Source organism: Lathamus discolor, chromosome 4 (genome assembly GCF_037157495.1).
Source record: "Lathamus discolor isolate bLatDis1 chromosome 4, bLatDis1.hap1, whole genome shotgun sequence".
Lineage (NCBI taxonomy): Eukaryota > Metazoa > Chordata > Aves > Psittaciformes > Psittacidae > Lathamus > Lathamus discolor.
In genome coordinates, this window is record NC_088887.1 from 27,176,767 (window position 1) to 27,320,945 (window position 144,179).

Below are 144,179 nucleotides of genomic sequence, written 5' to 3' on the forward strand. Positions count from 1 at the left end.
ACCCTTAGTGAGCCCAAGGAAAAGAAGCAAGCATTGATGGTGAGGGTGAGAGGAGGTACAATAAGAAGCTGCAGTAAAAATAAACAGAGTGGGGTCAAAGAATGAAAAGAGGAAGCAACATAGCTGTCTCCCTCAGTGACAAAGAACAGGCTGGATGAGAATCCATCTGAGCTGTCTTGGGTGGTCTATAATCAAGTTTAGTAAAACATGAAATTCGAATGATCTAACATTTAGTGATTCAAGTTTAAATGTAATGCAACTGAAAACACAAGAAAAAAACAGTTTTCTTTCTGTACAAAATTCCTTTTGTATATAGAATCATAGAATAGTTAGGGTTGGAAAGGACCTCAAGATCATCTAGTTCCAACCCCCTGCCATGGGCAGGGACACCTCACACTAAACCATGTCACCCAAGGCTTTGTCCAATCTGGCCTTGGAAAACACCAGAGATGGAGCATTCACAACTTCCCTGGGCAGCCCATTCCAGTGCCTCACCACCCTAACAGGAAAGAATTTCCTCCTTATATCCAGTCTAAACTTCCCCTGTTTAAGTTTGAACCCATTACCCCTTGTCCTGTCACTACAGTCCCTGATGAAGAGTCCATCCCCAGCATCCCTATAGCCCCCCTCCAGATACTGGAAGGCTGCTATGAGGTCTCCATGCAGCCTTCTTTTCTCCAGGCTGAACAGCCCCAACTTTCTCAGCCTGTCTTCATACGGGAGGTGCTCCAGTCCCCTGATCATCCTCGTGGCCCTCCTCTGCACTTGTTCCAACAGTTCCATGTCCTTTTTATGTTGAGGACACCAGAACTGCACACAATACTCCAAGTGAGGTCCCACAAGAGCAGAGTGGAGGGGCAGGATCGCCTCCTTCAACCTGCTGGTCACGCTCCTTTTGATGCAGCCCAGGATACGGTTGGCTTTCTTGGCTGCGAGTGCACACTGCTGGCTCATGTTCATGTTCTCATCGACCAGCACCCCCAAGTCCTTCTCTGCAGGGCTGCTCTGAATTTCTTCTCTGCCCAACCTGTAGCTGTGCCTGGGATTGCTCTGACCCAGGTGTAGGACCTCGCACTTGTCGTGGTTGAACTTCATAAGGTTGGCATCAGCCCACCTCACAAGCTTGTCAAGGTCCCTCTGGATGGCATTCCTTCCCTGCAGAGTATTAACTGAACCACACAGCTTGGTGTCATCGGCAAACTTGCTGAGAGCGCACTCCATCTCACTGTCCATGTCAGTGATGAAGATGTTAAACAAGACCAGTCCCAACACCGATCCCTGAGGGACACCAGTCTGGAAGGGGATTACTATGTATATAATATAAATCATTATAACTTATTGGAATATTCTAATTTTTTACTTTTTTACTTTTTGAATGGATCATCCTACCTACTAATGACTTCAGAATGAAAAACTTGACTTGGAAAATTACTTTTTTAGTCTGTAAAACTATAGTGTTATCGTTTCCTTAACATTTATGTGACAAAATCATTCAGAAGCAACTTTTATCCAAGAAGCATTAGGTAGGCAAGCCTTCCATAAATGCCTCTGCTTGAAAAGATTATGAAGTATTTGTAATTTAAGTGAAGCACTTTTTGTACCAATAATTCATGTTTGTTCTTTCTTGGGAGCATACTTTAGCTTTTTCTTCCCTCAGAAGAATATTTTAAGTTACAATATAGGCAATATTTTAAGATTGCATTTGATTTTAATAATTTCAAAGTGTTTAGAATGTGTTGATGGTTTGCATACATAATTGCTAATGCCATCTTTTAACAGAAAGCTAATAATCTTAGCAGTGCTGGTTGGAATATTCGGGACAAAATATTAATCCTCAAAATAGTGAATATGTTCACCAAAAATCAACCACTACACACAGAGATAGAAACTTTGACAGAGACTGTTATGTGAATAAGGTTTTAATTTATATGAAAACCAACAATGAGAATTTTGATAGAATTATTTTTAAAATGTTATTGGAGTTTTCTGCGGGTTTTTTTTTTTGTCATTACAATAAAGAATAAAAATTAAAATATGCCGACATCTCTCCAGCATTCCAAAAATGTACTCCAAATCTTCCACCTCAATATCTACAACTGCATACACATTTTGTCTTTGTATCTAACTTTATCAGCAATGAACCTACAAAACACTTAATCATGAATGATTAAGAGAAAAGTAAATACAATATTTTTGTTCCAAAGCTGATCTCATTTTGGAGGTAGAAATCCTTAGAAAAAGATTGGTTTTTTCTTATTTAAGTTCTTGCAATTCCATATTTTTCTGCGGCTTTTGATTTTTATGCATGCATGTATATATATGTCTGCAGAAATGCAAACACAGACTTTATTCTACACCAAAATCATCGAGATGAAAGCAACTACACAAACAATAAGCCTATGCAGAAGAAACCAAGAATGACAGAAAAACAACCACCAAAACCTTGCTAGAAAGCAGGCATCACAAGTCAGATCCATGGAAGAATGCCTCTAGAGTCTGCCAAGGGAGCTTGCTAACACTGTGGCAGGAATGCTTGGAGGGGACCACTTCAGTGCCTACCAGTGCTTTTTGCGTGTCATAGAGAATCTTTATTAGAAATACCAGCTTTTGTAGTGCACAAAGGGATTCATGGATAAAGGATACATTTACCAATATTCAGACCCACCCTCTGGCTGCTGGGACATCTCAGATGACGCTAAGCACAGCCAGTGCAAGGCTGGCGCAGCTCCCTTTCCCTCAGCCAATGAAGAGGAGATTGGTTGAGGAAACAGATGGCCACTCTGACTCTTGGATGGACACCTGGTTTGCTATGGGGTACTTGCAACTGTGCGCTGCCCTTTCCTAAGTGACAGTTGCAAAGCAAAAGCTGGGACTAAAGACTCCTGTTCTGTACCTTTGCCATTCATTAGAATTTTTTCTTAGCACAATTTGCTTAAGTTCTCGATATGAATAGAGCTACACATTCAGGAAATCTGTAAATAAGCATTATAGAAAAAGACAGGGTGGGTAGAATGGCTTGTGACTGTGGCCAGATATATAGTTATTGAGCATTTAGAGCTTTATAAATGGCTAGAAATGTGTTGGCATGTTCTGCAAAGATAAGTTTTCACAAAAATATTTTTACCAGAAAATAAAAAACATTTTTTCCAAACAGAAATCATGACAAAAAAAAGTTTTTTCTTCTTTTTCTGCTTTGAAATTTGAGGATGACTTTTTAATATCAAACATTTTTATTGTAACTGTTGTCACTAAATGAAATAGATACTAAGAGAAAGGCCAAAAAACAAACATAAAATGTCAGAATTCTGCTGAAATTGAACAGTGAAGTGTTTTGAATGACACATTTAATATAAAATTTAAAACCAAGAAGAGAAAGAAGATTTTGAAAACCTCAAACATTTATCCTAATGCACTGAAGTGCTGAGAAGAGAAAAATTAAAGAAGAGGTAAACCATTAAAAAGAAAAAGGAAACGAGAAAGGAAAAGTAAGACATTTCTCTGTCTCTTCTGCATCTTCTCCCCATTTCTTACCAAATGGTCCTAGACAGAAACCAACAAATGCAGATACTTCACAGCAGTCTTTCTGCTACTGTCTCAGGCAAAATAGCCAGCAGCCTCTGTTCTCAGCTGAATATTGTGTTTATACAGAAGACTTCCTCAGGCAGAAAGACCCAGGAAAGCTATGATAAATCAATCAGCTAAGGCTTCAAGTTCATATGCTTTGCTTTTCTCCCTCAAAAATTACCTAAACCCAGCTGATTAATTTTCCTAATAAATGACCATATCCATACTAAAAGCTAATATGCTTTCATGTACGTGAGCTACATTCACATCTCCAGTTGATTATCTCCATAAAAGACCAAGAGTCCTCTTTCAAAGGAGCACTTAGAGACCGGCAGTTCCCATTTCACTGATACCTGAGTTTCCTAAGGGTGAATTTTCCTTATTTCTTGCACAGTTACTGCATCTCCTAAGTACAGCTACATTAATGGTTTCTCCTACTATTTTTCGCCAGGTTTTGAAAAAGGCTTTTGAGGATTTAATTTCAAAACCACAAAATATTCAGGTACTTAAACTTTCATACTGTGGAGGAAAAAAACCAAACAACAAAACAGCATCTGACTTACATTTAGTTTCTTCATTAATTCATTTGGCCTTGGGCTTCTTTTAGAGATCACAAAAACCAGAGCTGGTAGCAATGGCAAGACTTGATCTCATCCCTGTACCTATCCTCAGGAAAGGCAAATTATGTCTAATTCATCTGCAACAGAAGACTGTGTAACTGTTCTTAAACAACTTTCTAAAGTTGATAACCCTTGTAAGTAATCTATTTTAGTGTCTTACAGTAGAAACCTTAATATCTTCTGCTCTGCGTTGCATTCTTGAGTTCTCTCATTTCCAGTGATCTCAGATAACAGATTATTCCCCCATTCTTTTGTAAAGAAAATCTAAGCCTTTATGAATTTTCACTTTAAAAATAAAGCTTACAATTTTTCTCACAATTTATTAATTATGTCTCCATGCTCTTCCTTATATTTCTTACGGGAAAGTACACAAAACTGGACATAATACTGCAAGGAAAAGAGTGAATCACACTGCTTTCCAGACTCCCACAGTGGCTCACATGCACACTGTTTAAGACAGATACATTTTTCAACAAACCTGCTTAGTCACTTCGTTCTTCATTTAACTAAGTCAAGCATAACACTTTGCACTGATGAATTGCATCATATTTGTTTTAAACAATTTCTTCAGTTTGCCTAAGTTTGTCTTCTCGAAGTAGGGTTTCTCAAACTTTTTTTCCCCACAGATGTTCTACTTACTAAGTGGGCCAAGTATGCCTTTCATGACAGAGCTCATCAGGCAGGTACTATATTTCTTCTCAATACATACACCACGCAAGGCCTTAATATTGTAAAGTTATAGTAGGAGAAGTTGGGTTTGTAAGAAGACAACTTCTGATGGCTTGAGGAGAAACCAGAAGAGTACTTGTGGCTTATTCTGTCTTAGATATCTTATTTTAGCTCCCTAGGACCTTGACTGATCTGATGTTCCTCTTAAACACGTTTGTTTGTCCAGATAAGACATTACTAACAGCTAAGGAAAAAAAAAAAAAAACTTTTTGGATCATTTCCCCCTTATATATAAGAAAAGGAAGGGAAAGTAAGTGGAACTCACATTAAAACTAAGGAAGAAGGCTCTGAGATGAAGAGATAATAATATGACAAATATAGGAGAAAACACACAATGCAGTTGTCTGTGACTCTTGTCATTGCTTTTAAAGCATGGCTAAAAACCTGAACTCAGGCAATGTCATTGTCTTTTGCAAAGCAAGGTTTCACACTGACTCTCCTTTAAGAAAACTTCAATAATTCTAGGAGTTATCCTGACCTAGATGGAAACTTTTACTTTCTACTTCAGCAATGAATCTGTCAAAATTTCTTTGTTTAAAAATACCTGTGACTGTTCCATATATTGTACCATATGTTGATCAAAATAAATCCTGATCAGCAGATTGATAAGGTCTTTAAGAGTTAATGTTCTGTGCTGATAATAAAATCACCTTCCAGAGAAAAGAAGATTAGTACAGATAAAATGTTTCACTGTGAGATAATGCTAATTTGATTTATCAGTTTATTTTGTCACTACTTGAGTTTCATATCCTTTGTTGGAATTGTTTGTATGAATTTTGCCTGTTCTAACATATAATCTTTAATTGCCCTTAATGTCTAATTTAAAATTGTGTACATCCTTCAGCATTTTTTCATCTCATTAATTTAATTAATTTATGAGAAATAAATTATGGAAATCTAGTTAATTAAAAATTGTAATGAGTAGTACAGCTGTGTGATTTGTCATGCTCAGGAGAGTATCCTGTTGGGATCAGTGGAAATACACATCCATAATACAAACAGGATGATTTTGTGCATATGAGTCAAGTAACTTGGAATAAAATATCTGTAAAGTGCTAGCGGTCAAGGTGTGTGTGTGGGGGTTGACAACAGGTAGTCATCTTAGCATTACAGATTGCAGTTACAGTGGATGACCTTATTTTTCTAATTTCTGTAAACTTTTGCTGTGTTTTCATCTCCTTAACATATCTAGCACTATTACATTTTCTACCTTGTCAAGGACCTAATTCACATCACATTACTGTAAGTGATTATGTTATTTAATTGTCTTCAGCGACAATCACACTCAAAGAACAGATATATTGTGAAATACTATTAGAGAACATAATGATTCTGTTTAGATGATTTTGAGGGGGTTTTGGAGGCAGCAATCCAGTCAGCATTGTCTAATTATGTGAAATCTAGCACAAATGTGATTTTCTAGTAAATAACTGTCAGATGAGGTAATGGCATATCACCTTACTTTACACTTTAATAAATATACAGTTTTGTGCTATACATCGCGTTTTGGAAGATCTATAACTTTTGCTGTACTTGTCTTGGTTTTGATGCTTATAAAATATGCTAATGGATGTGCAATGAAACAATGCAGGACAGCTTGGCTACTGCACACTATTTCTTAAGCCTTTCATCTCTCATGAGTCTTAATATTCGTCAAACAAAGATCGATATATGTAGTACTGGTACACCAAGGTATTGCCTCAGTTATATATTTTATATTGCTGTTCCTCAGGTAAACACGGTATTCAGTCCTTTTTTTTGGAGAGCCATCACTGAATTTAAGTTCAGATGTATTTAATGATCATATGTCTCCAAGAATAAATATGTAGATGCAGACAAGATGCAACAGGATGGATTAAAATAAAAGCATTTCTCACTGATGATTAAGACAAGCCAAATCTCTGCTTTCTTGTGTGCCAGAAAATATGATAACTAGAACCAGCTGAATATAAAATTAATAATCTCTTTATGTAACATTTTGTTTGTGAAAGAAGATTTAGCAATTAAGCTAAAAGTGATGCATTTTCAGAATCAGATTCTAACATTTACAATTAATTAGTCCGCTGTTAATCTTTCAAATGTTATTTATTTACTGCACAGTGAAAGGCATGTGCTGGAATGAGGGAAAGGGGAACAGAAGTGCATGTGTAGCTACAGCAGCAACAGTACTCAGTGAGGGAAAAGGAATATGGGTAAAGCCCAGTTTCACATCTGGTAATAGGAGAGAGGTGCAACATCAAGACTGTGATAACCCTGCTGGGAAAGGCAGGGCCTCCTGGTGTCTCTTCAGCTTGTGCCTGCCAGGGGTCTTCTGCATTTGCAAGCGGCAGCCTGTTTTGCTGTGCTTGGAGAAACACAGCAGGGACAGCTGACTGTCCATAACTTGCCTCAGCATGAGGCAGCAATGCTTGCTGAAATCCTGCAGAAATCCTGAAAGCAGCCATTTCCTTTCTAAAGCAGGACAGTGTAGTAGCATGTGCCACCAAATATTGTCCCTCTTCAAGAACTGCATAGATACGAATTTGCTAAGTGGGCCTGGGAAAAGTAAAGTTTGCTATTTATCAGTATATTCTTTAACAAATTGCAGTAAGAGGGTTTGGGGAGAGAGGAAGGAAGAAGGGAAGCTATATTTTAATTTTATATCACCCTAAGGGCTGGAAAAAAAATAAATCAACCCAACCCAAAGAACCAAACCATATATGAATTAACTGGAACGAAGAAGAATGCATCAAGGTGAGCAAATTCATACTTTGGCTGTTTTAGTGATATAATTACTTAGCTTTCCCAAATTCCAAGGGAATTCTAATAGTACACCATGAAAGAAAATATAACAGAGACTTTCAAGAGACATAAGGTTTAAAATGATCGAAAGTGCACTGAACATATATTTTCCATGCAGACAAAAGACAGAATATGCTTTTTTTCACCACCTTTTCAATCTTTTACTCCCTCCAAAACCAGCAATATTGGTTGTTTGTTTTATATCAGAAAGATAAGATTACATTCCTACTTCCTTTCTCTCATACACACTGTTGTGGTTTAGACCCAGCCTGTAGCTCAGAACCACACAGCTGCTTGATCACTCTTTCTTTTTACCCCTCCCTAGGTGGGACTGGAAGGAGAATCAAAGGACTGTAAAGCACATGGGTTGAGATAAGAACAGTTTAATAACTAATGCACAATACTACTAGTAGTAATAATGATAAGGGAAATGACAAGGAGAGAGAATATAAAACTAACAGGGGAAACAAATGAAAACAACAAAGACAAGTGATGCACAATACAATTGCTTATCACCCACTGACCGGTACTCAGACCATCCCCAAGCAGCAATCCACCCCTCTTGGCCAGCTCCCCTCAGTTTATATACTGGGCATGACATGTTGTGGTATAGAATACCCCTTTGGCTAGTTTAGTCCTGTCTCTGTTTCCTCGTGCCTTCTTGTGCCCCTCTTCACTGGCAGAACACAAGACTGAAAAGTACTTGATCAGAGTAAGGGCTACTTCACAACAACTAAAACATCGGTGTGTTATCAGCATTGTTTTCAGACTAGAGCCAAAACACAGCACTGCACCAGGTACTAGGAAGAAAATAACTCTATCCCAGCCAAAACCAGGAAAACACACACCCCCACACACCCTGCCAGCAATTTGTTTTTTTAATGTTATGCATATATGGTGGGTTTATCCCAGCCAACAGCTACCCATACAGCTGGTCTTTCATTCACGTCCCCAGCAGGATAGAGGGGGAAAACAGCAAGAGTAAAAGTGAGAAAACTCATGGCTCGAGACAAAGACAGGTAGAAGGAAGAGAGAGAAAATACAACAAAAGCCAAAAAGCAATCAAAGCAAAAGAAATTGCTCACCACCTCCCACAGGCAGATCAAAGCTCAGCTTGTATTTGATCAGCCACCAACCTTCAAACCAACCCTCACCCACTCCTCTTCATCAAACAAACCCATCTACAGTGGGTTTTTTTCTGATCACCATGTCATGTGGTATAAAGTATCCCTTTAGCCAGTCTGGGTCAGCTGTCCCAGCTGTGTCACCCCACAGTCCCTGGCGCACCCCCACACTACTTGCTGAGGTTGGAAGGGCCAGAGTGGGAAGAAGAGAAAGTCTTAATGCTATGCAAGCAGTGCTCAGCACTAACCAAAATATTCATGTGTTATGAACACTGTTTGATATCCCAGTCCAGGACACAGCACCTTAGAGACTGCTATGTAGAAAGTTAACCCCATCTTAACCAGACCCAGTGAAGGGTAACCACCCTCACACAATCCGTTTTGGAACAGGTGTTACAGATGATCTGTGTCATGTAGATGTCACATCACATTATATGAACCATTTTGCAATTTTCAGGATGCTTCTAGCATGACAAGAATGAAGAAGCTGCTCAAGAATTAGTCCTTAGCAGATTTATTTGTATAAGCAATATTAATGTACTTGACATTAGGATTTCTAGGCAACAAGCATGAAAATTAAAAGATGCATTGAAAACATACACAAAACAGTTATCTTCGAGCACTTTTTCATGTTGTCATCTACTATTGGTTAGTTATTTTAATTCTACTTCTAAAATTTCCATTGGTCAAGTAGACTTGGAATGTGAGTTGGTTTCTGTAATGCTGATAAAAGCCCAAAGTGTTCTTCAGTGACCACAATATCTTGTAAATTGCAGGGTTGGATGTCAAAATAGAACTACCAAGTCTTCAGCATATGTCAACAGCTGCTCCCTTGTGAAAGTGGAGTAGCTGTAATAGGAGTGCAATGCCTTTGTGGAGAAGGAGTTCCAAAATTTCTTTACCAAAATAGCTAAATACACAAACAGCTTCACTGAATTCATCATCCATATATCTATTCATGTGAATGAGCCTTTAAGGAGACTACAACCTATTTGTCTTAATAAATTATGGGCTTAAGAAATAATTGGAAGAAATTGTAGGGCTTTTCTCATGCAGGTGCTCAGATGAGATGCTCTAATAATATTTATCTTTTTTTTACTTTAAAGAGAATTCCAAACATAAAGTTATACCACTTCAACTGTTTTCTTTGAGCTCAACCCTCTCCACATTTATTCAGCAGCCCACAGACTGTAAAAACTGCTTCAACAGGTTCTGCTGATCAGCCCCGCTCTTTGTTTGCTTTTGTGCACATGTATACAGGAAAAGCTTTGCAGAGATTCTACTTACTCCACACCCAGCTAAACTTTATTGAACATAGTTAACAAAGATCACAAGAAGTTAGAGAATTCAATTCATTTTCTCCCTTATGGCAGAAGCTTATAAAGTTTGAAAATGGAGCTTGTAATTTCTGATGGCCCCGAAAAAGCTTCTGAATAAACTAACTGGAAGAGAGTAAATCAGCATTTTCTCAAAATTTTTCAATATCTATTTTTCCTGTGTAGGGTCGTATGAAAATCTGATATTAGTTGCACTGAATAAAAGGTTAAAGTATTGTCTACAGAGTCAAAATACCCTCTGTACTCACTGCAGTGTAATATGTCTCATTATTTGGAAAAAGTAGAAAAGAAAAAAAACCAACCAAACACATTAGCGGCTCCTTTGGGACCAAATATTGGATTGTATTAATTATAATTGCTATAATTATGCATTTCTTATTCTATCTTCACTAATAATGTGAATAATAAAGTTTACCCATGTGTCTTAGTTGACTATTTACATACAAAGAGTGGCCTATTTAAACCTATTTGTTTCACCCAGTTGAAAAGTGGGTTTCTGTGACTGAATGTTATTGCCTACCTCATGTTAGAAGGGATCTAAAGCTTTTATTTTCTTAATTTTACTGTATGGCTGCTTTGAAGACTCTCAGTATTAGTTCTGTTCTCTGGCTTGATGATCTAAGCTTCATTTCTCTGTAAATTATCCATAAATACTGAAGCTGTTGAAGATTCTGTCCTCCAAAATGCAGAAATAACATTTCGAAATGGCTGATACAGACCCCTTCTGTCAACACATCTGTCTTTCATCAGCATCTTTGTCATGCTACAAGCCCCAAATACTCTACCCTGATGAAGAATAAAGCATTTCTGTTGAATGAATTAGGAAAATTTTGTTCCATGGCTGCTGTACATGGGTTTCCTCAGCAGTCATATTAATACCAGTAAGGATCAGTCATATTAGTACCAGTAAGGATGTGGAGCACATTTGACTTGATTTGTTGTTAGTTCTCCTGTGTGGCAGCTGTTTCGTCTTGTTGAAAGATTTCAGGGCCCTTTTCTGAAACTGGATTACTTTCAAAGCTAGAGAAGTCAATTCTAACAAATCTCTCACCATTTTTAAAGCTGCTGAATAGCAAAACATCTGGTGTGCCACACTGGGAGGAGGGACCTAAACCAGCAAAATCTGTGTGCTTTCCACTGCTGAAGGCCGTGCCATGCCAGTTGCTCCAAAATAACATACCATTACTGCTTCTCCTGCTGTGAGAGCATTTCTAGCACTAATGTCTTGCTGACTTTCTAGGATGATGGTGTATAGCTATTCAGCCATATGCTGGCTAGGACATCTTTAATCAAGAATACAGAGTTTTAACTTGAAGATACATACTTATCTATTATGACATCTGTTTCAGGAGCTCAACGAACATAACTCTACAAATTTGCTTCATCAACCAATCTCTGCAAAAAATACAGTAGGGGGTTGGGTTTTTATTGGGGGGGGAGATGGTGTTGGAGGTGCTTCACTATTATATTTTATCATAGATTTATTTCTGCAAAAATAAATTTTTAATTAACTTCTAAGTTCCAAAGAAAGTACAGGTGAAGATCATACCAGTTATAATAAGGTATGCTCCATTACCCAGCATGCTGACTTCTTATTAATCAAGACTGACACCCTTCTGAACATGAAAGAAAATTAATCTTTTAGCTTGACCCATGCTCCATGCCTGTCTTTTTCTGAAGAAAAGAGTATGTGTACACACACAAGTCTGATCCTGATGTGTAAGCCAGAAACAGCAAGTGTGTGTATCTATTCTGAGAAGAGGAAAGTGCTCCTGGGTCCTTGAGTTTGCACATACCCATGGTGTGCCAAATGAAGTCTATTCACATGAGGGTACATTATCAGCAGGGGTAAATCTGTATCACTCTACCATCTTCAAAGACATTGCTTGTTTTTCCATGAAAAAGGAATAAAACCTGAGTACTGTTAGTTCTTATGTGTGGTGTTCTGTGTTTTAGGTAAGTAGAGATACTCTTTGATTATATTAGTTACTTATGTTAACGATAGAAATGAAACCTCAGGCTAGTACTTTTCATCACTGTCCTGGGTTTAGCAGTAACAGTCAGGTTTTCCCCTTCTTAGTAGCTGGTGCAATGCTGTGTTTTGACTTTCAGCCTGGGAACAGAGCTGATAACACTGATATTTTTAGTTGTTGCTAAGTAATGTTTTCTCTGACTTTGCGAGTAAAGGACTTTGTGAGTCTCATGCTCTGCCAGTGACGAGGGGAGGCCGGGAGGAAGCAGAGACAGGACACCTGACCCAAGCTAGCCAAAGAGGTATTCCATACCACAGCACGTCATGCCCAGGATGTAACTGGGAGTTACCCGGGAGGTCACAGGCTCTCTTCTGGGGGTTGGACTCATTTCGGCAGGTGGTATTGTGTTCTCTTTTCTTGTTATTTTCTCTTATCATTATTATCACTGGTGGTAGCAGCAGTGATTTGTGTTATACCTTAGTTACTGGGCTGTTCTTATCTCAACCCGTGGGAGTTACATTCTCTCGATTCTCCTCCTCATCCCGCCGTGAGCGGGGGTGGGGCGGGTAGGGGGGGAAGGAAAGAAAGAGGGAGAAGTTGGGGGGGAGTGAGTGAACGAGCTGTGTGGCTCGGTTTAAACCACGACAATCACACAACACTACTCCTTAGTTTTCCTTACCAAAGTGGTCTTCCCAGACCACACTTTCCTGTTTCTGGAAAGGTCTTTTACAATCCGTCAGAGTTCTGGTTTATTTTTAATTGTTGAGGGAGGCTGGAAAGCATCTTGTGGGGATGGAAATGTAATGAAAATACTTCATCTTGCTCAGGCTCATTAATATAATCACAGTGAAATAACTATGACTATTTTTAAATAAGAGTATTGGACCATTCTTAGTGCCTAGTGGAATGCCCCATAAGGGAATAACAGAGACATAGACACTTTATCAATGCTCTGTTTTCCTGGGAGGGTGGAGCAAGGTCTTCATTCGCATACTGGACCCTAGTTCACAGTGGGATCTTATTCTTATTCTGCACTTCTTCTTTACATCTTTTTGGGTCTTTAGCTACTTGGACCTAGTGAAAGGTGATGTAACTAGATGAATACTGGAGAATCCCATAACACCAAAAGAAATAAGGACAGCAGAAATCCTGGGTCTAATCTTAGAGATGAACAGCTGATACACGGTTTAGTGTCTGCAAAAGGGGAGAGCTTAAGGATCTAGTTAAGAGAAAAATAATTTCTGTTTTGGTATGAAATCTGGTGGCAGATGTCAGACCCAACTTTACCTTGTTGAAGATACAGCCCCTCAAATATCTGCATGAGGGTATGTTCCTTCCTGGGTTAGTGTCCAAATCTCTGTGACTCAGGTGAGATCGTTGTGATAAAGAATAAGTGACTATTCAAACAAATTTTATCTGTGAACTCATTGGATTATCACCCACCTTCCTCTGCAGTCCAGATCTTCTAGGAACCTTGATATCAAATAAGCCAAGGAAAGGCTGCAGTCACCCAGGCAGAGGGCAGAAAGATCTGCAATGCACAGTCACAGAGCATAGAGATGCCATTCAAAACTTGTGTAAATGCAAATCACCATTTAGGCCATGTGAAGATAGAATCTCCTGCAGTAAAGAATGTATTTATTTCAGCTCTGTGAGCTGGAAGACTTCTTGGCATGAGAAGGGGATCGATAGAAGCCACTTATGATGAATGTTTCCTTTAGAGCTAGAAGACTTATTTTTCTGCCTATATAAAGCTATTTCTGCCTTCTGGATAGTGCTTTCAATCTCAACCACAGTTCCTGTTTGTTAATATCATCCTTCATTGCTCTGCGTGTAGAAGGGACTGGGAGAGTACAGCTTTCCTCCCAGAAGAGTACAGAATGAAGCTGCATGCCAGGCATATCAGCATGTCTTCGATGTTTTTTCACTGAGATTGCTGCAATAGCTTCACCTCATCCACAAATGAGTGGAAAACACAGAAGGCAGATGTTCTGTCGCACCTTAGGCCGTGATGACTCTGCATGTGCAGAGATACTCAGCTAGTTTCTGTGAACACAACTAGAATCAAGGGCTTGAGCTAAAACTACATATGAATTGTTTTTCCATTAGTGCTGTGGATGCAAATAATTTTAAGTTAATTAAAGTAAAATAATTTTAATATGTGAAAAGCAATTTCAATCTATTGGACCACTATACACCACCATTTCTACAAATGAAGCCAGAAATGTTTAGAAACATGGTACAGATGTGCAAGGCAGTCTTCATGGTGGCAGCTTTGGTGCAAGTGAAAATAAGCTGGATCAATATGAGTGTCTGAAGAACTAGGCCAGGGCTACTGAGCAGTTTTGCAAGACTGTGCTGACATGGCTATAATAGTTCAGGACTTGAGATGATGTATTTGTTCAATACTTCAATAGCACGTCATGTGGTGCTCAGACATTTCAGCAGTACACAGCAAGCAATAAAGAAGCCTGTAGGCTCTCCTACGAGCATGTATATTTCTTTGCAGCCTCTCAGCAAGTTGCTCTTTTGCTTCATGAAGGAAAATAAATGACTGCAATGTGGTAATCAGGAGCATATTTTATTACAGCAAATTCTCTTATGCTGGTATCTTGTTAAATCACAGCTCACTGCAGTATAGAGGGGTTTTCTTTGAATTCTTGGACCTGTCTCCCATGCTGTTTTCTTTTATTTTCCTGTACAAGCACATATTTAGAAAGGATAGTCTCTTTTACTTATCTGTGCATGTACTTGCTGTGTGTGCCTTCAAATGGAAGAGTACATTTTCACAGGCACCGCAATACCAGTGATTGAACTTGACTAAAGATACATCAGAAAATCTTTTGATTATGATGGATCACATAAAGTGAATCAAAAGCAGAAAAAGTTAACTTCTGTTAACTGATCCAACAGTATTCAACCTCCATGTATGCATAAGTCACCTAATCTCTCTGTAGTCTTTGTTCAACAAGAAGTATCATGTCATGGAAAAATTAGCCTATTTGAGGAACCCAGCTAGTGCTGATCACGAACTTTTCATACTCTGTAATACTTTTATTTTAAGAGCATTCCAGTGATGTGAAATCTCTTTCAAAATTAAACTTGGTAAGACTGCTACTTGCCCTCTGTCTATTCAGTAGGAGAAAATAGAGATCTGCAGTATAGGTATTTCAAATCCTCAAAGCAACAAGAAACCATTATTTTATTTTTTTTCTTCATTATTTTTTTATGTTTCATAATCAAATTAACAAAAGTTTTGAGGATTTTGACTTCTCAGTTAAAAAAAAAAAAGGAGGAAAATAAACCCACTTTCCAAGTAAGAAAACATTTGATTCAATAATTTGAAAATAGGTTTATTTGAATTGATTAGGTTGGAAGAGACCCTTAAGACCTTCTAGTCCAACCAACACTGCCAAGCACACCAAATGTTTCTTAAGATCACAAGCATGTCTTAGAAGCCAAATTAGAATAATAAAAAACCTTTTCAAATTATTAACCGAAAAGCACTCCAACACAGAACTATTTTCTTTTTAATTAAAACTTCATATGCTAACGGAATAGGTTTAAATACTTTATCTAAAAAGAATCCTCTTTTCAAGGCAACAAGAAGAAAAAAAATGCCTCATCACAAAAAAATTGTTCAGCTCATGCAATGTTATAATTTTCCAAATGATTGTCTTAATCTATAAGAATTGGGTTTCCACTTTGAAAAACTGTTTCCATTCTGTTAAAAGTCACCTAATGTGAGAACGCATTTATGTAATTGCAAATGTAATGAATTTTTCAGCTAGATTTAGTGCACAACAGACCATAACAGTTCTCTCAGTACTGCAATCTTATAGATCAGTGATCTACAATGTGGTGTTGAGAACTGTAGATTAAGTAACTTACCAGCTATCTTTGCCATACAGTGACATACATGGTCTGTGATGTGTCTATACCAAATGTCTTTGTTATACGTGGCACCAACCACACAGGGATCATACAGTAACATTTCAGCAGCCTTTTGTCAATACATCAGGAACCTGCATCTTCCTTTTTTCATCACCACATGGAGGACAAATATAAAGAGTTGTATGTATGTCCATATGATCACATATACAGACACATGTATACCATTGAATCATAGAATCATAGAATAGTTAGGGTGGGAAAAGACCTTAAGATAATCTAGTTCCAACTAGATTAATAATAGATAATCTAGTTCCAACCCCCCTGCCATGGGCAGGGAAAATTAATAAATAGAATATATATATAATATGTATACAATATATATAGAAGTGTAACATATATATAATATATATATATGTAGATAATAAATAGAAGCATGGTTTGGATGATCCCTTTGCTAGGTTTGTCCATAAAGCTGGAATAAGAGCCTGTCTAGCACGTTTTGTTTTTATGGGGTCACACAGAGGCATAAGTATCTGCCTGTAAGATTTTAAGTCCAAGCTACTGGACAGATTCATCAAAACCCCTTTTTCCTCAGCTTTTACACACCAGATTAATAAATCAACCTACATTGGGCAGGCCACCAGAAGGAAAGCCAAAATACAGAAAGTGATGTGGAAAATGAAAAAGCTTCAGGAAAATAGATTCAATTTCTCCCTTCAGTTTGAATAAGCAACCTAAGTGATGTCTAAATTGCTTTACCTGAAAAGCTGTACTAGAAGCCATTTATGCATATTATCTGGAGGTATTTTCTGAGTTTCATTTATGGAATGTTAATATAACCACTTCTGAATTTGACATTAATCATGAAGTAAAGATGCTACAAAAATGTTTCACTGGAAAGATTTGCTCAAAACCTTTTTTTTTCTTTTTCACCTTTTTCCTTTTTTTTAAATGGGTCACCTTCCCTCAGTATGATTTCTGAACTGTAAAAATATAGATTACACAATCTGTGTACTACATAATTCTGTATCACCAACCTTAATTAAAACCACACAGAAGGTTTATGATGTATAGCAGAGAAATCAAAGATGTGTTTTTAAAAGACAAACAGTTACAGGTTTTTTCCATGTCATCTTATTTGATAACATTTATCATTTCCCACAAAGAAATCAGGGTAAGCATTTTACAAAGTTCTTTAGGTAAAAAGCTGAACCTCTCTGCATTATCATGCTGCATGTTACATTGTGCAATACAAAAATTTTGAATAAATACCGATAAGTGGATAGTTCACATAATAAAAGACCAGGCTAGCTAGCTGCATAACTGTCTTTGATTTTCACTTCAGTAAAGGAAAGGGTTGTCATTGACCTCTAGAGGAAATTTTGGAAAATAGCTGTCTACGGTGGCAGATGAAAAAAAAATACCTCCACTCAAATAATTAGACTCAGGAGGTGACAAAGACACCTATGAGATCTTTGTCCACAGGTTTAAATCAAGAGAGAGGTAAGGGGAAAAAAAGGATGAAGAAAGAATGAGAGAGAACAGCTTGAATACTGGGGGTCTTAATTACTGCGCCTTAAAAGAATCAGCTTTCTGAAGAAAGTCAAAGTCATTCAAAAAAGATCTTGTATAAGTTGCCTTGGTGAACAGCAATTTTTCCACAGGGAGGGGACTTAAGGGGAAGCAAAAAATTGTTTCTTAGAATACAGGATTTAGAGGCTACGGGTATTACTTAATATGTTGAAAACAAACAAACACTAAACCAACCAACCAACCAAACAAAAAAAACCCAAAAAACCTGCAAACAATGAAAGAGAAAAACAAAACCAACAATCTCACTTTCCAAATGCTATGGACCCTGACAAAATATTGAGGAAAAAAAATAAAAGTAAAGAGAATTTCTTCGCATACTAGGTATTTTCAGTGTAAATAACGTTACTGCAGCAAACTTAGAGACAAGTAATGGCTGACGAATTTGAATCCCACTCTTGATATCACATCTTCTCAGGATGATTTGCAGGACTGTGTTCTAAGTCACATGTATGGTGCACCAAATACCAATCCCAGTACAAAGATCAAAGCAACTTCAAATTGATAAGGAAGTGCAGTGCAGTTGTGTGATGATTAGAACAGAAGATAACAGCTACAGTTTGGGCAGCAAAGATATTCAGATCAGCCCTGCAGAGAAGGACTTGGGAGTGCTGGTGGACAAGAAAATGAACATGAGCCAGCTTCAGTGTGCGCTTGCAGCCCAGAAAGCCAACCGTATCCTGGACTGCATCAAAAGGAACGTGACCAGCAGATTGAAAGAGGTGATCCTGCCCCTCTACTCTGCTCTTGTGAGACCTCACCTGGAGTATTGTGTGCAGTTCTGGTGTCCTCAACATAGAAAGGACATGGAACTGTTGGACCAAGTCCAGAGGAGGGCCACGAGGATGATCAGGGGACTGGAGCACCTCCCGTATGAAGACAGGCTGAGAAAGATGGGGCTGTTCAGCCTGGGGAAGAGAAAGCTGCACTGAGACCTCTCAGCAGCCTTCCAGTAACTGAAGGGAGCCTGCAGGGATGCTGGGGAGGGACTCTTCACTAGGGACTGTAGTGATAGGATAAGGGGTAATGGGTTCAGACAGAAACAGAGGAACTTTAGATTGGATATAAGGAGGAGGTTCTTTACTGTGAGGGTGGTGAGGCACTGGAATGAGTTTCCCAGGGAAGCTGTGAATGCTCCATCCCTGGTGTTTTCCAAGGCCAGATTGGACAGAGCCTTGGGTGGCATGGTTTAGTATGAGGTGTCCCCGCCCATGGCAGGGGGGTTGGAGCTAGGTGATCTTAAGGTCCTTTCCAACCGTATCTATTCTATGATTCTATTCCATGATTCTATGATCACCTTAACAACAGTGTTACAGATAACCAGAGTAAGGACAGATGTCTGCCATAGTAGGTATGGTAGCATCGTATAAGAAAAGTTGAATGGTTTGGGTTGGAAGGGTCCTCAAAGATCTAGTTTTAACCCCCCCACCACCATGGGCAGGCACACCTTCCACTAGACCAGGTTGCTCAGAGCCCTATCCAGCCTGGCCTTGAACACTGCCAGGGATGTGGCAATAACAATCCAAGCATGAAATAAAGGCTCAGCAGGAAAGAAAAATGGGTCAGGGATTCAGGTAGAAATTCTCAGTGGATTAGCCAAGAAATGCAACTAGAGAAAGGCAAGAAATCTTCTGCCTATACTTATGCCCTGGGTTCAGCAGTAGCAGTCATTTTTCTCCTTCTTAGTAGCTGGTGCAGTGTTTTTTGACTTTCAGCCTGGGAACAGCTCTGATAACACCGATGTTTTTAGTTGCTGCTCAGTAATGTTTAGTCTGACCAAGGACTTTGTGAGTCTCATGCTCTGCCGGGGGGGGGGAAAGTCGAGAGGAGGCAGAGACAGGACATCTGACCCAGACTAGCCAAATTGGTATTCCATACCACAACACGTCATGCCCAGGAAATAGAAATGGGGGCAGTTACCCATGTCCTGGGTTCAGCAGGAGCAGTTATTTTTTAACTCCTTGGTAGCTGGCGCAATGCTGTGTTTTTGATTTTTGGCCTGGGAACAGTGCTGATAACGCCAATGTTTTTTAGTCGCTGCTCAAATGCTTGGTCTGGCCAAGGACTTTCTGAGCCTCATGCTCTGCCGGGGAGGAGGGGAGGCCGGGAGGAATCAGCGACAGGACACCTGACCCAAGGTAGCCAAAGAGGTATTCCATACCACAGCATGTCATGCCCAGGATGTAATGGAGAGTTACCAGGAAGGGCTGGGGACTGCAGGGTTGGAGGAGATATTGGTCTGTGCTCAGCTGTGAGGAGTGGGGTGAGTTATTGGTTGGCTGGTGTTGCGGTGTTGTGTTCTCTTCCCTTGTTATTTCCTTTATCATTATTATTATTGGTGGTAGCAGTAGTGATTTGTGTTATAGCTTAGTCACTAAACTGTTCTTATCTCAACCCGTGGGAGTTGCATTCTTTTCGATTCAATTTTCCATCCCTCCGAGAGTAGAGGGATGGAAAGAAGGAGGGGAGTGAGAGAGCTAGCTGCGCAGTTGGGTTTAAACCACGACAGCCCAGAAGGGTTAGGTCACTTCCAGGGTCAGGCTGGGTATCGGTCAGCAGATGGTGAGCGGTTGTGTTCTCTTCCCTTGTTATTTCCTTTATCATTATTATTATTGGTGGTAGCAGTAGTGATTTGTGTTATACCTTAGTTACTGGGCTGTTGTTATCTCAGCCCGTGGGAGTTACATTCTCTCGATTCTCCTCCCCATCCCTCTGGGAGCCGGGAAAGGGAAGGCGGGGAGTGAGACAGGGATTGCGTGGGCTGATTTACTGCGTGGTCTGATTTATTCACCAACCAAAAGGAAGAAAAGATAGATCAAAGCTTTCAAAATCATTTGAATGCAAATAATTAATAAATAATTGCAGTGGTGAGGAGGAAAGGACTTTTTTCCTATGACAGCAAAACCAATACTGTGTTACTCTCAAGCTGAGACTACATTTTATATTGCCTTTATGCATTGAAATAATTATCCAGTGCTATGTGCTGGACATCTGTCAATAAAGTGTTTCTTCTAACTTTGCCACATAGGGATGCTTACAATTAATGGATTCTAAAGTATTCAAGACATAACAATTAGCTGAATGACTGCTGTCCCATTTTTAAGCACTGCACAATTATTTAGTATGTATAATAGTATATGCTCCTCTGTGAGAAAAAAAGATTAGAGGAAAAAAGGTATCATATATTAAAAGCACAATATTGCAAAAATAATGTATGCTCATAAATGCCCTGGGATTTACTGATATTCTGTTGTGTTGCAGATCTTGCATTGTAAAATGAAAATACGTGACAGGTACTGTGCTAAAACTGCAGTAAACCAAGCTCTAATTAATAAAAGCTATATCATCTACTGTTATTGCAGTGTAACTTCTCATTTAAAAATTCTATAACAAATAACTAAGGACAAGATCCTTGGGTTTAGATTAAAATTATAACTTCTAAATGTGAAGAATTTAAGACATTCTAGACTTCTTAATTCTGCATTAATCTCTAGCACATTCCTGCTGTGGAATACTCTCGGTTATTTAGAAAATGTATACAATGTTGTCATCTTTAAAAGGCAAGATTGTCTCTTGTCTTCCACAGACTGCAGGGACTAAAGAAATACGGAAGACTAAATTCCTTGCCAGTTTGGTTATCTGCAAGGTATAATCTAGGACAGAAAAGACACAGAGAAGTCTCTTCGGAGACAGTCTTGCTCTTCCTATTTTCACTGGAAGGGAATAAAAAAAAGGCAATGAGAAATATGCAAAAATTGTCTTGTGTCAGAAATTAGAAAAGAGTAAACACGAAGGGAAAAATCATCTGCTACCAGAAGTAATGTTTTTACTGGAAAAAATAGACACCAAGTCAATGTACTGTGACTTCCACTGCTGTGTTTTTCAGTGTTTTTCTCCTCGGCAGCACAGTAATGTGCTGCCCTTGACTAATGAGACATTCTGAAATATCTCTTGCTATGTCCAAATGTACATATCTCAACAGTCAAAGAAAAAGCCCTGAGTTTGAGTGGGGTGAGGCTGGAAGGGAATAACTCCATTTTCTATTAAACCTGGAAAATAAACAAGCTGTTATTAACAGAATATTTTCTCAATTCACTTAAACTCTATAGAATTGTCCTGGGTTCAGCAGTAGCAGCCATTTTTCTTTTTTCTTTATTCCTTCTTAGTAGCTGGTGCAGTGCTGTGTTTTTGACTTTCAGCCTCGGAACAACGCTGATAACACTGATGTCTTTAGTTGCTGCTCAGTAATGTTTAGTCTGACCAAGGACTTTCTAAGTCTCATGCTGTGCCAAGGAGGAGGGGAAGCCAGGAGGAAGCAGAGACAGGACTCTTGACCCAAATTAGCCAAAGAGGTATTCCATACCACAGCACGTCACGCCCAGGAGGTAGAAATGGGGGCAGTTACCCGGAAGGGCTAGATCACTGCTGGGGTAGGGCTGGGTATCAGTCGGCGGATGGTGAGTGGTTGTGTTCTCTTCCCTTGTTATTTCCCTAATCATTATTATCATTGGTGACAGCAGTAGTGAGTTTCTGTTATACTTTAGTTACTGGACTGTTCTTATCTCAACCCATGGGAGTTACATTCTTTCGATTCTCCTCCCCATCCCTCCAGGAGCAGGGGAGGGAGGAATAGGGGGGAGTGAGTTATCAACTGCGTGGCTGATTTTATGGCTGGGCTTAAAACATGACAAGAATATATGTCCTATAATAAATAATTTATTTACTGTATTCTCTTTCTTCTTGAACATCATATCCACAGGGACATAAGACTTACTGAATGCACTCCTCATCTACCTCCTAAAAGTTTAAGGAAAATGTGTATACAATGTTGAAATGCAATTTTAATTTCCAGCAGCTACTTTTTTCTCTTTATTTATATATTTAATTTATTCTCCATTCCTCAAGATGTTGTATCGAACTACATGTTACATACCTATTCAGTCAAAAGGTAGAATTAACCACCCTGAACATATATTTATCTCTGAATCATATAATAGAATCAGAATCATAGAATAGAATCAGAATCATAGAATAGTTAGGGTTGGAAAGGACCTTAAGATCACCTAGTTCCATAGCCCTCTGACATGGGCAGGAATGGCTCACATTAGACCACGTTGCCCAAGGCTTTTTAACAAATGAGCTTCTCTCTATCACATGGTCAGAGATATATCAATTTTTCTTTAACTTTTAGGTTTTGTTGGACATTGTTAGATTTTGCTACTATTATCCTCCAGCCTAAGTGGCTTAGGCAAAGTGTGAGTACCTGTGCAGAGTTCCACTTTCTGCTGCACGGTTTTGTCTTGAAGCCATTAATTTCCTCCCTTTCCTCCCACAAGAAGCATAATGACTAAAAAATATATTAAACACATAGTGAACTGTAATTTTTCAAAATGCTGAAACAGAAGTCAAAAGCTAAACAAAGACTTTGAGTTTCTATATACTGAGTGCAATCAGCTCTGAGTCATTACACTTTGTATTTTCTGTAGATCTATCCCTGAATGACTAACCTATCTGCATTACAAGAAATTTCCCTAAACAAGACAAAATCCTTACTTCGTTGAAGAAAATGGGGAATTTCAAAGGATTGTTATTTCATTTTAGGTATTTCTTGGCACTCATCCCTTAAAAAATATTTAGGCAGCTGGGTCCTTACCCAGAGCAAAGTCATTGTTTGAAGATGCATAAAAATCATCAGTGTCTGTCTACAGTCACTACAGGTATAGGATATAGGATAAATCCAGGACCTATTATAGACCTATTTGTTAACAATGTGATTAAAAATATAGTAATGTCATTCTTTTAAAGAATCTTGCTGAGTTTTCAGATGCCAATCAATACCATAATGCATTGTAATGGCTTTCATAAAATTGTTATGGCGCTACTGAAACTTCACTAGTGTCCATCACTTACAGACTGCCCATAATAATGCTTGTCTGGATTACTTGTCATCTTATGTGCTAGTGCTGAAAAACTTTTCCTGTACAGAGTATGGCCATTTTTCTTTATTATGCCAGCTACTACCAGGCTAGACTGCAAAACTGCACACTTCATCTTGCAAGTGACACACACTACTGTGTGTGTTAAAGTAGCACCCAGATGCCCTAATTGAGATCAGAGGTGAATCTTGTTCAGCATCATAGAATCACAATGGGAGCTATAAGCAGTTTGATAACTGTATAAACAAGAAGGAGAGAGGACAAAATAAAAGGGAATAGTTGCATGGGGAGATGGAGAGACTAGACATGGCTGCATAGCATCTAAGCAGCTGTGAAAAATCTCACGTCGGTTTTCTTTACGTTCTGTTTGTCACTAGACCAGAGTTTCTCACTCACCACTTCATGAACTGATCTTAATCTACAAGACATCAGCAGGAGATCCACAAAATTCAAGCTAAAAAGAGTACACTCGTGATTGCGTATTCCAAAGAAAAATAGCAACGACAAAATAGACCTTAAAATAGCAGCATTCAAACTGTAGTCTAACTATCTAGAGATAGTTGAGACATGGGTCATCCCAGGGAACATCTAGCCCCCTTTCCCTTCCAAAGAGTTTCATCTAAGCCGCTGTGCAGTATTCACAGCAACACAAAACAAAAAGTCAGCCCCCTCCCCCCTTCCCCCCCCCCCCCCCCCGCCACTGCCTAGTCACCTCTCTTTTACTAGCATGCACTATGAGCAACAAAAAATATGTAACTTTTGTTGGAGTTGTAAACAAAACCCACATACCATGACAAAGCAACACGCCTGGCCCTTGGATATGTTTTTTCCTACCAAAATGCTTAGTGTTTCTTGGGCTGGAGAAAGAGGAATAAATATTATCGCAGATTTTTTTCAAAGTTGTGTTTAAACAGAGTATAAAACCTGTATGGTTTACATTGTGGAAAATTAAACTGCATATTCTAATAATTACATGTCATTCTATAGCATTCCTTTGGCTTAGCTAGACATGAACCTGTCCATGTCATGCTGCTGACTGGAATACCTGGGCAAGCTGCAGGTGTTGGAGTGTGTCTTCACTCAGTGCTGTTGCTCCTCAAAAGATCTCTCATTGTGACACTTATAAGACAAACACAGAAGCACCATTCTGTTTCCCTTGGGACTATAGTCATCTCTTGGGTGCCCTCCCTGATTTCTGCTGGTTGTGGTTTACAGCTAATGGTCCGGGCTGTGCTACCATCCAGATCAGGAGCCAGAGTGCCCAAGTCAGACACAAACACCTGGCAAATGTTCAGTTATGTTCCCATATCTGATTTTACGGGCTCTGTTCCTGCAAATAGCTGTTCCTGAATTTTCTGTGGTGAAGCAAAATATTAGCCACATAATGCCTGCATGTGCTTTGAGAAGAGTTCAGGTTTGTTTGGGAGTAGTTGAGATCTGAGTGCAAAGTTACATGGAAGAGATAGATTACAATATGATAAATTAAAGGAAGTGTCATTTAGGAAAATTATTATATTATTTATTTATTACATTATTATAATATTATTAATTATATTATTTAATAATTATTTTACTATTTCTATAACAGACTCCTTTAGTTGTCTGTATCTCACACAATGTCATGTATTTTTTCTTCTGCCTGAACCACCAGTGTGTTGTGTGTATATCATCCCTACCTGATGACAGAGAGGTTCATCTTTATAAAACAAGCGCAGTGCATGGTAAGTGGCCTGCAACATCTGTGAGGCACAGCAGCAATTCAGATAAGCATATTTCAGTGTCATACAAAAAAGAAATTAAACATTGCTGACTGTATTTTCTAAGTTTTCCATTTCATGAAGATTGCTTACTCCCTCCTATATTTTTAATTTCTCTAAAGAATGCAGACTGCTATTTCCATATCAGACTTCCCTGTTGTGTACCAGAGATATGAAATGGCCTTTCAGATCACTGAAATATATCTTTAAAAAATATATAGGCATATTCTTCAAAAGTAGCTACTTTTCACAAAGCTCAGGAAAAAAAAAAGAAAAAATCTATAAATGAGAAATCATTTCTCATAAGAATTCGAAATTGTGTGGCTAGCCCTAGGGTGGCTAGCCTTACAGACATTTTAGGCTGTGTATAAGTTTGTCTTTTGAAGTAATTTCCAAGATATCAAATTCATCTCCTGACACATGTTGGATGACTGAGGTTCAAATCTGAAGAGTTACGGAAATACCATGGAAATAACTGTGTACAGCCTGAGTAAAACACGGCGTGTCCCAAGAGAGTGGTGCATTTCTGGTATCTGTGATCTGATGATCACATAGTCAAAACCTTCTTCATTTTAGTTTATGGTCTGAATGGTGTCTACACAACAGTCCTGTTAGTGCTCATAAAATAAAAATGACAGAGAAGAACATATTTTAGCTTGGTTTTGGCTTGCTTGCCCATCCATAGGAAACTGGCAGCGACACAAATGATCTCATCGGATCACATGTTGATTAGGTTTTTTTACCAGCCTAAAAACAAGCGAGTTGAACATTTGCTTAGCTCTCTCTATCCTATATTTCAGTAATTTCTGTGAAAAAATTTAAAAAGTTCAAACCTAAACAATAATAATAATAATACTAATAATAAACAAAACAAACAGACAAAACCACCACAAACCAAAACCAAACCAATAACCTTATTTTTATGTTTTTTATTTATCTATATTTTTCTACATTTGACTTATGGCATGTACAGTAATTATTTTCTGTTGCCAAAGACTAAATATAATGTTTACATTGTTCTCTGTTGTAGTATTCAAAATAAGAGTGTAAAAAGAGGCAGAAATAATGATTGTCAATGGCACCCTTGGGATGCAGTACAAATAGGAACCAAAACAGTGGGTGAATCAGTATAAAATATAAAAGCCAAAGTTAGCCATTTTATATGGTTCATAATCTGCTATGTTTTAATTTATTTGCTGATTAGCTGTAATTTTAACATTAAAATGGGTAGAGGAGCTTGTTTGAGCCATTCTTACACAATATTTACTGAACTTCACTGAACAGAAAGCAGAGAATGGAGAATAAAAGTCTAAAATGTCCCCAGCAAATACAGCTATCAGTTTTATCAGGAATTTAGAGTGCAGCCACCACTTAAGAGAACAGACTGAGGTCTCACTCAAATTTTCTAGCTTTCATCTTTACCCAGTGAAATTTCACCGGCTTTTTAAGTGACAAATAAGGACTGCCAAAGGTTGTTTGTGATTGTTCACAATAGCCTGAGGTCTACTTTTTTTATAACAGGATCAACAAATATTTTTTTTTAAATACTTTATTTTTTAAACAGCACATGAGAATGTGCTGTTTAAGACAAATAAATAGATGTGCATAGACGTGCAGAGTTTCCTTCAGACTTCTCTGAGGTATTTTATGTGTAAAACCTGAATCCGTCACAAATATTAAGGCCTAAAATTTCTCTGAATCCATCACAAATATTAAGGCCCAAAATTTCTCTAGACAGTTACTACACACAATCCTTCATCCCATTTCCTAACAAAAACAAAAGCAGAGTGCTGGGTTCAAGCTACAGGAAATTTCAAATATGCATGATGGAAAAGTGTTTTTGACCATTTTCTCTGTTGTGCAATATAGCACGCTTATGTAAAAATTAATTGCACATAAGTGTGACTACTTGCATTTAAAGATCTTGTGATGAGCCATCTGGTCATATATGAACTACCAAACAATTTAATCTGGGTTTGCTCCTTTTGCTTATATATTTTCTGTTGACAGAACAAGAGAGAACAAGTGCAACATTCTCCCATAAAGGTCATAAGATTGTATTAAAAATGAGAGGAAAAGATTTATTAAAGTTTAAAGATAATTTGTTTCTAACTAGAGCTAAAAGCAAAGGAAAACCCTAGCAGAGTGTTGTGGTTTAATACAAGCTAGCAACTAAGCACTGACAGCTGCTGGCTCACTCCCCCACCTTATTCCTCCATGGCAGAATGGGAAGGAGAATTGAAAGAATGTAAACCCCAAGGGCTGAGATAAGAACATACAGATAACTAAAGTTTAAGTAGCCTTGCCAAGGCTTAAGTAGCCATTATTGAAATGCCAACTGATTCTATATGGAGAAATTTTTCCCTGAAACTTTTGAATTTCATTAGGCAACCTATCATAGCCAGAGTTTCAGCAACTGCAAACTTCTCTAACATCCAAAGGCTCCTGTCCAAAGATGATATTTTTTTTGCGTGTGTGTTTTGTTTGGTTTACAAACATTAATAAACAGAGTTTCTGAGGACAAAAATCAGACTTAACTAAAAATCAGTCTGACACACTTGGTGCAGAAAAACAACTATATGGCCTCCCTCATCCCCTTTTTATCTCTGCAAAAGTGGTTTTTAACTGTATGCCCACAGAATAACTGACTACTTACTTCATATGGCACCTAGAAGCTAGCAAAGAAAAGCATATCTAGTGTCAGTAATTTAAAATTTTTATGAAGAACTGGAAAAATGTGCCTCTGCTGCAACAGTTTAAGGGGTTGCAAATTCAAGAGAACTGACAAGAGCTGTTTGTCTAAATGAGTTGAAGGTCTGATTTCACTGGTGCTGTACCACAGAACTATGGATTGTATATGTCTTAGAATTACAGAATACCAGAATACCTTCTAAAGCAACTCAAATGAAATTACTAAAATCTCTACAGCATCTCTAGCACAAACTCCATTGCAGGTTTAAAAATAAATGTTTAATTGTAGTATTCATTCTTCTACATGATGAAGAATGAAATAAATGTCTCCTATATATCACTGTGCTACCCCTCGAGTCAGAGCTGATAATTTTATTTCCTTATGAGTAAATGTGCTATTACAGAACAGTTCTCTTTTTTTTCATAATCCAGAGCTATGTAAAAGCCTCTGTAATCACTTCTTAGCTGTTAAACCTTTTTCTGGTAATTGTTTGTTCTATTGTTATATCAAAAAATATTCAGTTGGAGGTGTGGGGTACACAACATAAGTCTTCTATAACTATTAATGAAAATTGTGCATCTAAGTTCTTGCGTGTACTTCACTGGAAATGTTATTCCATAAATTCTTACTTTGTTTCTGGATACAAGTTACTGAAAAGAGCTGAGATGCTGAGTGAACAATATGCCCATGTCATCTAAGATGCTAATATATCTTCTGAGAAGCTGGAAGAGACAAAGAACTTGTACAGGCAACACGTATTGCGCCTACCTTTACAAGAACTGAGATATCTCCAAGTAATTTATTGTCCATGATTTTTCCTTGCTCAGTAGAATCCCTTCTTTCTGTTTGAAGTTTTTAACATGTTCAGGCATGAACAAGGAAAAAGGGCCAACTCTATTTATGAGAGATTCTGAAAGCTTAAGGAGTGATTTAAATTAAGTGACAAAAGTATCACTGAAAGATTGCATATTGCAGTTCAAAGCAGTGCTTGACACAACTGTTTTCAAAAGTCGATTTGCTGGTTGTAGTCATTGCCTAGAAGACTTGTCTTCTATGTGATTTTCTTTATACCAGATTTATATTTTAACTCCTTTAAGGCTCTTGGTGAAAAAAGCTCTCCCTTGTTCCAGCTCAGAAAATTGCTGGTCCCTCCACATACTACTGTTCACTCTGTTGAGCTCCTTGGAAAAAAAACATGTCTCAAGTTACAGTATGCAATACCAAAATGAGTCATTAACTCCCAGAGGCACATGATTTTTAGGATTGAATTTTTGTAGGCTAACTACAAATCAGTGCATAGGAAATTCATATTATCCAAAGACGAAAGAAGTTGGCTAACTGAAAGTAATCCTTGAAAATTTTGAATTGTCTGAAACATAGCAGTACATGCCTCAGTCTAAGACTACAGGCAGAAACGTTCAGTTATCATGAAAAAAGGGTGATCTTCAAATAACTGTAAGCCTAGCTAACGCTAAAAATCTGTATTGTTTCAACCAAGCCTTTAGTTAAGAGACTTAATTTGGTCTTGATTTGACTGAAACTGAGCTTCCAGAATTGAGTCAAAGAGCTTTAACAGTATTATCTAGAAAGTTCTAGATCAAACAAGTTCTCTTTTAAAGATGACATGTCATGGAAATGTATATTATATGGGAAATTACAAGGCAAGTTTTAATTTCTTGACTTCAAATTAATTGTAAGAAAAGTTTCAATTGAAAATTAATATATAAACCAGCTTTCTTATGGACAATTACTTTTCATTTTCATAGAATCACAGAATCAATTTTGAACCTCTTTAGTAAATATTAAAGACATTATTGACATACAATTTTTTTTTGTGATTAAGTGAAATAATTTTATTACATTTTCCCACCATTTTTATATTCTGTTTTTTTTCACCATTTTTTTTCACCCTAGTTTTAAGAGGGAAAATAGTACACACTTTACTAAATATTCAGAAGATTAAAACTATGTTTTCCAACTTTGGATATTATTGAAACTTACTTGTTAATTCTTAGTTAATTGATTAATACTTATTATCTATTCTTTTTTTCTCTGGCTTCTTATACTTTAATTTTTTTGACTGCTGTTAATTTATGAACTGCTAACCTGGACAATGCAGATTTATAGAACCATGATGTTCCTCTCCTTGTTATGTCAGCCTCATGGAAGGGAAGGGAAAGGGAAAGGAAAGGGAAAATTAAAGAAAAGGAGAGGAAAAGAGAGGAAAGGAAAGGAGAGGAAAACAGAGAAAAGGAAGATAGTGGGAAGGAGAGGAGAGGAGAGGAGAGGAGAGGAGAGGAGAGGAGAGGAAAAAGAAAAAGGGAAAAAGAGAAAAAGAAAAAAGAAAATGAAAAAGGGAAAAAGAAAGAGAAAAAAAGAAAGAAAAAGAAAAAAGGAAAATAAAAAATAAAAATGAAAATAAAAAAAGGAAAAGAGAAAAAAGAAAAGAAAAAGAAAAAATAAAAGAAAAAAGAAAATAAGAAAAGAAAAAGAAAAAGAAAAAAACGGAAAAGAAAAAGAAAAAGGAAAAAGAAAATGTCTCAGTTGGCAAGGCACACAGCTGCAGCAGTGTTAAATTCAGCGTCTGAGTGCTAGGTCAGGGTGTACAGATGGGGTTATGGATTTCTCAGTTTCTCATGCTCTTCTAGTGAGGAGGGGCATGAGAAACTGGGAGGGAGCAGAGACAAGACACCTGACCCAAAATAGACAAACAGATATTCTGTACTACAGCACATCATGCCTGGTATACAAGCTGGGGGCAGTTGGCCAGGAGGGGCAGGTTGCTGCTTTGGGTCAGGCTGGGTATTTGTCAGTAAGTGGTGAGCAATTGTACTGTGCATCCCTTTGGGGTTTTTCAGTGGGATGGTGAGTTATTCTCTCCTCCCTCTTTCTATTTCACTTTTATTCCAATTATTAAACTTTTCTTATTTCAACCCACAGGTTTTTACTTTTTTTCCAATTCTCCTTCCCATCCCACTGGAAAGGGGGGTGAGTAAACAAAAGGCTGCATAGTACTTTGTTACTGGCTGAGATTTAACCATGACACAATTGGACAAAACTGGCCGCAGAATTTGACCCTTCCTATTGTCACATGCCAAATGTGCCAAAGAGTATGCTATTAACTGTAAGCAGCACTCAGGTACAAGACCTCAAACTGTTTAGATTAATTAAAAAAAAAAAAAAATATAGCCCTAGAGAGCAAGCATATTTCTAGGGAGGTGGAAAGAGTAGTTCCGCAAAGCAAAACTGCAATCAGGGGACTTAGATTCTCCACACAGACACTTCAGAAAAGGTGCACAGGCAAAGTTAAATCCCAAAAAACTTGTAAACCAGCAACAATTTGGCATGTCAGTAGTAGGATGAACATGTTAGATTTGTGGAGTGCCTTCCTGAGATGCTTCCTAGACCTTGTCACTCACTGCCCCAGAACTAGGAAAGCATTAGTGACCATAACCCCAGTGCAGCATCTGCTAATTCTCAGGGATGAATGAGAAGGTGACTGTACCTTGTGCTTTTAATCCGTGAAGAAATTGCACACTGTATAAATGTGTATGTTTTACAAGATTTTTATTTTAAAACTTTGTATTTTAAAAGGGATAAACAGAAATATAAGTTGGCATTTGAAACCTAGAGGGGATTCCCATTCAACTTCTAAAATCCTTCTAGACAACTAGATTTACCTTTCAACCATCACTAATACCACCATGCAAAGTTCCAGTGCCCAAAATCGAGGTGGTTAGAATAAAACCTGCCAAAGAGAATCATCTATTCTGTTGCAATAGCCCTGTCCATAGAAGACTTTTGGTTTTACTGCTAAAACCCTTTCTAAGCTGCCCACAGTAGCAGCAGAAATGTTTAACGTGGGTAATTGATATTGAGTCTAGCAGCCACTATTCACTTGAGTGTGCAAGAGGCAAACAGCAGCAGGACCAAACTGCCTTTTCTTTTAATGTCTCCTGACGGCAAGTAGAAATCTATGCATTCACTCACAGATTTAATATCCATTTATCCCATCACAATGAGTTGTAAATATTATAAGAAGAAAAACAAGAGTAGCAGTCCAAAATAGAAGTCCTGCATTTCCCATCTTTCTGTCCATGCCCTTACATACTGCTATCTTCTTCTGATATATGGAAGCTCCAGTTAATAAGGCACGCAATACAATAACTTTCATTCTATTTATTTCCTTTGTGAAAGAAAATGCTTTCCAGAAGTATTCACATTGCAAAGGTGGTGACTTTTAACATTTCGGAAGTATATAACCATTACACAGGGGAAGATTCCTATCTGTATTCATGTTCTTGGGCTCCCTTGAGTGCCCCAGATGTCCTTGTCTGCATTGTCTGCACCACAAATTCTTGAGGGAATACACTGGGAATAGCACATAGCTCAGTATTGTGTTGGATCTTTGCCAGAAGGTGTAGGCTTGAGATTTCTGCAGTTTAAGAAGTACACAGAGAGAATGGGATATTACAGCCCTTGCATGAATGCTCTTTTTTATTCCATGAAGGACTATGCAGAATTTACACAAAGATAAACCAATCTGATCCGACTGTAGGTACTTAGGGGAATGTCTGAAAAATGCATTCTGTCAAGATGGCTAAAATGTATTCGAATATTTATGGATTGATGCTTTTTATTCACCCATATTTCTCACTGGAATAAGAATGAACCTTTACAAGATTTAGAGAACACTTCAAGAGCTAAATCTTGACCTTTTGTTCAGCCTATTCACCAGCTGCAGGTAACAGGACATGCTCCTGGATGAAAGCCTATGAATGCTCAAGCATGTGTTACACAGCAAGGCGCACCATATCCTTGAGACTACAAATGTGAAATTTGCAGGCTATAAGCATACACAATGATTTGATCTCAATCATTCCGATTTGGAGCTCCTCCTTTGCTATATACATACCCTTGGAATTTATTCCCTGCAGAAGCATAACTATTCTGACAGTTAAACTCAACTTTTTCATAGTATAAGTGTATAAACCAAGATATCATTATCTTGTTTATAGGAAAATAGAACCTAAATAAGACTTTTGGTATGCTTAGCTGATGCTTTCTAAGGAACCACTTGTACCAGGTGTAAGCATTTTTTGAACAACATGAGTGGGTGTGGGTACTAAGTATCTAAGCAAGACAAGGAATGTAGGTGATGATTGTGGAAATGTTTCCAAAATTATTGTGAAGAAAAGAGAAGTATAATTAATCCTTTCTCTGGTATTATATACAAAGGATACAGCTGTACACTGCAATGACCAAGAAACAGATTCGTTCAAAATTTGCTTATATTCTGCATATAAAGTTACATTAAAACAGCATTTTATGGAGCTATGCATAAGACTTCTGCTCTCATTCTTCCTCTTCTTCTTTCTCTTCCCTTTTGTAATGCTTTCTTGATCCATGTAAATATAAATATATAGTCTCTTAACACCAGTTTGGGGAAAGGAAATCCTGTTTCAGTTTTGTAGAGACAGGAAAGAGTAAATGTAAAGGCCAGGGTCACAGAAGAAGTCTGTGATTGAGCCAGGTAATGGAAGATGTTTTTCAGAGTTTCAGTTCAGTACTTTATTCACAAGATATTTCAGGCTCCTCATAATGATTTGTCACCAGCAAATGAAATGCTGTCAGCAGCTGGATAAAAATGTCTTCATTTTACAGATGGTGGAAAGATACTTAAAAAGTTTCAGGATCATGCATATGAAAGCTTGAAAATTAAAAATTACAGAATAACATAACCTTGTAAATCACAAAGCCATACAGTGGTTAGTATTAAACATAATCAAGAGAGAAGTCATGTGGGCTTAATGAAAAGTTTGCACTAATATACCACATCTGCCCAAGTTATTGACAAGATCTCAACTCCTTTACAGCTGTTTATGCCAGACCTTGACAACAGATATGCTTTACATGATGTGATGGCAGAAAACAGCTTAGACAGCAGGCAGAACTACACTGGGGTTGGTCCAGGCTTATTAGACACCAGTTGGGCAGCCCTGCAATACACTTCAGCTCAATTTTGGAATATTCCAGTAACAGCACATCAAGGACCTTGGCCCTGAGGATGCTTCAGAGGAACATAAAAGGCTTGGTACCTATTCACCATGTGAAAGAGGGAACTGGAGAGAAGTTGGTCTGCTCAGCCAGATTCTTGCAAGCTTTTCCCAAAGGTCTGGATAGCAATTTAGACCTTTCAGTTCCAGGGACCAACTGAAACACGCAAGGAGAAACGTGCTTAAGTAAACTAATATGCAGTTTGCCTATGGTATCTTAAAGGAAAAAGGCAGCTAGAGTACTTTAAAATCTCTCCTAAACTTAGATCCTCTCTCCATGCACAGGAAACCTGGAAGCATTGTCAGCAGCACAGGATGTAAAAAGGAGAGATAACCAAAATGTGCCCTATTTTTTTTCCTGTATTAATAGTAGCTGGACAATTTGGGTTGGTTTTGTATTCTATCAAAACATCAGGCTTTGAGAAATAGGAAAACACTTGTTTGTTTTTTTTTAACTGCCTTCAAAGGAAGTTGTTAGGTGGTGCCAAGAATCTCTTGGAACTTTCCACTGTAATTAAATATAGAAAACGAATCCTGCTTTCTATCCATTTGCTCTGTATGAGGAGCAGAGAGCTTAAGATCATGTGAGGGAGAGAGTGAAAACCACAGGGGTTTTTTTAAAGTAAATCAATAAAGTTTTCAAAGTGTCTTCCAGAACCCAAGATAGGTCACCCTCCGTCTTTTCACTCAGAGTATTTCTCTCCTCTTTCTGTTTATAAAAATAAACTCATTGAGAGAAAAGTGCCTTAAATGTAATTCCTTGGTTTGCAAGTAAATGTTAGGAGAGCTAGACCATAAACTTCTGAGGTACAATTTCCAGCACTAAAATTGCTCCATTAAAGCCCATGGATTATATGTAAAATGTCATTAAATTTTAAGCCTTAAGAATTTTGCAGTTCTGGGGACAGATCCCTTTATCTAGGGCTTCCAAAGAATGTTCAACTCTACGAGGAAGTTGATCAGAAATTGGGAGTGCAGGAGAAAATGTAAAATGCATCCAGTTCACATTCATGTAACAATCACTGAAACTCTTCCTGAATGCTTTTTAATTTAGGTGACATAATAATTTCCTCAGTTCCAGTACAAATAAGTTTTTCAAATCTGTAGTTAATCTGAGAAGTAGAACAGGATACATAGTTTATATGCTATACCTATAATTTCAACAGAAAAAAACAGTTTATTTGTTCTACTAAACATGCCCAACTTGTATTTTATAAATCATATCATGTGTATTCTTTCTGCTTCGGCACTCCCATTGTTGTCTTTATGACACCTCAGTACCTACACAAGTCCTTCACATAAGTAAAGCCAGGAGAAACCTGTTATTTGAAAACTGGAGATCATCCATTCAGTTGTTTCAGCTTGTTAGTTTGCTTTCAAACAAAATCTGTATTCTTTTCTTTCCCCACCTGACAGATACCTCTGCAGATTACATGTGAAAGAAACATTCTCCAGTCTAATTTGTAAGGACAAAAAGGCTTCAAAAACACTGACAGCAATTGTGGCTGATGCAAGCAAAAGCAAAGACAATGTCAGTGTGCTGTTAACAAGAACATTGTTGAAGAATAGAGAGTTTTGTTTTCATGCATAGGCCCAAAGGAGGAAAATACTGTGTTAGCATCATGTTTCAATAAAGACAGGCCTCCCGGGAAACAGCTCAAGTGAACAAGCAAGTAAGGAGCAAGCTGTGCTGGAACTCTCCTGAGGGTGGAAAAATGTTCTTTCCATTCTGACTTGCCTTCCATTTAGGATAATATGAAAATAACTTTGTTTCAGTCAATGTCACTATATGGCAGGCTAAGCAAACATATTCTGTCCAGCTAGTGAGTACCATGCTACTCAATACTTTTTTTCACTTTAGTTTCCAGTCTAAATTGCCTCACGCATGTAAGCATGCAAACTTTTGAAATCATAAAACAATAAGGAAAAGCAATATTGAATGCATGACCGGAGTTACATGGTGCATCAGAATATTCATACTGAAGGTAAAAAAGTGAGCAAAAGCACTAGTAGAGCATAAATATACATCTCTAGCATTATCAAGAAGAGGAAATAAAGACAAAGATAACAGAGTATTACTTAGCATGTGTGGTTTGGTTTAATGACCAAAGTGTATAGTTAGAGATGAATATGCAAATAAAAAGGTATATGTACAAATTACAAAAATCAGAAAAGAAGCAAAAACTAAATATAATATTTGAAAATCGAAAGGACTTTGAAAACTGTTTGCTAACAGTATCTTATCCAAACAAGGAAAAAATAATAAGGGTATTATTTGTGGAACTGGTTTGGTTTGGTTTTTATGCTAATGACAAAATAGGAAAACAGAATTATAAGTTAATGAATCTTTAAATCCTTTTTGTCTGCAGAAATTGAATTACAGCACCCAGAAATTCTTACTATATTCATTATTCACAGACACTGGCTGAGATTTCATTTCAGGAAATAGGGTTTATATCTTTTTTTTCACCTATGAGTTGGAGGAAATCTCTTGGGTGCTTCAGCTTTCTCATCTACAAAGGGACATGATTAAATTGTTTTATGTGGCAACTGAGCCACTGACAAAAACCAATACATGAAGACAAAGTGTTAATATAAAAGTACAAAAAATATGTTAAATTATGAAAATATATTTGGTGCCAGGTAACTTGCTAGTTTTTAAGATTCACATGCAGTAAGTTTACTGATGCAGTTACAATAGTAAAACTATTTGACCCAATATCTAAAATATGATTAAGCAGTAAAATAATAAGGAATGAGTGGATTTTCTCTCAAATACTACTTTACAATCAATTGTAAATTTCTTATTAGAGCTATTCAAAAATATTTTGTATTCATTTTAAAATTCTTAGAAAATACAGAGGTAAGCAAAAGAAAAATATTTTTTAAGATTTCACAATGACTTATCCAGTTTCTGGTAAGATTCAGATTTTCATTTCATAATGAAATGATAATAAGGTACTTAATGCACCTACAGTCTGTGATTACTCTGTTCAGTGTAATTGAAGAGAACTGCAAATCTGAAGTAACTCCATTCAAGTCATCTGTGTCCCTATGCTTTTATATTAATGAATCTGAAAGTAAAAACTGGCCTAAAATAGCCACCATTCCCCCCATTTTTTTCTTCTTGTTTCCAAATGGGTGTTCATCTCTCTTGAGTCTACTTGCACTTTCTGAAAATGTGTCCAAAAGCAGCTGCTCTCTGCTGCTGTTTCAAGGAAACAGCAAGAATTCATAGCCGCATGCAAGGCACTAGTGAAAAAAATTCTTGGGGTTTTTACTGCAAAGAGTAGGAGTTGGTGGGTTTGATTTCCCAGAGATCTGTAAGTGGGTGACAAACATCAACGGCTGTTTCATCAGCTTGCTTTCAGGCACTGAACGGTTGAGAACTGAGCCACCTGGGAGCCCAACTTGCCTTTTCATGAGGAAGCCAGAGAGCCTAGTCACTTTCACCTACAGGTGCCCAGTGGATTTCTCTATAGATTGCTAAGTAGGATATTCAATGGACAATGTGACTGTGAAATATTTTCGTAAGGTGTTAATGATGTCTTTTACTGCTTTTAATGTTAGAGATCTGTTTGAAGAAGGTGTGATAAGCAGCACACCCTTTCTTCCTCTCTTCTGTGAATTTCAGGCAAATTGTATTGCTTTCAATAAAAATATGATGGATCAGAAACTTAGTAAAATCTTTTCTTGTTTTTTCTGTTATTATTTATTTTCCTCAAGAGCCCATGCTTCAGTTATTAAACTTTTCAAGGGAGAAAAAAAAAAAAACCAAAACAGAAAAAGTTGTGCTACTAGCTATTTTTATGTGTTTAAATTTCAATAGACATTTCTAATGAAACAGTTTAAACTATGACCTCTTGCAAAGAAAGCACTGTAAAATCATCTGAGGACAGCTCAAATAGAAAATAATTTTTTATATTAAGAGAAAATCTACACTTATTCAACTTCTCCTTCTGAATAAATCAGTCACAGGGAAGTGTGGGAGGATCTTGCTGTAATGACAGCTATGTCACACAGCCTCAAATTTAATTACTTCAATTCAAGACTCCTTTGGTCCAACTGATAATGTACTTTTAATGATAGCAGAGTGGATAGTCTTTTTCATTATACTTTTGTATTTGGTAACTTGAATGGAAAAATTTTTAGCAAAGCAATCTTACAAGATTTTAAAATGAGAGTTTTGGTAGAACTTTGAGTATACTCTCCTGTTGAAAGGCAGATTGGGGTGTTTTATTATTATATAGAAATATTTTGCATTTCCCAATTGATTTGCTATAGCTAACACATATTTTTAAAAGATTAAATTATTGGTTTTTATCAGCAACATAGTATGATTTTGAAATGTGAGAGAAAGAGAAATGATTGACTGAAGAATATCATATTCTAGGTCTATTTACTATGTAATCAGGTCAGAACTTTTGTTATAGTTTTACTGGCTTTGAAAAAATATATACTTGAAAATTTAGTTAATAAAGTTGAGTTTTTTCCTGAAACGCAGCTGGCTAGAATGACAACTTCTTATTTAACAGATTGTTGTGTGTATTCAATTAATACTATTAACGTACATTCTCAAGCCTTTTGCAGATAAATTTTTTGAAACAGTCTGGAATCATTCATTTTTAATAAACACTGACAATAAAAAGAACTCCTCTGGCCAAAAGTAAGCAACATGGTGTGAATATTTATCAGTTTTCTCCCAGAATGAACCTTACATTAAAGTTTTGCATATTGTTATTTCCAAAAGTTTGCTTTCTTTATTAAAAATCTTGGTGCAATTTCTAAATTTTGCATTACTGTTATTCCCCATACAGATGCTCTAGGAGAGTTCAGACATTATGACCAATGGCCATTTTTGTTTATCACAGGGGAGAGACAAGATAGTCTTCTGCTAGAAAGAATTAGCTGACTGGACTTTTTCTTATATTTATTTATATTTCTTAATGGAAAAGACCCACATAGAAATATATTAACCTGATAGTAGTCCATTTTAACTAATTAAAATTCACTAGTTTTCCAATGAAAGTTGAAACATTTCTTATTATTAAAGAAGACAAATACTTTTCATTCTTAGGCCCATATATCCATGACTTGCAACTTCACTAAATGTAAAGTGTCATGGTAAGACTTTCCATATGAGTTACATGTATCAGGCTTGTTTTTATCATATTTTGTGATGATTTTTAGTCATTTTAGAGAATGAAACCAAGGGGAAAATGTACTCTTAATTTCTTGCAGAATGTTGGGGTTTTTTGGGGTGTGTTTGTTTGTTTGTGTTTTAATGTGTCTCCCGCTATTATACACCGATAAGAACTGAAATTTTGTAGAGATCATCTCTAAAGCAGAGACACTTCTTCAGATGTTTTGGGGTAAAATCTGCTCCAGATTTGCCTTTGAAAAAGGCAATTTTCACACACTCAGTAGAAATCACACTTCATGCTAAATGCCTTGAAGCTCACACATGACCTTTAGACAGTTGAGAGCTTTGCGTTCCCTTCAGTTTCATCTCTGAGCACCTGTAACTAGGACCACCAATAACTGCTCAATACTGCAGATTTCTGTAAGAAATGTAGGCATTATCCATGTCCTGCTTCATGCTTCCCAGCAGTGAGGAGAACGCTCTGAATATTCTGCACGTCTTTAGATGTCTTTTAGGAAACTATCCTCTTGTTTATAAGCTGTTTAGCAATTGCACTAGAGACAAGGCCATCAATCCTGTGACCCCAGTGACATTGCTGGTAGGAGCCATGGGAGTGGGACAAGAAGATGACTGACCTTTCTATGGAAAAGACAAGTGTTAAACCTATGGGTGATCTAAAGGAGAATTGAGAAGCACTAGTTGCTATGACCAAAAGGAGAGTGTAATGTAAGGGGCATGAGCTAGTACTCAAAGTTATTAAAAGAGTCAGGGAGAAGCTGAGATGAGGCTCTGGGGTACACTGGATAACCACTTAGAAAAGGGGAAAGGTGAAAAGATGGCAGCAATGAGGAACCAGAAGTTGGGAGTAGAAAAGTGCAAGTGTCTGGTTAAGGAAACTGGAGCTATCATGAGGCATCTAAGGATCAGATAGAAACCAGTAAAGTGAGGAGAGTGAGACCGGAGGGAAGACTAAGGAGGCAAAAATTACCATGAGCAAGAAAAAAGGAGTAGTGTTTGAAGTTCAGTCTGCAGTGTATGCTAATCCCGCAACTAAGAACAGAATTCAGAGTCTTATTTTTTCTTTTTTTTTTTTTTTTTTTGCAGTTTCAACTTTTCACGAAGGACCAGACAGAAATATAGCTTACTACTATATTAGCTACTGCATTAGCTCACATAACAGAAACTTGTGCAGTGGATCCAAAGCTTCTACAGTGTTGATGATTCACATGGCTGCCAGCATAATTCAGCTTATTAAAAAAATTCAAACTAAACCAAAACCAAACCAAGCCAAAACAAACAAACAAACAAAAAAACCCAAAACCAACCAAACCAACAAAACAAACACCCCCCACCCCCAAAAAAATGAAAACCCCAAACCAACCAAACAAAAAAAAAAAAAAAACCCAAAATGCAAACCAAACAAAAATCATACCTTTGGGAACTTCATGCATGCATGCATACACATATAAAATTTGTATTGAAAGAATATTCTTAAACAGACAAAATTAAATTCATCACATGTGGGATGAGCCAGAGTCATGACTACTGTTGTAAAATTAATTTAGCCCTTTTGTATGTTAAAACCATATATCTGGAGGACTTTTTCCACTGAGTTCTAAGAAAAAAAGCCTGATTGTATTGAAGAGATCAGGACTAAAGATAAAACATATTGTAGTAATGATTGGGCAACTGCTGCTGGTTTCCTACTTCATTCATGGCAGGGAGCAGTAAACATGACTGAGGCCTGCTGGTGAAGATCACTCTAATTATATGTTCCTTATTTTCTGAGTGTCTGATTTAAGATATCTGTGGCCTAAGTTGCAGAGCTGCTGTGAACTCATGGCTGCACATGAAATCAGTGTGAGCTGTGCTGAAATATGTGAACATCATGCAATATTAGAGACAGACAAGATAAATCCCAAATTTTCCAAGCTAAACAAGTTAAAAGTAATAGTTCTTTAGACAGTAACCTCTGTGCCTATCAGTCCCCATCTGCTTAGAAAAGATAAAAGTAAAGCCTTTTATTGTAGTGTTGTCAGAACACAGACATTACTGTTTATGAACAACTCATCTGTGAATATGATCAGCCCCAAAGAAATATCCATAAGGAAAATCAGTTTTGCTTCTGGAGGGAGAGGACATTGAGCTGAACATTACATAGCAGCTCTTATTAGGGAAGCACTGCATATTCTGCATAAGCCCTGTGTTACATACAAGGGGGAAAACAACAACAATAAAAGGGGGTTAGAATGCATAAACAAAACGGACATAAATGATGACAACCTCTAGTTTCAATCTAGCATTACCTAAGCAATAAGTAATTCAATTTACAATGTACTGATGTTATTCTAACTTTGATTTATTTCCTATGTACAACCTGAATGAAGGTAATGTTATACATCAGAAATGTTCCTTATTTTTGAGGATTAATTTTTAACAGCAGCTACTGTTGCAGGGAACATATATTCCATTATCTTGTGGCTCTGAAATGCATGAATCCTTCACATATTTATGGAGTTAATGTGTGCCGCAGAATCAGAGAACCCGAGATTGTTCATTGTTAAATTTACCTTAATTATTTTGGATATTGGATATGGATTCTTGCAATTTGATCAAATTTAAAAAATTTGAAAGGGTATTTCATATTTCAGGTAATTTCTTTTTTTTTTCATTAAGTTTACATAATTTATTTATTTCAAATATTTCCCCCCAGATTTCTATGCCATTTCATAAATAAACCCTGTGTAAAGAAATAACACAATACAGATTGACTTGTCTAGCAAAACTGTATTTGCCAGACAATATTTAGCTCAACAGATTACTGCAATAATTGTTCACCTAAAGAAAACTAAGTCTGCTCTTGGGAGGATGAGAAACACTTTGACACTCAAACCACATCTCTGTAAGAAGTCTGAAAGTCGAAAGTATTTTGCTTCCATTTCTAGTAAGTTCATTAGTCTCACTGGATTCATGGAAGTTACTGGAAAAGTGGATGAAATATGGCCTCTGAATAGGACTCAGTGGTCATTTGATATTTGGTACAGGTCAGTTCAGAAAATCGTATAGAGAGGCACACCCAGCATTCACATCAGTGTTCTGGTTTGAATGTCACACTTTCTTAGAGTATATGATGTTTCTTTTTTAGATGCATGTGCTTATTACTTCATTACTTCACAAATAATGCCTAATTTTATTTTATTATTTTTCTTTGGTGGGGGGTGTGGTTTGGCTGCCTTTTTTTTTTTTTTTCACGTTAGTTTGGTTCTTTCTCTGTTTTTGTTTTCTTTTATTTCATCAAATACAGTTTGGCAAAAAAAGGTCAACAACATTCAGCAGTCCTAATGGCAAGGATCAAGGACTTGCAAGGACACATGCCCTTTGTGTTGTCACAAAAGTTTTAGGTCTCCTGAAAAGTGTGTACTACAAAAAAGTCCCAGAAGCATTGATAACTGATGAATACTCAGAAACCTTAAGAAGTCAGAGAGACACAATATACGTTCATTCAAATGCATCTGTACATCATGCATATAATTGTACAGCATAGCCCTGTTGCCCAGAGCTTTTATCAAAGAAACAATCCCTCTAAGGCTGAATTATACAATTCCCACAATAGCTCTTCTAGTTAAACAAACCACTTAAAACTTTAAACAGAGTACTTACATTGTGCTCTAACTCTCATGAAGATAAAAGTTACTCAGTGTTTTTTCTGATTCTTGTGGGGAGCAGTTATCTGATACATATGTGCATTAATGCAGTTTTTACAAATAAGATTCACTAAATCTTTTTGTTTCAGTATTTTAATTGCATGGCTTAACATTTTATCTGTGTGCTTTAACTTATCTATCAGCAGACAGTGATTGTGGAAATTCCCAACCTTCTAGTTTAAAGCGCTGCAGGGTGCAGTATTGACCCTTTCTTTTGGCTCATTCAGAATTACTTTCCGGTACCCTAAGACATGTAGCAAGTTGGTCAAAATAAATTGCTAAATCACTATCTTTCTCACCCTCACTTGTGCCTCTCCTTGTGTTCTACTTTTATACACTGCCACTATTGCACCCTCTCAAAATTCAGGTGGAAGCTCTTGCAGGCAAAGGTCATGACTTCCTGAAAAATCCAATTCCCTTTATTCCCCTCAAAATAGTAATAAAAATATACCAAGGAAAAAGAGAAAAAAAGCTTTGCTGAGACATTACTTCCAAATACACCTGCAGTTGCTCAGCTTACAAGGAAATTAGTTTTAATTGGTTAGGATGAATAGGAGATATACCCTGGACAACAAAAAAATCTCCTACAAACTCACAGTGAGGAGATAAATGAGGAGGGAAGTGCATCCAGCAGCTCAGCAATGCCTTGCCTGGGGCTGTAGCTCAGACATGCAGTTGGTTTGAGTAGTGTGCTGTTAGCAGTCATGACATCTTAGAAACCAGAACTTAGAGCACTATCCTCTGGCCATACAAATCAGTATTTCGTTGAACTATGTAAAACTCAGAGGCAGATATTCATCTGATACAAAACTTTCTGTATGCATTAATTTGAGTGAAGTTCAGCCAAGTTATGGTTTGAGGATTTGGATTAAGTTTAGTCTATTCTTTTGTATGGAGCAATCACCATTGATTAAACATTATAATTTGTATTATATAAATGCATCTGAATATAACTTTTACTGGACCTTCCTTAGCTAATTCTCTTAATGATTTTGCATTGTCAAAGGAACATTTTTAGATTAAAGTGGCACATCAATGATGAAGATGCATTTGTTTATGCTGGCATAAATTTCTGACAACATAAATTTCTGGATAAAGCTCATAAGTATGTGCAAAGGACTACAGTCCTTTTTGGATAATGTCCAGTCTTAAGTCCAGACATGAAATTCCTTTCAATATATTTGGTCTATGAATATTCCAGAGAGATCACAAAAGTAACATTTATATCTTACGACTCTTAGAAAACCACAGAAGGTAGGATTTCGGGCCTGAACAAAGTTGTAGTGGATCAATAGCTCAGAGTTGAGAATTCTGCCTCTCTTTATGTCACTTAGATCACATGATGAAGATTAAGTCTTCGAGCAATGGGCTTGCTCTCATTCATTTACCTTCTACTTTACTGCTCTAAGCCTTCACTTTCCATGTAACATTTTCCATTCACATAAGTAAAATCAACTCATCACACACCTGGAAATAAGTCACCTGGAACAAACAAACAAACAAACAAACAGCTGTGTCACATATCTTTCTTAGTTCAACATCTCAACAGAAATCAAACATCCCTGAACATGAGTTGACAGTGCAGTCAACCATATGCTGGGCTGTGTCAGAAGGACCAGGGCCAGCAGGTTAAGGAAGGTGATTCTCCTCATCTCTTGTGAGACACCACCTGCAGTACTGTGCTCAGTGCTGAGGCACCCAACACAAGAGAAACAGGGACCTACCCAAGTGAGTTCAGAGGAGGGCCATGAAGAAGATCAAATGGCTAGAGCACCTCTCCTATGAAGACAGGCTGAGGAAGCTGGGTTTGTGCAGCCTGGAGAAGTCTCCATGGAGACCTTATAACAGTCTTCTAATACTTAAAGGGGGCCTACAAGAAATCTGGAGGGGAACTTTTTACAAGGGCATGTAGGGATAGGACAAGGTGGAACTATGTTAAACCAAAAGAGAATAAATTTAGATTAGATATAAGGAAAAAATTCTTTACTATGAGGCTGGTGAGACACTGGAATAGGTTGCCCAGAGAAGTTGTGTCTGCCCCATCCCTGGCCCCCTTCCAACTCAAACTATGATTCTATGGAAAAAATTGCATAAGTGTTTTTTGAAAGATGTTCATAGAAGGAATGCCTTTTTACAGCCTATCATTTAAGATATGCATATGAATTACTGATGTTATAGTTTTATAGTCATATAGAAATTACAAGAAGATTTGGTTTGTTAATCTTTTACAGTAAAATCCACACAGTAACTGAACTTTAAATTTGTATTTGCAGTATTAATGTCAGCTGGAGAAGTCCTACTTTTCAGTAAAGCTAATGGAGACGCAAAAGGCTATTTTTTCATAGTTATAACAAGAAAAAAAAATATTAAATTTATTACTTTAGAAAAAACATGAATCTTAATTTCCAGTTACTCTAGGAACTACTTATCATGGCTCAGTTAAACCGTTTCAAGTCCTGTTTTCATGACTAATGAGATTTAACAAGTTTTGCCATAAAAAATAAAGGACAAACTAATGATCTTTATCACCCTCAACTGTTCACTATTATACACAATTTCTTCTAATTATTAGAGAAAGGCAGCATTTCCAAGCTTTCAAAATATCGATAATGTCTTAAACTTAAAATAGGCTGAATGATAGTGTTTGACATTACTCATAGTTTACCGTATAAAAAATGTAAGATTAATTAGCATTTGACCTATGGGGTCTGTAAGTTATGGTCTAGCTGAAATGTTACTTTTGAACATATGATTATTGTGAATCTCATCATCATTACTTTCTTTTTGCTTATCAATTCTCCCTCACACACCAAAAATCTCCAGCCATCTCTCTCTTAAAATATCTTTAACTAGTAAATTATTTGTTGGCCCAAACACACACCAAAATGCTACACTCTAGCTTAAGTAACCTTGATAAATTTAGATGAAAATTATACATGATATATCTTGTATAGGATATATATATAGAGAGAGATAATATATGTTTTTAGTGAAAAGAAGACTCATTCGTCCCACACTGTCAGCTATGGCTCCTTTGTCTGTGATATGGTCAGATCTAGACATCAATCACCACTGCCTACACTTCTGAATAGAATACATGTCTACAAAATTATGTATGTATGTCACATCTAAGTACTTTAACAGTTCTAATAATAGGGCTGTTTTCAGTGTCTCGTGTACTTTTTGTAAAAAGTAATGCATAAAAAAAACCATAATTTTGAAAAATAAAAGTAAACTTGTTTATTTTAATCTCCTTCAGTAGTAATGGTACAGTTAATATGCATATTGCACTAGAATGTAAGGGTGATATAAGCAGTTTACTGATGATTATAGTAACAAAGTTTATGACTGAAAGGATAATTATGCTATAAAATGAGGTTGTACTTTTCATGTACTTGATAACCAGAAATCTCTACTTTCCCTAGATTTTACATTTGGTCCTGCTTGCCAATAAATGTGATTTTCCAGCTCTTTGCAAAGCTGCATATCAATCAAATGTCAACACTTACTAGACTAACCACCATGACATTACTGATAAGGAGGGGAAATAATCCCCCCATCTGTAATGTGATTTGGTACGTAAGCAGTGACTAAGGAATCACAGAAAAGAAAATTGCATTTCTTCAAGTTGTCTTAATCTGTAATGGAGAAAAAAATTACAAGTTTTGCTCATTGTAATGATCAGAATTCTGAGTCAATGGACATTTCAGTATAGTCCTGAAGATACCACAGTAAGAGTTTAATCTAAAGATATGTTTAACTTTATCATGTCCCCTCTTCAGCCAGTGCTAATATTAAGTAGCAATTGTCATCAAGATGCAGTCAAAGAAGGAAAAAACCCCAAAGAAGCAGAGCATTGTCTGAAAACTTTAAAGTTTCAATAAATAATTTATGAAAACAGGAATAATTTCATTAAAGTAAATAGCTAGTAAGACTCCAAAGTAAGCTAAGCTTAACTTTCTTAAACAACCAGTATATTTTCTATCTTAATTTAATATTCCTGACATGTAAGCACACTTTGTTATCCTATCAAACTGACCCTATCAACTTACCAAGTTGACAACTAGGACATAAATCACATATTTTAATGAAGAAAGAAGCTGCATTAAACATATTGTGCAGCCCAGAAGGACTGTGAGACTGAAGTCTGTCTGGCTGCACTGATCACCCACTTAGATTTTCATCCTGGTATTTCCTCCCCAGGTAAAAGATAAATATGTACCATGACATTTTACTTGTTTTGTAAAGGACAGGGAGTTCCACACTGTTTAAAAACAATCCTGGGTTTTGAATGAGGTACCCAGTGAATATTCAAAGAGTATTTTTTGATCATAAATTCTTCAGCTTAACACTGCTGATATTAATTTCCACTATAATATAAAAGCTTTCATCTTGGAGGTAGTGATATATATGCTTAATTTCAAACATATGAAAGTGTGAAATTGTAATATACTAGTCTACGGGAAGGAAGCACTTGCATATGGGTTAGTTAGTCAAAACAAACATTCAAGTAATTTTTAGGAAAAAAAAAAGATTCATCCTAGTCATACCAAAAAATATAGAGTGTAGCCTTTGTACGCATCAAAGGCCTGTAGAAGACCTCGTGATATATGGTGAGTTTGAGATTGCTTTGTTTAACTGAGAAACTTGTTGGTCCAATCTTGTCTCCTATGGCAACTCATTTCCCTTTCAGGCTCATATTTATTCTTCCTAGCTTATGTTTACTCAGTAGAAATTCCCATGAAAATTCATATAATTTTTGTATGTTTAGCAGCTAAGATAATTCTTTTTTAAAATAGCACATAGTTTTTATGTGGTTAATGCTTCAGCATTTTGCTTACAAGTGAACCTGTAACAATTTAATATTAGCCACAAAAGAAGGTATGGAACATTTAAGCTGGACTTTATTATGATTAGTGGACCATATTATTAAATCTATATTGTTCAAGAGACATATTTTTCAAATGCTATTGAGTGTTAGATTACAAAGAACACAATGAATATTAATTTAGTTGCATACCATGGGTTTGACCTAGACTTAAACTTGTTAACTGGAGTAACTAAATGCACAACTTTATCCCAGATAGTGTATACATGAATTCAAAACAGCAGAAAAAGAATGAAAGAAATGGCTGAACTTCTTTTCCTGAGCAGGCAACCTGGTCCCCTACTAACCTCATTTGCCAGCTGCAGAAAAGGCTACTTTCAAGTGAATTCACGTACCTGATGTTACGTTTCCTGCTCTGTTAGGTAGTGGGCTGAGGACAGTGATTTGAGGTAGAGCACTTTCCTTTGCCCTTTTGACACATGGGCGCATGACAGCTTGGAAATTAGTGTGAATAATCTCATCTCCGAGAAACTTGGGAGCATCAGATAACTAACTTTATGTCCAACACATGGTCTGAATTTTCAGCTTTGTCTGAAGAAAACACAAGTATTCTTTCTAGGCAAGGTAAAAGAAGAAGGAGATGGAATTTGCCTTAGTTTATACTATTTTCTTAGGGGCTTCATGTGAAGGAAAATTTGTGGTTTATGGCTCTGCACTGACATATTCGTTTTATGTATATATTTCCTTCTCTTTCCACAAAAGATAGGTATGAAAGGTAATCTAGGTGAATGTTTCTCTTTAAAATTCCTTGGTGCCTATGGAAAAAGTTAATCTGTACTCTGACCAGCTGAGAAGAACATGGAATTCATTCTTGCATGAGAAGGAGTGAAATATTTAGACAATATAAATTCTGTATCTTATTATCTTCATGTTGATTTGAAAATGGGACGGAATCACATTTTTAACTTCTCTACAATATGACAACAGGTCCATTTCTTTGAAAGTTTGTCACAACTGGTGTTTGGCCTAGATTGGATCTGCTGATAGATAGTTATCCTACAAAATCAGTCAGCCAACTGAAATGTTGACCATTCCTCAGTATTTCTATGGAACTCTCACATGTATATCTTCAGGGTGCGTTTAATTAAGAAATATGTCTTTTTGTTATTTAATCATTATTTTTTGAACATTTTAATTGTGGATTAAACAAAGATCAGTTCAGGAAATCACAAGAATAAGCATTAGAAAATATACCTAGAAATAAGAAATACAATCACACTTTGATTAGTTTTACTGGGGCTATAGAAATGGAACTATTGATCAGCCACACTGATCTTTGAATCTGTGGATTCAAAGTTAAAAGAAAGATTTGAATTTTTAACACATTATTAAAAATTCTTTTTAGTCTCCATCACCTTTATAACCTTCATCTTTTGGGCAGAATATCATGGGGAAAATGATTGATAGTTTTGATTGTTACTTCTTAAATGTTTACTTAAAATAGAGTAACTGTGAAACAGGAGCAAAAAAGAGCAAGAATATATGCTAAGAAGATACATCTTGCATTTCCCAAACTTCAGAGCAAACTCAGATACCACTTCAGACACCTTTGACACTAAGGAAGTTTTCTGAGTACAGAATATGATAAAGTTACTCAAATACAAAGAAAATTATGACATTCAGTATACCTTATAATGCCTTTTTGTTTTGACCACAATAAAATTATTTTGTTTTTTAGGGAAATTATATATTATATTAAGGTCTAATCTTACAAAACCTCATTAACTGATTTATGTTGAAATTTGTAAAGATCTAAAAATCATATGACTCTTAAAGTCCTTTAATAAAGTAAGTAATTCCAATATTTTAGGACAAGAATCCTGCGTTTTACTTACCAAATTAAAAAACACATCATGCTTTATAAACATAACACATTTTCCATCCTATTTTCTACGATAGAAGAAAGACAAATATTTGCCTAAGATACATAAGATTGCTTCTGAAATAGAAGGGAAACAAAAACTTATCCTAAATAGTTTTATTTTTCAAGATTTCTGAGAAAATGCAGTAACCATGATCTGATTGCTTATACTCAGTGCCTTTACATATTTTTCTCATGCATTATTCTGTGACAGAATACATCTGTGCTTCTTTCCATATGACTTAAAATCTAAAGAAAAATCTTTCAGTTGCCATTAAAAAAAATAATCCAATTAATTTGACAAGAGCTATATATTACATGAGATTCTGCCACTGCACAGACCATGATGTATACTTAACCAGAGCACTTGCTATTCCAATCTTTTGCTGTGGCAAATACCAGAGTTTTTACCTAGAACTCTGAATGCCTGTGTCACCTGCTCCCATAATGCAGAGAAATGTATACAATACAGGTGAAATCCTCACACCTTTTATTTTTGTGCGGAAAAAGTCCAAGACTTTAAGACTGAAGGACAGGAGAGCATAAATATATTAGAAGTAGGTAAAGTATCATAAGCTGGGTCATTATGGAACCTTCCACCCTCACATCTTTTTTATGTTCCTATAAATACAGCACTTATGAGCTCTGAATTTATCATTTATTTCTTGACTTCTCTCAATTTCAACACAATGAGAAATGGATGATGCTCTCCTATTAAGCACGTGATTGACTTCTAAAAGGAGAGATTCATAACAAACCAAACGTTATTGAGTTGAAGGGCACAGTAATTGAAAAGCATCTAATGGAGGCTTTTTCAAAAGAAAGCAAACAAAAATTCAGCAGTAATGAATTTTGGAGTGACCATGAGCTGTTAAATGAACACAGGTGGCTGTTTCCACAAGAAAGCTGTTTGTAATAGACTTTAAATTAGCAGGAAGGAGATATAAGCTTTAAATACTTTCAAAATCTCACAAGTGTGAAAGACATCATACATCATAACTGAAATAAACGAAGGTGATTAATAATTGTCCTTTACCTAAATGAATTGCCAGATGCAGATTCACTGACTCTCAAGTGTAAAAAAAGAAAAGGAAAAAAACAAAAATTACCAAGGAAATATTGGTAAATTGTTCACAATTCTTCATGTGAACCCTAAGAAGTTAAAAGTGAGTATAGAAGTGAATAATTCTTCAAAGACTACTTTGTATTAAGAGCTCTGACAGGGAATCTTGGACCTGATGATGGAATTTTAGTTTTGAAACATGGCTGGGTTCACTGGTCTGTTTGGCTCAGGTTCTACAGTGTAACATTGACACAGAAATGCATAACAACAACATTGAAGTAATAGTACTGACCTGCATTAGTTTACCTCATATGCTTAAATAATTTGCTGAATTCAGGTGTTAAATTTACACTTATCATCTCAGTGCAGAGCCAAATGTTACTGTGTTACTGTTCACTTTTATTTTTTTTTTTTTTAATTGTGATGTTTTAAATTCTATTAGCTATATTTTATTTTATTTTTTCAGATTCTTTGACTTCCAGACATTTCTCCAAATCTGTCTGGAAGAAGACTGAAGAAATTAAGTCTTCCTGTCAACAAAAAGAAGCAGACGACAGACACAACCCATAAGCTTCAAGGCAAGGCTGGACACTGACTACAATGGCAAGTAGGGATTCTTTTATTACAGGAATCGTGTCAGGGAAAAAATGGTGTTAAAAGAGAAGGATTGTGGAGTTAATAAAAATTTGAAGACACAAAAATATTGTGTGTCACACTAAAGCTCCATTTTATGGCTGTGGTCACAATCACTTCATGATCAGTAGCGCACCACTGCTCTACTAGAAAAGTCTAGTTCAAAGGTGTGCTCAAAGGAGATCAATGGCTATAATGGTGCTAGACTACTAGGGTAGTTTTCTTGCATCCAGGTACACAGAGAAAAATCCTTGCCTCAGGTCTTGCTTTCAAAATTTCTCTTCTATAAGAAAAAAGCATTGAAAGATATCTTGTATCTATTTTTTCTTTTCTTTGAGACTCTATCTGTAGTTTTATATTTGCAAGTAGTTATTTGCACTTTCACAGCCAGAAATGTTGTGATATACATATATGACCTACCACTTTACATCTACTAATTCAGATACTGCATATTTTGTTATTAATGAAGAATCAGATTGCTCAAAGGATGAAAGATTAATTCACATTTTGTTGACATTTTAAAGATATATAAATGTACATTACTTGCCTTTTTTTATCTCTCTTAGTAGTTAAACTTTTTTATACTTCATAACTGATACATGAATTAATTACACAAAATGTAATCAGTTAAGTGAAATGGTCTGTGGGTTTAACATGTACCATCTTTTGGTTTGCTTTCAGGGTTTATGATATCCATATTTATTCAGCTGTGATTTTATTTGGCAGTTATTGCATGCATCCTGAGTTAGTAATATTACTTAAACTAAGAAATTCATTGTCAAGTGGAAGCTTCCACCTGCTAGCTATATTTTTAGGTAATTTTCTTAACAGCCCTTTTATAGACTTCAAGCTAGAGTCTATGTAATTAATATATGGGAAAAGTAATACTCATATTTTGCAAAAGTTTTAATACTAAAAATGTCTATTAACAACAGTGAAATTTATGGCAGTTTTCAAACTGATTTATGCCTTCTCAAAAGCAGACTGTGTCAAGGTGATTGTTGGAATTAGCACAAGGTATTCAATTGAGCTTGAAATTTGCAATGGAATAAACAAAACACTGTTTACATTAATAAGAACTGCCAAGGACTTCCATCTCAATTTAATTAAATTCACCTCTTATTAACTGTCCCGACAGTTTGATGTTGGTAAAATAAGTGTTAGCATAGAATCATAGAATCATAGAATAGTTAGGGTTGGAAAGGACCTTAAGATCATCTAGTTCCAGCCCCACTGCCATGGGAAGAGACACCTCACACTAAACCATCCCACCCAAGGCTTCATTCAACCTGGCCTTGAACACTGCCAATGATGGAGCATTCACAACCTCCCTGGGCGACTCATTCCAGTGCCTCACCACCTTAACAGTAAAGAATTTCTTCCTTATATCCAGTCTAGGGCTGGACTGAATATTAGTCTGATCCAATGTAAATCCTTTTTTTCTGAGTTATCTATTGCTATAAATTAATATAATTTTGTAGAAAGGACTAAAGCTTTCTGCTGAGTGCTGAGAAGTGCTTCTGCATTCTGTAACGATGTCTGGTGCTGATATGCTCTGACAGCTTTTCCACAGAAAATTTCAACATAGAGTTTTCAAATCAACAACTCCTATGCATTTTGTACATATCTTCAAATTCAGCTTTTTAAGAAAAATGTATCAGAATCCATGTAAATCTGATTTAAAAAAAAAATTGCCTTTAAAACAAAAAGAAAACGCTAGCATGTAATTTACATTTCCTGCAAATGTTTCTGTTCAGGACTCACACTGTATTTATCCTCCAACTAGATATAGAGTAAATGAGTGACTTGGAAACCACTGAAAGAGCAGAGAACTTTTTTATAAGTAAGTGAAGTCTAGTATACGTGGCTAAGGACATTTTAGAAGATAGCGAGCTCTCCTTCTTCACTGCTGAAGGCTTAAATAAATTCACCAGTTGCCATAACTTATAACTTTCCTAATTTTCACTTAGCAAGGAAAGTGATAAAACAAATGTATTACATCTTACCTTAGCAATATCGCTCTTTGTGAAGTGTCTCTTCCCCCATCTTCTGCTAATTCCCCCTCCTGTGTGCAACTGAAACAGGAGCTGTCTAATCTGACTGTGGTCCACCAAAGTCAAGAACTGGCCTCAGGGCTTGCTCAGACAAAATGGTTCCAAAATGTCCTTTCAAGAACTCATATATAGGTCTACTGCTGCAGTCCTAAAATATTACTGAAAATATGAATATTACTTGAAAAATCATGGCAATCAGGTGAAGTTCCCAATGACTGGAAAAAGGGAAATATAACCCCCATTTTCAAGAAGGGGAAAATGGAAGACCCGGGGAATTACAGACCAGTCAGTCTCACCTCTGTGCCTGATAAAATCTTGGAGCACATTCTCCTGGACAGCATCCTAAGGCACATGAAAAACAACAAGGTGCTTGGTGACAGCCAGCATGGCTTCACTAAGGGGAAATCCTGCATGACCAATTTGGTGGCCTTCTATGATGGGGCTACAGAACTGATGGACAAGGGTAAAGCAGTTGATGTCATCTACCTGGACTTGTGCAAAGCGTTTGACACTGTCCCACACAACATCCTTGTCTCTAAATTGGAGAGATATCAATTTGATGGATGGACCACTCGGTGGATAAAGAACTGGCTGGATGGCAGCACACAAAGAGTTGTGGTCAATGGCTCGATGTCCAGCTGGAGACCGGTAACGAGTGGTGTCCCTCAGGGATCGGTGTTGGGACAATGTTATATTGACATGAGCAGTTAGTTCCAACTTTTGATGAGTTGGAAAAAAGTATCCAAAATTTTAGAATTGTGTTTCTAAGATTCGAGAAAACAAGACCTGACTTTCAGATGTCACGAGTCAGTGAAATCTGACTTCTGTGAATGAGGATTTTTAGTCTTGTAATTTCATGACTATCTAACTGTTAGTACCCTGTTTTGGCAAATAGATTTGTAAAATCCAGAGCAAGTTCTACATCAAAAATATAATTGCCCAATTAATAGTCAATATCAAACTTAATGGCTTATTGGTATAAAACCCAGCAAGGAAGAGGTAAAGATCAGTGAAAAAGATTAAGTTAGTAACTAATAATCCAACTGAGTCTGACCATTTAGGAAAAACACATGGTATTATGGAGAGAATCAGTTTGTCAGAGGGATTTCTAGAACTGACAGTGCAAGGCAAATTAGGGATAAAAGTCAAAATTGCAAGCTTTAATTTACTGGGAAACTTAAGTGATCTTATTACCTATAATAAGATGGATCTGCTGGCATTGTATGACAAATTTCGGCTGAAAGAACTCATGAATATTTTAATTTTTATTTGGGAAAGATTAGTCATGAGATAAATAACAGTCACTTGAAAATTTAAAGCATAACTGTCCATTTTGAATACATGGGTGGCATTGGTTTGTTTATAGTTTGGGGTTTAGGGGGGGTGTGGGGGTTGTTGTGCTTTTTTTTAATGTTAGTGTCTAATACTACTACTGTTTGAGGTTTTTCCCTAGCTACCAGCTACATGACATATGCAAGCATCACAAATAATTAGCTATTGTGGTCAAGGAAACCTTCATGAGTACGGAAGACTGATTTCTGGTTTACAGGAGTTATGTTTGGTTTTAATGTTTGAAGATCATGGAATCTTCAAAATCAGGCTTAAGTTTAGGTTAAGCTAAACCTAAAGCTCAGGTTTAAGTGTTTGTATTCTAGGAGAAAAAGCCTAGATAAAAAATGATTGCCAAAGTTAAAAAGCAGAAAGGTATTTTCAATCACTTCAAAATAAGATTCAAGATCTTTTATAACTTAGATTATCTAGCCACTTATAGAATCATAGAATCATAGAATAGTTAGGTTTAGAAAGGACCTTAAGATCACCTAGTTCCAACCCTCATGCCATGGGCAGGGACACCTCACACTAAACTGTCACCCAAGACTTCTTCCAGCCTGGTCTTGAGCACTGCCAGGGATGGAAATTCGAGACATTTAGTCAGAAAGATGTGGTTTGAAATGTGTTTTGGGTTGGGTTTTTTGTTTGTTTGGGGTTTTTTTTACTTAATTTTTGCCCTTGGTATTACTTTGTTTTGTTCACAGTAATGGCAGTATTCAAGTAATACTTTACTGGCATGTTGACATTACTGATCATCAGGTTATTGACTTGGTCATTGTAACTGAATGATTTATATTAGAACTTGCCAACTGTGCCTTTAGGTGGATTATCATGAAACAGGCATAAATCACTCTTTATCCAGAATAAAAGCGTTTATTCATTGAGTCATCAAAAAACTACTGCATTTTACATTGCTCTTTATCTTAATCCAAATTCAGCCTCAGATGCTGACAAAAAATTCAAAACATTCTTGATGTGTGTTGTCATTCTGCAAATAATGTGTCCTTTTGTGCGTTGTTTTAATAGACTTGTGAGAAAAAAAAAAAAACACTTTCTATATGGTCTATGCATTTTAGTAATAAACTAAAGAATAGACCAGAATGAAAATACAAGCATGAAAAATGCAGAAATCCATTTCTCCCACATGCAAACCAGGGCACTTAGAGCACACACATTAATCAAAATGCTCTTTAGAACACTGACAGTTTTATATACATTAAAAATTCAAGTTCTGATTAGCACAGACATTTCTTCAGATGCTTCAATAGCAGCTGAGACCCAGTATTCATTATATGAAAATCATATTAGGAAAGTCAGGAAATAAACAGTACAAGAGAAGGTGAAAACAGGAGGCCATTGAGATGAATATCATTTTCCTCCAGATGGTAATTTCAGGTTAGTATAAAAGCTGAACTAATTAAAAAAATAAAACAAGAGCAAGATTACTGATGCTTTTTCTGTTGATTAGAACATTTGACTGGAGTCATAAAACAGATTTATTAAAAATTATATTGCTTACATAGTGAAAATTTCGAAGACCAGTCTTTTCAAGTTTAGTTAGCCAGTTACTTTCTTCATCTCGGGGGCAGGGGGGGGGAAAGAAGGGGACAGGGGAAGTGTATCAAGAACATTAATATTATCTTCTGTCTAGACTTATAAGGAAAAACAAAAATTAAAAACAAGGCAATTGTTTTGGTTTTGTCAGTACTTCCATGAAGTTTTAAAAAACCTAAACCAAACAAAAAGATGATTCACTGAAACTATTTTGGTGTTTAACCTGTGTCTTGTTTCTGACAAACTTACTTGAATGCTAAGGCTTTATTTCAGTTAGTTATAGAAAAATTCAAGGCCAAAGCTGCTCTCCTCATGGCCATTTAGATTTTGACAGAAATCTATGTAAACTTATACAATTCATCGGTCTGATGTAACTGATCCAAAATTTAACTGAATTAATAAAAGAACAATAATGTAAAAAAAAATGGTCCTCGCTTCAACTGTTAGCTGAGGAACAGATTTGTCTGTCATATCTGACTTCATGCTTTATTCATGAGAATTCCCAGATAAGGCAAGAAAAATGTAACGACAGAAGGAACATGGGATATTCTTGCATGACATAACAACACAGAGACAGGACCTCAAGAGTTTTATCCAGTACTACAATCTAATTCCCTCAGTGGGTGAAAAAAGGCAGATGTGAAGATGCTAATAATTTTAGCAAGCGCTCACATGTGACATTTGTTGTTGTCAGTTATCTTCTATACTAAATGCTAACTGCTTATAAATGGGGTGTCACTGATTCAAAAGACAGGGCACAGATAAAAACAGACAAGGTGTGTGAGTTGTTGGCAGTAACTATATGCTACCAAATTTATGTACAAAATAGTCTTTAGGAAAGCTCTAGAGAAACACAGCAGCATCAGTAAGCATTATGATGCTTTTTCATCTTACTTTTTTCTGAACAAGGAAATTTAACCTGAACTGCAAATCACCGAATTATTAATTTTAAAACCACTTCCTTTTTATCTTCTTGACACCCCCCCCACCCCCCAGTCTTATAGACACACATCCTTTACTTAACTGAAAATCACCATCCCTGTCAGCTGATTAACACCTAAAAAGTTACCCTTTTAAAAATTTCATCCATTCATATAAACTTTTAAACATTTTCTGTATGAAAAGCCAAACTTGACTTCTCTTTCCTTTCCTTTCTTGGTGCTTCTCTGTTTCACCCTAGCCATTTTGCCACAGGCAACAGTCACATACATTCAGTTGGGGTACAGCTATCCCAGTGGCAGTATGCCATCAACTAGACAGGTGTAGTTAACGCAGGAACTTACCACTCTTCTGTTAATTAAAACTAACTCTCTACAGATCTTCCTTGTCAACACGGTCCTGCAAATATTTATTTCATGCAGTGAGGAAAAGCAAGATGCTATGATCAGTCTTTCTTCCTTAAGATATTGTCTTGGTTGTCTGTGTTGGCACCTCTAGAAAAGTGTAAGAAAATGCAAAAAGTTGCCCAGGGGTGAGGAAAAAAGTGTGAGAAAAGGCCCTGTGAGCACAGAGGAGAGATGAGGAGGTGGGGAGGAGGTTGCTACTCACTGGAGCAGAAATTCCCCTGCAGTCCCTAGAGAGACCGTGGTGGAACAGATATTTTCCTGAAGCTGTCTGCGCCGGAGCAGATATCCACACAGCAGCCCATGGAGGACAATTGGCCAGAGCAGATGCATATTCTCTGAAGGAGCTGTGGCCCATGGGGAGATCCCACAGTAAAGCAGGTTTAACCTGAGAGACTGCAGCCCATGGAGAGCCACTGGAGTAAAGGTGTGAGGAGGAAGGAGTGGCAGAGAGGAACTGACATGGACTGACAAAAACCTCTCATCCCGCATTTCCCTGCACCGTTCAGGGTGGGAGGAGACAGAGTTGTCAGAAATAAGGGAAAGAAGTTGACTCTGTGAAGAAGGTAAGGGTCAGGGAAAAGTGTGTTAGTTTCTGCCTTTGTTTCTCATAATCTGAACTCTATTTTCAATCATCAATATATTAAATTAGTCTTCTCCAAGTCAAGTCTGTCTTGATAGTGAAAATAATTGGTATGTGATGTCCCCAACTTTATCTTCACCCATAAGTTTTTCCATCTTAGTTTCTCCCCTGTCCCATTGAGGAGGGGGAATGACAGCAACTGGATAAGATCTGGCAGCTAGCCAAAGTCAACCCACACCACAGAGATATAAGAAGCAAAGAAATGTATCTCACAGGTACACACCAATGTCCTTCACAGCACAGACCACTTGGCACAGTTCATCTAAAAAAGTGTTAAAAAAATTCTATTTTGAATATTAGATACTTTCCTCTATAATGCACATGTGCTGAAGGCCATCAAACATTACAAAGGCTTATTTTGTTTTACAAAAATATTAAAGTAGAACATATGAAGCAAATTGTGCAGCTGATGTATTTGACTGATGTAGTTGATATAATTGCAAGGTATCACATTTAAAGTTTTAAAATAGAAGGTTATCAATATAATTCCAGTGAATACACATATTTAGTGGTTTTTTATTCCCCAACCTCACATTCTCTCTCTGTTCATGCATTTGTCATCTATACTATCAAACTGCTACAGTTTCAATACACTTAAATGGTACTACATCTGTGGTTTTTCATGGCAATGAACACATGTCCCATCTCAAAACTACATAGTTTTCATTGTCTGGTGATAGTCAGAAAGTGTAGAATTTGAGGAATTTTGAGCTGTCAGTCTATATTTTAGTGTTTTCACTACTGTGTAATTTATCTATGCTGTTTATAAAGATGCTCAGTAATGCTTCATAAAAATACCAATCTCCAAAGATGAGACACTACAATTTTTTGAAAAGATAACTAGAAAATGAATGCATATAGAGGTAAATATTTTAGCAGTTGATTCAGTCTTCACATTGGCCAGGAGACCTCCTTGGATGGATAAGGAGCTGCTGAGGAAAATTCAAAGGAAAAAAGAGGCTTAAAAAAAATGGAAGCAAGGACAGGCGGCCTGGGTAGAGTACAGGGATGTTGTCCAGGAAGATAGGGACCAGGTTAGGAAGGCTAAGGCCCAGTTAGAATTAAACCTAGCCAGGGATGTTAAGGATAACAGGAAGGGATTCTACAGGTACGTAGCAAACAAAAAACAGACTAGGGACAACGTAGGTTCCCAGAGGAAGCTTTCGGGAGAACTGGCTACACAGGATTGGAAAAGGCTGAGGTTCTGAATGACTTCTTTGCCTTAGTCTTCACTGGCAAAGGCTCTGACTGCACCACCCAGGTCTTAGAAGGTAGACGGAGGGACTGTGAGAATGAAGACCTTGGGCCTACTGTAGGAGAGGATCTGGTTTGAGACCATCTTAAAAATCTGAACGCGCACAAGTCCATGGGACCTGATGAAATCCATCCACGGGTCCTGAAGGAGCTGGCGAATAAAGTTGCTAAGCCACTGGCCATCATATTTGAAAAATCATGGCAGTCAGGTGAAGTTCCCAATGACTGGAAAAAGGGAAATATAACCCCCATTTTCAAGAAGGGGAAAATGGAAGACTCGGGGAATTACAGACCAGTCAGTCTCACCTCTGTGCCTGATAAAATCTTGGAGCACATTCTCCTGGACAGCATGCTAAGGCACATGAAAAACAACCAGGTGCTTGGTGACAGCCAGCATGGCTTCACTAAGGGGAAATCCTGCATGACCAATTTGGTGGCCTTCTATGATGGGGCAACAGAACTGATGGACAAGGGTAAAGCAGTTGATGTCATCTACCTGGACTTGTGCAAAGCGTTTGACACTGTCCCACACAACATCCTTGTCTCTAAATTGGAGAGATATCAATTTGATGGATGGACCACTCTGTGGATAAAGAACTGGCTGGATGGCAGCACACAGAGAGTTGTGGTCAATGGCTCGGTGTCCAGCTGGAGACCGGTAACGAGTGGTGTCCCTCAGGGATCGGTGTTGGGACCGGTCTTGTTTAACATCTTCATCACTGACATGGACAGTAAGATTGAGTGCGCCCTCAGCAAGTTTGCCGATGACACCAAGCTGTGTGGTCCGGTTGATATGCTGGAGGGAAGGGATGCCATCCAGAGGGACCTTGACACGCTTGTGAGGTGGGCTGATGCCAGCCTTATGAAGTTCAACCACGACAAGTGCAAGGTCCTACAACTGGGTCAGAGCAAACCCAGGCACAGCTACAGACTGGGCAAAGAAGAGATTCAGAGCAGCCCTGCAGAGAAGGACTTGGGGGTGCTGGTCGATGAGAAAATGAACATGAGCTGGCAGTGTGCGTTCGCAGCCAAGAAAGCCAACCGTATCCTGGGCTGCATCAAAAGGAGTGTGACCAGCAGGTCGAAGGAGGTGATCCTGCCCCTCTACTCTGCTCTTGTGAGACCTCACCTGGAGTATTGTGTGCAGTTCTGGTGTCCTCAACATAAAAAGGACATGGAACTGCTGGAACAAGTCCAGAGGAGGGCCACGAGGATGATCAGGGGACTGGAGCACCCTCCGTATGAAGACAGGCTGAGAAAGATGGGGCTGTTCAGCCTGGAGAAGAGAAGGCTGCGTGGAGATCTAAGAGCAGCCTTCCAGTATCTGAAGGGGGCCTATAGGGATGCTGGGGAGGGACTCTTTGTCAGGGACTGTAGTCACAGGACAAGGGGTAACGGGTTAAAATTTAAACAGGGGAAGTTTAGATTGGATATAAGGAGGAAATTCTTTCCTGTTAGGGTGGCGAGGCACTGGAATCTGTTTGCCCAGGGAGGTTGTGAGTGCTCCATCCCTGGCGGTGTTCAAGGCCAGGTTGGATGAAGCCTTGTGTGGGATAGTTTAGTGTGAGGTGACCCTGCCCATGGCAGGGGGGTTGGAACTAGATGATCTTGAGGTCCTTTCCAACCCTAACTATTCTATGATTCTATGATTCTATGATTTTAATGCCTATTGTTACCTTGCTATTCAGATTCTTTCATTAAATTTATTTCTAGTTTCTAGTACTGTATACTCATCAAATACATTGATAGATATAAGCAACTTTAATGTGTTTAATAAAAGCTATTTCCTGTCTTCTCATACAGAAACGTGTACTATGTGTGAGCCTCACAGTGTGAGGCTCCTCAGGTTTCTGGAATATCTAGTTTCTGAAGAAACTGAACCATTAGGTCCAGTGTTCACACCAACTGGTAAGAGATGTTCCCACATTTATATCTCTGTGCATCATAAATTAAGTCATTCAGCGAATTCCAGGGAAAATGGTCTAAAGCCTTAACACATACATGTATGGATCTCCCCGTCATATTGAAGGAGACATAAAGTTTACCTATTATCAGTGATATCCAATTGTATTAGTAGTTAAGAAAAAAATGTAATTGCAGTTGTTTGACGACATGGGGCTGCTTTCAGGCGGCTGAGACTGTTAATGTACCCTTTAATGTTCATCTTGCTCTTGCGACAGGTGGCCCTGACACAAAATAGGAAGATCTGATGAGCTCTCATATTCCTTCCTGAATTGCCAAACTTTGCAAATCAAGAGAATAAAGTACGCCAACTCCAGTGTCCATTGGAATGGAACAATGAATAGGAGTTCCAGTAGCAGTTTTCCAGTTTTAAACTGCCTCTACATCCCTGCCAGGTTGTTGTGATCTTACATTATAAATATATTCTTACATAAATGATATAACTGCAGAATCTCTGACACTGTGGTGTGATAAACTTACATGAACACTTACTGTTGACCATTTTCAGTGTGCACACTGTTTTTAATAATCTGATCCTGAGAAAAACTTAACATATTCACCTTCTTCTAATTCTAATTCTCAGCACCTACAGATCCTGTTTTCTAAGCAGCTATCCACCAAACTTCTGAGGGAATCATAGTGAAAAAAAGTGACAACGATGCAACAGCATAAGATCACAGACATGTCCTAAAGATGTGAATACTGATTTTTGGCTCTGAAGTGTTCTGTATAGACAAGACAGGAATTAGGGGAGTTTTCACTTTGTTTTGATCAACAATCAGAGGTAGATTCACCCCTGAGGGGCAGTCAACTGGAATAGCCTTACCATTACTCTGTAAGGTATTGGTGACCACTTTTGTTCCAGGACTAAAGCTCAGTAAGAGTATGTGGTGATTAGGTGTCATTGATTATTACTTTCCCAAAAAACTGATCAATGAGGACATAGACATTTCCTTACAGAGAGGAAATGTGTTAAAACTTCATACATCAGCTACAGACATCAGAACAAGGACCTTAAAAGAGTACTGAGAATTTATAAGCAAAGTTCAAGTCATGATATTCTTATGCTCCAGAAATTCTACAGCACACTGCAAGTTAATCTTTAAAACACCCCAGTTTGGATTGTGTGAATACAGACCATTACAAAATGCTGAGTATTCCAATCTCTGTAAGAGACTTGGCATCTGTCAAATTAACAGATTCTTTACACAGCATATCTTCCCTGCAAACAAGGCAACAGGGAAATTCAACATCAAATAATCATTCAGGTTCTGGTTCTTATCCCATCATTGTACGGCCCTTCCTTGGCCAAAAAGGATGCATTACATTTACTCAGTCTCTGGTTTAGGGTTCACAATATAAAGCTGTTCCTTTTTACTTAGAAAAAATAGGTGCAGTTTGTGCCACTTCCGTTCACAGAAGACAAAATAACCAGGAAGAATGTCAGCACTAGCAGTTGTAGGTGCAGAGTCAGTGTTATAATTGTTGATAGTGTCTAATACTGAAAATATCTACAGCCGTTATATCTTTATTAGGTCTGCTTCCAGCTTTGGCTTACCTTGGTGAGGGCAAAATTTAGCCTAATATTTCTTCTCAGAGCAAAATATTAAAAAAAAATCATTTATATCTGATTTTTTTATTGGAGAGCGAAATTAAGCCCTTTGAAAGCTGAATGTATTAGAATTATAAACATCACCAGTATATGTATTTTCTGTAGAAATTGCCCTCTAGAGACTGGTATTTCATCAGTACAGAACAGAGACATAGTTGCAGGTTTTCTACTTGTTTATTGCAGTAACAGAAAATTCGATTTAAAAAACTGGAGCTAATAAAAGTGCAGTGAAGAGAGAAACAGGAGCCATAAAACTACTGCTAATGTTTGACCAGATGATAGATTTAAAAAAAAAAAAAAAAAAAAAGAAAAAGAAAAACGTCTCAATTAAAATAAAATTATTTATTAGAAAGTTATCTATTTTTTCCAGAGTGACATAGTATCTGCCTTATGTTATTTTTCCCATAACTCTAAGGAACAACTTGTACCTAGCCTTCAGTGACACACAGCTTTGCATTATTATAATTCCATTTGCATGCAATTAGGCAGAAAGTAAACCTGTGTATATGTTGGTGGCTGGAAGATGTAGGACAGGCAGAGAATATTTCTTCTTGAAAACTTCAAGTATCATGTGCTTACAAATATAATACGCTTTCTCCTTTGTTAAATTGTAGCAAGAAGAAAATTAAGCCCAAGTCAAATGTCCAGCCGCCTGGGTCAATCACCTTTTCAGACACTTAAAGACCTATATTTTTTTCTATTTGCTGTCAATCAACAGCAAATACTTGCATAGCCTTTTGTTAGTCTAGTCCCCTATCCAGCAAGACACTGTCCTTTGTCTTATGAGAACAGTTTCACTGAAGCTTATATGTTAAGTTCTCTGCAGCACCAAGATCTTAGTTTGTAGGGCAATCAGTTTGTTGCCAAGCAAAATAAATTCTTAATAGCTGCTCTTCAAGAACATGTCACTGTATTAAGTACAGTAAGAATGGGATTAACTTCACTGGAGTCTTAAAAGGTGAGTTTTGCATTAAGTGAATCCACACAAATGCTTTCTATCCATAAGAACAAACAAACGTAGCTTTCAGGATGTAACTGGTCTTGTTGCCTTCAGTGACAAGGTGTATATAAAAGAAGTCAAGAACATATCTGTGGGATTTCCTGAATCAGGTGAACAACTTTAACTATAATAAGGAGAGAAAACATAGAAAGCTGTAACTAATAATAAGATGCAAATAGACTAAAAGTGGAGTTTTACAGCAAAGAGAAAGATATTTTTGCACAGGATAATACAGATTTTTATTTTTTCTGTGGAATATCTCACAGTAATAGAGTATACTAAATAAGCTTATCATCCAATTGTACACCACTCCACAAGCCAAATATATATATGGAAATGAATTCTATTAACGAAAGCTGCTATAACTTGACAAAGGAGAAGTAAGGGCAGAAACTAGGACAATGACATTAGCAGGCACACTCCTAATGGGAAGTTGTCAACAAGATGGGGCTGGGTTTGTAAAAATAATGAAAGACTATATTTTAATTATTTGCAGATATTTTTGTGTTTAAAAAGCATATGGATATGTAAAAGACTGTTATCAGATCTCATCATTGCAAGTCATGTACGATCTCTAAATCCACGCACACAGAGTTCTTGAGCATAAAAGAAAACTGAGATTGCTGCCATTCTAATGCAAGGGACAGTCTCCTCAATTGCATAAATTTAACCATACGTTAATTTACTTCCAAGATTCTTGCTTATAATTTAAAAACAAACCTAAACAAACAAACCAAAAAAAAATAAACAACAACAACAATAACAACAAAACCCCAAGCAAAAAAAAAGCAACAACAAAACATCACAATCTTTGTCCTTCCAGGTAGGGACCCAAAACCTTTATTGCTTTCTGTATATACAAAACACAGAAATGGCTTCCTCTCCAATGAAGTACAGTATTTTGTTTTCCAATATAATTTATTATTGCTGCATTGATAGTCTGTTGGATTTTTATATTGCTATTAGATTATTTTGTTATTTGTCCACACTGTGTTGTTGCATTTAGTTAGTAATATTTTTCTGCAAAAGCTTCTCAAAAGCCAACAGAGCAGTATAAATATCATCATAATAAAGTACTGTTTTTTGAGAAAAGTTTTACAGCAGGCAAGAATCACACATTTATATGCAGATATGTATCATTACAGTGCTATCCTATGCAAGTTATTGTACTCAACAAGAAAAAAAAATTCTATTAAAAACTGTTTGTACACTATAAATTGTACGCTAAACAAGAAGCCCCAGTGAACTAGACACTATGTTAAAAGCACACAGAACTTCTACAGGCATTAGGCATAATCATAGCTTCAAAAAGTAGACAAGGTTTCATACACAAGTGCTCAGATCCTTCAAGCCTGCCCTGGCTGACAGAATACTTTGTTCCTTCTGTTTTTTCTCAAACTTCTTTCAAGATAGAAAATCAATTAGCTCACAAGCAGGAAAGTATTCTGTACTATACTATGTTTTTGCACTTGCTTGAACCTTTACCTACTCCCAGCGCCAAACGATCACAATTCCCAGATGTTTATTTGATTTTAACCACACAGTTGCAGCCCCTGGCCTTTCATAAGACTTTGCCTGTGGTTTCAGTCACCAGGTTGCAAGAACCAAGTTACAGAATTTGTTACGCTAGCCTACGTCAACACTCATTTTCTCATTGCCTTCAGAATTTCCCCTACCTCTTTTTTTAAAAAATGGTCACATTTTGTTCTTACTGCCTTGGTGGACAGTGTAGCTTTCTCATATCCCTGGATTCTAGGAGGCACTCATAAAAGTGCCTGCCAACATGCATGGGGTAATAGAGACACAAGTTCACCCTGAGGAAGCCTCAGAAGGAAAACATAGTAGGATGCATCAAAAGGAGCATGACCAACAGGTTGAGGGAGGTGATTTCCCCCCGTTACTCACCTCTGGTGAGACCCCATCTGGAGTACTGCATTCAGCTCTAGGGCCACCAACATAATATTAGTTCTAGGGGAGATATGAAGGAGAGAGGTCTTTAACCATCACACAAGAATAGACATGTTGAAAGGAAGTTTATAATTTGCCTCAGGGTTGAGGTTCAAATATTGGGAATAATTAAATTTTTTTGTTAAAATATGTAATAGGCACCCAGCTATTAAATTAATTAGCTTTAGGAACATTATTGAGCCAGAATTGGTAATCAAATAGACAGAATTTAGAAGCATCTTTGAGCACTATAAAATTTGGTTATTTTATGAGGAATTTGATGATTTTATGATTGCCCAGCATTTATAACTAGCTTGTTGATGTTCTGACACTGCCGACTCATTTTTCTTTTAGTTAACTGTTAATCACAGCTCAACTCTGAGGATCTATTTTCTTTCTATTTTTAGCTTATTTAATAAGTTTAGAAATATTGTGTAAAATGACAACACAAATATTTCACAGCACAAGATTTTTACAAAACTGCAAGGATCTGGGGCGATACAGGCAGATGACAAGAAAGCTAGATTTGGCAGTTCTTTTTGAAGGATGATTAATAAATAATGCATTAAGTTAGTTTTAGAAAATGGTTGACAATATAAGGAGAATCAAGGAAAATTGTCATAGACAAAAGGAGGGAGAAGGATTTAAAATTTTACTTATCCTATTATGACTGGCTAAGATCTCATAAACTTTAGTAATTATAGAAAGAAAAATTAGCTGAAGTTTGTATCTCCTTTGTTTAAATAGAGAGTTTATATCTCTTACTTTTGTGGTCCAATGGTTGCGATTAGATAATAAAAGTGGTTGTTCTGGAGAATCTCATCACTTAACCTGCTTACTAAGATCAACTATATCAGGTGTGTCCCACATCTTTTAAGTGTAGGGAAATTTATGAGATGTTTTGATTTTTTTTTTCAATCTACCTACATTCACATTAAGAGCCTCGCTAATGGGACTCAAGAGTTTTTCAAGCAACCAGTGTAGGGAAAATCTAACAGTGTTGCTGTCAATCTATGTTTAACTGCTGCTTTTAAAACAGCTGAGTGGTAAGACGCATACATACTATCTATTGAAGAAAAAAAATCATAAAACAAGGCAAATAAATATTTATCCCAATGCCAAAATGAAATCAGATTTCAGTTAGTTCATGCTAACTACTCAGCTGAACATGAAACTCATCATACAAAAGCTGGATACACGTAATTAATGAAAAAAAGAATAATCTGGTTTTAACCAGAGAATTGTCAATTCTTTCTTAATGTCACTCACACACATATCGTGCACCTCCAGAAAGTTACACTAAAATATTGATAATAGACCGTTTCTTACCATGTATGCAGAAAAAAATAAAATCACAGAGGCAATACCAAAGCAATCACTGAGTTTGAAATAATAATAATGAAAAAATATATGCTTTTATTGTGCTACAGGTAAAAAAGTGCTCAACCAAAGTTGCTGATATTTCAGATTTAACTTCATTACAAAGCAACATTTGGAAAAAGCAGAATAAACTTGTTGAAAATTCTACTGCTTTTGCGTTATTTTCAGAAGAATGTACATCGCCTGATTTATTTTATTATATATGATAATAAATAACAAGAAAAATTAAAGTTATTATAACATTGAAGTCACACATTATGAATGATTATTTTATGCATTACCTGAGCAGAAGATTCTACACTGACAAATTAAAAAAAAAAACAAACCAGGTGTACCTTACACCCTAATATTTGGGTACATATGTGCAAACAATCGTATCAAACAGATTTCTTGGACCAGACTAATAAGGTGCTGCCAAGCATCTGTACTGAAAAGAAGATACAAGTACTTAAAAGAATTCTGATATAGTCTGACAGTTTTAATTATGCTTTTAAATAACCTGAGATTATAAGGTTTAGATGGGTTCTAAGGGGTTCAGTGGGTTCATTGGTTCATGTTTAAAAGATGATTGAAATAATTCCCACTGTAAATCCATGCTGGGGGTAAGGGTACATATCCAAGGTAATGCCTACTTAATAAGGAAGATTGCTCTAGAAGAAAAAAAAAAAAATCTTAAAAAAAAAAGCTCCACAGCACCACTTTGAAATAAAATGCTCTGACTTTCCAAAAAACTTAATCTAGAAAAGAATTAAATGCAATATTTTCTTAATTCTGGTTTTGTCAGATTTCTTTCTTTCTTGTGAAATATACAAAGGGCATAATTTTCAAAAGTGTTTAAGGAAATTTTGTTAATTGTCATATTTTAAAGTAACTCAAAAAATTACTTTTTCCAGTCTTTATTCATTAGGAAATAAGAACAAAAACAAGGCAACCTTGCTTCCAAAGTAGTCTGTTATTAGGCTTAAAATCCTCATGAAGCCTAATTTTGAAAAAGTGAAAAATTCTCTCTGACAATTTAGTAATTTTAAAATTCTGTAAGATTTGCTGCCCTCATTCACCAGTCAGTATAGACTTGCATTGTTCCAATATTAGTTTGAAACACTGTCTCATCCTGTACCCAAAGACAGAGATTTTTTCAACAATTTAATAATTTCAACTCATCTGTTGGGGTCTGATGTGATTTCTTTTTGTTGCCTACAGTTACAGATTTTCATGATGCTCTCATAACCAAAAAATTTGTCCTAACATCAGTAGTCAGACCTTGCAAAGGTCTGCTAAAGCAAATTGAAAGTGCCATCTATTCAAAGTGGCCATCTATTCAAAGTCACCATCTATTCATAGTGACCACCTATTTTGTTTGGTTCTGTTTGAGTTGCTTTAAATCATTGCTCAGTGGTCTCAGACTGCCTTGTAAAATAGGCACAAATCAGAATCTAAAGAAAGATTTGATAAAAAAGGGAGGGGACACCCCCTTCCTTGAGTAACAAACCTGTCATAAAAGCACCATGGCTAATGGATTTTTAATGTAGGTGGAAGGTTTTAGTCAAATTGAGACAAAGACGTGATTGACAAGAACAATTGTACCTTTTAGTGATATTCTTGGAGTGGAAGGGATATGATGGAAACGGTTATTTCAGTAGTCCTGCCTCCTATTGTCTGTCTCTTTTCATCATCCTGCAGAAAAGGCTATATTTATCTAGATGGTTAATTTATATTTACTACTGTTTCAGTACTTCGCACATGTAATGACAGCTATGGAATGTTCCAGAAACTCATTCTGCAGAGATGCTGGAGCTGAAGGATGAAGTATAAAAGTAGCCACTAACTTTTTCAGCTGTCATTCAAGTTCAGCAAGAGCAGAAGTGGGATATGTCAGTTGTGGTGACTTAAGCATAGTTCTCATATCACATTTCTGCACAAATGGTTAAACAGATATTTGCTCTTGTAAAGAAAATACTCCAAATGGTGTACCTTAGTTTGACAAAGGTTGACATTTTGCCATGCTGAGTATCTCCAGAGAGGAGCCTTCAACCCCAGAGTGAGGCGAAACCCCCCATCCAGGAGCCTCAGTTCTGAGCAGCGGGAGCCGCTGAGGGAGCCCCAAGCCCTTGCCAGGCCTTGCCCAAGAGCTAGCAGCTCCACTGAGGTGAGCAGGGACTCACAGGGGGTGATGCCAGGAGGGACGGCACTGCCTGGAGTGGTTAAACACACCCCAGAGAGCACAAGCTACACAGTGGTGATTTTGTTATGTGCTGAAGTTCAAGACACCATAAACTGTAACGCAGTTGTCATTGTGATAGAATCATAAAATGGTTTGGTTTGGAACAGACCTTAAGTATCAAATAGTTCCCATCCCGCTGCCACGAGCAGGGACACCTTCCACTAGACCAGGTAGCTCAAGGTCTCATCCAACCTGGCCTTAAAATCTTCCAGGGATGGAACAACCATAAATTTTCGGGCAACCTGTCGCAGTGTCTCACAACCCTCATAGTGATGGCTATTTTCCTAATGTCTAATTTAAATCTTCCCTCTGTCAGCTTAAAGTCATCCCTCCATGTCCTATCACTACATGCCTTTGTAAAAAGTTCCTCTTCATTTTTCTTCTAGGCCGCCTTTAGACACTAGAATGCTGTGAGATCTTGCTGGAGTTTTCTCCTCTCAAGGCTTAAGAAGCTCAAATCTCTCAGGCTGTCTTCATAGCAGAGGTGCTCCAGCCCTTTTGTGGCCCTCCTCTGGACTCGCTTAAGCAGGTCCGTGCCCCTCTTGTGTTGGTGGCCTCAGAGAGCTGAATGCAACACCCCATGTGGGGTCTCACGACACTACCTGCCTTTACCATGTTCCCACACTTGGAGTTGATCAGCCTGTAAAACTTTCCAGGTTACAAGGATATCCATCTCTATCTATTCTAGTTATTTTGTGGTAGATGCTACATGAACCTTTCTCTGTGTGTGCTGGTTCTCCCAAGGCAGACACCCTAGCAACAACAGTTCATGCCTTTGCTTCACTGCACACAGATGCTTGCTGCTGCTAAGCAGGGCTCTCAGTTCTCACAACCTCTATGGACTAAAATAATTTTGTGCAACATAATCACAGTCATTGTGGGCTGTAATAGGTAAGAACAGAATTGCAGTATCAGTATCCTAAAGCCATTTTTATCAAGTTAACAATGCACTAAGTGTGTGTTATCAAAAAAATAATGAAAAACATTTGTATGTTTATTCATCAGTAATTCACTAATAAAATGCATTGAAACTTGCTAATTGAATTGCAAGCTATTTATTATAAAGTGACAGCAGCTGAGGTACTGCAAGGGTAATTTTAAGATGGTTTTCTATCTTAGAAAGTTATTCATTCCATGTAGAATGAAAAATCTTATATAAAACAAAATGGTTATTTTTGTGGGGTTTTTTGTTTGTTTGGTTGGTTGTTTTGTTTTGTTTTGTTTTGTTTTGTTCTGGAAAAGTGAGGAATCTTGAAATATTAAGGTCACTATAACAATCTTTGCTAATTCCACAGGTGGCAGCTCAGAAAGAGTCGAGTAGAGTAAATGAAGCATCTAAGCCTTACTAACAGTACCAAATACCACCCGATTTGCCTCTGTATCTAGGAATTGACTCTATGATTTGTGATTTAAATATATAAATATATTTATATAATTGAAATATATTTAAGTATATATTTCAAAAACAAAACCCTCATGAGCCTTATTAGTGTTATTCATAGAATCATAGAATCATAGAATAGTTAGGGTTGGAAAGGACCTCAAGATCATCTACTTCCAGCACCCCTGCCATGGGCAGGGGCACCTCACACTAAACCATCCCACACAAGGCTTCATCCAACCTGGCCTTGAACACCGCCAGGGATGGAGCACTCACAACCTCCCTGGGCAACCCATTCCAGTGTCTCACCACCCTAACAGGAAAGAATTTCCTCCTTATATCCAATTTAAACTTCCCCTGTTTAAGTTTTAACCCGTTACCCCTTGTCCTGTCACTACAGTCCCTGACGGAGTCCCTCCCCAGCATCCCTATAGACCCCTTCAGATACTGGAAGGCTGCTATTAGGTCCCCACACAGCCTTCTCTTCTCCAGGCTGAACAGCCCCAACTTCCTCAGCCTGTCTTCATACGGGAGGTGCTCCAGTCCCCTGATCATCCTCGTGGCCCTCCTCTGGACTTGTTCCAACAGTTCCATGTCCTTTTTATGTTGAGGACACCAGAACTGCACACAATACTCCAGGTGAGGTCTCACAAGAGCAGAGTAGAGGGGCAGGATCACCTCCTTGGACCTGCTGGTCGCGCTCCTTTTGATGCAGCCCAGGATACGGTTGGCTTTCTTGGCTGCGAGCACACACTGCCGGCTCATGTTCATTTTCTCATCGACCAACACCCCCAAGTCCTTCTCTGCAGGGCTGCTCTGAATCTCTTCTATGCCCAATCTGTAGCTGTGCCTGGGATTCACCTTAGTCTTCTTTATGTTCTCAGTTTAAGTATCATATAAAGACAGAGAAATCAGAAATATAACTCTATCATAATTGAGGAGAGAAATGGGAAGGTAAAAAAAAGAAGATAATTTAAAGTACCTGACATGGACATGTAAAATATACAGTATGCATACCTACCTTTCAGGATATTTGCCCATACATGTGAATATCCATATCAAATTAACGCATAAGTAAAGTCACTTATAAAATTATCAATGTCAATTTATGTTAAATGTTTACACTTCATTTTAAGTTCTATGTCCAACTTAATTCTACTATCCTGTACGCATGTGGTATATGGTCCTTAACTTTATAATAATATATTTTTCAGGCCACACACCAAAATGTGCATGGATTTCTAATAACAAGATTTTGCTTTTCCTTTTTTCACCAATCTCTTTTCCAATGTTTCAAGTGCAGCATTTCTTCAAAAAAGAAAATTGAGAAGGATCAGTATTAATATGGGAACTTGTGGAAACTCAGCAGTTCATAGGGTCAAAAAGCCTGGATTGAGAGAGGATTTGTACAACATCACCAAGGACGGTTACTGTGCAAAGTGATCAGGGAAGCAAAAGGTTTCATGGGGATGTCCAGTTTGCTGAGATGTTGAGAAGATGCCATCTGAAATCACCAAAGTTCTCAGGAGGTAAAATACATTCAGACAGGGATATAGCTAAAGGTTTCTTCTCTCAATCTCTCTTTCTCTCTCTTAACCTCTATCTATCTTGTTCCAGCTGAGGAACTGAATTATGTTTTTCGAGTTTTATTCTACAAGGTCTGTGCAGTCATTTGCTACGGCTATCAAACATCTCTGACAAGTGATAGAAAGCCATAGTGTCCACAAAGTGAGACTGGACAGTCTGATTTACATGCGTAAGTTAATGAGCTGAGAATTAGTCCTTGGTTCTTAAAGAAGAAAGTTCCCATTTAAGTTAAGCAGCAGCATTCAAATCCTGAACACTGAAGGTCTGTCAAGGTAAGTCAAGTCAGGCCCAGGGAAAGTCTAATCTACCAGTCGTGAGAGCAACACAGCTGAACATACTAGACATGACATAGCAACTTGTGTTTATTAATAGCAACTGCTCCTTATAACTTGTACCATTGTCTAATATTAGAACCATGAAGCACTAAAAATTCTTTTTCTCTTGCTTGCACTACAACAAATAATTAAGTATATTGTATCCATATTCAAATATATTTTCACATTTGAATACAGATACAATATATTCATGTGTTCATGTTGTTATGGAAAACAAAATGCAGTTATGAAAACTTATAGAAGTTTTTTTAAGTAATAAAGAAGTACATTATATATTTTAATTCTTGCAGTTTCTCAAAAAAATAAATAAGGTATTTTTGAATTATTAAAATGCAGACTGTACACTACATTCGTATGTAGTCTATATTTGTGTGTCTATCTTCTTTCATTACTATACAGGAAAAAAGCCTTGGGAATTAAGCAGAAAAATTAGTCTTCACAGAACTGGCTGGATGGCCGTATGCAAAGAGTTGTGGTCAATGGCTCAATGTCCAGCTGGAGACCAGTAACGAGTGGTGTCCCTCAGGGATCGATGTTGGGACCGGTCTTGTTCAATATCTTTGTCGGTGACATGGACAGTGGGATTGAGTGCACCCTCAGCAAGTTTGCCGATGACACCAAGCTGTGTGGTTCGGTTGACAGGCTGGAGGGAAGGGATGCCATCCAGAGGGACCTAGACACGTTTGTGAGGTGGGCTGATGCCAACCTGATGAAGTTTAACCATGACAAGTGCAAGGTCCTACACCTGGGTGGGAGCAATCCCAGGCACAACTACAGGTTGGGCAGAGAAGAAATTCAGAGCGGCCCTGAAGAGAAGGACTTAGGGGTGTTGGGTCGATGAGAAACTTAACATGAGCCAGCTTCAGTGTGTGCTTGCAGCCCAGAAAGCCAACCGTATCCTGGGCTGCATCAAAAGGAGTGTGACCAGCAGGTCGAAGGACGTGATCCTGTCCCTCTACTCTGCTCTCGTGAGACCTCACCTGGAGTATTGTGTGCAGTTCTGGTGTCCTCAACATGAAAAGGACATGGAACTGCTGGAACAAGTCCAGAGGAGGGCCACGAGGATGATCAGGGGACTGGAGCCCCTCTCGTATGAAGATAGGCTGAGAAAGCTGGGGCTGTTCAGCCTGGAGAAGAGAAGGCTGCGTGGAGATTTCAGAGCAGCCTTTCAGTATCTGAAGGGGGTCTATAGGGATGCTGGGGATGGACTCTCCATTAGGGACTCTAGTGATAGGACAAGGGGTAACGGGTTAAAACTTAAACAGGGGAAATTTAGATTGGATATAAGGAAGAAGTTCTTTCCTGTTAGGGTGGTGAGGCACTGGAATGGGTTTCCCAGGGAAGCTGTGAATGCTCCATCCCTGGCGGTGTTCAAGGCCAGGCTGGACAGAGCCTTGGGTGACATGGTTTAGTGTGAGGAGTCCCCACGCATGGGAGGGGTGTTGGAACTTGATGATTTCAAGGTCCTTTTTAACCCTATCTATTCTAAGATTCTAAATATTTTCAAATAAGCTTGAGGATTTTCTTCAAAACAAAAGGAAAATAAACTATTTATGATTACCTGTAACAGTGAGTTAACTCTACTGAATTTCTGAAAATGTATTTTATCACAGAAATTAAGAAACCTGAGGCCCCTCACTCACAGGGTGACAGACAGATCAATTTCTCTAAAGTAGTTAGAGAAAGACAGTCAGTATTCTTCAGAAAAACTAATACAGTTAATGTGATTAAAACTTTAATGTGATAAAGGTGGCTACACAAGGGTAAGTACAGTGCTCAGTCTTAGACTGACCCCCTTATATCCACAGGTATTGCCTTAATTTCAAAATGACAGGGCTAAATGCATTTTTGACGTCCTCTCTGAACCGAGTACATCCTAGTTTGCCATGGATCCTGATGCTTTTCCCTGTGCTGAAGCTGAGTCACACACCCAGCACTAATTCACAGCAGTATCCCAAGCCTATCCAGGAAGATTCCATTAGATTTTTTTTCCTGAAGTTCTTATCTCATATGCTATGACTGAATGTGAACATCATTACTACAGATCATGTTCCTCTTCTGCAGACCATGATCTCTTTCTATGATAAGGTGACCTGATTGGTTGATGAAGGAAAGGCTGTGGACATTGTCTGTTTTGGCTTAATTAAAGTTTTGACACTGTCTCCCACAGAGTTCTCCTGGACAAATTGACTGCTAATGGCCTGGATAGGTGTATTCTTCACTAGGTTGGAAACTGGCTTGATGGCTGAGCCCAAAGAGTGGTGGCAAATGCTGTCACATCTAGTGTCTCTCAAGGGGCCTGTGTTAAGGGCCAGTTACGTTTAATACCTTCATTGATGGTCTGGATGAGGTGATTGACTGCACCCTCAATAAATCTGAAGACACCAAGTTGAATGGGAGCGTTAATCTGAAGGGTAAGAAGGCTCTGCAGATTGATCTGGACAGGCTGGATCAATGGGCTGTGGCCAGTGCTATGTGGTTCAACAAGGCAAAGTTCTGGGTCCTGCATACAACCCCATGCAATGCTCCAGGCTTGGTGAAGAGTGGCTGGAAAGCTGTTCAGCGGAAAAGGACCTAGAGGTGCCGAATGACAGCCAACTGACCATGAGCCAGCTTGTGCCCAGGCCACCAAGAAGGCCAACAGCAGCCTGGCCTGTGTCAGAAATAGAGTAGCCAGAAGGCCAGGCCAGTGACCATTCCCCTGCACTTGGCACTAGTGAGGCTGCACCTCAAATACTGTGTTCAGTTTCAGGCCCCTCACTATAAGAAAGAGGTGCTGGAGTGGGCCCAGAAAAGGGCAACAAAGCTGGCAAAGGGCCTGGAGCACAAGTCTTAACGTGGAATGTCTGAGAGAACTGGGGTTGTTTAGTCTGGAGAAGAGAAGGCTCGGGGTGGGGGATCTTATTGCTCTCTATAACTACCTGAAAGGAGGTTGTAGTGAGGTGGGGTTTGCTCTATTCTTCCAAGTACCAAGTGATAGGACAAGAGGTAATGGCCTCAAGCTGCGCCAGAGTAGGTTTAGACTGGATATTTGGAAAAAAACTCTTCACCAAGAGAGTGCTCAGGCATTGAAACAGGCCGCTCAGGGCAGTGGTGGAGTCACCATCCCTGGAACTGTTCAAAAACAGTGTAGATAAGGCCTTCAGTGATATGGTTTAATGGTGGTCTTGGCAGTCCTGGGATAATGGCTGGACTTGGTGATCTTAACTCTTTTCCAACCTAATTGATTCTATGATTGTATGTTAAACCAAGATTTTTCTTTTGGGTTTTGGTTTGTTTGGATTTTTTTTAATTTATTTATTTATTTTTACTATAGAAAGCTTTTGGGGTTTTAATACAGAAGAGGGACTTCCCTTTTCATCAATTATTTCCACAGGGCTCCATGGTTGAGAAACCACAAAGACAGGGCTGCATGTGCAGTCAGGGAGACTGGCACAACCTCTGCACTGCCTTCATACATGGAGGAGATGGTTAACTCAGAAAGAATGGGTAAAAATTGGAGTATATAATTGAATTTCTGGATTCACACATTCAAGGGTATCAAATAAAACCAACATGACAACCTTATACAAGAATTAATAACTGTAGAGGGCCACAGCAGAGAGTTGCATAGCCAACTTTCCATAGCCATGGGAAAAAAGTCAAAAATTTTAGGATAATTTAGGTAGAATTTCTTGACACAACATGTTTACACAAGCAACTAAAAAAGAAAAAAAAACAAAAGAAAAAACTAAAAATACCCTAGCCAATTAAGATGAACATTTTAAAAACAGTGAGCAAAATATTTAATGAAAAAGCAACTCTGGTGAGTTTTCCTAAATAAAAAATCAGTCTTGAATTTTCACACACCTCTCATTTGATGCAAAAATTATTAGCATTTTGTTGTCTATGATTTTCTCCTCTCTGATATATGATAAAAGTCTGTGGTTGCTAAGGTATGTTGCTAAGGTGGGCAAGACACAGAGGAGGTCAGCCACCTTTTCCCTGACAGCTTCTAGCATCAATTATTTTTCTGAACTACAGATTTATTTTTTTCTCACTGTTCTGCATTTTTCTTTTTTGAGTATTGTGGTTTAAACTCAGCCACGCAGTCTCTGTCTCACTCCCCCCCATCCTTCCCCACACTCCCAGAGGGATAGGGAGGAGAATCGAGAATGTAACTCCCACGGGTTGAGATAAGAACAGTCCAGTAACTAACGTACAACACAAACCACTACTGCTACCACTGATAATAATAATGATAAGGGAAACAACAAGGAAAGAGAATACAACCGCTCACCACCTGCCAACCGATACCGAGCCCAACTGAGCAGTGTTCTAGCCCTTCTGGGTAACTGTCCCCAGTTTATATACTGGGCATGACATGCTGTGGAATACCTCTTTGGTTAGTTTCGGTCAGATGTCCTGTCTCTGCTTCCTCCCGACTTCCCCTCCTCCCTGGCAGAGCATGAGACTCACAAAGTCCTTGGTCAGACTAAACATTACTAAGCAGTAACTGAAAACATCAGTGTTATCGGCACTGTTTCCAGGCTGAAAGTCGAAAACACAGCACTGCACCAACTACTAAGAAGGAGAAAAATGACTGCTGAAAGCAGGACATTGAGATAAAAGAACATTTATTGCCATAGTAAAGTCCAAACATGTAAAGACTGAAATCTTCAAAATCTTTATCTGGAATTATCTCTTTTTCATTAAAACCTAATTTCTGTTCCTCAGCATTGTTGTGCACTCATCACAAGGTAATAACCATAGCTTGACCTAGATTTGTTCAGTTCTGAACAAATTATATGAGAATTTCACGTGTTCTTGGTAAAGAATTAAAATTTTTTAACCATCCATTATTTTGGGTTTTTTTAAACCATGATAATTTTAATTGGAAAATGCAATAGAAAAAAAAAAGTACTGCCATTTAACAAAGCAGAACATTGAGAGCCATTAAAAAGATGTAATAGGAAAACATACGTAAAATAACATTATATTGAAAGACTAAATCACATTTCATAAATCACATTTATTCTAAAACTGTTACTTATTGAATTTCTTGTTCAAAAGGGAAGTTTTTATGTTACATTCTTTCAAAATAGTATCTCAGCTAGTGGAATATGTCAATGTGTAGCTGAAATGAGTTAGCACTGTTTCTAAACTCATTTCATTAATTTAGAGATTTATTCAGTAAGTTTTTAAATGGTGACTGAAATGCTTTGTGCTGCCAGTTCTCATTTCATGAGTCAAAGTCAAAAGGATATAGGCTCCTAAATAATTGAAAAGGGGAAAAATAACAAACCCAACCCTAAACCAAAGAAACATTCTAAAATTCTCCTTGGGTTTTTGTTGATTGCTATGAGTCATTTGAAGCCCGAGATGAAGTGGTTAGAGTCATTGCATTATTATCAAAGTGGTTTGATCTGTTCCCTCAACACCCACTTCACTACACCATTATAAGCATTACTATTCTGTGAAACATAGACAAGTTTAATGCATGCTGATCAGCAAATCAAGTATTAAACCTTGGTTTACTCGCCTTCAGTTTTTAACAAAACCGTGTGAATAACAGCCTTCTAAGCTTTGTTTCTTTAAATCCTAGTGTACCTGGCTTTTTTTTTTTTTTTTTTTTTTTTTTAACTGTTCTTGGTAATTTTTCTTGTGGTCTAAAGCAGAAATGCTAATTTGGGTCAACTTGCAGCAGAGATACCTTGAGATAAGACTAGTGAGAATTTTGCCTTTTAGATGCAGAGAAATATTAGAAAGAAAAAACACATTTTTGGTTCTTGAAATGGATCATTAATTTGCTACGTTCAAATGAAATGTTAGGTGTTTACAGCTCGAAAGTCTTGATACACTTAATCCTCGAAGAGAGAAAGTAAGAAATTTCCTGTCTCTCATGTTCTTGTGAAAGGATTTTTAGCTGAATTTTCTGAAATGCTGTAAATGATAATTCTATCACCTTTTTAACTCTCCATTCTTCATGCCTGGATATAGGCATGATGTTGAGACTTTTGTTAATACTAGTACTACTATTACATTCATATTCATGTTAGCATTAATTTTACTACCAGTGAATAATGACACTAATTGATTTTTATCAGGTAGAACATACTATAGGAATCCTTAATAGTGCTGCATGAGCGGTGAAGAACTGAACTGCAGTATACTCTGCTTCAAATATCATTTGCTATCCATCCAGTTCATCCAGAGAAGAAATTATAATGTGGGTACCTATGAAAGTGTTGATCCATAAGTCTTTAAAAGGTTTCATGATTTTAAAGAGTTTTTTATATATATATAATTTTAACTTTTACATAGAATGAACTGTATGTCTCCAGAGAGGGGTGAATCAACACATATGTACCATTTACCCTTTTCTGAAGGCTTAAATTGGGCTTTGTTGTTTATTTTGACTTTGTACAGGTGTGTGTTTGTTTCCTAGATAATAAGTGAAGAGCCCTTTTATTTTTGGCAGTTAGTCAGATTTTTAAACGGTAAGTAGTAAGGTGTATTTCAACAGCATTCAGTGCTGTGGGAAAAAAAGACAACACATACAGTCATAATCTGTATGCAATTAAGTTAGAAATACAATACAAATTATAAGCAATAAGTTCTCCATCTCTTCCTAAAAAATATCTTAATATATTAATTACAAAATGTTTACCAGAGACAGAGCTGGGTGGGCAAAATATATTTCTTTGGAAAATAAATATATTTTCTTTAATCTTACACAAACTAACAAAGTTCCAAAAGGATTCATATTAAATTCTTTCATTTGCTTTTACAAGAATGGACATTTCAGAGAAAAATCAAGATGCAAAGAAATAATGGCAAGCAAACTACAGCAGAAGGAGTTGCAAAGAGCAGAAACATGCCCTTAGCTAAGAAGTTTCTACAGCAATCTCTCACACTGTTCTTCACAGAAAAACAAACCAAGGTAAATCAAATTTCAGTCTTTGTGACAGACTACTCAACAAGGGAACCCACTGTTCACTGAGGAAAGAAGTCCTAAGTGAATAGAGAAATAAAGTGGTCCCCAAATAATTGACTGGTACTTTGAGTTCTGCTGAGAAATATGGGACAACAGTCCCATACGTAATCATCACCAGAAGTATTTTATGTAATGAAGTTGAAAGAAAAGTAAGTTTATACTGAATATATTTTTCCCTTAACAGCAATTCATAGGAAAAATATTTTTTCTCATACATTCTAAAAAAAAAAAAAAACCCAAAAACCTGTTAAAATCTAAAATACTCACAAATTAGTGTGCTACTTTTCTATGTTTAGTCTATGTTTCCATGTTATGTTTAGTCTCCATTTCCTTCTCTGGTCTGGATCCTTCCTCCAAAATACATCTCGCCTAGTGTACTACAGCCAGGAAAGAAACACATAACATGTTGTCCTTCTGAAAGATGTAAGAAACATATTTTAATCAATTATCTCACTTATAAGAAGAATAGACGTTTGTGAAACCTATATTTAATTCCCCAAATACAGTGAGAACATTTCAGAAGCTAAATGTTCACCTATCCTATGTGCTATCCATTTAATGCAATTTTCTGGACAGGCTTTATATTTGCTATTTAAAAATAAAAGTATCTCCTTTTAGTAACCATGCTCTTCCCTGTCTGGTTTATGGGTTTAGTGGTTTGGGGGTTTGGTTTGGTGTTTTTTGGTTGTTTGGTTGTTCTTTTTTTCAATGACTCTTATTCTTGTACTGTATTGTTTTCATGGAAACAGTATGCGTTTTTATCTTTCAGTTCCTGAAGTAGGAGGTGCTGCTTTTCTACCACACTGAAGAGACTATACAGTATGATAAAATGCTAGTAAAGCTATATGCATTACATACATATATATATGCATTTTCTATAAAATAATAATAATGTTATTAATGGAGAAGAGGGAGAATAGTAGTTGTCAGCTTGTATACTGCTAGTAGGGCTCACACCTCTGCAAAGAGCTGAGGATGGCAGTACTTGCAGAAGCTGACACTGGAAGAAAATTGCAAATGTAGTAATGACATTTATGACATTTCTGTGAAGAATGGGAACTGTCTGTGCTTACAGTAGACAAAAAAAAAAAAGTGGCAGAAGGGATAGCAAGAAAAAAATGGAAACCTCTGTACATTCACACACACATTCACACCCCTAGACCTGCCCCCCCACCCCCCAAAAAAAAAAAAAAAAAGTATGGAAAAGGGAAAACCTGTCTCTTGTTTTTTCCAAAAAAGAATGATTAAAATACAAAACATCAGATGCATTAGATACTCTTTATTCTTTTTGGCTTGCTTTTGAAAGCTTTTGTCTTCTGATACAAGTGTACCCTAGAACATGATTCCAGATAATCAGCCCACATAGAAGTCTTCCTCAAAACAACTGAGTTAGTCGTTCCTAACAACAGATATATGTTACGAGATAATGACACAAAGGAGATATGACTGTTCAAAATCTCATTTTATGTGTTTAGCGGCTAGTCTACATTTTCAAATGAATAATGGTAATCCCTCCTTCTTAAGACTCTTAGATTTCCACTTACCTAATGAAATCATTTAGACGTAGTATCATGATTTATAAATGTAAGGAAATTGTGCCACTGGTACATGTTTGTTAACTTTGCTAAGATGTTATCAGCTTTAGCATTCTAGGAATCCTATTTTTCTGGTATTTTAGAAATGCCCCTTTGGCTTAAAATTTCTAATTACATTTATTCAGTGTAAGTATTCTTTAATACTTATTTTGAACTGGTTTTGAGCATTTGATTTTGTAGGGCAGGGAAATTTAGATTCATTTGCTGTCATTTAAAATATCAATATATTTTCCCAAAGACAGTGTCTGATTATTACATTTCCAATAGGTGGGAAACCATACTGGTATGTTTTTTTTTTTTAAGAAATGCTTACTTTTTGCTTTGGGCTTAAAATACCTGTTTCTTGCCTTCACCTGATTTCTTTAAAGTCTGTCAATATTGTCAGTATTCTTCCTTAAATTCCAACCAGATAGAAAAAATATTTGGATGAGTTTATTGGGTGTTCCATTAAAAAACAGCACTTATTTACAATCTGAGAATAGAATCTATTCACAGCACAATCTCTGTTTTGACAACAAGTCAGTTTGCTGCATGGCAAACATCTCTGCTTACTACCCCTCTCTTGGTGGGAAGGGGAGGACAATCAGGGAAAGAAGGGTAAACCCCATGGGTTGAGAAAATAACACTTTAATAATGAAAATATAATAAGAAATATGTATATTACATATAGAATATATTATATATATAATATAATTGTAATGAAAATGGAAACAATAAAAAGAAATAAAACCCAAGGAAGACAAGTGGTGTACAATATGATTTTCACCACCTACTGACCAATGCTCAGCCCATCCCTAAGCAGAGACTGGTGGCTACTAGCTAGCTCCTCCTAGTTTATATACTGAGCATGATGCTTTATGTTATGGAATACCCCTTTGCTTTGGGTCAGCTTCCTGGCTCTGCTACCTCCCAGCTTCTTGTGCCACACCCTCCCCCCACCCCCCACTGGTAAAACATGAGAGACTGAAAAGTCTTTTATTAAGAGTAAGCATTACTTAGCAACAGCTAAACCACCAGAGTGTTATCCACTTTATTCTCGTACTAAATCCAGAAGACAGCACTGTACCAGCTATTAAGAAAATTAACTACCTCAGCTGAAACCTGGACATCCTGTACTTATCTTGACCCATTAGCTTTCCATTGTATTTTCTTACCCTGTCCAGCTGAGGAAAGGGAATAAGAGAGCAGCTTGGTGGCCACCTAACAGTGAGTCAATATCAACCCACCACAACTGTTGTTTGTATTTTACTGAGCAATTAAAATGCACTTTCTAAAGCACTAGAACTAGGATGTGATTCCTGCCCCAAACTCGAAATACAAAGGACAAAACAATTACATAGGCCACATTAGAAAGCAACATAAAGGCCACATTAGAAGACGATATGAAGAAGATTAATGAAGTGGTTTATTTCTTCCTTTTTTTTTTTTTTTTTTTAATCCTACAAGAGGCAAAGCTAGCCCCAAAAACAATGTAGCCAAAATGTGTTGCTATTGACAGTGTTTAAGGATGTGATCCAAAGCCTGGAGATAAAAATGTATTATATAGTAATTTGAAATAGTGAATGAACCTGCTTCCTACACAGAAAGGAACAGAATAGCTGCCCGATCATTCCAGAACTGAAATCTCCCAGGGCTAGGAGGAGCTTCACCACCCAGCAAAGAGTCCACTGCCTGAGCGCTATTCAGTTTTCAGTCTATAGTCGAAGGAGCTCTGTCAGGGAAGGGCAAGTAACCCCGCCACGCTACTAAGCCATCAAGTGGTACAGCAAAGGAATCCCCTGTGGCATCATGATAATAATAATAAATGATGTGGTCTCTATGAACCAGTGACCAGCTGGAATGGGCTTCCCTGGTGCACTGTCTCCAAATGTCAAAGTGTTGCTGGTCCATGTGACTACTGCACAATCTTTAATGAAACCAGCCCCAGCCAACCTTCATGGAAGTCCTGCCACCAACATCAATTGACACATGCAACAAGGAAAGGAGGAATAAAAGTATTTGAATCCCCTACAACTTTCAAGAACAGTCACTTTGTCCCTCTTAAACTGATTAAATTTCAGAGTGACTTCAATTTTATCATTGCATCATAAGGAATTAATATATGTGACAATATATATGAGAAAATCCCCTTCAATTCAATGTCTATTGCATGAATTGCAATGCAATACCATACTCGTCCAACTTTCTAACACATGAACAGTTACTGTGTTACATACCTAATGTTTTCTAGCATCTTTACTCATTTATATGGTACTTACAAAATACACAAAAAGTGTGATGGCGGTATTGCAATATATGCATGGTACCAAGTGCTTAATGTATATTTACACCTTAGTAGCTGATAAAATATGATGTACTACAGTCCAGGATATGACTGTCACAAATGTAATACTAGCACAGTTAATTAATTAACTAAAATTTCTTGCTTTTATTTGAAATGTCCAGTACGCACTGCAATGGGACAAAATTTTATTCATTTGCTAAGCCAAAGATTTAAGTCTAGTTTCCTTTGTTCTCCTACAGTAATTAAGAGACTAAGATTAAACAAACCAAGCCAAACCAAAATAACAAAAAAAAAAAAGAGAGATAATAAAATAAAGTATTTCGATGTGTTTATTTGGGTTCATTTTACCTGATAAGTCAAAATGTCTAAAGCACAGAAGATATATGTGAGACGGTTAAAACTGTTCTAGTGGTATGGACTGTGCTAGAAAGAGAGAAAGAAGAATCTTTGAGAAAATACCAGTTTCCTGCAAAAAAACTTCAAGAATATGTTGCATTTCTGTAATGCCAATTATAATCAGAAGCAACACAAAGTTCACATTAATTTAGGATACACGTAAGATCTCATACAAGAAGATGTAACAAAGGAAAAATATAGGAAAAATATGTAACAAAGGAAAATCCAACCTGGTTACAGAGAAAATAAGGTATCAAACAGTACGTATATGTAACACGCTAATATTTGATATTATATACCAAACTATAAGCCCTGTTGCCAGCTTCATGTGAGTAGACGTTCTGTATGCATGAAGCTAAATATTATGATCCACAAATAACATAATTGAGCCTCTTTGTATATTAGATGAACTGGGATAAGAATATTTAAAGATACAGACAAAAGCACTGGTCTGCTTGGTGAAAGCAATTTTACCTGAAATACGGTAATGTTAACAACATAACTACAGGTTATGATGTGCTTTAATGTCTGAATCAAAACCAATCACAGTCACTGGGACTGCTCATGTATCCAACAGTAAAGACATTTTGAAGTGCTATGGGAAAGTGGAGCCATATGAAGAGTAAAATGGGGCATCTTCTCCTTCTTTGTCAACTTCAGTGTTCCTTATGCTATTCCTCTCTCCATCCAGTGTTTTTCCCTTCCTCCTCCAGGCTTTCCCCAGGCACCGCCATTGTGTCTGCTGGGCTCAGCTGCGCCCTGAGATGGGTTTGTTGGATCTGTCTGGAACCGGCTATGGTTGGCACCGGGCAGCCCCAGCTGTTTCTCACAAGGGGCCCCGCAGCCCCCTGACAGAGCCTGGGCACCTAAGAACAGCTACATAAGTATGAAAACAATATATGTGCCTTTTTATCCCCCTTTGACATACATAGATATACAGATCAAGCCTGCTCTCCACATAAATATATGCAAGGAAAAAGAAAAGGAGAAGAAATCAGCATAAAATACACATATCAGGAGACATTCCACAGAAATACATACACAGAGTAATTTACAACCTGGAAACATAATTGTGGAAAAGATAGATGTGTAGTCATTGAACTTGTTCCATGTCATAGCCTGATCAGTGACATCTGTGAGCCAAACTGACAAGGTTTTATGTTTTTATAGCCTGATTCTGCATCCTACATATTTGTACATAGCGACAGCTTAGGTGCCTTGGCAGAAAATGTTCCAGTTCATTGTCAGACACATGCCTTTAGTAAAGGTTTATTTCTTGTATGAACAAGGTGTGAAATTAAGAGTTCTGTTGAGAGAGATCACTCCAGGTGATTACCTCCATAAATTTCCTTTTTAACAGAACATATTTCATTCCACTCAAAGTCAGAACAAAGCTAAAATGTCCTACCAAAATGCCTCACTGGTATTTTGCGCTTTATGAACTGTCAGTGTGATATAATGTAAGATCAGAAACACATATATAACTAAATCACAATCCAATGGTATGGAAAATCTGCAGAGAAAGCACTGAAAAAAATTAGAGAGAATGACAGGAAATATAAAATTGAATGAAGTATGTTGCTAGTAATTTCTGCTGTTGACCTAAGCCTATTTCTAATCCAGCTAGCTTTCTCTCCTTTTCTCTAAAGTTAAAAGTAAGTCTATTACTGATGATAATGTCCCATCCCACACACCTTATTGCCAGATGCCATGAACTGGCATTAGTGCATCTGAGGTCTCAAAGTCAAAGGCCTTACATTGCTCTGACAGCACAGAGCTAGAAGGCTGCGCCTTCTTTCCATATGGTGACTCCTCATGCCCCAAGAGCTTGCAACCTGGTAAAAGCAAACAGAAAAGCCAGTTTCTGGAGCACAAGAGGTCTACAGGGGCTTTTACAGGGGGCTGTGCTGGGGACAGCTAAATGTATTGGCTAAGTGTGGCCATTTGTTTTCTAGCAGATGGCTCTAGCTCATATACTTCATATGCTGCTTTAAACTCTGCCAAGCCCCAAGGTCACTGTAACTAACACTGGTCCTGTAATCTGTGAGCCATAACTCCTCCGTAGTCCTGCTGTGCTACATCCAGCAGATACCAAGTGAAATAAAAAATCTGTCTCTGAATTTAGGCAGCATAATCTTCATGTCAGTAATATTCCTTTACAATCCCCTGAAATAAAAGTTCTTATAGCCATCTATCTACAAACAACCCAAAATATTATTTTTCTTCTCTCTTCCAGCTACACAGTCCTGTATGTCTTTCTATAACTTGGTAGACAGATAGAAATATTAGTGCATTCTGATTGTAGACTATAAAACAAAATATGTGGTCATTTTTCCCCAGCTATTATTTCCTTCTAACCATACTTTTCCCTAACAGGAAGAGAATATATAAAGCCAGATTGAATGATCTTACAAGATAAGCAAATGCTGATGACATTTGTCCATGTCATGGCCATTTATGCTGATTTAAATCCAGATTAATTCCACAATCATGTTCTGTGGTGACTGGCCTCTGGAATTCCAGCTGAGCACAGGCTGGTAAGAAAGGGAGGTAGCGAGCAAGACACATATAGAAACTTTAAGAGCAAAGAAATCGTGAAACATGTTGACACTGAACTAGGGGGAAAAAAAAAAAACAAACAAACAAACAAATCAAATCAAACCAAAGAAAAACAAACAAACAAAAAACAACATTAAAAAAGCCCCAAACAACCAAACAAACTACTGGAGATTCCAGTAAATTGTTCATTTAGAGGGTTAGTTTTGTCATTGGAAAAAATTATCAATCTGTTATTAAATAACAAAACCCCCACTTTTTGTGGGATTTTTCAACCTGACTTCTAGAAGTATTACAAGAACTAAAATACATACTTCGGTGTGGTAAGATTCCTAGCTCAGTTTGACAACAAAATGCATAGGCACCTTCATATAAACTTTACAAAAACCTCCAAGCTTGTCAAGAGTTTTGTCTGAAGATCTGAATAATAAATCATCTCTCCAGCTTGTTTTCAAATGTAGGAACCAGATTTTATACCTGTACAAGTTATGAACGTAATTTGAAAATCTTTATTTGTATTTTGGAAAAATCAAACAAAAGCAAATCTCAGATTTGTATTTTATAATGTAATTGTAGCTCTACAAATATAATAATGAAGTATACAGTTAAGAAAACATATCTTGTTTTTCACATCAAAACCTGATCGAACCTGGAACCACACTTTCAACGCGCTTATTTTTTAAGGTATAATTTGTAAGATCAAATCTTTTTCTTTTTTTTTTTTCATGTAGAGCTACTTCCAACCCAGAAATAAATTTTATTGAGAACATCAATAAATACTGAAACATATTCACAACTGTAGCTGATATTATTTTCTTTCATTGGATTTCTTCCTAACATATCACTCAAAACCAGACAATTCACATGTATACAAAAATAAATCTATTAGGTGCTTATTAATGAAAAAAACCTAGGCAATAAAAACTTTGCCAACAGGCTGAATTTTCCCTTGCATACACACACACAGACTTTTCAAAATTAGAAACAGATTTACCAAGGCTGTGACTGGTCAGAAATGAAAAATAATGTGATATATTTAGGCTTCTTTAAACTGCTTGTGTAATATATATTTGCTGATGTTTCATTTCATTCACTCGATTTTTGAAATCTGTAATAGTTTGCTATGTCATCTTCCATCTACTTTCTCAGCAGGTAAATAAATCTGTAACTAAAATTCAGGAGCATGATCTGGATCACTCTCATATGAACTAAAATATTCTGAAAAATAATAACGCACTATCCAGTCTAGTGACAAATAATACACCATGCTGTCCATGAATACAGACATCAAAAACAACATGTTCTGCTCATTAATGTTATTAATTTTAAAAATCAAGGTTAGATACTTTTTTTTTTCAGCTTTTGTGGCATAAAGCAAAGAAATATTTGTTATATGTCCAGTTGCCAAAGCAAGTTTGGTTCCCTTCTGAAAAAGAAACCCAAACCCAAAACCCAAAACAAACCTTCTAGAAGTTACCTGTAGTGCATGCGTTTAATCCACTATCTCACCTAAACACAGCCTTCACTGAAATAACCAGTGTCTGGATAAAAGAAAAGAAACTCTAAAAGCTTCATGCGGACTCTAAGTCACAGCCATTTCTTAAAACTCCTTGTACCTTTTCTCCTTCATAGGGGAAAATAACAAGGGCTCTCAGAGTTCTCATGGAGCTGTCTATACTATTGCTTCCATTAGAAAATAGTGTGGAAGTAAGAAAATATCAGTAGGTATTAGCCAAAAATCTGAGTTTTCCAAGCAAAAGGACATTTTATAATTTCTTTTATTTCAGAGTCTTTTCTTTTAGATTCCTTTCTTCCACTTTAAATGTACTGCAAGCTGAATTTATACTCCAGTACATATGAATTGGTAAGAAGCAACTATAGAAGAAGATAGATTAACAGTATAAACACATAGATGCATGTACTTACAGTGTACATTCTAGAATAAAAAATTGAATGAATCATGTGGAGAAGTCTACTGAAATGGTTTATGTATGTAAAGTGACATACTGAAATGTCCTGTTCTATTCTCAGGAGTCCCTGCAGCAATTCACACACCTCACTTTCTCATCCTAAGTTGTGGATCTTTTAGCTCTGAATAGCTGAATTCCTTGCCACCTGCATCTGTTCCCTCTTTTGTTGGGACCTGGAATTTTTATAACCTTTAATTATTTCATAATAAAGACATAGGATTTTGAATTTCCTGCATTCTTATGTTTACAGAGCAGCTTTGACCACATATCAAATTAGCATTCAGGAAGCCTAACTTCAGTGCAGGAAATTTCTTACCCCCTGGCAGAATAAGAAACTCAGGCTCTTAATTTTCCTGATACAGCTGCAGTATAGTTCAGATGGTCAAACAGGTTAAAATTTAGATAATTAGAACTGTTCTACAGCAGCGTTAGTATTCAAATGCTGTTAAATACATTCATGATATTCAATTAGGGTTTTCATATTAGCACAGAGATTCAAATAACAGTAGGCATAAATGTTGAAAAGAATAAAATCTCTTTTACCTTCCAGCATAAAAAGCATTTTAGTATTACTAATTGTGAGAGAAACACATGGGAGTGAAGAAATAACCATGATCCTCACAAGCAAAATCCAGCAATGTCTGCAAATATTTCAGTACAGTTTTGGCTCCTTATTATGCTAAATTTAGAAATTTTTGTATACTTCTTAAAAACTATAAGGACTTATTCTTTTCTGAGATGGTAAATTGCCTTTTTTGTTGTTTGTTTGTTTTGTTTAACTACCTTTCTTTTGATCTACATTCCCTTCTTTTATTCTGCAGTTTCAAGTGATAATTATATTGAAAAGAATTTTTTAAAGCTGTCAAACATAGCCAATTGTTATTGTAATTTAAATATCAAAGTTATATTATATTTCCAGCTTTTAAGTCAATTTTTATGTGAACTTCTGCTGAAAAATCAGGAGTACAACATGAAGCGTAAGTAAATAGTGACTTCATTAAAAACTTTCATAATACATGTAATATTGACTTATTTTTCTTCAAATCTCTTCATATCTTCCATAGTTTACTTTCCACTGCTGGTGGATGACAGAATAAATACAGAATAAGATAAGCAATCTGTAGTGTTTGTGATATCTAGTGAAATTGTCTGTAAGATAGTCTCATAAATCTCAACTCTATTTCATGTTATTATTAGAGTACTTGTAAAACGGTGGTGATTACTACAAATGACATTGTCATTTTTCTACTCCACTGTGATACCTAACAGTCCAAATATGAAGGCATAAAAACTTCACTGATTTGTGAACATGACATTTTGACTTGGCACTCTAAGGTCAAAAAGTAGAGTATTTCTAAAGCTCAGTGATACTTTATTTCATTTTAAACAGTCTGGCCTTTCCTTTTTTCAGAAGTTCTTAATTGCATAGATAGTAAAATTGCTTGATTTTATTATTATTTTTTTCTTATTGAGGGAGGCTACGTCACTGAAGCAAGAAGGACAGAAAATATGCTCCTGCTGAAAGTAGTAATAATTCTAAGTTAACTGTGAAGGAAGCAGATTGGGAGGTTTGAAGTGTGATGAATCTTGGCCCTACGTTGTCCAAGTACAATGAAATTTTTGTCAGGAAAAAAAAAAAAAATTTTTTTTTTTTTCCTCCTACGTATTTTGAAGAGAGAACTGAACAGCCATGGAGATGCACATCAGACATAAAACCCTCCAAAAATAGTCTCTTATCCATTGACTTCAGAGGAAGCTTGTGGAAATTAGTGAGCAGGACAACATTCATAAAGTTGGAGGACATCCTTCTTTCCCCACCAACCCAAGAACAAAACTGGGGTGAGTAGCTCGAGAGAGGACGCCTTCAACACCGGAGCGAGAGGGAGATCAGCGCCCGGTAGCCTCAACCCAGAGCGGCGAAACCCACCGAAGAAGCCCCAAGTCCTCGACAGGACCTGCCCAGGAGCCGGCAGCTCCGCGGACGCGAGCAGGGACCCACAGGGGGCGGAGCCAGGAGCAGCGGCACCAGCCCTGAGTGGGTAAAAACCTGCCCCAGGGAGCGCGGCGAGCAGCGCGGGTCGAGGCAGTTTGGGAGGGGAGGCGAGCGGAATGGTGAGTGCCCGACTTATGAGCAGAGCCCGGCCTGGGAGCTCTGCTCTGGCTGCCCCGGCGGTGGCCAGCGTAGGCACCCAGACAGAGCCGATGAGAGGGGAGGCTGCAGTGCAGAGCTCGGAGTGTAGAGGGTGCCTGCACTGGGCTTGTGAGGGGAGGGTGCAGAATGGGGAGGGCTGCGCTCGGTGCTCCCTGGTGGAGGTCCTCCTGCAGCAGGGGCTGAGCTGCGGGATACTATTAATAGGCTGCAAGATGTCAGGGAAGCTGAGAGGAAGCAGCGCTGCTTGCTCCAGGCCCAAACTGTGCAGGGGCTCAAGCGTCCCCTGTAGTTCAGGGAGGAAAGGAGGCCGTTAACCCGGGAAGCTGGGAAACAGCAACAAATCAAAACAAAACAACCAAAACAAAAAAAAAAAAAAGAAGAAAAAAAAAAAAGGAGGAAAAGGACAATTAAAAGCAAGGAGCTTCCTCCTAAATCTGTTGTCCCCACCCAGAACCGCTTTGCAGTTCTGCAGGGGGCTAATGAGGAAACACACTTGCACCAGAAACACCCGGCTGGTGCACAGGTAAAGAAGATATCTGCTGGTGCTGCCAGGAAAAAGCAGTAGGTCGTAGTAGTAGGGGACTCTACTTTGAAAGGCACAGAGGTACCCACCTGTCAGCCTGAACCAGTCTCAGGGGAGGTGTGTTGCCTACCAGGGGCATGGATCAGGGATGTTACAGAGAGGCTGCCTGCTCTAGTAAGTCCCATGGACTATTACCCACTTCTAGTGATCCGTGTGGGTGCTAGTGGTATAGATAGCAGTAGCCTGGAGAACATAAAGAAGGACTACAGAGCCCTGGAAGAGATGGTTAAGGGCTCTGGAGCTCAGATTGTCTTTTCATCAATTCTCCAGGATACAGGGGAGGACCCCAAAAAGGCTAGGAGGATTGGACAGGTTAATAAATGGTTAGAAGGGTGGTGCCATAGTCAGGGGTTTGGGTGTCTTGACCATGGGACCTAAGTTATTAGGCCAGATCTAATGGGGGCTGGTGGAGCTGCTCTGACAAGGGTAAGAGCGGTTTTGGTAGGAGGCATGCCAGACTGGTCAAGGAGGCTTTAAACTAGATGTATTGGGGGACGGGGGCATCATTACATCCCAAAACACCCAGTCAGTTGCCAGCACCTATAATTGCTTGGAGCAATGTAGAGATACTCCAGCCACTCAAGCCAATGAGCCGTCTTCATTTGGAGCTCAGCTCAGATGCCTCTATACAAATGCCCATAGCATGGGGAGCAAACAAGAGGAATTAGAGATGTGTTCACGTCTACGGGGGTATGATATAATAGTAAGGCTCCATGGGATATAGCCCTAGAGGGCAGGGGGGCCCAAGAATGTTGGTTGATATTCAAGGATCACCTGCTACAAGCTCAGGAGTGCTGCATCCCAACTAGAAGGAAGTGCAGCAGGAGGGCCAGGAGTCCTTCTTGCATGGATAAGGATCTGCTGAGGAAAATTCAAAGTTAAAAAGAGGCTTATAAAAGGTGAAAGCAAGGACAGGCAGCCTGGGAAGAATACAGGGATGTTGTTTGGAAAGCTAGGGACCAGGTTAGGAAGGCTAAGGCCCAGTTGGAATTAAACTTGGCTAGGGATGTTAAGGATAACAGGAAGGGATTCTACAGGTATGTAGCAAATAAAAGAGAGACTAAACACAACATAGGCCACCTGAAGAAGCTGTCGGGAGAACTGGCTACACAGGATTTGGAGGCTGAGGTTCCTAGTGACTTCTTTGTCTCAGTCTTCACTGGCAAAGGCTCTGACTTCACCACCCAAGTCCTGGAAGGCAGACCCAGGGACTGTGAGAATGATGACCCTAGGCCCACTGTAAGAGAGGATCTGGTTTGAGACCATCTTAAAAATCTGAACGCGCACAAGTCCATGGGACCTGATGAAATCCATCCACGGGTCCTGAAGGAGCTGGCGAATGAAGTTGCTAAGCCACTGGCCATTATACTTGAAAAATCATGGCAGTCAGGTGAAGTTCCCGATGACTGGAAAAAGGGAAATATAACCCCCATTTTCAAGAAGGGGAAAATGGAAGACCTGGGGAATTACAGACCAGTGAGTCTCACCTCTGTGCTTGGCAAAATCTTGGAGCAGATTCTCCTGAATGGCATGCTAAGGCACATGAAAAACAACCAGGTGCTTGGTGACAGCCAGCATGGCTTCACTAAGGGGAAATCCTGCCTGACCAATTTGGTGGCCTTCTATGATGGGGCTACAGAATTGATGGACAAGGGTAAAGCAGTTGATGTCATCTACCTGGACTTGTGCAAAGCGTTTGACACTGTCCCACGTGACATCCTTGTCTCTAAATTGGAGAGATATCAATTTGATGGATGGACCACTCGGTGGATAAAGAACTGGCTGGATGGCCGCACACAAAGAGTTGTGGTCAATAGCTCGATGTCTGGCTGGAGACCGGTAACGAGTGGTGTCCCTCAGGGATCAATGTTGGGATCGGTCTTGTTCCTCATCTTTGTTGGTGACATGGACAGTGGGATTGAGTGCGCCCTCAGCAAATCTGCCGATGACACCAAGCTGTGTGGTTCGGTTAATATGCTAGAGGGAAGGGATGCCATCTAGAGGGACCCTGACACACTTGTGGGGTGGGCTTATGCTAATCTTATGAAGTTTAAGCATGCCAAGTACAAGGTCCTATACCTGGGTCGGAGCAATCCCAGGCACAGCTACAGGTTGGGCAGAGAAGAGGTCCAGAGCAGCCCTGCAGAGAAGGACTGGGGGGTGTTGGTTAATGAGAAAATGAACATGAGCCGGCAGTGTGAGCTTGCCGCCCAGAAAGCCAACCATATCCTGGGCTGCATCAAAAGGAGCGTGACCAGCAGATCGAAGGAGGTGATCCTGCCCCTCTGCTCTGCTCTTGTGATACCTCACTTGGAATAATTTGTGCATTTCTGGTGTTCTCAACATAAAAAGGACATGGAACTCCTGGAACAAGTCCAGAAGAGGGCCACGAGGATGGTCAGGGGGCTGGAGCACCTCCTGTATGAAGATAGGCTAAGCAAGTTGGGACTGTTCAGCCTGGAAAAGAGAAGGCTGCATGGAGACCTCATAGCAGCCTTCCAGTATCTGGAGGGGGACTATAGGGATGCTGGGGATGGACTCTTCATTAGGGACTCTAGTGATAGGACAAGGGGTAATGAGTTAAAACTTAAATAGGTGAAGTTTAGATTGCATATAAGGAAGAAATTCTTTACTGTTAGGGTGGTGAGGCACTGGAATAGGTTTCCCAGGGAAGTTGTGAATCCTCCATCCTCTGGCAGTGTTCAAGGCCAGGTTGGGCAGAGCCTTGGGTGACATAGTTTAGTGTGAGTTGTCCCTGCCCATGGCAAGGGGGTTGGAACTAGATGATCTTAAGGTCTTTTCCAGCCCTAACTATTCTATGATTCTAAAAAGGAAAAGAAAAAGAAAAAAAAAAAGTTAAAAGTAATTGAAAGTTCCTCACTGATCTTCACACCCAGGGATGTTCTTTTCACAGCTATAGAAATTCTTGGAATCATTGAGTGATAATGCATGTAATACTATGTTTTATGACATAGTTATGCACCAGCTTGATTTACTCAGGACTGTATTTTAAAGTCTGCCCGAGGAACATAAAACCTTTACTTTTTTTGAGGCTTTTTAACACTTTTGCTATATAAAGTGTCCTAAAGGAACATTGGTTGCCTATTTAAGAATTTTCCATGCAGATGTGGAAATCTCCAGGTGCTGTCAAATCTGCAGCTTTAGTACTAGCACTCTCCCTGTTCTCAGTGGTGTACCAACCTTGCTGAAACGGTCCATGGTCTGACAAGAGCCACGAACATTTCTGGTCAGAGGATGAATGTTTCTGCAAGACTTTTCCAGTAGCGTATTTTGTTAGAGCTAATTATGATTTTCCATCCTTATGCTTATGAATAAGGCTATAAAAACAGCAATTAATTTTCACAGTTTTAATATGTTTACTTGTTGTGAGAGCCCTAATTCTTCTGAAGTGAGTAATAGTACTCAGTGTTCACTGGGCATATGATGTGGTTTAACTCCATCCAGCAGCTAAATCCCATGCAGCTGCTCGCTCTGCCTCCCACTCCATCCCCAGTGTGATGGTGAGAAGAATCAAATTAAAAGGAAAGACAACAAAAGAGAAAGAGGAAGGAAACCCAGGAAAGGCAAGTGATGCACGACATAACTTCTCACCACCTGCTGACTGATGCCCAGCCCATCCCCAAGCAGCAATAGGTCTCTCCCCACCATCCCCCCTCACTTTCTAAACTGAGCATGACATTCTTTGGTATGGAATAACCCCTTGGCTAGTTTGGGTCAGGTGTCCTGGCTGTGCTCCCTCCCAGCTTCTTATGCTCCTCCTCAATGGCAGAGCATGAGACTGAAAAGTCCTTGATCAGGATAAGCAAGCACTACTTAGCAACTACTAAAACATTGGTGTGTTATCAGCATTATTGTCAGACTAAACCCAAAACAGCACTGCATCAGCTTCTAGGAAGAAAATTAACTCAATTCCAGCCAAAACCAGGACAGCATACTTTTTCATATTTGCAGTATTTTAGACCTTTGAAAAGTACCCCTGAAGTGCTACTTTTTACAGACAGCTGAGGGGGAGGGAAAAATTAAAGAACAAATAATGCTGCTCATTTTTAGGCTGTGTGACAGTACCTTCTGCACACATTTTCAAAATGTTCACCCTTCCAGTGCATTTACACTGTCACTGCAGCTAAACCACTCATTTGAGGATATTTTGGCAGTAACTGATTTACAGCTAACAGAACTGGGCAGTATTTCACAAGGCTTTTCCGAACACTAACATGAAATGTATTTTACTTAATACTGCAGTTTTCCTTCTAGGCAGGTTAGCACAAAGCTTCACCAAAGCTAATTTAGTTTCAAGAACTCAGTCTGCTGGGGTGGGAGGTGATCCCAGTGTGGATGTATGACAATGTGTTAAGAAAGGGTAAACAGTGAACATAAAGCAGATTTTGATGACAAGCAGCAAATCTGTCTTGGTGAAAAAAAAAAAAAAAAGGTGGCATTTTATCACATTAGCTTATTTTGTTTTACCTTTCTGAAATCCAATTTAAAACCAACATATAGTAATGAAACATTGAGCACTTTCTATGCTAAGCAGAAAGTCTGTGTTAACAGAAAGTACTGTTTTCATTTCTGTGCTCCCCAGTGCAAGAGACACATGGGCATACTGGATAGGATACAACAAAGGGTCACAAACGTGATTGAGGGACTGGAGTGTCTCTCCTGTGAGGAAAGGCTGAGACAGCTGGGACTGTTCAGCTGGAGAAGGGAAAGCTTGGGCGGGAACTCATCAATATATGTCTGTAAATAAATCATGTTAAAAAGACAAATTAAAACCTCTTGAGAAACACTTATGGAAGGTCTATTTTTCTAATAATGTTGTTATGAAAACAAATTAAACATACGGAATGCAGGTAAGTGTTAGATCCAGCAGCACTTACCATACTGAAAGCAGTACTGTATATTAATAAAATATGCAGTAACTTCAGAGGATGTGTAGTATGTTTACTTCTATTTTTTTTAAATCCCCAGTGATGTGGTATACCAGAAAAGGTGGCTATTGTTGAGGTTAACTCAAGAATATACAGTAGGAAACAGTTTATTTCCCTTATTGTTTAACTGTACCCTGGAAAACAATTGAGTTATGAAGAAAGTAAGATGACAAAAAAAAAAAAAAAAACACCAGAAACAACCAAACAACTGTTTTATTGTTTTATAATATACTATTATCTCTGAGGTTCTTTCATAAGAAAAGCCATATTGAGATCTAAGTGTCATTTAAAAAAATAAAATGGATCGTGATGCCCTGACTGAATGTCCAAAATGTTCTTGTTCCTTGCCTCTGAATATTCCTATGTCTCTAGTCGTTTCCAGAAAGCGTAAACCACGTACAGCTCATCATTCATTCTTCTGCAGGTTAACTTTTAAGAACTGGAAGCTTGTTTTCCTCCTTCTTTGGCATAACTGTTATGTGCAATGGCCCCAGTGTTGCACAGTGATGTCCTCACCAAACAGATGCATGAGTCTCATCATCAGCCCATCCTTGGTACAGTGTGGTAATGGAAATAATATGGCATCAGGGAATCACATCGTGATTATTAGATGTTACCAGTAGCTTCATCTACTGCAATACTAATTTGTGCACATAGAAATTCCTTCAGCTGCTGTCCAAAACCCTTTGGAGAAACTCCTGTACTTTTTTGCACTAAAGGTACCAAATTCTACCCATTCTGTTCCAGATCCATTAATGGACAGGTGTACTTTCAGAAACACAGGACTGTATTTTTTGTTATTATTTTTAACATATGTCTAGCCCTCTGCTTTCTGAAATATGGAAGATTTCCAAGAATTGTAGCCAAGTTTTGGATCTCACTTTATTTGAAGTTGCTCATTTGTCACTTTGTAGTATTACATAAAACCAGAAATTACTAAACCAGGTGTGGTCAGCAATGTGCCAATAGGCTACTGACACATTTGGTACTGTCCCACACAACATTCTTGTCCCTAACCTGGAGAGGCATGGATTTGATGGAGGACCACTCAGTGGAGAAGGAATTGGCTTGGATGGTTGCACTCAAAGAGTTGTGGTCAATGTCTAAAAGTCCAGCGGTGACAAGTGGCATTCCTAGGGGATGATACTGGGACCAGTGTTGTTTAACATCTTTGTCAGTGAGGTAGACAGTGGGATAGAGTGCAAGCTCAGTAAGTCTGCCAACAATACCAAGCTGTGTGGTGCAGTCAACACACTGGAGGGAAAGGATGTCATCCAGACGGACCTTGACACACTTGAGGGGCAGTCCCATGTGAACTTCATTAAGTTCAGCAAGGCTAAGTGCAAGGTCCTTCTCCTGGGGCAGTCCCAAGCACAACCACCGCTGTGCAGAGACTGGATTGAGAGCAACCCTGAGAAGAGCTTGGGGATGAAGCTCAACATGAGCCTGCAGTGTCCACTTGCAGCCCAGAAAGCCAACTGTACGCTGAGCTGCATCAAAAGTACTGTGAGCAACAGATTGAGAGAGGTGATTCTACTGCTCTACTTTATCCTCATGAGACCCCACCTGCAGTGCTGCATCCAGCTGTGGGGCTCCCAACACAAGAGGGGTGTGGACCTGCTCAAGAGAGTCTGGATGAGGGCCACAAAGATGATCAGAGGACTGGAGCACCTCTTCTACTGAGACAGGTTGAGAGAGTTGAGCTTCAGCCTAGAGAGGAGAAGGCTCTGAGGAGACCTTATACCAGCCTTGCAGTACCTGAAGGGGACCTACAGGAAGTCTGGAGAGGGACTATTTGCAAAGGCATATTGTGATAGGATAAGAGAAAATGTTTTAAGTTGAAAGAGATTAGATTTAGATTGGATATAAGGAAGAAGTTCTTCACTGTGAGGGTGGTGAGACAGTGACACAGGTTGCCCAGAGAAGTTGTGGATGCCCCATACTCGGTAGTGTTCAAGGCCAGGTTGGACATGGCTTTGAGCAGCCTGGTCTGATGGAAGGTGCTCCTGCCCATGTCAGGGAGGTTGGAACTACATTATCCTTAAGGTCCCTTCCAAACCAAATCATTCAGTGACTCTATGATGATTATGTTCATTTTAATTCCACCCTCCCCCAGTTTTAAAATGCTTATTGGCTCACCACTGTATTTCCCAGATTGTAAACAGGGTCATGAAAAATAATTCTATACTTCTTTCACAATAAACAGGAAAAGGAAAATACATCTTCATTTCTTTTCTGTATCTAAAATATAAGTTTAAAAATAAGTATATTACAGAAATCCTTTTGAAATTTTCCATATGGCTAGCATGGTACATTAGCATGTGGTTTACATATTAATTAAATACAGGATTTATACACAGATAAAGCTTACTGAACATTACAGAGGAAGATTTTCAGGGCCTTAATGTTCCACTCTTAACACTAGAAATGCAAATGTACAAAGTCAGGCCCCAATATACATAAGTGAAGTGAACATGCCAATATTGTTAAACCCTAAGCTGCAAAACATCATTAAAATTACATGCCAACTTTCAAATGGTAAACAAGTATGCTTAAACATTATTTGAATTACTGTAATATATACTTTGACAAACATTTGATAACAACTCAGAAAAGTGCCCATGCAAAAGATAAACTCTGTTAAGCACCAGAAGGCCTGATTTTTATACCACTCATACTGCTGTAAATTTGTAATCCTAATAAATCAGAGAAATAATGCTGATGCAGACCTAATGTTGTTAATACCCATCAGGTGAACAAGTTTAACAAGGCTTTCTAAACATAAAATTGTTCTTCATTATTTCAGTACAAACAGAGGTCAGGAAAACCAAATGAAGAGCAGAAGTAGATTATCTGCTGTGTGAGGTGATGATTTATCATCTGTCTCTTGGCTGAAAGATCAAGGACCTCCGTTTTACCACTGAGGTTTATCCGAGATTTGGATGAGGAAAAATCTTCTATATTTACTGCATTTTAAAACTACTAACTAGGTGATAAAGAGTTTTATTCCATACATGTAGGTTTCAATTGAAATAACAGTAGCAAATAATAGATTTTTTTTTTTTTTTTTTTTTTAATTCATATTCATATAGTCTATGCAGCCATAGAATAAAGGGACATTATCCAGGAAGCTAGAGATCAAGTCAGGAAAGCTAATGCCCACTTAGAATTGAGTCTTGCCAGAGATGTCAAAGATAACAGGAAGGGCTTCTATAGGTATATCACAAACAAAAGACAGACTAGGGATAATGTGGGCCATCTCCAGAAGGAAATTGGACAATTAGCTACCCCGGATTTGGAGAAAGCTAAGGTTCTCAATTACTTCTTTGCCTCAGTATTCACTGGCAAGTGGTGTAACCATGCCACCCAAGTCTTGAAAGACAAATACAGGGACTGTAAGAATGAAGACCATAGGCCCTCTGTAGGGGAGGATCAGGTTCGAGATCATGTTAAGAACCTGAACACGCACAAGTCGATGGGACCTGATGAAATCCATCCACGGGTCCTGAAGGAGCTGGAGAATGAAGTTGCTAAGCCACTGGCCATTATACTTGAAAAATCATGGCAGTCAGGTGAAGTTCCTGACGACTGGAAAAAGGGAAATATAATCCCCCATTTTCAAGAAGGGGAAAATGGAAGACCCATGGAACTACAGTCCAGTGAGTCTCACCTCTGTGCTTGGCAAAATCTTGGAGCAGATTCCCCTGGAAGACATGCTAAGGCTCATGAAAAACAACAAGGTGCTTGGTGACAGCCAGCATGGCTTCACTAAGGGGAAATTCTGCCTGACCAGTTTGTTGGCCTTCTATGATGGGGCTATGGAACTGATGGACAAGGATAGAGCAGTTGATGTCATCTACCTGGGCTTGTGCAAAGTGGTTGACATGACATCCTTGTCTCTAAATTGGAGAGACATCAATTTGATAGGTGGACTACCTCATGGATAAAGAACTGGCTGGATGACCACAGGCAAAGAACTGTGGTCAACGGCTCAATGTCCAAGTGGAGACTGGTAACAAGTGGTGTCCCTCAGGGGTTGGTGTTTGGACCAAACCTGTTCAACATCATTGTCAGTGACATGGACAGTCGGATTGAGTGTGTCCTCAGCAAGTTTGCCGATGACACTAAGCTAAGAGGTTCAGCTGATACACTGGAGGGAAGAGATGTCATCCAGAGAGACCTTGACACTGTTGAAAGGTAGGCCAATGCCAACCTCATGAAGTTCAACAAAGCAACGTGCAAGGTCCTTTGCCTGGGTTGGGGCAATACCAGGGGTGTTGGTTGACAAGAAACTGAACATGAGCCGGCAGTGTGCGCTCACAGCCCAGAGAACCAGCTGTGTCCTGGGCTGCATCAAAAGGAGCGTGACCAGCAGGTCGAAGGAGGTGATCCTGCCCCTCTACTCTGCTCTCGTGAGACCTCACCTGGAGTATTGTGTACAGTTCTGGTGTCTTCAACATAAAAAGGACATGGAACTGTTGGAACAAGTCCAGAGGAAGGCCACGAGGATGATCAGGGGACTGGAGCACCTCCTGTATGACGATAGGCTGAGAAAGTTGGGGCTGTTCAGCCTGGAGAAGAGAAGGCTCCATGAAGACTTCATAGGAGCCTTCCAGTATCTGAAGGGGCCTACAAGGATGCTGGAGAGGCACTCTTCATCAGGGACCATAGAGATAGGACAAGGGGTCATGAGTTTAAACTTCAACAGGGGTAGTTCAAGTTAGATATAAGGAAGTTCTTTCCTGTTAGGGTGGTGAAGCACTGGAATCAGTTGCCCAAGTAAGCGGTAAATGCTCCCAGGCAGTGTTCAAGGCCAGGTTGGACAGAGCCTTGGACAGCACAGTCTAGTGTGAGGCACCCCTGCCCATGGCATGAGGGTTAGAACTGCATGATCTTAAGGTCCTTTCCAACCCTAACTGTTCTATGATTCTGTGATTCTATTTAATTCAACAATACCTAGCGCTGTGGTATAACCACATATTGGATGAACTCTGTTCTAGAATGATCTATGGATAACTGCTCTCTAAAGTAAGTTTTCCCTATTAATTTTGCCATGATAGTTTCATCTATTTCTATTCCTCACTTATGAATGTATAATTTCAAACTGTAAATAAATTGTAATAATTTTAAAAAATCCTTACTAGGGCAAAGACACATGACAGCCGCTGTTTCTCTCCTAAACAGACTGGACCTTATTCTGTCAGAAAAGTAGCTTGGATTTATCTAGAGTCTTCTATACTTTAAAAATCTCCCACTATCTTTAATTGCCTACAATTGTTCAGTTCCAAGAATTCTGAGCAGGGGGTAGAGTCACAGAATTGAAATGCAAGGTGTCTAATTTACTCCTCATTGCCCGACACATTTTTAAAGGAACACGTTACATTCTCCTTTTTCTACTTTTCTGCTTTTCCTCATTTCTCTACAGCAGCAAATTACCAGCAGTTCCAGATTCTTCAGGTTTTTTTAAGTACCTTTTGCAGACCAAGCCAATGTAAAATACTTAATTTCCTTAAACCTCTCACCTGATCTTCTCCTGTTTCATGGTGAGCATGACCCGTTACTTCAAAAATGCATAGATCTTTCTTTAAAAGGACTGATACACAAAGTATTAGACATTTTGGGGTTGTCAGCACCAGATTTCTGTTATTGCTCAGCAGCAGACCAGCTCCTTAGTTCTCATCTTGGTACTAACATAAATGTTTCTTGACGTGCTGATATGTTTAATTAGTTGCATCTCAGTTTGAGCTTTCGTATTTTGTTTCCACTTCTTTTTTTGTCTTCTACACCCTTTATATTCATCCTTTGTAACCTGACCTGATTGCTGTTTGCTGACATTATCTTCCTAAATCTGAGCGTGATACAGAGCTCTTGGTTTCCTTAAATTGATTTCTTAATGCACTTTCTTCCCTTCCTCTGCTTTAAAATAATTTGTAATAATACTCTATCAATTCATTGAGGAACACTCAGATCTATATAATTATTCTTCTCCCTAGATAAACCTCTTTTCCTTCCTTCTTTGAGTTTGCTAGGCTGATATAGCTCTTAATCCTTTTCACAGTTATAAACTAATCAGAGAACAAAATCTATTCCTACCACACCAGAAAAAAATAGCTTGATCATGATTAAACTCAGATTCAACTCACAGAGTCAGCATCTCCCACATTTCAAAAGTAAGATCATTTTCCATCATCTCAGTGCCTTTCACAATCATACAATGAGCTCTTTAAATTCCACAGTATTTTGTCACAGGGTAGATGCTCTATTGTGAAACACGGTTCCTATTTCCTTGCCTTCACAACATGGAATGTATTTTCTTAGATTCAATTTAGAGTACTTCAACATTTGATAAATATTCTTCATTCTGGAAGGCTTTGTTCTTTTATTATCAGTAATTTCTGTGATTTAAAGGAAAACACTTCCCATTCAGATCCACTTTCTTTCTTTATGCCTAACTGGGAAAGAAAAAAACCCTGTGACTGATGTCATTTTAAGCTAAATAAACTTCGACTGATTTGAAGTTAACCCCATCAGTTAAGTGTCACTGAGACAGCTGAACCAATTTCTATTCTCAAAACTTCAGAATATTTTTGCAGCTTGAATTTAAAATGTGGTATAATTCCCTTAAATGCATTTCAGTAAAAATTTACTGGAAATATGTTAATTAACTTTCCCTATCATTCAAGAATAATAGCAAGGAAATTAAAGTATTTTTATTGTTTATTTACATAAACAATACAGAGAAATTGACATGGCTTACAGTTTACTTTTGATATTCAAATATTATGTTCATCAGGAATAGATAATTTAAAAAAAGAGAGAATTTACAGTTGCTGTAAACTTAAAATACTAAATCCAAATGCATTCATTCTATCTCTGCTTTTGAACCATTTCATATATTTGTTCTTATTTTAAATCCAGATGCAAAAGAGCACTTCAGTCATGTACAATAAACTTCAGCACTTACATGCTTTCTCTTAAATGGAAAAAATTTCCTGAAATGACATCTCAGTGAATTCTGAAAATAACAATATAATCCAGTTAAATTCTATATGAATATTTGATGATTTTTTTTGCTTTCTGAGAAAAGTATCCTTTAAAGCAAGTAATAAAATATCAATGGGCAGAATGTCTGAAGGCGATAAAAAATATTAAGAGAACAGCTGGTGAAGAAAATACTTCCCACAGTATTAGTGTCCTTACTTAAAGGTCATCTATAACTCAAGAAAATAAATAACATCTACCCACATCCAACTCACTTGCTACCCTTTGTACATTATGTGGCTTCAGATCTCTATGATGACTTTTATCTTCACTCCTGAGGAACGACAGAATAACTCATGAGTACTGTTGACACAAGAGAGCTATTTTTCTGTTCCTCTCCAGCATACGTAAATGTCATCACAGAGATCAGCTATTCTTTATATTCACACTGCAGTAGAAAGAGAATTCTGGCTATCTGCACCTTGCATTTAGAAAGCTGCCACTTAAATAAAATCTTAATATATGTAGTTCATAACGTTCCATTTACCTCTGGGTTGGCAGGCCTTCAAAGGCACATACTAGTTGCATACTAAAACAAGAACAGTCACTTGCTGTGTAAGGAGTTAGTCACACTAATTCTCTGATTCTTCATGCCATCTAGCAGCCTGTACTGGCACTTCATTCTAGTTTGAGAACTAGCAGGCCTCACCTCTGCAGAGTTTGACAACAGTTTGTTTTGATGCACTGTCTTGCCAAAACAGTAAGACAAGCACTGCGGTCCAACAGCGAATTTCTCTACTTGACCAAACACACCATCAACATCATTTTGCCTACTTGACATGACAGACAGAAGTCCTGTTTCCAATAAATTTTTTGCAGAACAAAAGCAGAAACAACTTCCTTGTTGTGATTTTAAACATCCAAATAATCCTCTGAGAGACCAAGCTGAACTGTAAAGCAGTCTGTTTCCTCAGGAACCTGCTGAAGAGCCTAGCCCAGCTCTCCAAGGCTGCAAGAGAGATTCCCAGGCACTACCACAGCCAGGAGGTTTTCTTAAGCTGTGTTGGCCCATAAAGTTAGGACAAGTTGAATGATTTTTCTGTTACTTTTTCCCATTATCTGACTATTTCTGTTTGTCTGTCATACACACACCCCATCTTATCACATGAAAGAGTTTTCTGTTGTTTGGCTACAAAGGAGGCAGTTCTTAGCACTCAGACTGCAATCAGACATAGGAGTGTTCTCAAGTGAAGACTCAGTTTCAGCTGTCTCATGAATCACGTGAACATGTTTTTTTCATTATGGCTCTGAATTAACAATTGTTATTATATCCTTGTACTATACCACCATTTCGCACAGCTCTAATATAATGCTGTCATCTGATTCGGCAGTTTAAAGAGAAGCACAGCTAGAGCTTGTATCATCAGTCAACATTTTTATAGGAAAGACTTTATTGACATATTGACAGACCAATCACACTGCTGTAAATAGCTCACCATCTTATCTGTGGGGAAATGTCTGAGCTACTTCTCTGAATACTCTATCTTCTACTCTTATTTCTGACAGTTCAAAAAAATCCCACAAACCAAATCAAACTACATTCTTGACTTCAGCTGATTTGCACTGTTCTCAGGACAAATAAAGAACAAAATGCTGACAGTGTTGAGATATGATTTCACTAAGGAATAGAAAGTGCGTGAAAGAGACCAAATCATTAACAAGCCTAAAGTAGGGAAGAACAGAGAGAGGATGTAATCCTGAGGACTGTTATAGAAAGACATGGGTTAAAGAAAGTGCTTAGATTGTGTTAGGGTTAAGGCCAAAAAAAAAAAAAAAAAAAAGTGATCATTTAAAAATATATCTGTTGCTTTTTAGTCTCACACCTCCAGAAAGCTCCAAGGTCATCCACCATTAGCTGATGCTGAGGATCAGTTACATGATTAAGAATCATGAAGAAACAAAACAAAAAGCCATGTTTTTAAAGTATTATTGCAAAGAGGTTAAAGCATGCTGTCTTTTGGGAACACTGCAATTTCATTGACACCAATGAAGTTACATGAGAGATAAATTATAGAGATAATTTGCAATTCAATGTACCATGTAATTCACAATTTTCGAGATGGATTTAGTGAGTTCATGTAATCCTGCTAAGGATTCTGCAGTATCTGAAATGTCTCATTATTCTCTTGGATTCTAAAAATAAGCCCAAACAGTGTACAGCTGTATCCAATTAGGTACTGGGCCATTCTTCTTCCATAAGTAGAGATCAATCCCCAATGCCAATTGCACAATGATTAGTGCAATTATTAAAGAGAATGAAGACCTGCTTATCTCCTGGGGGTTCTTTTTTAAAATTTACAGAACAATTCTGCCCCTAGCGAGTCTTTTAACTCTACTTTTTCCCTGGAAAATATTAGTTTTAGTTTATGACCAGTTTTTTCTAGCATGGGTAAGTCAAAAGGTGCAGACATGATATAATATCCTTAGACTTCACTTCTATTAAATCCCCTGACAGTCATGTACAACCTTTTCAAAGTACTCAAATGGGAGTCAGGTCTTTATTCTTTGAGTTCTACATGTTCCAAACCACATAATTTATCCTACGTGAAAGATAATCCAGAGAGGTGAAGAAAAATACAACGAATGTCTGCTATGGGAATTTCCTTTGCATTTTTCCAAAGGAACAAAACTTGCTCCTCTTACAAATTAAGATTTCCATAGTACAACTTACTCATCTATAGCTTTCCAGAGATGTACCAATGTAAATGAGCAACAACTGTATGTACAGTTAGTTAATGTCATCTGGCTGGAGACAATAGAGGTACAAGGAGGTACTCCAGTTAAAATCCAAACTGTGATGAATTTTCTCTTGGATGTGAACATGAAGTAATTCAAATCTGCTTCCCAAAAGCACAGTAGGATGACATCAAATTAGACTGTCATGATCCAATATTGTTTCGCAATTTTTTTCTCTGATCTTGAAGCAGCAACACATCTCAATTAAGCTAATATCTGCGTGTGTCATTTCATTTCCAATAGGACTCTGAGAAGCCCCCAGGAAATGCTTTTCTTTTCAATGGATTTATGATATGCCTGTTTTACAGACTACAAAAACAGTGGTCCAAATACCCATGTATATTTCCTTCTTTGCATAAAGGCATAAAATTTGCAACTTCAATTTTTGTGTAAAGCAAACTAATATTAAAAATATGCAAGCTATGTGGTAGTTTTTCACAGCCAAAGCTACTGATAAGTGGTATTGCCAACAACACATAGAATATTTATTTTAATTCCAACTACAAACCAGACCTATTCTTCGTAATTTAAAGAAAGATGTGTAAAACAAATTAATATCCAGAATGAGGCAAGAGGATCACTTTGTCAAAGTCTGAACTGGTGACAATTAACTTCCTTAGACTGTACCAGCCTAGTGCTATGACAAATTAACTCAACAGATGTTCTGCAATAAAAGTGAGATAAACACTTATCAACTCTTTGTTTCTAAATTTACTACTTGCCATTTCTATTTTTTTTTATTTCTTATTTTTCTAAAAAATAATGCATTATATTAACTTGTAATAAGGCACCCCTAGTGAAGGTGTTTCTCACCAAGAAAATCAGGAAAACAAATTTGCATTTTATTCATTAACATTTTACTCTATCACTGGCTAAGAAAAATGCACTTCAGGGAAGCTTCTCTAATTGCTTCAAAACAGTTTCATGAAAATGCTGTTATGTATATACTGCAACAGAACCTAGGGGTTGATTCCCTTCATATCACAGATGTGGTTATGCAAACAGGCATGCCCTCTAATCTTCAGACTATCTTCAAACACAGAACTCAGTAGTATTCTACAAACATGACAGAAGCTTGGTCTAATAATTATCAGTGCTGCAGATCACAAGTGAATCCAAACTGTTGTCTACTGCTGTGCTTCCATTGATGTCTGAAAGAAATCCATAACTGCTTATAATGCAAAATATGTCTACTAGCCCAAGGCTACAGATTTCATACTACCAGCCTTTATTTCACTTGAATTTAGCAAATTGCTTTACAATTACCTCTCTTATCAGAAGAAATGTTTTTACTTTAATTTATATGGAAATAATTTGACCCTTTGTAAATAAGTGCCCTATGTTAACAAGTAATTAAAGGATACATGAGCTGTTTCTGTGTCCTATGAAAAAGGTTTTGGTAGCTCTTAATGAGCATTTAGGAGACCTTTCAAATATTGCAGGCAAATGAGATCCTTCAGTGCAGTTTATCCTTAGACATTTATTTTACAATAAAGGGGGAAGCAATACAATATAGACAGAGTGCTAAAATAGAAAATAAAGAATCTCAAGTATAGAGGTGGTTCAAATGGTCTTCGAGTAGGAATAACACCAAACAGCTAACAGTGCATAAGTGTAAATGAAGGCTGGGGAATGGTATTACTTTATATTACTTTAGCCTATCATCACTGCCAAGTAATTGGAAGTATGAGCTGTGAAAGGACTAAGGAAAATATGGTTTCAGATTATTGCTAAATATAACTGAATGCTAAAACCCTGTGTTTTGTGCTACCTCACTTTTGTAAGGAAACATGGGGGGTTAATTATTTTTGAATGTATCAAAGTGCTATCTTTCCCTTCTTGCCTCAGGTCAGTTGTTTGCAATATGAATAGAAATTAGATTTGCATTTTCATTGTTTTCTAATGATCCTTTAGCATTCTAATATTACCTCCACATTCCCAAGGAATACATTTTGGGAAGGAAAATCTTAATTAGCTGCAACAAAATAATATGTTTTGTGAGTGACCAAAAGGTAATAGAAATATCCACCAAAAAGAATACATGTTGTAAGCAATGACTAGTAAAGGGGCCAATTTTAATATACTTCAGGGTGTTTCCATGGAAAATGTTATCTCATTTCTAGATGTATTGTATTATATATGTCTAGAACCACAAAAAAAATTGTTGGGGTTTTTTTTTTCAAGTATTTATCATTTATCTCAACTGGGTACAAACGGTTATATAGAATTCCAAATAATAGAGGCTACATAACTGTGATGGGGCAGAATACAAGAAAATATGTTTTAAGGTGGATTTTGAGTGAAGTAATGTAGAAGAATATGCCAGGGAGAAACACAAAAGGGATGCTTCTGGTCATAAATATTTTAAAGCTGGATGAGAACAGGTATCACAACGGGGGTGAAATTAAACAGGATTAGTAAAAGTGCAATGCATGAATGAAATAGAAAATTTTGTAACAATAACTATAATTAATTGGAATTTAACTAAAATACCTGCAATGTAAAAGGGAGAAGATCTTTTTGCAAAAGCATTAAAGAAGCCCTTGTTTAATGGTGCGTGAAGCCAGCTAGCAACTGAAAGCAGCACACTGGCAATTTTAGTAGTAATGTTAGGTCACTTATTTCTGCCAAGCATCTCTGTTTTGTTGTTGTTATTTCAAGCATCTCTCTTCCTTTCCATTGCCTGAACAGCTGACAGTATTAGGATTTCTTTATTCTTAAACTGAATGGCAAACTACCACATGGAAATGATTAAAAAGCTCTACATTTTTGGAAAGGCATCATCACAGGTCTTTGAGATACCTAAGACACAGCAATCATTAAAAATAAACATTTCACCAACAGCAAAAAAAAAAATGGCCAAACAAAACCAATTGCTACACGTTACATACTCCTGAGTATGCTGTGCAGCTGTGCTCATTATACTCAGAAAACAGAGTCAGTCATATAAGCAAGAAAAATTAAAATTCAGCCCTTAGCCTCCGACCTCCTCAGTCTCCAGCACCATCCACAAAAGCAGTGTAGATATTCCAGCTGATGAGACGTGGAAGGGATACACCAGCTCACTTTGTGGGAGGGGGCTAGTTTGGATTTGTGAAGCATAGGCATCTGTGGAAAACATCCCTTGGCTGCAGAGCCAAGGCCTGTCTCACAGCATGACTGTCACTCAGCCACACACCCTGTCCAGGACTAGCTGAGTCTATCAAGGAGCAGAAAAGATGTGTGTGACAAATAGCCAAGATTATGGAAAGGATGAACAAATAAGTAATTAAATGTATCTGTAATGTCAGTCCTAATGAAATCAGAGATCAGGTTGGGTGACAAAATGTACAGACCTGAAGCTAATGACATTTTCATAAGCTTTGTGTCAGAGCATTTCCCAAGCAGGAAAAGTCTATGCTTGGTAAATAATATATTTCAACGAGCCAGCACTACTCTTCAAAGCATTAAACAGCAGACGTTTCACTATGCTGTGTCAAGAAATCAGAAAAGAAGCTGTAGAAGCAGATGAAGGCGGCTGCTGCTGTTTAATAATAAATAAATAAATAAATAAATAAATAAATAAATAACAAAAGAAGAAGAAAAAAATCAGTTGCAGTGACCTTATGCTAGGAAAAGATAATTCATGACTTATTTGTACATGACTGGAAGATAAAATATCATAAAAAAAAAAAAAAGAAATGAAGCTGTGCAAGTCTAATTCTTAAACATAATATAGATGGCAACAATAACTCAACCCTTCTTTCTGGCAGTGGGATAATCAGATGTATAAGTGACAAATTGCAAAGCATGAACAAGAACACATGTTCGATCTTAAGGGCATAACTTGTCCTTGATCTAAAGGCGGAAAGTGATATTTATTCATGCTTCAAAATGATAATGGAAGCAATAATGTGCAGAATCACTGCCACAGATGGCAAAAGTTCAGAAAACAAAGCAAGCAAATGTTCTTCATGGTAATAGGAAGAGCTGTTTCCAAGAAGTTTTGCTATTTTATGTCAAGTATCTCAAATATTTTCAAAACTATAAATATATAATTTTCAGAGTCCAAACAAACATGTTCAGTCTTAAAAATAAAACATAAATTCTACTCTACAGACAAACTGAATTGAGCATGTTTTTGTCAGCACTTGAGTTTTCACTCTATTTTGGCTTTAGACAAAATAAGTTTCTTGAGGGTCAGTAAACAATAAGCCTTTTCTTCCCTTGACACTGACCTATAAATATTAGCTTCAGTCCTGGTTCAGTGACAAGATATGGCCAGCAGAACATTCTTAACAGCACTGTGATTTGTTTACATAGCTATAACTTATAGACAGTAGCTTCATACTTAAGTTATAAGAAAATGTCAAACAACAAAAGAATATTTGCATTGTGCAGATATTCTATAGATTTACCTTCTCTAAACATAATTAAAAGGAGCATGCATACAATCTTTTGAATAAAAGGAGCATATATCTTTTTCTTGGATGAGGTCTCCCAAAATTATTCCAGAACAAATTCCTATTTACTTTGGAAAAAAAATGTTCAGTGAAAACTGTCTCATAAAGCACTTTCATAAAGAAAATCTTTCCAACTACTGTGAATTTTTCCATTCAGCTAACACACTTAAATCAATCCTGACATTTCAAGAGCTAGAACCTTTCTGTTTCTTTCACTATTACATAGAGAAAAAATAAAATAAAAGGTTTTATAAAGCTCTCAGTGACCCAGGCCCTTTGCAGCCCTGCATAGTCTGCTAAGCTCATAGAAAAATCTCACTCAAATAGTTCTGATGAGATCATTAATATCTCACATCTAGCCTGAATCTTCCCTCTTTCAGTATAAAACCATTATGGTCTGCCCCTTTCTTTCCCCTTCAGGAGCTTTTACAATTTTTCTTCATTTCTTCAGCTCTTTTTCCGTAGAGCTCCACCATCTGCCCTTTCCTTTCTGAGCCTGTACTGTTCAGTGATATTCAGCAACAGCAGCCTTTTTGCTGGAAAGGTGACTTGTCCCACACAACAGAACTCTGCTGAGCAATAGGAATTCATCCTACCTCGGTGCTACCTACTCAGCAGAGACTGACACCTTCTGCTTCATCTGAGAGCAGAAGTCCGAGGGTGTCCTCACCAACAACTTTTTGCAGGCCAGCTCTGCCAGACATTATTATGCTGAAGGTGGACCCTACAGTGGTTAAGTCCCTTCTGTGTTTCGCTGTCAAGGGGTCATCTTTCTACTGCACCGTAACTCAGAAACCGAACAAAAACCTTGACAGTAAAAACACAAAGCAGCCAGGATTTGTACAAATGTGAACTATGCTTTATGTAAACCACATCATAAATGCAATTCTCAGTGACCTCATGCATCTGACACCTTACAAATGTTGAATCCTCATGATGTTTCTGCTCTAGCCATTTCTTCAGAAACACTGTGCTTTCAACAAAACTATCTCAAAGTGAGACTCACAGGAGATGAATCCCACTGCATTTGCCTAAGACCAAAGTTTAAAATGAATCTGTGATCAAGAAGGTTTCATCTATGCCATAAGCTTCCCACAAACTTCTCACAGCAAAAGCCTTTTGGTATATATTTATTGATTTCTGTGGAAAGGCCTTTTTTCTTGTTGCTAGATGTCAATTTCATAAACCAAGTATATATTGATAGTCCCAATTTACAACATTTTCAGATCTGCAATGCTGGAGGGCCCACGAAGCATTGCCAGCACGTTGGAATGACTCCAGTAAAAAAGGTGTGTAAATACAGATACACATGTACAAATTTACTTATGTACTTGCATGAGAAATTGAAGATAAAACTCGAATTTTTAGATATGCTACTTTTGTGAAAGTGTTTTCCTTAAAATGTAAACCAAAAAAAAAACCCAAAAAACTCCAAAGTGAAAATATTGCAATACAGGAAAACTTTCATAAAACAGAAAATATTATCAATTAAATTATGTAATTCTTCTCTATATTCTATGTGTTGAGGTAGAAAATAAACAGAGCACATCTGAGTAAAAGTCAAATTAAGCTGTTTTGTTCCCGACACATAAAGATAAAATTTTTTATACAGCAGATGGTAACATTTTTTGTTGAAACTTTTTAAAACCTTTGACAGGATTAAAATTCATGAAGCCAAGCAAAATCTTAGCGCAAGATGGAGAACCATAACAATTTTCATTGTGCGTCTGTCTTCTACTGTTGAGAACAGTATGAAGAAGCACAAGCCTTATGCAAATGCAGAAACACATACCCTGGAAGCCTTGGCATGTGACCTAATCTTTTCCATATCAATGCGTTGCAACGCCTTAAAGTAACAAAATAAAAAAGCTTTAGAAATAATACTCTGTTTGCACTGATTCATTATGGAGAAAAAAAAAAAGTGTTCAACAGTTTCTCTACTTTCATAATCACTTTCTGTGTTACCTCTCATACAAAGAAGAAATATTCAAAATGCGCACCAAATACGTAAAAGACTATCAATATATTTCTTCTTACATAACGTAATCCTGGCTGATACTCCATATACTTTTTTTTCTTCTCCAGGGTTTCCTTTGTATGACCCCTGTCTCTTCTTGAGGCACTGGCATGGGTTGTCCAAGGAAGCTGTGAATACTCCATCCCTGATGGTGTTCGAGGCCGGGTTGGACAGAGCCTTGGGTGACATGGTTTAGTCGGAGGTGCCCCTGGACATGGCAGGGGGGTTGGAACTAGCCCCTTCCAACCCTAACTATTCTATGATTCTGTGATCCAGCGCCCTCCTGAACTGCTCAGAGCATGTTCCAGTGTTACCCTGGACACTGGCTGAGACACACACTGAGTCCCAAGTCAGAACATATTCAGAGTTCTCTGTTATGTGGTCCACAATATTTTAAAAATAAAACAAAACACTCTTCCTTTCTCCAATAATGGCCAATTGAACAAAGCCCCCCATGGGCAGCAGAACTCTGTCTCTGGGTGAGTGTTGGCCGTTGTTCCCTGTGCAGTCACAGCCTCCTTAAAATTCTCATTTTATTCCTATTCTAACTTAACTATTGTCACTTTGTATATTCCTAAACAGTATGCCAGAATACAAATCTGATTCAATTTGTTTGAAAACTCACAGATATCATCATCCTGTCTCAATGATCTAAGTAAAGGATAAAAAAAAAAAAAAAAAGAATTAGAGAAAAATACTTCATGTAATTTTTTTTTTTTTTTTTTTTTTTTTTGCAATTGTGCAGTCTTTTTCTGAAAATGTCACTGATGGAAATCTGTAGCCTGTAAAAATAAACCCCAACCCATATACACCTACGAAAATAGATTAGGGATAATCCCTGCTTCCAGAAATAATATTCTGACACATGCCCATTAGGAAAGAAAAAAAAACCAAAATTGGTAGCACAAATTGAGTCCCTATAGGGACCAAAGCAGAGAGCAAAATTGCTAATAGCGTCCATAGTTTCCTAAAACCTCCTTTGAAAACAGCTTACCTTTATTGAAAACCACCACCACCAAAGACTTACTGTTCAAGAGAAGATTGACTCAGATGAAGAAACAGCAGGTAGGAGGTAATCCTGTGACTATGTGGTACAACAGAATTTCTGATGAGACATGATATCTTTATTCTTCTCAAATGGCAGTAGCTAGCATTCAGCATCTCAAATAAACAAAAAATATTTCATAAAGATGAGAAAAATGTTTGAATTATAATTGATACACTGACTTAATTAAAGTTTTAAATTTAGAAACTTAATGCAAAGCCCTAATTGTTTTAATCCAGGAACCACCACAAAATCATGTAAAACGAAAGATAAAAAAAATAAAGTAAAAACAGATATGCATTGGAAATTTGCTCTGTCTTCTTTTTCTTTTAGATTTTATATTGCAACATAATGCAACCTTTAAAAGCTGGACCTTATTCAATGTGATTTTTGACTTCTAAGAAAACCTTTCCCAAAATAAGACATTTTCTAAACAGCACCATTTCAATGAGAAAATGTCTTCCAGTTGCAAGAGTGGAATGGAAAGAATCATGTGGAAAGAAAGGTTGTTCAAAGGGAAATCACCATGTACTCTAACAAAAAATTCTTTCCCTCTGCCTTGTTTTTCATATTTGCTCATTAACACAGCACATGCAGTAAGACCTTTCTTAGTTTTTATTCTAAGCTGAGCTCTATATTTTTTAAATTACTCCAGTAAACAACCAATAGTATAAATGTTATTGAAAATAAATAAATGCTATAGAAAAACATCACCACCTGGTAAAGCATATGTGTGTGCATATGTGTGTGCATATGTGGTAAAACATATCTGTGTGCTGACTTAAGCTTACCAAACAGGTCATTTTTATTAAGGAGATTGACATTTGACACTCAAGTTAGAAATTCTCAGATCTAAAGCGTAAACTAAAATCCTACAGACACCTTCCCCTTTTCAGTCTTTACCAATTCATCCTTTTCTCCAGATGAAAATTTATCTTTCTTGTATTTTTCATTAAATTGATGGAGTTCAGCTAATGCAGTTTTTCATCATAGTCTACATATATTTAATCTCCTACAATAAAGCCTCAAACCCTTACAAATTTTGGTTATTTGACACTATAATGAGCTATTCCACATCTAGCAAAAAAAAAAACACCTCGTCTACCAAACCCACCCACCTACCTCTTTCAAGATTCCTTGAAATGTAATTAAGTATCATCATATATTGAGGGTGAATCACACGATGAAGACAGAAAAGTGGGATTAAATCCAGTCTATTTTCTAGAAAACTTGTATTTGTGAAACTGCCAATTAACTGATTGAACAGAATTGTTAATTATTGCTTATTGGTATACAACTGACGTGTCAAAATAGGTTGTCAAATTGCAAACGTATCATTCCTTGTTACTTTTCTGATGAAGAAATACTTTGGCAGACAAAATAGTCCAAAATCCAAGGTTTTATTTAATCTGAAACTATGTAGGATAAGAAAACGAAATTGGGACGGTGTTGTACCATTAATAAAACTGATTTTATTAAGTTTGCATGCTGAATAACCTGCATCTGACCAGTGTATATAGTGGTTTATTTAAATCTGAGAGTTTATTGTTTAAAAAATATAAAATCAAAATAAAATAAATAATAAAAAAAATCCAAGTCCTAGATAGATTACTGAAAAACAAGACCATAGAGATCTGTGGGGTTTTGTTTTCCATGTTTAAATTTTAAAACCTGGTGAAATTTTGAATTAAGGAATGAGATTGCTGATGCAGTGGTTCTAGCTCATGAGTTCTGAACTCAGACACATTCTCTGTGAAAAAAAATTACTGTTTATACATTTTTAATAAGTGATAAACAGATATACAAATACAAAAAAACCCCAAGCAACTCCACTGTCAACTTTTGCATAGATTCAGTGTCAGAAGCCGATGCTTGAGCATTCACACACTATTCAAGGAACCGCACACACACCACCCGAGACTGCTAGGATCTGAGTCCTTGTGAGCTCCAGTGAAACGATGGCTGCCCCTTTCAACTCCTCGCTCACACACACACACACACACTTCCTCTCTCTTCAGGCTTGACCCGAAGCTTCCTGCAGCAAAGTCTCAGATGTCCAATTCCAAGAAAAATAATTTAATAATAATGTGGTACAGCAAAAGGGGCAGCTTAAACTGGGTGCTTCAGAGAGGGACTCTGAGCAAATAAATCCCTGGGCATTTGTACCCTTTTGATTTAAGGCCCCTCATGTACATTTTTAGTCCAATGATGATTTTTGGTCTAGGGTGTTCTAACACCTCATTAGATTCATTCTCCATCTCCACACACACAGGCCGTTAACTGTTATCTTGTCAAGTTGCAGCTTCTGCTGATGGCTGTACCCTCCTATTATTCTGATTTGTGCATCTTGTGCACCTGCTCATTGGCAGAGCACGGGACACTAAAAAAAATCCTAGATCTAGGAAAAACATTACTTAGTAACACGTAAAACATTGTTGTGTAATCAGCATCCCCATACTGAAGACAAAACACAGCACTGTACAGGCTACTAGGAAAATCACTACGAAAATCAGCTCTATTTGAAAACATATCCAAGTGAATGTCCACAGCTGGTAGCCTAAGGCTTCAACAAATCTAGCTGCTTACGCAAGTAAAGCTAAGCAAATATCATACTTAACTACACAATATTATAAAACTAAGTGAATCATTCTACTTCACACTTATTTAAGATGAACAACTAATATCTCTCAACAAACACCGTCATTCAATTTATAATAACTAGGAATTATGTGTACATTTTCCTTTCCTCACAGAATTCCTGCAACATGAAGATATGTAAAAATTATATACTTGTGATCGTTCTAAATTAGTGCTGACAATACTAAGATGATAAATAGGGACACTGAAAGCCATTCAATGATGATATTGCAAATCCAGTATCTCTCAGCTAATTACATATCTACAGTTTTGAGACTGCAATTTCAGAATAGTAATATTCTAGCAGTTCAGAGTCCCTCTTGCTTGCTGTAATGAATCCAAGGTCTTAGGGAGTATTGCAAGCAAATTAAAGTCTTCTCAAAGAAATGCCTCAAGGCAAAAATACGTGATTGATTACAGGATACATCATTTTTAAATCAGTGTTTGTTTCTGTTATAAGCTACGAAGTAGGAGGAGGAGACTGTTGATTCAAGCATCAGTACAAGAGCAAAAATCTTTTCCATACAAAAGCAAAAATCTTTTCCAGGACCAATAATAATGCAGAATATTGCCTCTTTTTTTATAATCACATATTTGAAATAGAATCTCTGTCAGCATATTTTAATCAGGTTATCAAGAATATCTTCAGTGCATCAGGCAGACTGAAGAAGTCCAGTAGTCACCAAATAATTTGCTTACTTATCTACTATCATGGTGTCATAGGCCCCAAAACATATTATCTTCTTAACAGGGAGGATGGGGCTGTAATAAACTTTCACAACACTTCAAGCAGAAATAAAGACAGACAAACACTGGATGACTGACAAGCATCTAAGGTATCATCTCATTAATACAAGATATCCTAGTACTCTGACTACAGACACTATCCAAATTCTTTAAAAAAAAAAAAAAGAAAGAAAAACCTAAAATAGTAGAATTTTCCCACAGCATACAACTTTCAAAGGGAGCCTTTTAGAATCAGCAGCCCAAATCAGCTTATCATGGATAACAATTTGAATTTTAGTTTTGTTCTTAACAAATGTCTGAAAGCTCAATCTGACATTTTAGATCCGTTGTCAGGTCTTTGCTGGTCTACAGCTGATGTTAGAATGGCTGAAGTCTGCAGATGCAAAATAGCCATGGAAGGACAAGTTACCAATCAACCCACGGCCACAAGTTCCAAATTCCAAAACCCATTTCCTACTCCTTTCTTAAGGCCCCATAGGAAGGGTTTGATTGGAGAAATGGTGAACCTACAGAACTGCATTTAAATACTGCAGGTTAACCCCCAGCCTGTACTAGTTCATGGGGTTATTCTGCCCGCCCCCCCACCCCCGGTACAGGACCTTTCACTTGCCTTTGTTGAATTTCAAAAGGTTCCTCTCTGCTCATCTCTCCAGCTTGTCTAGATCCTTCTGTATGACAGTACAGCACTCTGGGGTATCAGCCACCCCTCCCAGTTTTCTGCCATCAGCAAACTTGCACCCTATCCCTTCATCCAACTCACTGATGAATAAGTTAAACGATGCTGGACCCAGAGGACCATTTATAGTTCCACTTTGTTTCTTTTGAATTTGAAATGGAAAAAATAAAAGTAGAAAGTATTTCTTCTCTTCCTGAAATAGATAGAAAAAACTGAAACTTTTTCCCATACTTACAGTTATGATGCATGGAATGGACAGACAACAATATGAAAGCAATTAGGCAGGTAAGTTTCCTACAGTGGATAATTCTGGTTTTGGTGTTGGTTTTTTTCTGAAGATGTGAAAGCTTATGTCTTAAAGAGATGCCTATCAGGTCCTTATGCTGCTGATTCTTGTTCAGCCTTCCTTACCTATTGGAACAGAATCTCACGGAGTTGGAAGGAGAGGAACTTTTTCTTTGGGTCCATTTCTATTATAAACTGATGGCAATAGTGGTTTACAATATAATCTAATGAAAGAAAATTATTTTTTTCAATTTCAGTTAAAATTGGAGAATAATTATCTCATAGCTCATTGGTCTGTTTTTATTTAAAATGTCATTCATCTTTCATAAACACCCTAAGCAAAAAATATTGTTCTAATCTAAGCATGATTATTGGTTGAAAAGAAAAATCTAAATAGTGATAATATTACAAATCCACAAACTATCTTTTAAAGTGTTGGGAATTGTTGATTTCAGATGTTGATAGTTAACAGTAAGTATTTTGCTGAAGTGGTCTAAATGCGCAGAACTATTACATCTGCATGTATTATGTAAATCAGATTTTGAAACACTTCTGCTTTGTTTTTTTCTGTACTGAAAATTGGTATTTTATAGGCATTATGGAAATGAGATGTGGTAGAAATGGGGTTTTTAATCCAGAAAAATTTATAAAACTTTGAAAAATTCAATAAAACCCTGAGGATATATATTTCAGTAATTTACAACAAGAATGTATTCAAGACGCTATATTTCTTCTTTCCATGTTAAAAAATAAATACTATCATGGTTAATAAACATTTCTCAAAATCGTTTTTGTAATGCCAAAGGCTGAATCCAGAGTTACAGAGAGAAATTGTGCTTATAAGGTATTTTCTTCCTGACTGAATTGTAATAAAATTGTCATACATTGATGCATGCCTTTATAATCCAAACATTGGTTTACAGATTTGCAGTACTCTGATTGAAGTCACAGCTATTTTAGCTTCTCTGTAATTGCTACCCACACTAATAAGATTAAAGTAAATGGGAAATGCTCACTTCTGACAGTAAATTAAAGAACTGCTGATATACTGAATTATTGATATGTATGACTCTACATATGTAAGTATGATGCTAACGATTGCTTTTGCAATCCTCATGAGCTAAGAGAATGTCTTAAAAATCTACCCTCTGGAATTTCTTATGTCCCACCAATAATTATTGAGAGACAGCCTGGACAAGTAGCACATATTCAAATTTGATTGGCTAATGGTAGGTAAAATAAATCCATGTATTGGAGAGCATGATCTGTAGATAGCTCTCAAATTCAAACAGAAGCTTTTTTAACAGCTACCATGTTCATAAATAAAGTAAACATGATAGATATGTTCACTGGAAAACAGATGAATTATGAAGAACAGAGGAAGTTTTCAAAAGAGGTGTGTGTGGGAAAATTAGATAAATCAAAATTTCAATGTATTGGCTGATTTACTCCAGATTTTGTCTGCCTATGTCTGTAGTGACTTGTCAAAGAGATCTGTTAGGCTTCTATCTTTTAGGATGCAGCTTTATAAAACATCTAATAGAGAATTACCAATGTATAACATTCATTTTGCTCCTTTTCACAGACTTTTCTTCAAAGGAAAAAAAAAATCACAAAAAGATTAAATGAAATTTTAAGATAGAATGATTCAACCCCCCAAAGCAGACACTTCTATTTGCAGAAGGTGGATTTTTAAGGACAAATAATCTAGAAAGTTATCATAGTTTCCACGAGTTTTCTGACCAAAACAAAAGATACTACTACTAAATTCCGAAGAAAAAAGATATATTAAGATGTACAATATGAATTTTAACTGCTTTTAGCATCTCATTTTCATTATTTTTAGGTACCTTTGACAAATGTCTACAGACATCCCTGTCTAAAACATTGGAGTTAAAGTAGGAATTCCTGGATTAATCATTTGGCTTTTTAAGAAACTACTAGAGGAACAGGATCTTCCTTTTGGCCTTAATGCATCAGCATATGTCAGTCAAAGGAGCTTAAGTTGTTAATGGTATAACCCTTCTGAGATAATAACGCCTCTCACAGTACTGCCAACTACAGTAAGACTGCATGGAATTTTATCTTTATATGCAATGAGTTTTTTAATATTGAGAAAAAAAACATTAAGAAATAATAAAATAACATTCCTTCCCTTAAAAAATCTGTCATTTTGAAGTTTACTATGACACCAAGCTGAAGAAAAGTTCAGAACTTGTAAACAGAAACTAAAAAGAAAATCTAGGAATATAAAAATAATTTTGCTGAAATATTTCATGTTTTAACATATCAAAAGAAATATGAAACACCATCTCCATTCAAGAATAAAGCACTAAAGTTGAAATTAACAGCACCAGTGCAGATCTAAGTGCTTTGATTTTTCGCTGATAAAAATCTGCCAGAAACAACACATCATCAGTGTTTGGATTTTGGGGAAAGGCACAATTGCACTAGGAAACTGTTTTCATACGGGCTTTTGAAGTCTTTCCTATAAGATGTACCACCTGTGGCAATTTTAAAGAGAGCATTGCGTTTGAGAAATGAAGTCTCTCCATCTCAGAATCCATTCTAAGAACAGTTAAAAAGAAACCAGATGGGCTTGTAAAAGAATCTGTTTCATTGTCAGCTATTGCTACTGGAGGTAAAGGGTCACAATGATCGTTGGCATTGCTTGTCTTGACCTCCTATACTGTAAAAGAGAATTTCAATTTAGTCTAAAACAGTTATTGCTGCTCTGTTTCAAATTCATATTTGCAGAAATCCATCTGCTCTTTATTTAGTTATCAAAGAGCTTATTGTTTTATCTTAAATCTTAACTTGTCTCAAAGGAAAATATTATAAGGTCTTCTGACAGCTTTTAATTTAATTATTGAGAAGACAGTGCTGTTATACCCTAGGATTAAAAAACATTATAATAATTTAACAGAAAAAATGGCAAGCATATTAATTCTTGGTGTGACTTAGGAACATAAGAACAGCTATTGTACATGCCACCAAATGTCCATCCAGTCAAGTGTTCTGTTTCCAACACCAGACTGGAAACAGTACCAATGACTAGAGAAGGGTAAGTGCAGAAGGAAGCACAAATGACTCCTCTCCTCAGTGCTCTTCCTGCCACAAAACTTTTTGAGTTCTGGGGCTGCCTAAGTGGAATACGATTTCTAGCTGGTAATTAACATCCTAGAAATTTCTGTTCTATAAGGTTGCTGAGTGTGTAGTTTAATCAGATAAAGAAACACCAGAAAATATTTTCACAATATTTGCTCATTTCAAAAATAAACCCTTTTACTGCACATGTAAGCTTGCACACATTAGGATTAACACACTTAACCGTATAACTGCAACTATACCATGGGCCTAGGGATTATGGATCAATGTGTTAACCACAGAATATGAATAATAAAAAACCCAACACTACAATTCTTGGTATTAAATGATATTACAACATACTATTCCAGCCAGATTCTTTTGACTAGTTAAATGCACCCAGTTCTCACAAACTTTGTGAATCCAAGAAGCTGCCTGTCATCAGAAATAGGTCTTATTTAACCAAATAAGTCAGATGTATTTGAGACCTAACACCATGCCAATAGAAATCAACAGCATTTGTTCCATTGACTTCAGCTTGGTTTGGCTTAAATCCTTAGGCTGGATTCCAGCTGTCCATTCATTTCCAAAAGTGAATTTAAGCATGTGCTTTAGTGATTTAGATTTCCCGAAGAGGGATATATTTAAGTATGTGCTTAAATGATGTGTTGAATTGGGATTTTAAAACTTGAATGGGAGTCCAGGTTTAATTTTCAGTGAATTGCCTAGTACACTATAATAAATTCTAAAGGAAGTGTATTTGTGCATGTAAATTTAGACAAGTGATAAAAGAATGAGTGAGGATAATGATTTTCTTATGATATACAGAATAATTTGACACATGCTTTTCTCTTAGAAGTTAATTTTTTGAGAACAATATAAAGCTTAATGGTCAAGAACATACTGACAGTTACAACATAAAAAACACTTATTCTTAAGCAATTAATGCAACAAGGAAAGCCATTATAATAAAATATCTTTAATTGCAATTGTGGGTGATAAGCCATAGCAAATTAGCTCCAACTATATAAACCTGGAATCATTATTAACTCTATATGGAAAGTGTTTTCTTATACCTTAAAGGACTCAAAATCCCAAAATAGAAGCATCCATATGATGATCCAGACCACTTTCATCCAACCACTCCTACCTGCAAATTCACAGATTTAAAAATAATTTCTGGGGCATAAGAAACAGCACAGTTTAAAAAACATAGCTGCTAGTAAACCTCAGGTTAAAAAACAAACACACAAACAAAAACTGTCTGTGAAGTTTCGTGTAGCAATAATCGTAAAACAATTTTAATATTAGAGACAGATTTTTTAATTTGTTTAATATAATATGTCTAAGCCTGAGCCAGTAAACTGAGTGCTAAATGAATAGTGATTCACTATTTTTGAGCTCTGACAATATCTGGCTGTTTAAGACCTGGGTCAAGACTGCAGTGTGCTGTGAAAAAAAAGAAATGGTATAGGTTTCAAATGACTAGATGTTGTACCTTCCTTTCTCACTACTGTATAAGAATGCAGCCATTCAGGTTTTAGGAAAACTAAATAAAGACTATGCTCAACCCTGGAGAACTACACTTTCTGTTCTTCCTCAAGGATATAGTTTGACCTAATCCGAGATTACATATAGGGATATATATATATATATAATTTTTAATTACATATATTGACTGATAAGAAGGACAACAATCCAAAGCATCCTTTAAGTTACCAGTACATGGCATAGATTCTGAAATTCTTTTTAGCTGCTTTGTTTGACTGCACCTCTGATAGGCGGTTTATTCTTTCTGAATCAAATTCTGCTTGATTACCCTGGTGTTAATGAGTCATTTCATTGTCAGGCATTACTCTGAAAGGTGGGCGTAAGGTCAAAATTTGGCTCTACATTACCTGAAAAACACAATCCTGTAGAAACAATCAAGAAGGTCTTCAAAACTGAAGTATATGTGTAGGAAACTAAACTCAGTTCTTAACCAAAATAAAGTGTTTCTCCATTTCAAAGAGATAACCCTTCTATGTTCATTTCCACAACCAGATCTTGCTTTCATGTGTATCACTTACAATACCCTCTGTTTTTTAATGCTGCAAAATCTCCTGAGACTCACCCCTGAATACACATGCATGCTTAGAACTTATACGTACATCACTTTTCTATCAATCATTCAACTGGTGAATATCTTTGCTGCCTATGACACTGCTCCTTTTTCCAGATTCCTCCTATGAGGTTCCTTACATGATCGTACAAAACAAATCTCTCTCTCATCACCCTTGGTATTTAAATATCTATCAAAAGTCAACTCCAGCAATACTTTTCCTTTCTCTTCTCCCCTTCACTTTTGTGATATTCCCACAGTTGCCTGATTCAGTTTATGACTTGTGAAACAGTAATGTGACTCTGTGCAAGTTCAAACACAAGGCTTTGTATGTCCCCATTTAAGTCATTCTTGAACACAGGCTTTTGCCATGCTGTTTATTAATTCTGCTGGCCTGTACTAAAACCTGATGTTTTTCTTCTGCCCTTAGACTGCCCTTAGACTGTTGACTCTGAGGTCAGGAACCATTCCTTTGGAAATACACACCTACCACAAAGCTAATGCTGCTGAAAACAAACAGCTGCCAAAAGTACAGTTCTCACAGAACTGCTAAAATTGACATCTACTCATAAAATAAATTTTGTAATTATCCTTGTAACCAATCACAGGTATCTATCTGATTCACAGATATCTAATTGATTCATTTAGCACTAGGGATATTTTATTATCATGTAGAATCAGTAATAGTTTCACTAGAGAAACAAGTATAAGCTTTTCTTACCCAGTTATTATCAAAATTATTCAGTTAAGAGTAGCTAAGCGCCAACTAATTTGCCAGTCTTAAGGCCCCTCAACTCTCTACCAGAATCTCCATGAAACCAGCAGACTGGCTTGTGTTATGCTGAAACATTCATGTTCTGAACTGGCCACATTAAGGGTTCAGGGATATTTCATCCATCACATGAAGAAATTAAAGTAGGTTATTTGTATTAAGGCACGAATTTTGAATAGGCACTTCAGATTGTCTTTGAAACAATATAAGAAATCAACCAGTAGAGTAGAAAAGCAACTGCTGAATATTGGCTTTTTCTTTTCATAAGAGATTTAAAAACCCATCATAGACAGTAAGAAATGCTAAAAACAGTTCAAAAGCAACTCATATCTTTTATATTTTGTACACCATCCATAAGACCAGTGAAGATACAGCCAAGGTGTTTTATTCAATCAGTTTTTATTCAGTCATTTCTCTGTAACAGAGCTTTCAAAATTACAAGGGATGAATTGCACACTAAAAAAGAAGTAATGGGTGTAATAGCCCACTTGGCTCTTCATTGCCTTTCATCAGAAGTAAATAAGCACCTAAGGGACTCTTAATTCTTTCTATCACATACAGAATTCTGCAGTGTGGGTGGTTTATCAATAACACCAAATGTCTTTCAACAGCCAACTGTACAACGTCAGCATTTAATACACAGCTTTGCTATGTAAGGAGGATTTTAGGGCACAGCTTAATGTCAGAAGAGGCTTCTTCTTGAAGTTGGTGTTTATTCCATAAATTTCACCTTTTACTGAAATAACGAATAAAAAAACCCTAGTGGTTTCAGTTAGAACGTGGTCTTTGCTCTTTTCTCTGTATATTTCACACACACAGCTTTGCTTTTGCAAATTGGTGGAATGCAGCAGAGACAAAGAAATACTCAAAAGTTAAATATAACTTCCCTGCCTCAAGAACAGTTGAAAAATATCCTATCATTCAATACATATTTACTACATCATGGCAACAAGCAATCATGTTCCTCCCAGCACCTATACCATTAGTGCTGAATGTTGTCATTTGACATGTTGACCATTCTGCTGCAGAAAGGACTTCTAACTGCCCTTGCAAAAATTGGTCGGTCAGTGTTAGAGGGAATTATGGCTCTGCCCTTCACCTCACACCAAAGAAATACACTTGGGATAAAATTTGTCAAAATCCTATTTTATGCCAAGATGATTTTTCCTGTCATGAGAAAGTTCTAGCCACACATGATTTCTCTAAAGCTTAGAATTAAAGCTTTTCATTCATTTCTGACAAAATTGTCTATCTTTAGAGAAGTCTTTGCCAAATTTTCAGATGTAAATAAGGGATGGACTCTTAAATGTCAACTACCATGAAGTGGAGCATAGCTGTTCCCTAAAGATATATAGCCTGTAAAGGAAAAAGTGGTGCCAAGGGTTTTCTTGCTACTTCAATGTCCATGAATAGAAATTTGGACAAGGCAATAAATCAATCTGATGGCATCCGTCAATTTAACAAGGCACATACTTAGAAAATCTCAGAGGTTCTGGAGTCTGTAAAATGTCATTTGTTCACAACACTTCAGTGTGTACTCAAACATGTAGACAGTGGTACTTTAAAAGCCTTCATTAGTGACAAATTTAAAAGAATAAAAATAAAAAAGAAAATTTTTTGTACACAATATTAGGAGGAAACAGGATGCTGAATTGAACAGTAACTGTCATAGCCTACTGGATAACATAAATGTCTAAAGCTGCAAATATACAAAACATTTTGGGTAGACTACTTCAAGTAGGATTTACTGTATTCTGATAGTTCCCCTGAGTATTCTTTCAACATGCATTGCAAAGCTTTTTTGTCAACAGTCATTCAGGAGTGCTTCACAAATGTCAAGAATGCTTAAACATCACTGATATTTGACAATACAAAGTAAAAAAAAAAAAACCCAATCCTTATGTGTGAAAGGAATGTAGTAAAATCTTTGCTGCAGTGAATATAAAAGATACAGGATAGATCAGATATATTGTCATTAATTTCAGTTAATTAATTGCGACACGACAAAAGCTAGGTAGTTTGCAGAATTTATAAAAAAAAAAAGTACAGATCCCTCACAGAAAAGTCTGCTTTCATCAAAATCCACAATGTTTTAGGATTGAATAGATCTGAATAAAATATTCAATAGCAACAGCTTAAAGCATTTGGAACTTTTTTTTTTTTTTTTGCATGTAATGTTAATTTTGTCTTTTAGTGTTTTCTTTCTTTTTATCTATTTCTTATTTAACTAAATTATAATTTTGATATCATCTTGGCATTCAATTATTTCCAAGTAAAATATAACAGATAGTTTGTTTTGAAAAACCCTGATAACCTGCTAAAGTACAAGAAAAAAACAAAACTGTAATATTCCAACGAAACACAACCCTGACCTCCTTTTCATATTTACATCTGTTTATGTTTAGAAGAAAACAAATTTCGAAATTAACATTCTTTCCCACCATTTTATCTGAAGGTGTTGAAGCAAATTCACGAATCACTTTAAAGTGGTTAGTGCTTAAGTTAAAGCAATAATAAGAATGGAGATAATACTATGATGCATAAGAACTTTTTCCAGGAGAAATTCTCATGTTCCATGTGATTATACAATAAGATAATAAAAAGGCAGCCTGTTTTTCCAAAGTGTTCTAATCTAAAATAAGAGACAGACTGATTAAGAGAGAAGAGAGAAATCAGTAAAAGCGAACAGTGATACAGCGTTGATCATGCAGTTAGACACGCCTTGTGTGCAGTGAATCAGAAATAAAAAACATAATGACTAAGCTCAAAGACAACTACAGTTGTGGTTTCATACACAGTTTTAGAAAGATCTTTGCAAGCAACAGAGACAGGCAGGAGGATAATACAGAAACATTTGCCAGAAAATTAACAAAGGAACAGTAGAGTACCTCTATGGTAAGTCAGTCTAGAGACTGAAAAGATGAATAAATTATGTCTTGAAAAGAAAGGCAAGCAACTGAGATGTGGTATAGGAGAGCTGAAAGACAGAGCAATGCTTACACAGTCAAACTCAACAATGGAAATAGTCTGGGCTGTGTTCTGACTGGATGGCACAGTGGTGTCCTTTAACCCTTAGATACAGCTGGTGAACCACTAGTGGAAGTAAGGTAGCATTATTTTTCCTGCCAGCATGGAACCAGTGTCAGCAGAATTGTTAATTACCTATTTATTACAGAAATAAAAGTCCTTACAACTAGTTTTTCTTTTTTTTTTTTTTTCTTTTTTTTTTCCCCCTTTTCTGATACTGTGGCCATCCAAACTTCACTGTACCTAGAAATAATAGGAGATGAGTTAATTTATTTAGGGAAAGTAATGTCCAGTTTCATGATGGAAATCCACTTTGGCTAAAACTTCTAGGCTTCCAAAAAACATGCCATGATTTACTGGAATCTTAAGAATTGTAAAATTGAAAAGATGGCATCCCCACACATCCAACAGGAAATATGTAATAGCTAGTACTGCAGCTATAAAATAGAAGAAAGCTTAAGGATGCTGCTAATACATTCTGATCTGAAATAGCAGATGATCTGATCTTACAATGCCTTATGTCAAGAATAAACCTGCCCATAAGTAGCAGGGTGATATGATGAGGCATGACAAGCATAAGATGATAAGTTTAGTTGATTGTTACATCATATTCCAGTAACACAGCTACAATATCATCACTGTGTTGTGTATGTTTATACTATTGGAGTACTTCCAGCATGTCATGCAGTTTCTGTATTTTACAGGGGGAACAGCAGAACAGAAGACGAACTACAGAACTGACGATGAAAACTACTAATCATACCTGCATTCAGGAAATTTAGACATCTAAAGGACCTTAACTGTGATTATTGCTCAACTCAGACAAGGTTGCCAGACACTACAGTTCCTTCTACTGTTCAGCTCCCACTTCATGTTACTCAGTGTCCATCATACTGCCAATTATGAACTTGGTAAATGTAGTTTGTCTGATATTCCAGAAAAAATACATGTCCTTCAAAATAGAATTACAGCATTCATGAATGATCAGTCAAGCATATCTCCTGCTTAACTGAACACATTCTACCTGTATAGCTTTCTCATGGTAGAGCAAATTAGTTTTGAAATGATGTGGTTATAGCGCATACTGAAGTGCAGAGATTGCCAAGTTTGTTTAACTTCACTGGTTAAGTTTGGCAGTACAGAGCTTTTTATCCTGGCACAATACAAATGTGTGTATTTCACTTCAAGGGTCATTCTATCTTTGCCTGAATCAGATGGGGTTTCCTTGCATGGCACTTTCAGTTCCATGGCTCATTTAGTGTATCAACATCTACAGTGCAAAGTCTTAGGAATTCAGACCAATATGCAGGACTCAGTATGAAATTGAACAGTTTTAGTGGGTTTTGGTGGTTGGTGAAATGATAATTTCGATGCACTTCTAACTTTCTGTGATTTTGTCCTTCCAAAAGTCTTCCTAGTCCTGCTTGCAAGGTATCTACAAAAACTTCTGTCCTGAAGTCTCCTACAGGAACTCGAAAGGCAGCAAGGCTTCCAACTCCTTCAGCAGGCAGCTGTGAAAGTACAGCGCAAAAGTGAAAAACTAATCCATTTTGGCACAATCCAGACTGGGCTTTTTCTAAAATCTGATTTAACAGCTAAAATTTTAGTTTTATTAATTATATATATATATTTTTTTTCCCCCTCAGAGCAGCTCTCTGCACAGGGTTTGAAGCTGACCTTTCATTTCCTGTTGAGGCTGCAATCCAGACTCAAACAGAACTCCTTTCCAGTCTGCCATACATGAAAAGGTTACACTATAAATTGGGAAGAAAAAGATAACAAAACAGACCAGACTGCACCAAAAGAAACACCATTTCTCATAAAGAATGCAGGATTGTCTTTACCTATCCAACTCTAAAAGTATTTTTAATCCTACTGGCCTCCTTTAAGAAACAATCCTGAACAAAAAAAGGAAGGGAGGAAAACGAAGTATGTCAGTAAGGAAATGCCTATTGTCTCCACAGAATAAAAGTTTTCCCTAAATCCCCTGTGTTACTGAGACATTTTTCTCTCTCTTTCTAATAGAATAAAACAGGAAACCCTTTTGAAAAACAGAAGAGACTAACAGAAAAAAAAAAAAAATAGTAGAGCCCAAGTTCTATTAAAAACTGTAATTCCTCTCTAAAAAAATCAAACTATACAGGTTAATATCTGACTGTCAGAGATTACAGGTTCAACCCCCAGGATATTTTGAATTATATTAATACGCCATTACAGCATCATCAATTTCTACCAACTTCAGACTTTAGTAACATCTGAAAGACTCCCTGCATTTTGTGAAGTTTTAGAAGTCTATTAGCATAAACTTTCTTCTTTCTGCAAGAAATGGTAAGTTATTAATTTTCAAAGTAAGTATCATGAAAGATGTTCAGACAGAATGATTGCAAAGAGAATGAAAGAAAAGGAAGAAGCTAAAGGAAGAAGAAAAATATATTAAGCAAGAAAAGGAAAGTAAGATTTTTTTTTCGCAGTCTGTGAATGGTCTATTTTGCTAAATTACTAAACAAACTGTTGTAAGCTGATTTGCCTTAAAGCTTGGAAGAAATAAAAAATACATGTTTAGCATGCTACAGCAGGACTCTTTTCTGTTAGTTAGCATTTTTATCTTAAATAGAACAAAGACATTTTTCCAATGTTTCAATTTGCACAAAACCTTCCAGGATCAGTCTTTTATATGTGACGATTACTAGAAAATTTGAGGGGTTTTGAAAAAAAATATTGATTAGTCAAAAATGTAATTATCCTTAGGTGTGTACAAGCAAGTCTGGACAGTACCTCAAGCAAAAGATAATTTTGAACTGTGTTCTTCTCAGATAGGTAAAATTACTTCAGTGCTAGTTATTTTGAAATGCTGGTCTCTCTCACTCCAACTCCTTTACCTGAGGTGAAATGTGAAATATGTTAAAGTCAGCTTTTATGAGATGAAAAGTAGGTTTCCATCCAGTTCTGTAGCACACTGGGTGGCACTCTATCACACCTGTGACTTCTAGAAGTGAGAAATCTCTCATTTCCTCAATAAATTCAGGTTGTTCCTGTCACTATGAACCTCTATTCTATGTGTTCTGATAAAAGAAAATAAATGCAGTATTTCCTGGAGGGTTATCATATTATTTATCCTCTTGTAACTAAATAATTAAAACAAAGCCTATACAAACAGGAAATGCAAACAAACAGAAAACTGATCTGACAACAGAGATGTGATTAAATTTTCACCAAATCACAGAAGATTGAGGGATGATGCATATTCCATTTAAAAAAAGAAAGTTAAATTACCTCAATGGCTATTCATGCACTGACAAAACTTTAAAACTTCAGTGACTTCCGTGAGTCTTAGTGACTTTAGTGCTTGAAAAAAAAAAGTGTATAGTTATCTATGACTGTTAGAAACTGATACAAAATATATAGAGCAACCGTCTTATGGAAAAGCAAGAGACACAATACTTAGAACAAATTGCAGATCATGCATCTGTTCATTCTAGCTCTAATCTACCATTGTTTATGTTGGTGGCAAAGCAAGTAAAATACAGGAAGTTCTTAGTTGTCACGTTATGGTACTACTGGCAACAAATCAGAGAATTGTAGCGCTCATCTTTGAAAATAAAAGACCTTACCCAGTGAAAGAATCCTGCTCCCATTAGCATGAATGAGTGTCTGGATTAGAGACAGATAAACACTTCAGTAAGAATTATAATTAATACTGTCAAAAAATTTAGACAACAGAATGAATGTATACAGATAAGTATTTGTGTTTAATGAATGTCTATGAATCCTTCAAGTTGTTGATCCAGCTTTTAAGAATTAGTTAGGCGTGCCACTTGTAGAGATATCTGAAATACACATGTGGGGATTGAAGGTGATAAGATTTGCATGAAAAAGAGTTTGGGAATGAGCTCTGAGGCCTTGGTGCTTGACAAGCCCTGGGGTGATGAGCTGGAACTTTGAGGTACAGGGAAGGTAAACAAGCAAGCCTTGGGAGGATGGGCCAGGATGTAGTTGTGGCAGAAATCTCATTTGGAGGCCAGAGGATGTGGGGATTGTGAGAGGGTCTGCAACATTGTGATTGGGCTATTTACCTGGAGAGTTTCACAGTGGCCAATGAGATTGAACGTTGTATGTATGTGCAGGTTGGGAAAGTGCCAAACAAGGGGATAAAAAAGGTTTGGTGGTAATAAACGAGGATTTGAGTCTCTGCATTAACTTGGGTCCATGTTGTGAAATGCCACATATACAGAATAAACACCTGGAACTGTTCCAGTTCATTTATCTTCTCTTTAAGAGGAAGAACTCCTAATTTCATATTTTGATCAACAAACTTTAGAAATACAAAAAATATTACACCATTAGGAGATTTTAGTATTTCTGAGCTGGGAAGACAATCAGTTATGCATTTTTACTGGACTGTAAACTTTTTACTCTCTAAACATCCTTCTGTAAACAAACCAAAAGTATAAACATTGTATAAAACACAAGACAGCTTAACTCGATGCTCAGTGAAGCATTAGTGCTTCATAATCTGATTCGTTTGATGCTTTAATAATGCAAAACATGTTTTCTGCTTTCATACATAGCTGTTAATGCAGAAATGATATGCTCACAAAAGATTACTATATTACTATTTGCGTATAGGTTTCCTTAATAGATGAGAGTGCTTACTGCTCCTTTTAAATCAAAATATTTAGTCTAGGCATTCTACACTGAATAAAGACTGCCATCTTCTGCTTCAACTGCAACAGATATAGATACCCAGCTTAGCATCATAAGAAGGCAATATATTATGCTGGACATGTCGTTAGTAAGTCTCTCCTTTTCCATTAATGTAGTAATGGATGTGAATTTACAAAATATTTTGGTTTTTTACAACATCTTCTTTAAAGCTACATATCTTTATGCTTTTGATCCTTTTCTGAAGAACAGAGAGACAACACCACAAAAAATTATTTAATGGATTGCAAAATACTTTAATCCACCCAGTTATTAACAACTACAATAGATTACGACAGCAACTTCACTGCAAGGCTTCCTTCTCTAGTTTGGCCGCATTACTGCCATTACTGATTCCTATTCAAAGTTGAAGTTGTGCAACTTATTTAAGTTACATGTGGTTCAAAAACTTCCATTTGAGTTTTCTCAAATTTCATGTATTCCGGGAATGATGTGTGAAAGAGCAGGCCAGGACCCAAAGGGATGATTTAAAGTTATGAGAAAACTGTTCCTGTTTCAGGCCATAGTTGATTAGGTATCTTATGAACTCCAGCTAATTTTAAAAAACAACCCAAAGAAACTATTCAAAAGTTAGCAAGAATATGATCTCAAACACAAAGACATTTTAACATTAATTTGCTATTTGATGTAAGATATTTTCCAAATTAACAGAATTTGGGGAGAGGATAATGAAAGCCTTGAATGAACATCATATTTAAATAAATTCAGCTTTGTTTTTTTCTTGGCTATTCCAAACACTTTCATGTTTATAAGATGCAATCAAGTCCACAGCCCTTCAGGAAATTCCTGACAAAAAGTTTTTGTAATTAAATCATATGTTTCACAGAAATCTGAAGAACTTTGGCCATGGTAATTTCTGCTTTTCCATCTGCTCAGATTTAGGAGTATATTCCAAATAGTGCTGAATGATACTTTCATTGAATAAAACTGTCAAAGCAGTGCTTCTCTCTCAAGGTTTTGGGAGACTTTCATGAAAAGGAGTTGTGCCTTAACAATCACCAGAGTAATATGGGCATGAAAAATCTGTTGAGAGTTTGAGCTTCTTGGAGTTATTGTTGAATGAACTTCTATGCCCTTATTATAACTAGTTCAGTAAGTTTCCCACAGCTTCTCAATCTGGCTGAAAAAGACCTTCTGTGACGTGTTTCTAATTTCTTCTACTCAATATTAAAAATAATGTATAGTACACCCAAGCATTGCAAGAGAGATTCTTAGAGGTTAACCCAGCTTAGAAGTCTGGCATGCTGCTATACACCTTCTCATAGATTTCTAAAATGTTATTAAGAGTACATTAAAGTAAACAAAAAGTTTTCCGCGTGATAGGAATTACAGATGATTAACAGTTCTGAGTCTTTTGTTAGAAAATAGGAATTTGCTCACATATAAATATTTCTAATGAACATGCAACCTAATTTCAAAAAGATAGATTATTAAATTGGATATTGGGGTGTACATAGGTCTTGGTTCAAATAGGCACAGGAAGAAGACAGGCAAATTTATATTTGTGTCTCATGATGGAGAAGCATGATGAAGAAGCTCGCAATGCACATCTGGTGATATCCCTTCATGTTAATGGTAAGTCTACTGAAATACATGTGAGGAGCATTGTGAGATTTTCCCCTACAAAAAGGATATTCCTAAAATGAGCACAAGAAATAAAAGATACTTCAGATGTCAAAATCTAAATTTTGACCTACACATTTGTGGGGAGTGAAGGCAATAAGATTTGCATGAAAAAGAGTTTGGGAATGAGCTCTGAGGCCTTGGTGCTTGACAAGCCCTGGGGTGATGAGCTGGAACTTTGAGGTACAGGGAAGGCAGACAAGCAAGCCTTGGGAGGATGGGCCAGGATGTAGTTGTGGCAGAAATCTCATTTGGAGGCCAGAGGATGTGGGGATTGTGAGAGGGTCTGCAGCATTGTGATTGGATTATTTACCTGGAGTTTCACAGTGGCCAATGAGATTGAACGTTGTATGTATGTGCAGGTTGGGAAAGCACCAAACAAGGGGATAAAAAAGGTTTGGTGGTAATAAACGAGGATTTGAGTCTCTGCACTAACTTGAGTCCATGTCGTAATATGCCACACCACACACATTTTTTTCTCTTCTTTCATTCAAAGCCAGGTTGGATGAGGCTTAGAGCAACTCGGTTTAGTAAAAGGTGTCCCTGCTCATGGCAGCGAGGTTGAAACTAAATGAACTTTCCAACCCAAACTATTCTATGATTCTATGGTTCAGTGAATGATTACCTTTTGCAAAATAGAACAGCTCCACTAAAGGCAAAGAGGCATTCATTCCAGAATAGCTCTTTATTTAGGGTGTAAATGCAAAATCCAAGGAGCAAAAATACTTCAAACTCTCTGTTAAGGATTAGGTAAAACAGAAATTTTAAGCAGGCTACAGATTTATAGCTGGAACATGGGTCCTTGATGTTAGCAGCGAGTGCTCTGATAAAGAAGTTCCTAGATATTCTGGGAGTGGGGAAAGGTGATGAACATTGTTCTTTATCTCATTATTTCTTCTTTTCTTTACTTTAAACTGGATTGAAAGGAAAAGTGTTCTGAAAACCTCAAAGCTTCCAAAGAAAAACTTCTATATATATATAGATCTAACACTACTGACCTTTGTGAGCATTGGATCAGTGATACGAGGAGGGCTAGCAATGACATCGAAATCAGGGAGAAAGAAAAGAATGACATTGACATGAAGAAAGCACAATGAAAGAATATTTCCTTGACATTAAAAAGGTCAATCTGGAACAAGACACAAGAGGGTAAAAAAATAAAAAAGTAACAATAAAAAAATCACAATCTCTTATTTGAGTCAATGAAGATTTCACCTCAAAAAACAATCTTAACTTCAGTGAGTTAATGCTCTCATCTCTCTGTTTACCTTAAGATGCATATAAATGCACACCAGGGCAAAAAAAACCAAACACAGAGTGAATGACTGCATCTGAACATCTTTGCTCATTTTTCTCCTCGTACAATAGGATTCTTCATTAAACAACCACGTTCTTTCAACTAAACAAATAATTAATAACTGGCTCAGGAAGAAAGCATCACGACTTCGAGAAACAAGCAAAAAGCATTGTAATCAAATAACTTTAACACTGACAGGTGCAACTTCCATTTAATTTGCTAGTTTAACATGCAGGGCAACAGACAATGCTGTACGGTGTTTTTACTCTAAAGATAATGAATCTACCAGCATTATTCCTTCCAAGACGCAAGAAAGAAAAGAATCTGGTATCTGAAGAGCAGGTGCTTCCTCTGTGACATAGTCTAGCTGTAAGCACAGAATTTATTCCACCGCTTCTATTTTAATTCATATTTTGGCAATTATTAGCAAAAGAATATCATTTGAGAAAGAGTGGGGGTTTATTAGTTTGGGTTTGTTTGCTGTTTATTTTTACTCTTCAGAACTACATGCATGGAAGATGCTCATTTTAAACATAACTATACTTGACCCTTCCTTAAAATGATCCTGTGTCAGGGTGATTTTAAAATAGCACCAGCTCTGCAAAAGGTAAGTTAATTTTATGATGCTGTTTATAGTTACCCAGTTCTTGCCTGACATCCTCTTTCTCCTCTTCCTTATCCAAGGACCCAAATCAAAAGAATCCTGTTTTAATGGCACAAAGTTTGATGTACTGAGGATTTCATCTTTGCAGTGTGGTTAGTTTTATTTTTAGAATTTAAAAATTATTCCTTAATCTCTGACAGTAAATACTTCAAACAACACAGTATACTGTGGGCCCAAGTCGCCTCTACTAATATTGCCTGGCTAACCTGGCTTACAGATTCATGTTAAGAGTGTCAGGTAGAACTACATAAATAATGCTAAATGGGATCTGAAAGTGAGCTGGCTGTTTTAGCTCATTTTAACAATACAAAATGTGTAACTCTAATTATATCAAACCCAGTTATTTTCATCCTGAGTCAGTATGAAAAAAATGTTAGAACTCATGTTCATTTCTCATAGAACATGTGAAAATAATCAGTATTTTGTTAATCTCCCCTTTAGTCTCACTCTGTTAGTGCTCTTTATATACTTCCTCAATCGCACTGTCAAATCATGACCTTCTGCAAAATAGAAGGGTTCTAGATACGGTCACCATTCCTGTAGCAAACCTGCTCCAGAGTGGACTCCTCTCTCCACGGGGAGAGGAGCCAGGAACCTTCTCCAGCATGGACTTCCCACAGGGTCACAGGCTCCTTCAGGCACTCTTTTGCTCAAGTGTGTCGTTCTGCCAGGCTGCAAGTGGGTATCTGCTCCACCACGGACTTCCATGGGCTGCAGGGCACAGCCTGCCTCACCACGATCTGTGCCGCAGGCTGCAGGGGAATCTCTGCTCCAGCATCTGGAACATCTCCTCCCTTCCCTCTGAGCTGACCTTGGTGCCTGCAGAGCTGTTTCTCTCACATATTCTCATTCCTCTCACTGGCTGCAGTTGCAGTTGTGCAACAATTTTTCCCTCTTAATTTTTTTACCGCAGAGGTGCTACCACCATCACTGATAGGGTCAGCTTTGGCCAGTGATGGGTCTTTCTTGGAGCTGTCTGGCATTGGCTCTGTCAGATATAGGGGAAGCTTCTGGCAGCTTCTCACAGAAGCCACCCCTGTAGCTCCTCCTGCCACCAAAACCTTGCCATACAAACCAGGTACACATAATCAACACAGTTTTTTCAGTTTAGAAATGGCATCTTGATGATGAATTGTCTGCAGGAATGCAAGTACACAGAATTCAGCAACACACTGAAGCAAAAATATCAAAAATAGAACCTGATTTTACCATTGATGCTTACTGGTTGAATAACACACTTAACTGCATTAATAAAGCTGTACAGGTTCAAAATGTAATAAGTCCTATTAAAGCTTTTTGATGTTTGTCATTGACATCAGCAAGGTGAAGCTTCACCCTCAAGCCTTGAATTCACTGTTACTTTTGATTATTTATGGGCAGAAACATCAACATGAAACAGACTTGCCCTTCATCATTCAAAAAAACGGAACATAGACCTTTTAAGAGCCAGCTGATAGATATCATTGTAGAAGCAGGCACTCCACTAAACACATTCCATTGCTTGAGGTTGCCTTCTAAAATAACTATTGTTTCAAAAAGCAGCAATGATGCAAGAATGGTTGTGAAAAATCACTCAGTTTTCTGGAATATCTGTCATTTGGCTGTGGTTTTGCATGAAAAACTTAACAGTCCTGTCGGTAATTACTTTTTCCTTCTATTTTTTTCTCCAATTATAACTTCTGTAAGGTTGGCATTTGTCGAGGTTTAAACCAATCCACGCAGGCCGTCCACTCACCACCACCCCCACCCCCCAACCCTCCCCACTCCCGGAGGGATGGGGAGGAGAATCAGGAGAATGTAACTCCCATGGGTTGAGATAAGAACAGCCCAGTAACTAAGGTATAACACAAATCACTGCTGCTACCGCCAATGATAATATTGATAAGAGAAAATAACAAGAGAATACGATACCACCTCCGAACGAGTTCAACCCCCCCGAAGAGAGACCGTGCCCTTCCGGGTAACTCCCAGTTACCTCCCTGGGCATGACGCGCTGTGGTATGGAATACCTCTTTGGCTAGCTTGGGTCAGGTGTCCTGTCTCTGCTTCCTCCCGGCCTCCCCTCGTCCCTGGCAGAGCATGAGACTCACAGAGTCCTTGGCCAGAATAAACATTACTTAGCAACATTTAAAAACAATCGGTGTTATCAGCTCTCTGCCCAGGCTGGAAGTCAAAACACAGAGCTTGCACCAGCTACTAAGAAGGAGCAAAACGGCTCCTGGTGAACCCAGGACAGTATCCACCCCTTATTCCATACCATTCACATCATGCTCAGATCCCACATTTTCAGTATACCATCACTCTTATCTCAGTACACTCTTAGTGCATGGACCAGTCCCTATAAAGCTGCTGAGACCCTTCGGTCCATGATGTCAGGTTCCATCCCTTGTAGCAGTCTTTCAGGGCAGGAAAGGCTGTGTGCAGTGTTGGATCATTGCCTGCTGATGCTGATTGTTCCTTCACTGCAGAACTTGTCTGGTTCTATCAGAATTCATTCTCTGTTGGGATGATGGTTGGAGGGAAGTCAGGGCCAGTCGCTGGTGACCTGAAGACATCTAATTGATGGGCTATAAAAGTATTACACAGCAGGCAACAGCACACAATTAAGTTCATTGACTGTTTTCCCCTAAAATCAAATCCCCTTGAGGTATACATTGGACTTCCCCATTTTCCCGCATTACCTACCAAATATATCCGGGTCCCTGAGCAAAAGCAATCCCACGAGTAGGTTTGCATTTACCTGAAGCAGGAATAACCCAGACTGTCTTCCCCAGCAAATTCTTCATATGCACCACAGGAACTTTGTCCCCCTCTACAACATGTAAAAGTTCTGACTGGGCTGGGCCAGCGCTGTTGCAGATCCTCTGGTGTTAACCAACCAGGTGGCCTTTGGTAAGTGTGCATCCCAATGCTTGAAAGTTCCCCCACCCACTGCTCTCAGTGTGGTTTTTAACAGCCCATTGTACCGTTCGATTTTCCCAGAGGCAGGTGCATGGTATGGGATGTGATATACCCACTCAATGCCATGCTCTTTGGCCCAAGTATCTATAAGGTTATTCCGGAAATGAGACCCACTGTCTGACTCAGTTCTCTCTGGGGTGCTGTGTCCCCACAAAATCTGTTTCTCAAGGCCCAGGATAGTGTTCCGGGCAGTGGCGTGGGGCACAGCGCATGTTTCAAGCCATCCAGTGGTTGCTTCCACCATAGTAAGCACATGGCGCTTGCCTTGGCGGGTTGGTGGGAGTGTGATATAGTCAATCTGCCAGGCCTCCCCATATTTGTACTTCAGCCATCGTCTTCCATACCAAAGAGGCTTTAACTGTTTGGCTTCTTTAATTGCAGCACGTTTCACAGTCATGAATAACCTGGGCAAGAGTGTCCATTGTTAAGTCCACCCCTCTGATCATGGGCCCATCTATATGTTGCATCTCTGCCCTGATGGCCTGAAGTGTCATGGGCCCACCGGGCCAAAAATAATTCACCCTTATGTTGCCAATCTAAGTCCATCTGAGCCACTTCAATCTTAGCAGCTTTATCCACTTGTTGGTTGTTCTGGTGTTCCTCAGTGGCCCGACTCTTGGGTACATGAGCATCTCCATGGCGTACCTTCACCACCAGGTTCTGCACCCGGGCAGCGATATCTTGCCACAGTGCAGCAGCCCAGATGGGTTTACCTCTGTGTTGCCAGTTGCTTCGCTTCCATTGCTGCAACCACCCCCACAGGGCACTTGCCACCATCCATGAATCAGTGTAGAGATAAAGTACTGGCTACTTTTCTCGTTCAGCAATGTCCATGGCCAGCTGGATGGCTTTCACCTCGGCAAACTGACTCGATTCACCCTCTCCTCCAGCAGTTTCTGCAAGTTCTCGTCGAGGACTCCATGCGGCTGCCTTCCATCTTCGATGCTTTCCCACAATACGGCAGGACCCATCAGTAAACAAGGCATACTGTCTTTCACTTTCTGACAGTTTGTTATATGGTGGAGCCTCTTCAGCACGCATCACCTCCTCCTCTGGTGACATTCCAAAATCTTTGCCCTCTGGCCAGTCCATGATGACTTCTAGAATGCCTGGATGACTGGGATTTCCTATTTGAGCTTGTTGTGTAATTAGTGCAGCCCATTTACTCCATGTAGCATCAGTTGCATGGTGTGTAGAGGAGACCCTGCCTTTGAACATCCAGCCAAGCACTGGCAACAGGGGTGCCAGGAGGAGCTGTGCTTCAGTGCCAATCACTTCCGAAGCAGCTCGAACCCCTTCATAGGCTGCCAGTATCTCTTTCTCAGTTGGGGTATAGCTGGCCTCAGATCCATTGTACCCCTGGCTCCAAAAACCAAGGGATCGACCTCGAGTCTTCCCTGGAGCTTTCTGCCAGAGGCTCCAGGTAGGACCATTTTCCCCAGCTGTGGTGTACAGTACATTTTTTACATCTGGCCCAGTCTGGACTGGTCCGAGGGCTACTGCATGAACTATCTCGCGTTTAATTTGCTCAAAGGCTTGTTGTTGCTCAGGACCCCATTTAAAATCATTCTTCTTCTGGGTCACATGATAGAGAGTGCTTACAATCGAACTGTAATTTGGGATTTGCGCTCTCCAGAACCCCACAGTACCCAAGAAAGCTTGTGTTTCTTTCTTCTTAGTTGGTGGAGACATTGCTGTTATCTTGTTGCTCGCATCTGTGGGGATCTGTCTACGTCCATCCTGCCACTTTATTCCTAAAAATTGAATCTCTTGTGCAGGTCCCTTGACCTTACTCTGTTTTATGGCAAAACCGGCTTTCAGCAGGATTTGGATTATTTTCCTCCCTTTCTCAAAGACTTCTTCCGCTGTATCGCCCCACACTATAATGTCATCAATGTATTGCAGGTGTTCTGGAGCTTGCCCCTGTTCCAGTGCAGTCTGGATCAGTCCATGGCAGATGGTAGGGCTGTGTTTCCACCCCTGAGGCAGTTGGTTCCAAATGAACTGGACACCCCTCCATGCAAAAGCAAACTGTGGCCTGCACTCTGCTGCTAAAGGAACTGAGAAAAATGCATTGGCAATATCAAACGTGGCATACCACTTGGCTGCCTTTGACCCTAATTCATACTGAAGTTCTAGCATGTCCGGTACGGCAGCACTCAATGGTGGTGTGACTTCATTCAGGCCACGATAGTCTACTGTTAGTCTCCACTCTCCGTTAGACTTTCGCACTGGCCATATGGGGCTATTAAAGGGTGAGCGGGTCCTGCTGATCACTCCCTGACTCTCCAGTCTACGAATCAGCTGATGGATAGGAATCAGGGAGTCTCGGTTGGTGCGATATTGCCGCCGGTGCACTGTTGTGGTTGCTATTGGCACTTGTTGTTCTTCGACTTTCAGCAACCCCACAACAGAAGGGTCCTCTGAGAGACCAGGCAAGGTGGACAGCTGCTCAATTTCCTCAGTCTCCAAAGCAGCAATACCAAAAGCCCATCGGTACCCTTTCGGTCTTTGAAGTACCCTCTCCTGAGGTAGTCTATGCCGAGGATGCATGGAGCCTCTGGACCAGTCACAATGGGGTGCTTTTGCCATTTCCTCCCAGTCAGGCTGATTTCAGCCTCCAGTACAGTCAACTCTTGGGATCCTCCTGTCACTCCAGAAATATAGATGGGTTCCACCCCTTGACAGCTTGACGGCATCAGGGTACACTGTGCACCGGTATCTACTAAAGCCTTATACTTCTGTGGCACTGATGTGCCAGGCCATTTGACCCACACAGTCCAGTAAATCCGATTATCCCCTACCTCCACCTGGCTGGAGGCAGGGCCCCTCTAATAGTCATCACAACTTTGAACACTTAAGTCATATTGAAAGGGATTATTCTTCGTTATCACAGGAGCTGGAGTAAAGTCAGCTCTTCCACTCTATCTGGGGGCCTGCTCACTAGAGACTGAAGCTGCAGCTCTCATGGGATGATGAGTCTTGGGCCTTGCTCCCCTCTTCAATTCGCCCACCTGTTCCTCCAAAGCTGAAGTAGGTTTTCCGTCCCACTTTGTCATGTCTTCTCCGTGATCCCGCAGATGAAACCATAGGATGGCCCGTGGCGTATACCTCCTGTATCTTCTCTCTCGAAGAATAGGACGCCTTTTGTTAATAGCTGAGATGTATGTTGGTACACGTGAGGAGCTGGATAAATCAGATAGATCGTCCCTCAATTGTTTGAGATCCTGGGACAGTTTTTCCACAGCTGAGATGATGGAAGGGGTGAGGTTGTCTTTGAACTCTCGGAGTTTATGAATCATTTCATCCACTGTTAGTGGTACTATATCATTCCAGGTTACTGTTGCCAATGAATGGGCATATGATGACGGTGCATTCCGTGTTAGTTTTTGCCACATGGGTTGTGTACATTTGACTTCATCTGGGTCTATGGGTACATCCCCATTATTTGGCTTGATGTGATAGATCATCTCTACGATGGCTGATTCCCTCAGAGACTGGATGCCTTTGTCTAAAGTAGTCTACTTGGCCGAACGACTCATAACATCGTCCTTGTATGAAAACATTTCTTTCACAGCTGCCAAGAGCCGCCTTCAAAGACTGAGGGACATTTTCCTCTCTTGCAATTGCTTTGTCAATTCCCCCTTCTCTAGCAAGCGATCCCATCTGCTTGGCTTCCCTACCTTCTAGTTCATGACCATCAGCCCCATTGTCCCAGCATCGGAGCAACCAGGTGATGATGTGCTCCCTGGTTGACGGGTAAAATCTTTTCGCATATTCCGTAGCTCGGTTGAGGTCCAAGGTCAAGAAGTCACCTCTTCTTCTTCTTCGTCGTCATGCGATGATGACTCCTCCTCAGATTCTGGACCAGGTGGTGAATACATTGTTTCTTCATCTTGCTTCACCCTTCTTGCCTCCTTTTTGCTTTTTCTCTTGCGTACAGGGGCAACCAATATTGGTACAAATTGGTCCTCTGGTTTAGCTGCAGTGATTTTCACTATGGTTTGAGTAGCAACTGTACTTGTCGCTGGGGGTGGTGTAGCTGCTGTGCTTGGAGCTGGGGTAGCCGTCCTGTCTGTTGCAGCCAGAGTTTGGGTAGCGACTGTACTTGTCGCTGGGGGTGGTGTAGCTGCTGTGCTTGGAGTTGGAGTAGCTGCGCTGACTGTTGCTTTGCCCTCAGATGCAGGGGCATTTTTTTCCTTTTGAAGGTGTTGGATAGTGTTGAACAAAGCCCTGTAAGCATAGGCCAAGCCCCAGCACGTTGCCGTGATTTGTCCGTCTCTGGTATGGCCAGACTGACCACTCACCTCATTTAAGTGTTTTACTAATTCTTCTGGATTTTGTATTTGTTCGGTGGTGAAATTCCAAAGTACTGGAGGAGCCCACTGACCTAGATACTTGCCCATACTATCCCACACACCCTGCCACTCATGGCTGTCCAGACTCAGGGAAAATCTCTTGGTCCTCCTATATCGTCGTTTAACCCCAGACAAGGCCCAAACCTGACTCTGCTTAACTCTTGAAATCAGACGAGATGGTTGTGGGCAAAACACCCTCTGTATGCGTGCCAACATGGTGATCCCCATCACAATCAGCAAACAGGTCTCAACAATATTAAAACGCCATTCAAGAACTTCAAAACTCTCAAATGATGCTGTAGCTGGTCTGAGAGGGGGGCTAGGAGGGTAAAAGAATGTTTCCTTCACAGGTTGACCACCCGAGAAGGAGAAAAAAGATGTGAAATTGCTAAGAACCTTTATTATATACCTCCCAAAGTATAAAGGTGGTGACCACACTGGGAACATAAGCCAGATCAGTTTCATGATCAATGATTCTGTTGTATTACAAGTCATTATAATAAAGTACAATGAGACAAAAACCTTAGCCCAAGCCTCACACTTGAAAAACACTACCACAGCAAATACCGGCTGTATGTAATGTACAGAGTTCTGAACCTGTGAGACCAAGAGGAACAGCTTTGAGAGCCAATAAATCAGCATTGTGATGAGTGACTATTAATCCGGTCAGATCTGTCATTATCTCAACCCTTGGAGCCCCACGCTGGGCGCCAAAAAGAACTGTCATGGTTTAAACCGGTCCACACAGGTCGTCCACTCACCACCCCCCCCGCCTCCTCCGGGAGTGGGGAGGAGAATCAGAAGAATGTAACTCCCATGGGTTGAGATAAGAACAGCCCAGTAACTAAGGTGTAACACAAATCACTGCTGCTACCGCCAATGATAATATTGATAAGAGAAAATAACAAGAGAATACGATACCACCTCCGAACGAGTTCAACCCCCCCGAAGAGAGACCGTGCCCTTCCGGGTGACTCCCAGTTACCTCCCTGGGCATGACGTGCTGTGGTATGGAATACCTCTTTGGCTAGTTTGGGTCAGGTGTCCTGCCTCTGCTTCCTCCTGGCCTCCCCTCGTCCCCAGCAGAGCATGAGGCTCACAGAGTCCCTGGCCAGAATAAACATTACTTAGCAACAATTAAAAACAATCGGCGTTATCAGCTCTCTGCCCAGGCTGGAAGTCAAAACACAGAGCTTGCACCAGTTACTAAGGAGCAAAACGGCTCCTGGTAAACCCAGGACAGCATTAATCAGCAGTGTTTAGAAAAATTAGAGAGGAAAATCAACTTTTAAAATTAGTTCATTTAGTGTAGCACAATCTCATATATATTCTTTTAAAAGGATCTTGGCATTGTAAGAAATATTAATAACTGTAATAATTGTTTCTGCAAGACTCATTTATGAATCTCAGACTGTGGCTGCGGCATTGTAGTAACTTTTGACTTGTATGATGGCTAAATAACTTGTCTGCAATGGGGAGTAGCGGAGAGGATGCTACTTTAGTTCCTTAAATTATCAGTTATATCCTTTG